Source organism: Gorilla gorilla, chromosome 20, assembly GCF_029281585.2.
Source record: "Gorilla gorilla gorilla isolate KB3781 chromosome 20, NHGRI_mGorGor1-v2.1_pri, whole genome shotgun sequence".
Lineage (NCBI taxonomy): Eukaryota > Metazoa > Chordata > Mammalia > Primates > Hominidae > Gorilla > Gorilla gorilla.
Window position 1 is genome coordinate 64,833,855 of NC_073244.2, and position 128,418 is coordinate 64,962,272.

The window sequence follows — 128,418 nt, forward strand, 5'->3', positions numbered from 1 at the left end:
TCAGAGGGGTCCTGGGAGCCCAGATCCGCAGGGATGAGGCCTTGAAACATTTTTCTCCCACACCTCAAAGGAATTTTGGAAACGATGTATTTTCTCACTCCTTTCATGTATATACATGCAAATGTCTCTTTACATTATAAATGACAACACTTACAAATAATGTAATTTATCTCCCATACTTAAAATACATGCTGTCAAGTTTGGCTAAGCTTCCAGAAATACACTGTCACCCTCATCTGAGACATGTAGGATGGTAAGGGAATGTGTTTGGGGGTTTAGGAAGTCACTTATGGACACGTGAAGGTGGAGATGCCTGTTTGATGTCCCAGCAGAGAGCTGAGCAGACAACTGGACACAGGATTGTAGAGCTCAGTGGACAGGCCTGCAGGGGACATGGGTAGGTGGGTTAAAGCTGAGATGAGATAAGGAAAAGCAGTGGGTGTGGACAGAGACAAAAATAGGTTCAAGACGATTTGAGTCTAATCCCCTGTTTTTCCATTCTGGTACTTGTGATGTTTACATTTTTGGAGGACTGGAATCCATTTAAAATTCAAATTACACCTGAGCATTACCCTCTCCTAAAGGAAAAGCCACACACTATTTGGCAAAGTATTTCAGGGCTCAGTGAAACTCCATCTCTACCAAAAGTCGAAAAAATTAGCCAGGCGTGGTGATGTGCATCTGTGGTCTCAGCCATTTGAGGGGCTGACTGTGGTGGATCTTTGGGCCTGGGAGGCAGAGGTTGCAGTGAGTCAAGATGGTGTCACTGCACTCAAGCATGGGTGACCGAGTGACACTCCGTCTCAAAAAAAGAAAAAAAAAATTCCAGGACAATTTTATACACCTGAGCAAATGAAATGTCTCTTTCAACGTCTAAGGTCCTGATGGCATGAATCCTAAACATGTAATTATTTTCCCAGAAAAATCATAGTCATATCTTCAAAATAAACACAACTGTGAATCCCTAGCTATAGGTGTTTAAGACACTGAAAGAGAGGCAGTGGTACAAATGAGATCTGAGCAAATGTTTTCTTCATGAACACATGGGCTCTGCTGGAACAAGGTTCCAAGTCAATCCTGTTCATCCTTGAACATCTGCAAAGAATATTATGGACCAGACGAACTTGACGGGAATGCTTATTTAGCAGCTCACAGCTCACCATTTAATTAGATGACATAAAGAAAGAAGATGGAATAACAGGCTACTTCAACTAAATTTTGATGTTAGCATAAAGAAAAAGTTCCTTGATATCTTTATCAAGTACACATCGAAACAACCTAAAATCATTTATCAGATACTAGAAAATGTTTCCAATGTATGATATGGACTAGAAAGCATGCAGTCCTCAATGTAAACTAAACACAATAAATTTCAGAGAAAAACAATTTTAAAATGGTTAAAAAATATATCTAATGAAATGTGGGGTCAAAGAAGAACATTTTGAACACATATCATAGTTGCAAAACAACGATGTTACCTCGTAAGATTATACCAAAGCTTTCATGAGAAGCAGTTTTTTATATTACTTTTATTTTAGAGATGGAGTCTCACTCTTGCCCAGCCAGAGTGCAGTTGCAGGATCTCAGCTCACTGCAACCTCCACCTCCCAAATTCAAGCCATTCTTCTGCCTCACCCTCCTGAGTAGCTGGGATTACAGGCACTCACCACCACACCAAGCTAATTTCTATATTTTAGTCAAAACGAGGATTCACCATGTTAGCCAGGCTGTTCTCAAATACTTGATCTCAGGTGATCTGCCCACCTTGGCCTCCCAAAGTGCTGGGATTACAGGCATGAGCCACAGCACCTGGTCTTTTTTTTTTTTTTTTTTAAATTAAGAAACACGTTGGTCATGGTGGCTCATGGCTGTAATCCCAGCACCTTGGGAGGCCAATACGGCTGGATCGCTTGAGCCCTGGAATTCAAGACCAGCTCGGGCAACATGGTGAAAGCCCATCTCTACTAGGAACACAAAAATTTGCCCAGTGCAGTGGCACCCGGCTGTGATCCTAGCGACTTTGGAGGCTGAGGTGGGAGGATCCATTGAACCGAGATTGAAGCTTCAGTGAGGGCTGATCCTGTCACTGCTCTCATGCCTGGGCAACAGAATGAGACCCATCTTTAATAGAAATGAAGAAAAAGGAAACACATGTGTCCTGGGTCTGGGGACAGGGGGAGTCTAAGGCCAATTAACACAAACCTCAGGAGGTCCTGATGACGTGTGTCCATGGTGTTGAGGCTGCAGTTTGGTTTCATACATCTTACAGACACACGAGACAGCAATCAGTACATATATACATTGGTCCGGTCTGGAAAGGTGGAATAACTGGAATTGGGGACCTTCTGGGTCACAGGTAGATAACAAATAATAACATTCTTTGAGTCTTTGATCAGCCTTTCACTAAATACACAATTTATATGTGAGGGGGGAGGAGGGATAAGTCACTTATGCCTTAGGCTGGCTCAGTGACCCTGCATTTTTACATAAACAATAGGGCAGGGGAAGCAATCAGATAGACATTTGACTCAGGTGTGCAGAGGGATGGGTTCTTTCCCACATCTGTGAAGATAAGCTCTCAGTTTACATCGCCAGGGTGAAATTCAACAGAACTATTTTAGGGTGGAGATCTTGAGGTTCCCGGTTTGGGAGGGGCATATGTAGCTTTTTAAAAAATCTTTGTAGCTATTTTGTTTAGGAATAAAATGGAAGGCAGGTTTGTCTGACGCAGTTCCCAGATTGACTTTTCTCTTTGGCTTACTAATTTTTATTTTCCTTTCACAAGCTTGTGACAGCCATAATGCTTTGACACTCTGATACTGTTTTATATAGATTTTTCCACAACAGTAAAGTCCAAGGGTCTGTCATGAACCGGGTTAGAGAAGATGAGAAAATTTTCAGAAGACTCCATCTAAAAAAACAAAACAAACAAAACATAATTTAAAATACAGAATTAAGTCATTTGACTTTTTTTAAATGAAAAGTCTCACATATTTATTACTGAACCAAGCCAACAAATGTGTTCATAACAGATCCAGAGAGAAAAAATACATTCTCAATAAAACATGTCCAACTCTCCAGATAGTGGTGACATTTTCAGCTTGATATGGTAACGTGACTGAATCTTCAGACAGCATGAATATGTGTGCCATCTCATGTGCAATTCCTTATAGATCCAGCTTGGCTCTTCTCCAATGTCTTCTTTGACAGTTGTACCTATAAAACTGATGTGGATGGTCTGCCTGCCACTCTGTGCATCACTTTCTTTTTTTTTTTTTTTTTTTCTTTTGAGATGGAGTCTCGCCCTGTCGCCCAGGCTGGAGTGCAGTAGCATGATCTCTGCTCATGGCAAGCTCCACCTCCTGGGTTCATGCCATTCTCCTGCCTCAGCCTCCTGAGTATCTGGGACTACAGGCCCCCACAACGACGCCTGGCTAATTTTTTGTATTTTTAGTAGAGACGGGGTTTCACCGTGGTAGCCAGGATGTTCTCGATCTCCTGACCTCGTGATGCTCTTGCCTCGGCCTCCCAAAGTGCTGGGATTACAGGTGTGAGCCACCACACCTGTCCTGTGCATCACTTTCAACATCATCTTGTCCCAACTTAAAATAAGTTTTCCATTTACAAACTGGTGATTTATTTTGGGAATCGTCCCCATAACCTTTTCATAAAGCATCAATGATTTCATTGTCCCTCTATCCAAACTTTACCAGATTCATTTTTTGATACACTATCTGTCTCTGTCACCCATGCTGGAGTACAATGGCATGATCATGGCTCCCTGCAGCCTCGAACTCCTAGGCTCAAGCCATCCTCCCACTGCAGACTCCACAGAAGCTGAACCAGCAGACATGTGCCACGATGCCCAGCTAATTTATGTATTTTTTGTAGAGAAGGTGGTTTCACCATTCTGCCCAGGCTGGTCTTGAGTACCGGGGCCCACATGACCCAACTGTCTCAGCCTCTGAAAGTGCTGGGATTACAGGCCTGAGCCACAGCATCTGGTCTCATTGCAAATTTGATATTTCTTCTTGTTTCAGTTTTAGCAGAATTTACATTGCCTTGATTGAGTCTCTTTTCAAACTCATGTCTTACCCTTCTGAGTGCCTCAAACCAAACCCTGTTCAGACATGTTATAATGGATTTGTACCAGTTTATCTTGGTGCAAAAAATGTGATATCATGCACAATTTTCTCATAATACGTATTTTTCCATGAACTTCCTGAAGACCCCTTGTACTAGCGAACTGTATTCAAGAGGTTATAAAAAGGATTGTTGATATGCAAGTGCCACTTATTTCTGGGATGCAAAATGGTTCAACATGGTCAAGCAAATCAATGTGATATACCACTTGAACATAATGAAAGATGAAAACCACATCATCTCAATACATGTAGAAAAAGCATTTCACAAAATTCAACATCCAGTCATCATGGAAATCCTAAACAAAATAGAAAGAGAAGGAAATTTACCTCAACAATACAAAGACCATCCATGAAATGACCACAGCAGAAATAACCAATCAGGGAAAATGGAATGCTTTTCCTGTAGGATCTCACATGATGCAAGACTGCTCTCACCCCTTCTATTCAATCAATACTGGCTGTCCTAGCTAGAGCAATGAAATAGCAAAAGAAATCAAACTCATCCAAATCAGAAAGAAAGAAGTAAAACTCTATTTCTTTGTAGATGACATGATCTTCTGTGTAGAAAATCACAAAGAGTCAACCAAAATGCAACTGGAACTAATAAACATATGCAGTGGATTTGCAGAATAGAATAACAGCACCAAAAATTAGTTGAATTTCCATACATTAACAATAAACAATTTAAAATGAAAATTAAAAAAACACTTTCATTTGCTAAAGAACTTAAAGTAAGAAATACTTAGGAATAAATGAAAAAAGTTGAGAAGTTTCTACCTTCAAATCTACAAACATTGATCAAAGTAATTAAAAACGTGCAAATAAGAGATACAAGCCATATTGAATGGAATAATATTGCTAAATGATTATATAACCGAATGTGATGTAGATTCAACACAATACCCAGATAAATTTCTATAACTTTTTGTTAAAGAAACAAAAAACAGGCCAGGTGTGGTGGCTCACACCTGTAATCTCAGCACTTTGGCAGGTGGAGGCAGGTGGATTTTAAGGACAGAAGATCGAGACCATCCTAGCTAACACGGTGAAACCCAGTCTCTACTAAAAATACAAAAAATTACCCAGGCATGGTGGCACACACCTGTAGTCCCAGCTACTCAGGAGACTGAGGCAGGAGAATTGCATGAACCTGGGAGGTGAATGTTGCAGTGAACCGAGATCACATCACTGCACTCCAACATGGGCGACAGAGCAAGATTCCATCTTAAAAATAAATAAATAAATAAAAGAACATACAGGCTGGGAAAAGTGGCTCCCGTCTGTTGGCCAGGCTGGTCTCAAATTCATGACCTCAAGTGACCTACCTGTCTTGGCCTCTCAAAGTGCTGGGATTACAGGTGTGAGACACCACGCCTGGCCCAATCCTCTTAACATAAACAGTTTAATGTCGATTAATGCTTGAAATCAATGTTAAGTCAACTCAAACTCAGGTCAATGCTGATTTGACTCTAATGTCAATTAATGCTTGATGGTTTGCTATACTCATTGCACTTGAAACAATTGTCTCCAAAAGGAATTTTCTGATGTTCTGCAAGGAGTGACCTCAGACTAAAGACCTTGCCACACTGATGACATTTGTAAGATTTCTGTCCAGTATGGATTCTCTGATGCCTAATAAGGTGTGAAGGTGAATTAAAGGCTTTACCACAATCACCACACTTGTGAGGTTTCTCTCCTGTATGAATCCTCCTATGTCTTTCAAGGTGTGATTTGCGAATGTAAACTTTGTCACATTCTTCACATTCGTAAAGTTTCTCTCCAGTATGAAGTTTTTGATGACATGCAACGTATGCTTTTGTACTAAAAACCTTGCCACATTCATTACATGTGTAAGGTCTCTCTCCAGTATGAACTCTCTGATGTTCTGCAAGGCGTGAATCACTCCGGAAAGCCTTGTCACAAACCTTACATTTGTATGGTTTCTCTCCAGTATGAATCCTCCTATGTCTTTCAAGATGTGATTTGCGACTGAAAACTTTGTCGCATTCTTCACATCTGTAAGGTTTCTCTCCAGTGTGAACTCTACGATGTCCTGCAAGAGTTGCTCGTTGCTTAAAAACCTTGCCACATTCATTACACTTATAGGGTTTCTCTGCAGTATGAACTGCCTTATGAATTACGAGGACTGAATTTCGAGCGAAGGTCTTGCCACACTCATTACATTTGTAAGGTTTCTCTCCAGTATGCAGTCTATGATGGTACACAAGGTGTGATGTCTGACTAAAGGTCTTGCCACACTCATTACACTTATAAGGTTTCTCTCCAGTATGACTTCTATGATGACATGCAAGGGTTGCTTTTTGATCAAAAACCTTGCCACATTCATTACATGTGTAATGTTTGTCTCCCCTGTGAATTCTAGTATGTTGTGCCAGGTGTGAATCATGCTTAAAAGCCTTGTCACAAACCTTACATTTGTATGGTTTCTCTCCAGTATGAATTATCCTATGTATTTCAAGATGTGATTTGCAACTGAAAACTTTCTCACATTCTTCACATTTGTAAGGTTTCTCTCCAGTATGAATTCTCCTATGTCTTCGCAAATGCAAATGAAATCTTGATTCAAGCTGACCTTTAATAGGCTTGTTTCCAGCATGCCTTTTATCATATCGGTCTGTACTACTAGTCAACTTTTTTATTTCTGTCATGGGTGCTTCATGGTCATTTGTTTCATCTTCTTGCCACTGAAACACAAAGTCATGAATGTCTTTCTCAATTTCCTGGGAGCAAAATGCTCCAATGTGATAACTTGCTTGTCTTTGCAATGTCCCTGTGTGGATCACTTCTGTATTGCCTTGCCCTGTTGATGACAATGTCCTCATCATGCATTTGGAAGAGATATCTACAAAATATAAACACCAATAGGTTTCCAATTAAGTACAGATGGTATAAAACACTGAAATGTATAAATATCACACACACACAAAAATACTTATTTTAAACTTCCCAAACATGAGCTTCAAAGTTTAGGAACACAAAACGAGTAAGATTCTTTAATAAATAAAGGCCAATTACATGTACTTCACATCATTTTTACAGAAGCCTATTCCCAATATCATGACAACACACTGACAGGGCACAAACACGCATAAGCCTAAAGTAAGGAGTATTTTTCCACTTTAATCCTAAGGGGTATCACACAGTGCAAAAAATATATCACTGTCACATCAAAGAAGAGAAAAATATGTATTCTTCATATACACAGTATATTTAGTATACACAAATAAATGTTAAAAAACCAGACAATGTACTATATTGGTAAATAATCCACAACAAGCTCTTGTAAGGATAATCAAAATCAATGGAAATTCTGTATTATCAAACAATCATAGCACTGAGAAGATAAGATTACAAAAATTAGCCAGATGTGGTGGCCCACCCTGTCGTCCCAGCTACTCGGGAGGCTTAGGCGCAAGAATTGATTTAAGCCAAGATGCAAAGTTTGCAGTGAGCCCACATCGCACCACTGCACTCCAGCCTGGGTGACAAAGCGAGACTCTGTCTCAGAAAACAAAAAAAGGCAGGGGGTGGTGGCTCGCACCTGTGATCCCAGTACTTTGGGAGCAGAGGCAGGCACATCGCCTCAGGTTAGGAGTTCGACCAACCTGGCCAACATGGCGAAGCCGTGTCTCTGCTAAAAATAGAAAATGTAGCCGGGCATGGTCATGGGCAGCTGTAATCCCAGCTAGTTGAAAGGATGAGGCAAGAAAATCACTTGAACTCGGGAGGCAAAGATTGTGGTGAGCTGAGATCACACCATTGCACTCCACCTTGGGCGACAGAGTGAGACTCCGTCTCAAAAAAAAAGAAAATGTTAATACCATATTTTTCTGAATAACTGTTACAAAATTACCTATATCCATGTGGAACAGGCATGTTGTAACTTAAAAAAAAAAAATTTGTATTTTTATTTTTTTGAGATGGAGTCTCACTCTGTCACCCAGGCTGGAGTGAAATGGCATAATCTTGGTTCACTGCAACCTCCGCCTCCTGGGTTGAAGCGAGTCTCTTGCCTCAGCTTCCCGAGCACCTGCGATTACAGGCGCACACCACTATGCCCAGCTAATTTTTATACTTTTAATAGAGATGGGGTTTCACCATGTTGGCCAGGCTAGTCTCGAACTCCTGTGAACTACTGTGATCTCGAACTCAGGTGATCCACACTTCTCGGCCTCTCAAAGTCCTGGGATTACAGGCAGGACCCACTGTGCCCAGCGGCAGTTTGTGACATTAACGAAGGGAGTGTGTCAGTTATATTGAATACCACATACCAAAAACTCATAAAAGGAAGAAAATAATAAGTCAATTTATATTGCCTGCAGAATTCTAAACAATTCCCTCTTAGGAAAAAGGCCATAACTTGTAGTTACCACCCGTGCACAACATAAGAACTGAAATACATGTTAAAATCACTACCTTGTGAAGTATGAGGTGAAGAAAATACACAGAATTATAAGGAATAAGAATTGACTAATGGCCGGCCACGGTGGCACATACCTGTAATCCCAGCATTTTGGTAGGCTGAGTCGGGTGGATCATGAGGTCAGGAGTTTGAGACCAGCCTGGAACAAATGGTAAAACCCCATCTCTATTAAAAATACAAAAAAAATTAGCTGGACGTGGTGGCAGGTGCATGTAATCCCAGCTACTTGGGAGTCTGAGGCAGGAATCATTTGAACCTGGGAGGCTGAGGTTGCAGTGAGCCAAGATAGTGCCACTGCACTCTAGCCTGGGCAACAAGATGAGATTCCATCTCAAAAAAAAATAAGATAAATAACTACTTCTCAAATAAGCTTTGGTAGATGTGGTATTCTCTGACAGGATGTTCCTGCAGATGCAGACTTCGAGAGAATTTAGTCATGGGTGTTGAACCCTCATGAATAGAACTAGTGCATTTATAGAGACATTAAAGAGCTCATTGCCTGTTCCTCTTTCTACCATATTGGGACATGGCAGGAAGACGGCTGGGCTAAACCATGAAGAAGCCTCTCACCAGGAACCAATTTGGCTGGCACCTTGCTCTTGGATTTCCCACTTTCCAAATTCATGAGAAATAAATTTCTGTGTCTTAAGCTTCCCAGTTTAAGCTACTTCCTTTTTCGTTTATTCTTCAGATCAAGTCACGCTCTTATCACCCAGGCTAGAGTGTACTGGCAGGATTCCCCTACCTCAACTGATTCTCCCTCCTCAGCCCAGAGTCTCACTCTGTTGCCCGGGCTGGAGTGCAGTGGCATGATCTCAGCTCCCTGCAACCTCCACCTCATGGGTTCAAGTGATTCTCCTGCCTCAGCCTCCCAAGTAGCTGGGATTATAGGTGCAAGTCACCATACACAGCTGGTTTTTGTGGTTTTAGTAGAGATGGGGTTTTACCATATTGGCCAGGCTTGTCTTGAACTCCTGACCTCAAGTGATCAACCTGTCTCAGCCTCCCAAAGTGCTGGGATTTTAGGTGTGAGCCACTGCGCCTGGCCCATTTTTGGCATTTAGTACATTCCAGGTTTCACCATGTTGGCCAGACTGTTTTCAAACTCCTGACCTCAAGCAATCTACCCACCTTGGTCTTTGAAAGTGCTAGGATTAGAGGCATGAGCCACCGTGGCCGGTCAATCTAAGCTATTTCTAACAGTGAAATGACAGAGAAAGGAACAGGAGCATCTCATCATCAACATCACCACAGGCTGACAAATCTTATTAAACAAAGGATGTTTAGGGTCTCTACTATAAATCTTGCAATACTTGAAGCCATCTAATAGCACTAACATGTTTTAAAAACCTTGAGACATGTAGGGCGTGGTAATCCCAGCATTTTGGGAGGATGAAGTGGGAGATTCCTGAGGTCAGGAGATCAAGACCATCCCAGCTAACAAGGTAAAACCCCATCTCTGCTAAAAAAAAAATACAAAAAAATTAGCCTGGCATGTTGGCACTCGCCTGTAGTCCCAGCTACTTGAGAGGCTGAGGCAGGAGAATCACTGGAATTTGGGAAGTGGAGGTTGCAGTGACCCAAGATCACACCACTGCACTTTAGCCTGGGTGAGAGACTGAGACTGTGTCTCAAAGAAAAAATAAATAAATGACAGAAGGCTAAAGAATAACTCCAACCCACAAACATATATAAAGTTCTCCAGTAAAGGTAAATAAAAAAAATGGGTAGGCTGGGCATGGTGGTTCATGCCTATAATCCCAGCACTTTGGGAGGGCAAGCCAGGCGGATCACCTGGGGTCAAGAGTTCGAGACCAGCCTGGACAACAAGAAGTAAACCCTGTCTCTACCAAAAATACAAAATTAGGCCAGGCGTGGTGGCTCATGCCTGTAATCCCAGCACTTTGGGAGGCTGAGGTGGGTGGATCACAAGGTCAGGAGATCGAGACCATCCTGGCTAACACAGTGAAACCCTGTCTCTACTAAAAATACAAAAAATTAGCCAGGCATAGTGGTCAGCACCTGTAGTCCCAGCTACTCAGGAGGCTGAGGCAGCAGAACTGCTTGAACCTGGGAGGTGGAGGTTGCAGTAAGCTGAGATTGCACCATTGCACTCCAGCCTGGGAAACAAGAGTGAAACTCTGTCTCAAAAAAATAAATAAATAAATAAAACAATAAAAATACAAAATTAGGTGGGTGTGGTGGTGCATGCCTGTAATCCCAGGTACTCGACAGGCTGAGGCAGGAGAATTGGTTGAACCGGGGAGGTGGAGGTTGCGGTGCCAAGATTGCAGCATTGCACTTCAGCCTCGGTGACAAGAGCAAAACTCTGTCTCATGAATACATAAATTAATTAATTAATAAAAGGACAGATACAGAAACTCACATACGTATACCTTTTCTTCATAACTAAACTTTTTTTCATATTATTAAAAATGAAAAGGTATGAAAAAACACTGTACATATATGTTAACAGAAATGCAACATACACAAAAATAACTCTGACAAAAATAAAAAAAGTTCTACTGGAGAAGAAGTAGTTTTGGTAGGTTATGGAATTTTTTTATTTTTATTTTTATTTTTTTGACATGGAGTCTCACTCTATCTCCCAGGCTGGAGTGCAATGGTGCGATCTTGGCTCACTGCAACCTCCACCTCCCGGGTTCAAGTGACTTTCCTGCCTGAGCCTCCTGAGTAGCTGGGATTACAGCTGCCCACCACTGTGCCTGGCTAATTTTTGTAAATTTAGTACAGATGAAGTTTCATCATGCTACCCAGGCTGGTTCTGAACTCCTGACCTCAGGCGATCTGCCCACCTCAGCATCCCAGTGCTGGAATAACAGGTGTCAGCCACTGCACCTGGCCAGGTTATGGAAATTTTAAGCTTCATTATTGTGCTATAAGTTTAAGATGTTTAACATACCTGCAACAATAACCTCTCCCCATATATCAATACAACGCACTTCACTTCTGCATACTGAATGGAATGGACACTAATGTGGTTGTTATATTCACACTGGAATCATGTTTAAACCACTTATGTTTACTAAGAACTAAAAGACAAAACTATTTAAAATAATAACAACGGTTGGGCATGGCGGCTCGCGCCTGTAATCCCAGCATTTTGGGAAGCCGAAGCAGGTGAATCACTTGAGATAAGGAGTTTGAGACCAGCCTGACCAACATGGTGAAACCCCATCTCTACTAAAAACACAAAGTGAGCTGGGCATGGTGGTGAGCGCCTGCAGTCCCAGCCTCCAAGAAAGGTGGGGCACAAAAATCCTTTGAGCCTGAAAGGCAGAGGCTGCAGTTAGCCAAGATCGTTCCACTGCACTGTAGCCTGGATGAAAGAGTGAAACTATCAAAAGAAAAAGAAAGAAAAGAAGAAGGAAAGAAAGAAAGAAAGAAAAGAAAGAAGGAAGGAAGGAAGGAAGGAAAGAAAGAAAAGAAAAGAAAAGAAAAGAAAAGAAAAGAAAAGAAAAGAAAAGAAAACAAAAGAAAAGAAAAGAAGTAAATAAGGAAAGAGCAGAGGGATAAGTGAGGGCAAAGAAAGATGTCCCTTCAGAGATCTCAGGATTGAAACTTTTCTTTTGCCACAGAATTCTCCCACTTGCAGAGAGTTTCCCCACACACTATTTGAAGGTGGAGCTTCCACTCTGCCCATCTGAGCTCTTACCTGCGTTTACACCTGTAATATATTCCCACCCATCTGGACTTTTTTGTTATTTTCACTTCACTCTCCACAGTCCAGGGCTCTTTCCCTTGCTCCAACATGGAGATAACAGGTCAGAAAGAGACTCGTGCTTATAAAAAGAAAGGACCATGATGTGCTGGAGCTTTTCTAGAGTCCCAGCCCTATATTTCTGTAGGAAAGAAGACATTACAGGTGGATCTAGGAAAATATTTCACAAATTCCTCCACTGACTGCCTCATTCTGAATGCTGTTGGAGCACTGTAATATGTAATATGTGGACATCGAGCTCTCTTCCAAGAACTAATGAGTTGAAAGCACAGGAGAAGGAAACAGGGAACTGGATATGTTTAAAGTCTGCCATAAGGTTTTGTTTTTGTTTTTTGAGACAGTGTTGCTCTGTCGTCTGGGCTGGAGTGCAGCGGTGTGTTCTCGGCTCACTGCAACCTTGGCCTCCTGGGTTCAAGCAATTCTCTTTCCTCAGCCTTTCTAGGAGCTGGGATTACAGGCATGCACCACGACGTCTGGCTAATTTTTGTATTTTTAGTAGAGACAGGGTTTCACCATGTTGGCCAGGCTGGTCTCAAACTCCTGACCTGAAGTGATCCACACACCTCAGTCTCCCAAGGTTCTGGGATGACAGGCATGAACCACCATGCCCAGCTTGCCATAAGGTTTTATGCCTACTTTAGTTCTGGAACCCATATTGAGGTATCATGAAGAACGCAGAACATCTAAACAAAGGGGACAGTGAAAGTCCAGATGCTACATCATGAAGCTTTTCATTTCAAAATCAATACAGCTTCCATTTTAGTCAAGCAAGGATGCAACTCCCAAGAGAAACAAGAGAAAATACAAAGATCCACAAGGGCACATCCCCACTTCTGGAGGGAAGTTATCCTCACCCAGGGAGACCAGGTTCCTATAATTCTCCAGCATCACGTCTCTGTATAGAGTCCTCTGAGCAGGGCCCAGGCATTTCCACTCCTCCTGAGAGAATTCTATGGCCACATCCCTGAATGTCAACAGACCCTGAAATGAAAACACATTTTAAGCAAATGGTTATGGGAGGAGTTCTTATCTTTACAGAAAATGAGAAGAGGAGAGAGGGGAAAGCAAGGATTTAATTGTAGTGAATGTTCAGACAAATCCAAGTAAGGGATTTTTCACCACATGATGTCTTCCCAGCCATGTTTGATTACAGTTTTTGAGGAGACCATAACATTCTCTCAGTAGGAATTTCTTATGCTTGTAAACAATACAAGAAATAAATAAAAAATCAATGCAGAGTTCCTGTTACAGAGATGCTTGAAACTTTTATGGACACACCAAGTGACATTCAGTATCTCGATGCTACACAGCACGAGTGACGTCTTCAAAGATGACAATGTCCACAGTTAAAGATCAGCTGGGCGCAGTGACATATGCCTGTAATCCCAGCTACATGGGAGGCTGAGGCAGGAGAATGGCTTGATCCTGGGAGGCAGAGGTTGCCATGATCCCAGATTGCATCACTGTACTCCAGCCTGGGCAACAGAAACTCCGTCTCAAAAAAGACAAAAAAAAATTAGCCGGGCGTGGTGGCAGGCACCTGTGGTCCCAACTACTTGGAAGGCTGAGGTGGGAGGATGGCTCGACCCTGAGGGTGGAGGTTTCAGTGAGCTACGATCACACTAGGGCGCTCCAGCCTGGGCAACAAAGCGAGACCCCGTCTCAAAATAAAATAAAATACATGAAAGTAAAATTACACAAAGCACAAAAATCCATTTTGTAAATGTTCACAAAATAATAAAACCTACACAGACTGAAAAAAAACTAGATGTTAATACAAAGGGTTGTCATTTGTCCCAGATTTTCAAAATATATACGTGTGTGTACATATGTATGTATGTATAAATGTGTGTGTATGTGTGCGGGGATGTGTATGCATATACATATATAGGTTTTACAAATATAAAAAGTAGCAAGTTTTGCCGGGTACAGTGGCTCATGTCTGTAATCCTAACACTTTGGGAGGCTGAGGCGGGTGGATCATGAGGTCAGCAGTTTGAGACCAGCCTGGCCAACATGGTGAAACCACATCTTTACTAAAAATACAAAAATTAGCTGGGCGTGGTGGCACGCACATGGAGTCCCAGCTACTGGGGAAGCTGAGGCAGGAGAATTACTTGAACCTGGGAGGCGGAGGTTGCAGTGAGCCGAGAAATCACCATTGCACTCCAGCCTGGTGACAGAGTGAGACTCCGTCTCAAAAAAAAAAGAAAAAAAAAGGTAGCAAGTTTTGTTTAACTGAAGAGGAATCTCATCTTGCTGGAAAAGGATACTTTGGCAGCTGCTGGTGGGTGGAATCTCATCAGATCTAGGGAAACAGGAAATGCCCCATCCTAGATGAATCAATTACCCTTTTAACTGCCTGGCCTGGAGGACAGAGAATGACTTGAATTCGGGAGGCAGAGGGTGCAGTAAGCCAAGATCATGCCACTGTACTCCAGCCTGGGTGACAGAGCAAGACTCCGTTTCAGAAAAAATAATAATAATAGTTATAGGTGGAATAAGAATATGGCTTTATCCTCTAGGATAAAAAAGAAGTACCGCTGCCATATTTGAGAAAAATGGTAACCAGTTTTACCACAAACACCTGTTTCACAAGCCTCTCCACAGGAACACCACAGTCTCCATGAGCTTAATGTGCTAAGAATGGTTGAATGAATCTCCTGCTATTATTTAGGTTGATTTCATATTCTTAAAATAATGATAGGATCATTCTTGTATCATTCATATCTATGTATGAAGTTTCCATTCTAATTAGTAAGATTTTTTGAGTCGGAAACACAGTAACTCACTCAATTACCTAAAAATGTACTATAATGTCAGGCAGAAAAGATTTCCTATTATTGGTCTCCTTTTCTAGAATTTACCACGTACTTTGTGCACATTAATACGTGACTTCCATTGGCAGCTGCTCTAATCCTGGTCCACAGTGAGCTGACAGTGCATCCAGATGTGGCCCCTGAACAATCCCTGCTACCCAACAGCATTGACACCATGGGACCCTCACCCCATCTCCATCCATGTCTGGGTGTGAGCCCTTCCCAGGACCATGCCCAGTGCAGCCTCTTCCCAACTTCATGTCACTTGGTCACAAGAGATAAAATCTAAGTGAGATAAGAGGGACTGAGGGAAGGCATGGGTGATTGTGAGCAAACCTGTCAGGCAGGATGCTTCAGACTAAGAGAAGATTCCCAACTCCAGGCGCCAGCGTTTCTGAAAGGAAGGAGACAGAACAATCCACCGAGAATATCATCTCACCTGAGAAAGAGCCATCCCTGACTCCTTTGCTTTCCTCTTCTGGGTTTCTTCCTCAGGTACCAAGAGTCTTTAGAAGTCAATCCTAAATGTTAGAAATATGTTGTTTATCACTCAGAATCAACACACCCCTTCCCCATAACACAATGACACATACAAAGGAGACCTCATCCTGGGAAATATGGTCCCCTCTGCTGCCCACTGCCCCAGGGACGATAAACTCCTACAGGAAAACTCCCACTACCCTACTGAAGGAGTCTACACACACGCTGCAGCAGTGGGGAGCTGGGCTGGGATGAGCTGCCCTTCAGGGCACAGACTCAGACCTAACCAAACCCCACACAGAGGCTGGGTGTGGTGGCTCACGCCCGTCACCCCAGCACTCTAGGAGGCCGAGGTGGGTAGATCACTTGAGCTCAGGAGTTTGTGACTAGCCTAGGCAACATGGTGAAACCCCATCTCTACAAAAATACAAAAAGTTAGGAAGGTATGGTGGCACACTTCTGTGTGTCTGTGGTCCCAGCTACTTAGGGAGCTGAGGTGAGAGGATCACTTGTGCTCAGGAGTTCGAGACCAGCCTGGCCAACATGGTAAAACCCTGTCCCTACTAAAAATACAAAAATTGAGCCAGGCGCGGTGGCTCATGCCTGTAATACTAGCACTCTGGAAGGCTGAGGTGGGTGGATTACTTGAGGTCAGGAGTTCGAGACCAACCTGGCCAACACGGTGAAACCCCGTCTCTACTAAAAATACACAAATTACCTGGGCTCCATCTCCACAACTCATTTAACCTCTTGCTGCTCCTTCTCCCCAATCTTTAGATCATCCTCAATCTCTATAGATTTCCACCTCTTCTCCCATCTCTGCGCATCCTCTGCTCTCCCTGTTAAATTCTCTCTTCCTTGTTATACCCCCCTGGCCCCACTCTCTGGCACCCCAGATCCCCAGGTGTCCTCCCTGCTGTGCTTCTCCCTCTGTTCTCCTTGCCACCAGCACCACCCTGCTGTCTGCCCTGGCTCCAAATCCCTCCTCCTCTCCCTCACCCTGATGAGCCTCCCTCTTTGCTGCCCCTCTCCCTACCTTGCTGTCCTTCCTCTCTCTGTACATCTAGCTTTTCTCTACATTTCTCTAGTTGCTTTTCTCCTCCTGCTTTCTTTTTTTTTTTTCTTTCACTTTTGCTGTCTCTTGGCAAATCCCTCACCCATTTTCTACGTTGCCATCTGTTATGGGCCTTTCTCATTCTTCTTTTCTCTGTCTCAGGTTTTTTACTGCTCTCTCTCTGTCTCCTGATCCCTTTGGCCCACATAATCACAGGAGGGTTGTACACCTGCATGTCAGAGGAGCCCATTTTCCAGGGGCTGGTGCTGGGCAGGGAAGAACACCTTGTGTCACTGTACAGGCCCCAGGCACCTCCCCAATGCAGGCCTGGGCAACAGAGCAAGACTTTCTCAAAAAAAATAAATAATAAAATAATTATATATATATATATATATACTGCAAATGCTGTGTTTTCTACATAAATCATGGGCTTGGCCACACGCATTACCTCATGCCTGTAATCCCAGCACTTTGGGAGGGTGAGGCGGGTGGATCATGAGATCAAGAGGTTGAGACAATTTTGGCCAACATGGTGAAACCCCCTCTCTACTACAAGTACAAAATTAGCTGGGCTTCTTGGCACGCCCCTGTTGTCCCAGCTACTTGGGAGGCTGAGGCAAAACAATCACTTGAACTCGGGAGTCAGAAGTTGCAGTGAGCTGAGATGGCACCACTGCACTCCAGCCTGTCGACAAAGTGAGACTCTGTCTCAAAAAAAAAATCATGGGCTTATCCATTAATGCACTTCTGCACATACTTCAAATTACAACCACACACACTTAAATTAGCTTGCGTTCAGAAGGTATAAGCAAAAACCTGGAGAGGACACAACCAAAGCTACTCATGAGGCTGAGGTGGGAGGATTGCTTGAGCCTGGAGAGCAGAGGTTGAAGTGAACCAAGATCGCACAACTGCCCTCCAGCCTGGGGGACACAGTGAAACCCCATCACCTCCACCCCCCAAAAAGCTGGAAGCTCATTGAATTAAGACACAACTTCAAGAAATCATAAAAGCAATGCATGAAGAAAATGAGAAGGACAACGAACATACAGAAATTATGACAAACTACACAGAAACTCTCGGGATAAAAATACAGTAACTAAATGGAAAAACTCAATACATGGGTTCAAAATCAGAATTCATTATGTAAATTAAAAACTAGTAAAGAGGGGACAGGCAAGGTGGCTCACACCTGTAATCCCAGGACTCTGGGAGGCCGAGGTGGGCGGATCACTTGAGGTCAAGAGTTCAGAGAACAGTGTGGCCAATATGGTGAAACCTTGTCTCTACTAAAAATACAAAATTTAGCTGGGTGTGGTGGCTGGCTCCTGTAGTCCCAGGTACTCTGGAGGCTGAGTCAAGAGAAGCACTTGAACATGGAAGGCAGAGGTTGCAGTGAGCCGGATTGCCCCACTGTACTCCAGCCTGGGTGACAGAGCAAGACTGTCTCAAAAAAAAAAAAAAAAAAAGAAAGAAAGAAAATTCCAGGACTATCTTTTACACACCTGAGCAAAACGAATGTCTCTCTCCATGTCTAAGGTTCTGACGGCATGAATCCTAAACACGTAATTATTTCCCCAGAAATATGACAGTAATACGTTCAAAATAAACACAAGTGTGAACACATAGCTATAGGTGATTAAAACACTGAAAGAGGCCAGGCGCGGTGGCTCACGCCTGTAATCCTAGCACTTTGGGAGGCCGAGGCAGGTGGATCACGAGCTCAGGAGATTGAGACCATCCTGGTCCACATGGTGAAACCTGGTTTATACTAAAAATACCAAAATTAGCCTGGCATGGTGGTGTGTGCCTGTAATCCCAGCTACTCGGGAGGCTGAGACAGGAAAATCATTGGAACCCAGGAGGCAGAGGTTGCAGTGAGCCAAGATCACACCACTGCACTCCAGCCTGGGTGACAGAGTGAGACTCCTTCTCAAACAAAACAAAACAAAACAAAAACCAAAACAACAACAACAACAACAAAACACTGAAAGAGAGGCAATGGTAGTCATAAGCTGTAAGCAAATGTTTTCTTCATGAACACATGGGCTCTGCTGGAACAAGGTTCCAAAACAATCCAGCCCATCATTCAGCATCTGCAAGGAATATTATGAACCAGAGGAACTTGAGGGAGACATTTACTTAGAAGCTCACAGCTCACCATTTTATCAGATGACATAAGGAAAGAAAATAGAATCGGCTACTTTAACCAAATTTTGATGTTAGCGTAAAGAAGAAAGGTCCTGGGGCCGGGTGTGGTGGCTCACACCTTAAATCCCAGCACTTTGGCAGGCCGAGGTGGGTGGATCACCTGAGGTTGGGAGTTTGAGACCAGCCTGACAAACATGGAGAAACCCCATCTCCACTAGAAATACAAAATTAGCTTGGAGTAGTGGCACATGCCTGTAATCCCAGCTACTCTGGAGGCTGAGGTAGGAGAATCACTTGAATACGGGAGGTAGAGGGTGTGGTGAGCCAAGATCGCGCCATTGCACTCCAGCCTGGGCAATAAGAGCAAAACTCCATCTCAAAACAAACAAACAAAATAGGTCCTTGATATCTTTATAAAGTACACATTGAAACAACCTAAAATTGGCCAGGCACGGTGGCTCACACCTGTAATCCCAGCACTTTCTGAGGCTGAGGTGGGCGGATCACCTGAGGTCAGGAGTTCAAGACCAGCCTGGCCAACGTGGTGAAACCCCGTCTCCACTAGAAATACAAAAATTAGCCAGGCGTGGTGGCAGGCGCCTGTAATCCCAGCTACTTGGGGGCTGAGGCAGGAGAAGAGCTTGAACCCAAAAGACGGAGGTTGCAGTGAGCCGAGATCGTGCCATCACACTCCAGCCTGGGGGTAGAAGGGAGACTTTGTCTCAAAAAAAAGTAAGAAAGAAAAAAAGAAACAACCTAAAATCATTTATCAGGTACTAGTAAATGCTTCCAATATATGATACAGACTAGAAAGCATGCAGTCCTCTATGTAAACTGAACACAACAAATTTCATAGAGAAACTTTTAAAATGGTTAAAAATATATACATCTAAAAATGTATATATCTAATAAAATGTAGGGTCAAAGAAGAAAATTTTGAACTCATATCATAGTTGGAAAACAATGATGTGAGCTCATAAGATTCTACCAAAGCTTATTTGAAAAGTAGTTATTTTACTTTTTTCAGACGGAGTCTCGCTCTGTCACCCCAGGCTGGAGTGCAGTGGCATGATCTCACCTCACTGCAACCTCCCCCTCCCTGTCCAAGGGATTCTGCTGCCTCAGCCTCCTGAGTAGCTGGGATTACAGGCGCCCGACATCACACCTGGCTAATTTCTCTATTTTATTCGACACGAGATTTCGCCATGTTGACTAGGCTGGTCTCGAACTCCTGACCTCAGGTGATCTGCCCGCCTTGGCCTCCCAAAGTGCTGGGATTACAGGCATGAGCCATTGCACACGGCCTTTATTTTTATTTATTTATTTTTTAATTAAGAAACAAGGCGGGCATGGTGGCTCATGCCTGTAATTCCAGCATTTTGGGAGGGCGATACAGCTGGATCGCTTGAGCCCTGGAGTTGGAGACCAGCCTGAGCAACAAGGCAAAAGCCCGTCTCTACCAAGTACACACAAATTAGCGCGGTGTGGTGGCGCGCGGCTGTGGTCCCAGCTACTCTGGAGGCTGAGGTGACAGGATAGCTTGAGCATAGGATGTTGATGATGCAGTGAGCTGTGATCCTGTCACCGCTCTCCCGCCTGGGGAACAGAGTGAGACCCCATCTCCAATAAAAAAGAATAAAAAAGAAATACCTGGGTCCTGGGTCTGGGGGCAGCGAATCTAAGGCCAATTAAGGCGAACTTTCTAAAACTAGACAAAAAGGAAAAACCCCATCTCCCCATCCGGAGTAACAAAGGATCAAAGGCCGCTCTCCCTACCGCCCTCCCCCTTCCACCACCTCTCAGAAAGGGGAAGAGCCCAGGAGTGGCCACGGCCAAGCACCGGCCACACCTTCATCTGCATAGGGCACCCATCTGCTCTGGCCTCGGGCCAATTCACCTCAGCATTTCGTTGGCCAAGGGCCAAATCCTTCATCCAGATAAGGGGTAGCCCATAGGGACCTCAAAATAAATACTTTAACCCCCCAAAACTTTCTAAACGGGGCCCTGGAGACGCTGGCTCGGGCCCACTCCCCTCTGTGGAGTGCTTTCTTGATTGCATATATTCGTTTTCCAGGAGTTGGAACTAGGTAGCAACAGGGCCCCGCACAAGGAGGGAGGTGGGGAGCGACGGCGCCTTCGGACAGGGGTGGCGTCTGCAGGATCTTAGGACCAGGCAGAGGACGCGGCCTCCCGGGAACTGGGGTTGAGTCGCGGCGCTCCTGAAGCCGACGACAGCGACGGTGGGAGGCGCCCAGGGCTGGAATCCAGCTCGCGGGTGAGGACTTGAAACAGCGCGAGGCGGGAGGACAGGTCAGGAAGGGTTTTGAGAAGGAAAATTCCGCGATAGGAGGTGTCTGCACGACCCCACTGCAGAAAGACCGAGGACGGGACCTGCCTCAGGGCCACTTTAAACTCGAAGGGACTCACGGACTCTCACCCGGACGTCTCAATTTGCTCTGGGTTGAGAAAGAGGGGCCGCAATTTCCAGGTCTGTGGGGACTCAACGCCCCGGTATAGCAGCACCACAGGACTGGGAAGCACACATAAAACAGAGCGAAACTCACGCGCTGCGGTGTGACCTTCAGTCCCTGCCATCCGCTTCCGGGTCTATGCCAATCAGCGCAGGACAGAGGCCAGGCCTGGGCGGGACCCCCGAGGAGGTAGGCGGGACCTGGACGAGGCCGGGAAGAGACGCGAAGAGGTGGGCGGGGCCTGAACGAGGCCGGGGCGGGGTTGAGAAACAAGGGGCCTGGCTAGGAGAAGAGTCCTGGGCTGTGAGGGGTTGTGGGGGCGAGAAGGGGGTGGGTCCTGAGCTTTCCTCCATCTCGCTCTCTGCGCCTTTTTTCCGGGTTTTCGAGGCGAAAGCCGCCAGTGAGGCTGGAGCAGCTCAGCAGTCATTGAAATAGTACCTCCCTGAGAAGTCAACGTGAGGCGGTCATTGGATCCAGGAAAGCTCCTTGATATTGAAATTAGTTTTAGCAATTTATGTCCAAAATCTGGAAGTTGTCAAGGGAAGGAAGGCAAACTAGAATGCGAAATACAAAGCCCTGCCTCAGCGAAACCTCTAATTTCATGCTGACGGCCCACAGGACAGAATAGAAATCCTCTCCCTTTCTATTCTCCATTCACTGGGGTGGGGGAGTCCACCCTGTGCTCAGCTCCGGAGACTTCCCTAGAGCCACCGCCTGGGGTGTGGAGCGGAGGCCTCAGGCCAGGGAGGAGTGAGGTCACCACCTCCTGCTTAAACACAGCAGGGATGCGGGCAAGGTGGCGAGTCTGGGGTCCCAGCTACTCGGGAAGCAGGGGCGGCAAGACCGCTGAGCCCGGAGGTCCAGGCCAGCCTGGGCGACAAAGTAAGACCCTCTACCCCAGAGCTCCTTCCTCCACCTCAGTAAGAAAAAAAGGGATTTTTTAAAAAAGCATTGACGTTGTAACAGTGTGTAGCAGCACTAGCGGCAGACAAAACTTCTCAGACACTGAGTTGTAGAAGGAAGGGCTTTATTCAGCTGGGAGTGTCGGCAATCTACTGCCTTGAAATCCGAGCTCCCCGAATGCACAATTTCTGTCCTTTTTAAGGGCTCACAACACTAAAGATTTCACATGAAAGGGTCATGATTGATTTGAGCAAGCAGGCGGTACGTGACAGGGGCTGCATGCACCAGTGGTCAGAGAGAAACAGAACAGAGCAGGGAGTTTTACAATGTTCTTCTATACAATGTCTGGAATCTATGAATAACATTGGGTTCTAAGCCATAAGTTGATTTTTAACTACTGGGTTTAGGCCAGGCAGGCCCAGGCCTGGTTTCGGGCCTGGCGCGGGGCTGCCTGTCTTTGGTTTTACTTTCTTGTTGTTTTTTCTTAAAACAGGTACTGAGTATAAAACAATATAAAACAATATGAGAGGGTCTCTCTCTTCCTTTATTTCTTCTTTTTGAGAGTCTCACTTTTTATTAGTGGGAGTTCTTACTCTTATTTTTTGCTACTTATGTCTTTTTGTGTAATAGATTGATAGTGATTCATATAGTACACTTGTGCTGAAGCATTTTGGTGAACTAAGGTAGCGATGAAGCTTTTTATCATTTGAAGAGGTACAGGTAGCAAACAAGAGAGCAGTAGGCAGGTTTTTATTACTATTATAACTCTTATTACAAGAGTTTTAAATCCTCCTATTGCTGGGAACTAATTTTTAAACATGGCTCCTGGATTGAGTCCATGCCACACTTGTACGGGTACATGTGTCAGTTGTGTTATATTTTTAACTATGTCTTCAACTACTTGCCTCTGATCATCTATGTGTAGACAACAATTAGTAAGGTTAAATTTTCTACACACTTTTCCTTCAGCTGCTAGCAAGTAGTCGAGAGCTAGTCTATTTTGATAGATAGCATTTCTTTTTCTTTTTTTGGTGATGGAGTCTCGCTCTGTCACCCAGGCTACAGTGCAGTGGCGCGATCTCAGCTCACTGCAAGCTCCGCCTCCCAGGTTCACGCCATTCTCCTGCCTCAGCCTCCCGAGTAGCTGGGACTACAGGCGCTGCCACCGCACCCGGCTAATTTTTTGTATTTTTAGTAGAGATGGGGTTTCACCGTGTTAGCCAGGCTGGTCTTGATCTCCTGACTTTGTGATCTGCCCGCCTCAGTCTCCCAAAGTGCTGGGATTACAGGCGTGAGCCACCGCGCCCGGTGATAGATAGCATTTCTTATCAGAGTCTCTTGCCAGGCAAGAACAGTCAAGGCTTGACCAGTTTTATTAGTAATTTTAAAACAGCTTGCAACTGTATGAATCGGTTGAGCATGTAGATGGGGGTTCGATAACCTCATGAGCTGTCTTGTGTCTAAGTGGCAGACTTACAGTATTATATAATTTTTTAGGAGGTCATTTATCATCTTTCTAATTACCTATGGCTATGTTTCATTTTTCACGGGAAGCATAGACTGGGAAGCCTAGAAGTTCACCTGTATTTATGGGCAGTAAGAGAAGAAAGATGGCTTACTGGTGCCAATTACACAGCTACCTGTCCACTGATCAGGCAGCTTAGCATAAGCTCTGTCTATGTATCTAGTATAACCTGGTGGGGGCCATCTAGTCCTGGTGGAATTCTGGGTGGGCCTAAACAGTCTGCAACTTTGGAAATTTACTGAATGGATTTCTTTTTGTGTAATTGGAACTTTACTATGTAACTGTTTTTGTGGTACTATTATACAACTTTTGCCTAAGACAACTAAGCTGCCTTACAGGATGATGAGTGAATTTTTTTCTTTCTCTAGCTATGCAATACTGTCTAATAATTGAGACTTTTAGAACTTAAAAATTGTCAGGGTGGTTCTTTTGGGCTGGGAATTCATCAGGAACTGGTTTTGTAGGAACTAATTCTCGGGCTTCCTATGGCCATTGATCTCTTGTTACAGTTCTCCTACAAACATAACATGAGGTGACTTGTAGAGACTGGGCTACATGTTCGGCTAATTGCAAAAACAAATTTTTAGTTTTTCCTGGAATCTTAGGTGCTGGCACATTTAGTTCATCATAGAAAGTCTGAAATACTGGTTCTGGAGAGCGTTTTTCAACTTCTTTTTTTATTAGGATGTTTATACTAGGATCTAGTTTTTTTTTCATCAATGCTTAATGTTACTTTTTTTTTTATTTTACTTTGGGTCTGATGGGTTTGTGATTATCAATTTTAAAAGGTTGCAGCTCCCACTCATGCAAGAGGGGCTGACTTTTCTTTTTTGCAGCTAAACAGGATCTTTTTTTAATCTTCTTTTTAAGTAGCCTAAATGACATAAGACTAGTATTGACACATCTCACATAAATATGATTCTTGACAGATATACTTATGTTTTTTTACTCTGTAACTTTTTCTTCTAATTTAGAGAACTGCATCTTATTCTATGCTGCTTACTATCAATAGTGGCACAAGCATCAAATTTTAAGGTTATATTTTTGGGGACCCCTCTTCTGTTCTAGCTATTATTTTACTTGTGTCACTTAGAAAAAGACTAGTCTTTAATTTTATTTTAAAAACTGTAATCATGGGAGGCTTAAAATGGGTTATAACACACATCAGGTTGGTTATTCCTTGGGCTACATACTTTGGATAGAATAGCATTATACAAACAAATTTCTTTTAGAATCCTGGTACACTTATAATAACTATAAAATAATAGGACTGTAGCAATCTTTTGTCTTACTTCAGTGACTTGATGTATATACTGGAAACAGTTCTTTGTCTGAGGAAGGTCAGTTGAAGTCCTTACTGTACAAGTCTAAATTTTAAGGAAAATGAGTCCTGCGATGAGTTTCTTCATGCTTCAGTCGTGCGTGGACCAGTCAGCTGCTGGGTGTGACTGCAGCAGGGCTTGTCGTCTTCTTCAGAGTCACTTTGCAGGGGTTGGCAAAGCTCCTCTTATCTACGTACAGCTCCTAGTCTACTGATGTTTAAGGGTGGTCTCAGAGGTTGGGCCCACTAGAATAAACTGAGTCCAGCACCTCTGAACAGTTATGTTTAACTGGGCTCTTTGATACTAGGAGTAAGGTGGCGGGGTTAGGGTGTTGCAAACTTCAATGGTTATGTGGGGATTTTCACAGAGCAAGCTTTGGTATCTAGTTAGTCTAGCGTTTATTAGCTAATGATGTCTTTTCTTATTTATTAAAGGGACTTTATGTTTATGTTTTGCCTAAGAGTTAGCTTATCTGCTTCTTGTGCTAACAGGGCCATTGCTGCCAGGGCCCTTGGACATGGGGGCCAGCCTTGGGAAACCTTGTCTAGTTGTTTTGAGAGATAGGCTACTGGCCTTGGCCAGGGCGTTACAGTCTGGGTTAAAACTTCAACTGCCATTTTTTTTTCTTTCTGACACATAGAGTGCAAAGAGTTTTGTCAGGTCAGGTAGCCTCAGGGCTGGGGCTGACATGAGTTTTTCTTTTTTTTTTTTCTGGTTGATGAAATACCAGGGTGAAATGGACTAAACCATAAGTGCCATTCTAGTTATTCGGCAGAGTGCCTACTGAAGGTCTACTACAATACCACCACACATCTGCTCAGGGATGAACAAGGGCTGACTGATTGATAAGCTCTTGAAAATTCTTAAGCTCACTGCATCCTTGCAGGTCTCCAAGGAATGCTAAATCTCCTCTCTGCCGTGAGATACAAGAAGTGAACTTAGTGTTGGGAGACGGAAGCTGGAAGGCCCTCGGGGGCTGATCCACAGGGACTTCGGGATATAGCAGAGAGAGCTATATGTTACTCCAGGCTGTAGAATCCTGGAAAAGAGCTACCATGCAGCCCACACCTGGTCAACTACAGGACCACCTTAGTGGAAGGGGGACAATCAGGGCCTCTGGCCTGCCAGGTGCACAAGCATAACAATTGCTTTTGTTTAATGTGCAGATGGAATATTTGATCTATTTCAACCAGGCATTTGCATCTTGGTGTGCTGTCTCAATTGCCAAAGTTTGTTTTAAGTCTTTAACTTCTATCATCCTCTAGTAAAATGAATGCTTCCTTTAGCACCGATTTTTATTAGTTTTTAGACCAAAGAAAGCTGAACACCATTTTATATTTAATAATGCTTCTTGTATGATTTTTATACCAGATAAGCTAAATTTTACTTTTATATTAGTGTGTTACTAATGTTAAATTTAATTTGAATAAAACTTTGTAGACATATTTATCTAATTTTTCATGTTTGACCATAAGGTTAGATTTTATAGACTCTTTTTAACTTTTTGTAATTTTTGTTAAAGAGCAGGTTGATGCTTTAAGAAAAAACCTGTTGCATTTTTACTTTGATGTCCATTTCACAGAAAAACCGGATGATACCTTTTTAACTTTAGCTAATATGTTTACACACAGAATTTTCTTTACAATTAATGTTTTAAAACTTGCTTAAATTTTCAAACAATAATTTTTTTAACTTTTTAATATAGGTAAAAATCCACATTCTTATGCCTCCTTATAATCTTTTTACTATAGGTATATTTTACTTTTCTTATACACCTTGTACATAAACTGTTTCTTCAGTAATACACAGGAGGCCTTATTACTTTTAAATTATACATTTTTTGCATAAAAAATTTTTTAAACAAACTTTCTTTATGTCTTTGGACTAGACTGTCTAAGGCTACCAGACTAGAAGTTACTATAATACATGCTACGCTGTTAACTTTTAGCAAACTTCACTTTTGTTGAAAACCTTGTAAGTTTGGGACTTCAATTATCCTTTGCTATTAATAAGACCTTGTTTAGTCTAAATTAACTTAGGATTGGTATAGATGGCCTCTTTTTCTCTCTGCTGGTCTTCTCTTGCCTCTGCCAGCCATTTATGCTGCTGTTCTTTTAACTACTGTGGGGGGCGGGGGGAGAGGATCTAAAACCAGGTGTAACTGTCTGTGTACGGAAACTGGTCTGGGTGCCTTGGCTTACAGGTTACCTTGTGCCATATCTTTGAAACTAGGGACCCGTCCAGGCTTCCTTCTGATGGCTAACCTACCTCAAATGCTGGCCAGTCTATTTCACACAAAGTTCTAAGTTTTCCTGGGGTCACAGTTACACCATAATCTCCTTTACATTCTTTCTTGAAATTCTTTAACATATTTCTTAGTGGGGTGGGCTTACTTTGTGCCTGAACTATGTTTTTTTTTTCTTCTGAGACAAAATACCATGCTCACACCACACATACTCACCACAAGACAAAGAATGGGTAAAGAGGGCACACACATGCACTTTTACCGTTTATACCAAACCAAAATCACGAAATTCAAAATCTGAGTACTAAAAAATTCAAGCCAAGTCAAAACCAAAACTAAAGTATCTAACAATTCAAATCAGGTCAAAACCAGAACAAAAGCGCCAATGCAGGCATGCTGTGGGTGATCAGGCCACGCTTCCACTCAGATGGAGTGGGGCAACTTCCAAAGATTTGTCTTACCAAGTTTCAGATGTTTGGATTCCAAGTACCAGTTCCTTCCTGGTGTTCAGCCACTGCGTTAATCCTCCGTGGGGGCCTGCTACGTGCTGCTCTGGTGAGGCATTCCACCGGGGCAATTTCCTACCCAGGAGCGCTCTTTGGATCGTGTCACTCAGGCTGGCCAGAGTCCCCCGCAGGGATGCTCCACAGGGCAGGCCTAAGCCACCTAAGGGGCTGCCTCGGCCATCCATCGGTTACCTCATTTTCAGGTCAGGGAACCAAGAAATGTAGCAGGATGAGCCTCAGACAAAACCTCTCAGACACTGAGTTGCAGAAGGAAGGGCTTTATTCAGCTGGGAGCATCGGCAAGCTACTGCCTTAAAATCTGAGCTCCCCTAATGCACAATTTCTGTCCTTTTTAAGGGCTCACAACACTAAGGATTTCACATGAAATGGTCATGATTGATTTGAGCAAGCAGGGGGTATGTGACAGGGGCTGCATGCACCGGTGTTCAGAGTGGAAAAGAACAGAGCAGGGAGTTTCACAATGTTCTTCTATACAATGTCTGGAATCTATGAATAACATCAGTTTCTAAGTTATGAGTTGATTTTTAACTACTGGGTTTAGGCCAGGCAGGCCCAGGCCTGGTTTCAGGCCTGGCGCCGGGCTGCCTGTCTTTGATTTCACTTCCTTGTTTTTTTCCTATAACAGGTACTGAGTATAAAACAATATAAAATAATATGAGAGGGTCTCTCTCTTCCCTCAAAACTACTAAATAAATTCAGTGGATTTGCACAATACAATATCAGCACCAAAAATTACTTGAATTTCCATACATTAACAATAAACAATTTTAAAAGAAAATTTAAAAACACTTCCATTTGCTAGAGAACTTAAAGTAAGAAATACTTAGGAATAAACGTACAAAGCTGAGAAGTTTGTACCTTGAAATCTACAAATGTTGATCAAAATGATTAAAAACATACATAGAGATACAACCCATATTGATAGTTTGGAAAAATTAATATTGTTAAATAATTATATAACCCAATGTGATTTAGATTCAACACGGTACCCATAAAAATGCCTATCAGTTGACATTCCACCACAAAAGAAGTGAAATTGGCTGGTCCCTGCCTTAACTGATGACATTACCTTGTGAAATTCCTTCTCCTGGCTCATCCTGGCTCAAAAACTCCCCCATTGAGCACCTTGTGACCCCCACCTCTGCCAGCCAGAGAACAACCCCCTTTGATTGTAATTTTCCACTACCTACCCAAATCTTATAAAATGGCCCCACCCCATCTCCCTTCCCTGACTCTCTTTTCGGACTCAGCTTGCCTGCACCCAGGTGATTAAAAAAAAAAAAAATCTGTATCTGTTTTTGTTAAAGAAACAAAAAACAGGGTGGGAAAAGTGGCTCACGCCTGTTGGCCACACTAGTCTCAAACTCCTGACCTCAAGAGATCTACCCACCTTGGCCTCCCACAGTGCTAGCATTACAGGTGTGAGCCACCCCACTCAGCCTAATCCTCTTAACATAAACACTTTAATGTCAATTAATGCTTGAACTCAACGTTAAGTCAACTCAAACTCAAGTCAATGCTGAACTGACTCTAGTGTCAATTAATGCTTGATGGTTTGCTATACTCATTGCATTCGGAACTATTATCTCAAAAATAAATTTTCTGATATTCTGCAAGGAGTGATCTCAGACTGAAGACCTTGCCACACTGATGACATTTGTAAGATTTCTGTCCAGTATGGATTCTCTGATGTCTAATGAGGTGTGAACGTGAAGTAAAGGCTTTGCTCACAATAATCACACTTGCGAGGTTTCTCTCCTGTATGAATTCTCCTGTTTTGCATAGTATGAAGCTTGACTGAAGACCTTGCCTCAATCATGACATTTGTAAGGTTTCTCTCCAATATGAGTTCACCCATGAACTACAGCGTATGAACAATGTCTGAAAAATTTGCCACATTTACTACACTTGTAAGATCTCTATTCATTATGGATTCTTCAATGATTTGCAATGGTTGTAGCGTTACTGAAGACTTGGTGACAATCATTACATTAGTCAAGTTTCCCTACACCATGGATTGCCTGATGGTGAATAAGTGTTGACTGTGCACGAAAGGCTTTGCCACACTCACTACACTTGAAAGGTTTCTCTCCAGTATGAATTCTAGTATGTTGTGCCAGGTGTGAGTAACACTTGAAAGCCTTGTCACAAACCTTACATTTGTATGGTTTCTCTCCAGTGTGAACTCTCTGATGTTGTGCAAGGTATGAATCACGCCCAAAAGCCTTGTCGCAAACCCTACATTTGTATGGTTTCTCTCCAGTATGAACTCTCCTATGTATTTCAAGGTGTGATTTGATATTGAAAACTTTGTCACATTCTTCACATTTGTAAGGTTTCTCTCCAGTATGAAGTCTATGATGACATGCAAGTTGTGACTGTGTCCTAAAAACCTTGCCACATTCATTACACTTGTAAGGTTTCTCTCCAGTATGAAGTCTATGATGATATGCAAGGCTTGATTTGTGATGAAAACTTTTGCCACATTCATTACACTTGTAACGTTTCTCTCCAGTATGAATGACCTTATGCATTACAAGAGATGAATTTTGAACGAAGGTCTTGCCACACTCATTACACTTGTAAGGTTTCTCTCCAGTGTGAATTACAGTATGTCGTGCCAGGTGTGAATCACGTCTGAAAGCCTTGTCACAAACCTTACATTTGTATGGTTTCTCACCAGTGTGAATGCTCCTATGTCTTTCAAGGTGTGATTTGCGACTGAAAACTTTGTCACATTCTTTACATTTGTAAGGTTTCTCTCCAGTATGAAGTCTATGATGACGTGCAAGGTTTGATTGTTGATTGAAAACCTTGCCACATTCATTACACTTGTAAGGTTTCTCTCCAGTATGAATTGTCTTGTGAACTAAGAGGGCTGAATTTTCACCGAACGTTTTGCCACACTCATTACACTTGTAAGGTTTCTCTCTAGTGTGAATTACAGTATGCTGTGCCAGGTGTGAATCATGTCTGAAAGCCTTGTCACAAACCTTACATTTGTATGGTTTCTCACCAGTGTGAATTCTCCTATGTCTTTCAAGGTATGATTTGCGACTGAAAACTTTGTCACATTCTTCACATTTGTAAGGCTTCTCTCCAGTATGAACTCTATGATGACGTGCAAGGTTTGATTGTTTATTAAAAACCTTGCCACATTCATTACACTTGTAAGGTTTCTCTCCAGTATGAATTGTCTTGTGAACTAAGAGGGCTGACTTGTCACTGAACGTCTTGCCACACTCATTACACTTGTAAGGTTTTTCTCCAGTATGACGTCTATAATGACGTGCAAGGTATGCTTTTTTATTAAAAACCTTGCCACATTTATTACACATGTAAGGTTTCTCACCAGTGTGACATCTACAATGGTGTGCAAGGTATCGCTTCTGATTAAAGTCCTTGCCACATACATCACATTTATATTGTTTCTCTCCTAGATGAATTATCTGATGTTTTTTAAAGAGTGAGCTACAATTAAAGGATTTGCCACTCTCATTAAATTGGAAAGATTTTTCTTTCCTGTGTACATCCTGTTTCTGTGTGAGTAATGAAGAATGGAAGAAATTATTCCCATAGTTATTAGAAATATGGGTTTTGGGCCTACAAGAAATTCTTTGGGATGTTGAAACTGAGGAAGCATTGTTGATAGATTTCTCAAGTTGATTACCAATTTTCCCTTCAGGCTGAAATATGTGCAGTTCAGGCAGACGTGAATGACAGCTTGATACAAGCTGATCTTTAATAGGCTTGTTTCCAGCATGCCTTTGATCATATTGGTCTGTACTACCCGTCAACTCTTTGATTTCTGTCATGGGTGCTTCATGGCCATTTGTTTCATCTTCTTGCCACTGAAACACAAAGTCATGAATGTCTTTCTCAATTTCCTGGAAGCAACATTCTCCAATGTGATGACTTGCAAGTCTTTGCAATGTCCCTGTGTGGATCACTTCTGTATTGCCTTTCCCTATTGATGAGAACTCCTTCATTATGCATTTGGAAGAGATATCTACAAAATATAAACACCAACAGTTTTCCAATTCAGTACAGATAATATATAATACTGAAATGTGTAAATATGACACCAAAAACAATACTTATTTTAAACATCTCAAACATGAGCTTCAAAGTTCATGAACACAAAAGGAGGAAGATCCTTTAATAAATGAAGGGCGATTGCATGTACTTCAAATCATTTCTATGGAAGCCTATTTCTAATATCATGACAAAACACTGACAGGGCACAAACATGTGTAAGCCTAAAGTAAGGAGTATTTTTCCATTGTGACCTTAAAGTGTGTCACAGTTTGCAAAAAATTTATCACTGTAACAACAAAAAGAAGAAAATATATATTCTTCATATTTACAGCATATTTACTGTATAGAAATAAATGCTAAAGGACCGGACAATGTACTATATTGGTAAATAATCAACAACAAGCTCTTGTAAGGATAACCAAAATCAATGGAAATTCTGTACTGTCAAACAATCATAGCACAGAGAAGATAATAAAAGATTACAAAAATTAGCCAGGTGTTGTGGCCCGTGCCTGTAATCCCAGGTACTCGGGAGGATGAGGCACAAGAATCACTTTAAGCCAAGAGGCAAAGGTTGCAGTGAGCCAACATCGCACCACTGCACCCCAGCCTGGGTGACAAAGTGAGACTCGAGTCAAAAAAAAAAAAGAAAAAGGCAGGGCTTAGTGGCTCACACCAGTAATCCCACTACTTTGGGAGGCCGAGGCAGGTGGATCTCCTCAGATCAGGAGTATGACCAGCCTGGCCATCGTGGCAAAACCCCGTCTCTACTAAAAATACAAAAAGTAGCCGGGCGTGGTCATGGGCGCCTGTAATCCCAGCTACTTGGGAGGCTGAGGCAGGAGAATTGCTTGAACCCGGGAGGCGAAGATAGTGGTAAACTGAGATCGCACCACTGCACTCCAGCCTGAGCAAAAAAGTGAGACTCCATCTCAAAAAAAAAAAGAAAATGTTAATACTATATTTTTCTGAATAACTGTTACAAAATTACCTATATCCATGTGGAACAGGCACTTTGTAACTTTTTAAAAAAAGTCTTTGTATTTTTTTTTTTTTTGAGATGGAGTCTCGCTCTGTCACCCAGGCTGGAGTGCAATGGCACAATCTGGGCTCACTGTAACCTCAACCTCCTGGGTTCAAGCGAGTCTCTTGCCTCAGCCTCTTGAGTACCTGGGATTACAGGCACACACCACCATGCCCAGCTAATTTTTAAATTTTTAGTAGAGATGGGGTTTCACCACGTTGGCAAGGCTCGTCTCGAACTCCTGACCTCAGGTGACCCACACATCTCAGCCTCCTAAATCCTGGGATTACAGGCATGAGCCACTGTGCCCGGGGGCACTTTTGACATTAATGAGTGGAATCTCTCAGTTATATTGCATACCACGTACCAAAAACTCACATGTAAAATCATAAAATCAATTAATAAAATATATTATTAATTCATTAATCAAATAATAAAATACTGTAACCCATGATAAAACAAGCAAGAAAATAAGTAGATTTATACAGCCTGCAGAATTCTAAACAATTCCCTCTTAAGAAAAAAACCACAACTTGTTCTTACCACCAGTACACAACATAAGAACTGAAATACATGTTAAGATCACTACCTTCTAATATATGAGGTGAAGAAAATACACAGCATTATAAGGAATAAGAATTGACTATGGCCAGGCATGGTGGCTCATGCCTGTAATCCCAGGACTTTGGGAGGCCAAGGTGGGTGGATCACCCAAGGTCAGGAGTTCTAGAACAGCCTGGCCAACATGGTGAAACCCCATCTCAACTAAAAATACAAAAATTAGCCGGGCGTGTAATCCCCGCTACTTGGGGGACCCGAGGCAGGAGAATCACTCGACCCTGGAAAGCAGAGGTTGCAGTGAGCATAGACTGCACCATCGCACTCCAACCTTGGGGACTAGAGCGAGACTTCGTCTCAAAAAAAAAAAAAAGAACTGAATAACACCTGGGTGCGGTGGTGCATGCCTGTAATCCCAGCACTTTTGGAGGCTGAGGCAGGTGGATCATGAGGTCATAAGTTCAAGACCAGTCTGGACAACATGGTGAAACCCCATCTCTACTAAAAATACAAAAAAAATTAGCTATGCATGGTGGCGGGTGCCTTTAATCCCAGCTACTTGGGAGGCTGAAGCAGGAATCATTTGAACCTGGGAGGCGGAGGATGCAGTGAGCCGAGATCATGCTACTGCACTCCAGCCTGGGTGAGAGAATGAGACTACATCTCAAAAAAATAAGATAAATAACTACTTCTCAAATAAGCTTTGGTAGATGTGGTATTCTCTAATAGGCTGTTCCTTCAGATGCAGACTTGGAGAGAATTTAGCCATGGGTGTTGACTACCTGTGAATACTAAAAGTGCATTTATAAAGAGACATTAAAGAGCTCATTGCCTGTTCCTCTTTCCACCATGTTAGGACATGGTAGGAAGACGGCTAGGCTAAACCATGAAGAAGCCTCTCACCAGGAACTTATTTGGCTGGCACCTTGCTCTTGGATTTCCCGCTTCCCAAATTCATGAAAAATAAATTTCTGTCTCTTAAGCCTCCCAGTTTAAGCTATTTCGTCTTTTGTCTTTGAGACTGAGTCATGCTCTATCACCCAGGCTCAAGTGTAGTGGCATGATTCTCCTACCTCAAGTGATTCTCCCTCCTCAGCCCAGAGTCTCACTCTGTCACCTGGGCTGGAGTGTGGTAGGGTGATCTTAGCTCACTGCAACCTCCACCTCCTGGGTTCAAGTGATTCTCCTGCTTCAACCTCCCAAGTCTGGGATTACAGGTGCACACCACCATGAACAGCTAATTTTTGTACTTTTAGTAGACACGGGATTTCACCATGTTGGCCAGGCTTGTCTCGAACTCCTGACCTCAAGTGATTGGCCCATCTCAGCCTCCCAAAGTGCTGGAATTACAGGTGTGAGCAATTGCACCTGGCCCATTTTTGGCATTTAGTATATTTGAGGTTTCACCATGTTGTACAGACTGGTCTCAAACTCCTGACCTCAAGCAATCTGCCCACCTTGGTCTCCGAAAGTGCTGGGATTAGAGGAGTGAGCCACCACAGCCAGCAGTCTAAGCTATTTCTTTTCCTTTTCTTTTCTTTTTTTATTTTTGAGACGGAGTCTCGCTCTGTCACCCAGGCTGGAGTGCAGTGGCATGATCTCAGCTCACTGCAACCTCCATCTCCTGGGTTCACGCCATTCTCCTGCCTCAGCCTCCTGAGTAGCTGGGACCACAGGTGCCCGCCACTACGCCCAGCTAATTTTTTCTATTTTTAGTAGAGACGGGGTTTCACCATGTCAGCCAGGATGGTCTAGATCTCCTGACCTCGTGATCCTCCCACCTTGGCCCCCCAAAGTGCTGGGATTACAGGCGTGAGCCACCGTGCCCAGCATCAGTCTAAGCTATTTCTAACAGGACAGTGAAATGACAGAAACAGGAAAAAGAGCATCTTATCATCAACATCACCGAAGGCTGACAAATCTTATTAAACAAAGGAAGTTAAGAGCCTGTACTGTAAGACTTGCAATACATGAAGTCATCTAATAAGCAGTAACATATTTTATTTTATTTTTTTAAGATGGAGTCTCACTCTGTCACCCAGGCTGGAGTGCAGTGGTGCAATCTCAGCTCACTGCAAGCTCTGCCTCTTGGGTTCAGGCCATTCTCCTGCCTCAGCCTCCCAGGTAGCCAGGACTACAGGCACCCGCCACCACACCCTAATTTTTTGTATTTTTAGTAGAGAAGGGGTTTCACCGTGTTAGCCAGGATGGTCTCGATCTCCTGACCTTGTGATCCACACGCCTCGGCCTCCCAAAGTGCTGGGCTTACAGGAGTGAGCCACTGCACTCGGCCTTTATTTTTATTTTTTTTGAGACGGAATCTTGCTCTGTCTCCCAGGCTGGAGTGTGGTGGCGCGATCTCGGCTCACTGCAAGCTCCGCCTCCTGGGTTCACGCCATTCTCCTGCCTCAGCCTCCTGAGTAGCTGGGACTACAGGCGCCCGCCACCACGCCCGGCTAATTTTTTGTATTTTTAGTAGAGATGGGGTTTCACCATGTTAGCCAGGATGGTCTCTATCTCCTGACCTCGTGATCCGCCCCCCTTGGCCTCCCAAAGTGCTGGGCTTACAGGCATGAGCCACCGTGCCTGGCCAGCAATAACATATTTTAAATACATTGAGACAGGCCGGGCACGGTGTCTCATGCCAGTAATCCCAGCAGTTTGGGAGGCTGAGGTGGGAGGATCACGTGGTCAGGAGATTGAGACAGTCCTGGCTAACAAGCTGAAACCCCGTCTCTACTAAAAAAAAAAAAAAAAAAAAAAAAAATTAGCCCAGCATGTTGGCAGTTACCTGCAGTCCCAGCTACTTGAGAGGCTGAGACAGGAGAATCGCTTGAACCTGGGAGGTGGAAGTTGCAGTGAGCCGAGATCACACCACTGCACTTTAGCCTGGGTGACAGACTGAGACTCTGTCTCAAAGAAAATAAAAATAAATGAAAGAAGGCTAAAGAGTAACTCCAACCCAGAAGCATATACAAAGTTCTCCAGTAAAGGTAAATTAAAAAACAGATAGGCCGGGCATGGTGATTCATGCCTGTAATCCCAGCCCTTTGGGAGGATGAGCCAGGCGGATCAACTGAGGTCGGGAGTTCGAGACCACCCTAACCTACAAGGAGAAACCCTGTCTCTACTAAAAATACAAAATTAGCTGGGTGTGGCGATGCATGCCTGTAATCCCAGCTACTCCAGAGGCTGAGGCAGGAGAATTGCTTGAACCCGGGAGACGGAGGTTGCAGTGAGCCGAGATCGCAGCATTACATTTCAGCCTAAGTGATAAGAGCAAAACTATGTCTCATAAACACATAAATTAATTAATAAAAGGACAGATACAGAAACTGGCATATGTGTACCTTTTCTTCATAACTAAACTTTTTTCATATTATTTAAAATTAAAACTCATGAAAAAACACTGTAAATATATGTTAATGAAAATGCAACATACACAGAAATAATTCTGGAATAAATTTAAAAAGTTCTACTGGAGAAGAAGTAGTTTTTGCAGGTTATGGAATTTTTTTTTTTTTTTTGAGATGGAGTCTCACTCTGTCACCCAGCCTGGAGTGCAATGGTGCGACCCTGGCTCACTGCAACCTCCGCCTCCCGGGTTCAAGTGACTCTCCTGGATCAGCCTCCTGAGTAGCTGGGATTACAGCTGCCCACCACAGTGCCTGGCTAAGTTTTGTAATTATACTACAGATGAAGTTTCAGCATGTTAGCTAGGCGGGTTCTGAACTGACCTCAGGTGATCCGCCCCCGGCTCAGCCTCCCAAAGTCCTGGGATTATAGGCGTGAGCCACTGTACCCGGCCAGGTTACAGAAATTTTAAGTTTCATTATTATACTATAAGTTTAAGATGTTTAACATACCTGCAACAATAACCTCTGCCCAAATATCTATACAACACACTTCACTTCTGCGTACTGAAAGGAATGGACACTAACGTGGTTGTTATATTCACACTGGAATCATGCTTAAACCAGTTATATGTTTACTAAGAACTAAAAGACAAAACTATTTAAAATAATAACGGTTGGGCATGGTGGCTCGCGCCTGTAATCCCAGCCCTTTGGGAAGCTGAGGCAGGTGAATCACTTGAGATAAGGAGTTTGAGACCAGCCTGGCCAACATGGTGAAACCCCATCTCTGCTAAAAACACAAAGTTAGCTGGGCATGGTGGTGAGTGCCTGCAGTCCCAGCTACCCAGAAAGCTGGAGCTCAAGAATCCTGAGCCCAAAAGGCGGAGGCTGCAATTAGCCAAAATTGCACCACTGCACTGTAGCCTTGGCAACAGAGTGAGACTCTGTCATAAGAAAAGAAAGAGCAGAGAGATAAGCAGGGGCAAAGAAAGATGTCCTTTCAAAGATCTCAGGACTCAAACTTTCCTTTACCCACAGAATTCTCCCACTTGCAGAGAGTTTCCCCACACACTATTTGAAGGTGGAGCTTCCACTCTGCCCATCTGAGCTCTTACCTACATTTACACCTGTAATACATTCCCACCCATCTGGATTTTTTTGCTATTTTCACTTCACTCTCCACAGTCCAGGGCTCTTTCCCTTGCTCCAACATGGAGATAACAGGGCAGACTCCTACTTATAAAAAGAAAGGACCATGAAGTGCTGGAGCTTTTCTAGAGTCCCAGCCCTATGTTTCAGTAGGAAAGAAGACATTGCAGATAGATCTAGGAAAATATTTCACTAATTCCTCCACTGATTGCCTCATTCTGAATGCTTAGGGAGCACTGTAATATGTAATATGTGGACATCAAGCTCTCTTCCAAGAACTAACGAGTTGAAAGCACAGGAGAAGCAAACAGGGAACTGGATATTTTTAAACTCTGCAGTAAGGTTTTGTTTTCGTTTTTTGAGACAGAGTCTTGCTCTGCCATCTGGGTTGGAGTGCAGTGGTGTGTTCTCGACTCACTAGAACCTTCGCCTCCTGGGGTTGAGTGATTCTCTTTCCTCAGCCTTTCTAGGAGCTGGGATTACAGGTGTGTGCCACCATCCCTGGCTAATTTTTGTATTTTTAGTAGAGACTGAGTTTCTCCATGCTGGCCAGGCTGCTCTCCAACTCCTGATCTAAAGTGATCCACACACCTCCCAAGGTTCTGGGATGACAGGCGTGAGCCACCATGCCCAGCCTGCCATAAAGTTTTATGCCTACTTTAGTCCTGGAACCCACATTGAGGTATCATGAAGAATGCAGAACATCTAAACAAAGGGGACAGTGAAAGTCCAGATGCTACATCATGAAGCTTTTCATTTCAAAATCAATACGGCTTCCATTTTAGTCAAGCAAGAATGTGGCTCCCAAGAGAAACAAGAGAAAATGCAAAGATACACAAGGGCACATCCCCAGGAGGGAAGTTATCCTCACCCAGGGAGACCAGGTTCCTATAATTCTCCAACATCACGTCTCTGTATAGAGTCCTCTGAGCAGGGTCCAGGCATTTCCACTCCTCCTGAGAGAATTCTATAGCCACATCCCTGAATGTCAACAGACCCTGAAATGAAAACACATTTTAAGCAAATGGTTATGAGAGGAGTTCTTATCTTTACAGAAAATGAGAAGAGGAGAGGGGAAAGCAAGGATTTAATTGTAGTGAATGTTCTGACAAATCTGAGTAAGGGATTTTTCACCACATGATGTATTTTTTTTTCTTCTTTTTCTGTTTGAGATGGAGTGTCGCCCTGTCACCCAGGCTGGAGTGCAGTGGCATGATCTCGGCTCACTGCAAGCTCTACCTCACAGGTTCATGCCATTCTCCTCCCTCAGCCTCCCAAGTAGATAGTACTACTACAGGCATCTGCCACCATGCCTGGCTAATTTTTTTGTATTTTTAGTAGAGATGGGGTTTCACCGTGTTAGCCAGGATGGTCTCGATCTCCTGACCTCGTGATCTGCCCACCTCAGCCTCCCAAAGTTCTGGGATTACAGACATTAGCCACCGTGCCCGGCCTCACATGATGTCTTTATTATACTTTTTGAAGAGGTCAAGACACCCTGTCAGTATGAATTTCTTATGTTTGTAAAAAAATACAAGAAATAAATAAAAAATCAATGCAGGGTTCCTGCTCTAGAAATGTTTGAAACTTTTATGGACACACCAAGTGACATTCAGTATCTCGAAGAGACAGAGCATGAGTGATGTCTTCACAGATGACAACGTCCACAGTAAAATATCAGCCAGGTGCAGTGACACATGCCTGTAGTCCCAGCTACGTGGGAGGCTGAGGCAGGAGAATGGCTTGATCCCAGGAGGCAGAGGTTGCAGTGATCCCAGATCACGTCACTGCACTCCAGCCTGGGCAACAGAAACTAGGTCTCAAAATTAAAAATAAAAAATTAGCCGGGCATGGTGGCAGGCACCTGTGGTTCCAATTACTTTGAAGGCTGAGGTGGGAGGATGGCTTGACCCTGAGGGTAGAGGGTGCAGTGAGCTACGATCATGCCAGGGCGCTCCAGCCTGGGCAACAAAGTGAGACCCCGTCTCAAAATAAAATAAAATACATGAAAACAAACTTACTCAAAGTACAAAATCCATTTTTTAAATGTTCACAAAATAATAAAACCTACACAGACTCACAAAAAACTAGATGTTAATACAAAGGGTTGTCATTTGTCCCAGATTTTCAAAATATAAAAGATTTTCAAAATATATACGTGTGTGTACATATGTATGTGTATGTATATGTGTGTGTACATATATATGTGTGTGTATATGTGTGGGGATGTGTGTGTATATATTATATACATACATACACACATATATGTATTATATACATACATACACACATACATGTATTATATACATACGCATACACATACATGTATTATATACATACGCATACACATATATGTATTATATACATACGCATACACATATATGTATTATATACATACGCATACACATATATGTATTATATACATACGCATACACATATATGTATTATATACATACGCATACACATATATGTATTATATACATACGCATACACATATATGTATTATATACATACATATACATATATATATATGTTTTAAATATATAAAAAGTAGCAAGTTTTGTTTAACTGAAGAGGAATCTCACCTTGGTGGAAAAGGACACATTGACAACTGGGGGCTGGGGGGAATCTTGTCAGATCTAAGAAAACAGGAAATGCCCCATCCTAGAGGAAGCAATCACCCTTTCAACTGCCTGGCCTGGAGGATGAAGAATCACTTGAACCCGGGAGGCAAAGTTTGCAGTAAGCCAAGATCATGCCACTGCACTCCAGCCTGGGTGACAGAGCAAGACTCCATTTCAGAAACAAACAACAGAAATAATAACAATAGGTGGAATGAGAATATAGCTTTATCCTCTAGAATAAAAAAAAAGTACTGCTCCCATATTTGAGAAAAATTGTAATCATTTTTACCAAAAGCCTGTTTCACAAGCCTCTCCACAGTAACACCACTGTCTCCATGAGCGTAATGTGCTAAGAATGGTTGAATGAATCTCCTGCTATTATTTATGTTGATTCCGTATTCTTAACCTAATGATGGAATCATTCATGTATCATTCATTTCCATTATATTTATTTATTTATTTATTTAAGACAGAGTTTTGCTCTTGTTACCTGGGCTGGAGTGCAATGGTGCAATCTCAGGTCACTGCAACCTCCGCCTCCCGATTTCAAGTCATTCTTCTGCCTCAGTCTCCTGAGTAGCAGGGATTGCAGGCACACACCACCATGCCCAGCTAATTTTGTATTTTTGCTAGAGACAGGGTTTCTCCATGTTGGTCAGACTCACTCAATTACCTAAAAATGTAGTTGAATATCAGGCAGAAAACATTTCCTCTTATCGGTCTTTTCTAGAATTTACCATGTTCTTTGTGCACATTAATACGTGACTTCCATTGGCAGTTGCTCTAATCTTGGTCCACAGAGAACTGACAGTGCATCCAGATGTGGCCCCTGAACAATCCCTGCTGCCCAACACCACTGACACCATGGGACCCTCACCCCGTCTCCATCCATGTCTGTGTGTGAGCCCTTCCCAGGACCATGCCTACTGCCACCTCTTCTCATGTTCATGTCATTGGGTCACTAGAGTTGGAACCTAGGTGAGATGAGAGGGACTGAGGGAAGGCATGGGTGAGTGTGAGCAAACCTGTCAGGCAGGATGCTTCAGACTCAGAGAAGATTCCCAACTCCAAGGCCCAGCATTTCTGAAAGGAAGGAGACAGAACAATCTACAGAGAATATCATCTCACCTGAGGAAGAGCCATCTCTGACTCTTTTGCTTTCCTCTTCCTCTTCTGAGTTTCTTCCTCACGTACCCAGAGTCTTTAGAAGTCAATCCTGAATGTTAGAAATATGTTGTTTATTGCTCAGTCAACATACCCCCTCCCTGTAAAATGACACATACAAAGGAGACCTCACCCTGGGAAATATGGTCCCCTCTGCTGCCCACCATACCAGGGACAATAAACTCCTATAGGAAAACTCCCACTCCCCTTCTGGAGAAGCCCACACACACGCTGCAGCAGTAGGGATCTGGGCTGGAATGAACTCCCCTTCAGGGCACAGACCCAGACCTGACCAAACCACATGCAGAGGCTGGGTGTGGTGGCTCATGCCTGTCATCCCAGCACTCTGGGAGACCAAGGTAGATACATTGCTTGAGCTCAGAAGTTTGAGACCAGCCTGGGCAACATGGTGAAACTCCTCTATCAAAAATACAAATACTTAGCCAGGTATGGTGGTGCACGTCTGTGTTTCTGCCATCCCAGCTACTTAGGAAGCTGAGGTGGAAGGATCACTTGAGCTCAGGAGTTTGAAACCAGCCTGGCAAACATGGTGAAACCCTGTCTGTACCAAAAATATAAAAATTGGGTTGGGCGCAATGTCTCAAGCCTGTAATACTAGCACTCTGGAAGGCCAAGGTGGGTGGATTACTTGAGGTCAGCAGTTCAAGACCATCCTGGCCAACGTGGTGAAACCTCATCTCTACTAAAAATACAAAAAGTAGCCGGGCTTTGTAGGCATCTGTAATCCCAGCTACCCAGGAGGCTGAGGTTGGAGGATCACTTGAACCTGGGATGTGAAGGTTGCAGTGAGCCAAGATCACACCATTGCACTCCAGCGTGAGTGACAGAATAAGACTCTAAAATAAAATAAAATACAAATACAAATACAAAAATTAGCCACGTGTCATGGCACACACCTGTAATCTCAGTTACTTGGGAGGTTGAGGCATAAGAATCACTTGAACCCAGGAGACAGGGGTTGCAGTGAGCCAAGATCATGAGACTGCACTCACAGCCTGGAGGACAGAGTGAGACTCTGTTTGGAAAAAAAAAAAAAAATCTTCATTTCTGATGTGGTTGATGCAGAGATAATAAACCTGAGTAACGTGATAGAGACTGACGGGCAGAGGGAACTTCAGATGGCAGTGGGAGGACATGGGAGATATCTCTGAGCCTAGATCTGAAGGAGGAGAAAGGGACAGGGCTGTCACCATTTAGGGACATAGGATAAGAGCAGGACAATGACCTGAGACAGGAAGTGTTTTGATATCTGGGAAAAGAGAAAAGCAAATGTGACTGGGGCAGAGGGATTCATGAGATGGAGGCAAGCTCCCAGGAGGAGGCTGGACAGTGGCAGGGGCCCTGGACACAGGGCTGTGGAGCCACAGTGAGGAGTTGGGCTTTTGTCCTGGGGAACACAGGAAGCCAGTGGAGGGTTCCCTGCCAGGGAATGACATGACTGCTTTAGATTTCGCTGTGATGTCCTCACAGTGAAAACATTTTCACCGAGTTACCCTGAGAAGGTCTGAGATGAGTAAGAAGATGTGCCTGAATTCTTACATGGGGGCCTGGAAGGGCTAGTGGGAAGGGTTGGTCTTTATCACCCCATCCTTGAAAATTAGAGAAGCATCTTACACATACCTGGGCTAAAGAAACTTCTTTTGCAAGGTTCTGATGCCATTAATTCCTAACATTTAATTTTTCCTTACAAGAAAATTACAGTAACATTTACAAAATGCAAAAGTGTAAACACACAGCTATTGACCTTGAAAATAGGGAGGCCGAGGTAGGTGGATCACCTGAGTTGGGCAATTGTAGACCAGCCTGACCTACATGGAGGAACCCCGTTTCTACTGAAAATACAAAAATTATCCAGGCATGGTGGCGAATGGCTGTAATCCCAGCTACTCAGCAAGGCTGAGGCAGGAGAATCACTTGAACCCGGGAGGCGGAGATTGCAGTGAGCCAAGATCGTGCCACTGCACTTCAGCGTGGGCAACAAGAGCAAAACTGCATCTCAAAAAAAAAAGAAAGAAAGAAAGAAAGAAAAGAAAACAGGGAAAGAGAGTCAGCTGTTGAACTAAGACAGAAGTAAATTTTTTCATTCAAGAATACATAGGTGGCCAGGTGTGATGGCTCACGCCTGTATTCCCAGCACTTTGGGAGGTCAAGGCAGGTGGATCACCTGAAGTCAGGAGTTTGAGACCAGCCTGGCCAACGTGGTGAGATCCTGTCTCCACTAAAAATACAAAAATTAGCTGGACTCCAACCACAACTTATTTAACCTCTTGTTACTCCTTCTCCCCAATCTTTAGATTGTTCTCAATCTCCATATATTTCCTTCTTCTCCCATCTCTGTGCCTCCTGAGCTCTCCCTGTTAAATTCTCTCTTCCCCGTTATACCCCTCTGGCCCCACTCTCTGGCACCCCAGATTTCCCAGGTATCCTCCCTGCTATGGTTCTCCCTCTGTTCTCCTTGCCACCAGCACCACTCTGCTCTGTCTGCCCTGGCTCCAAATCCCTCCTCCTCTCCCTCATTCTGATGAGCCTTTCTGTTTGCTGCCCCTCTCCCTACCTTGCTGTCTGTCCTTCATCTCTCTGTACATCCAGCTTTTCTCTACATTTCTCCAGTTGCTTTTCTCCTCCTGCTTTGTTATCTTTGGTTTTTTCACTTTTGCTGTCTCTTGGCAAATCCCTGACCATCCCCTACTTTGCCATCTGTTATGGGTCTTTCTCAGTCTTCTTTTATCTGTCTCAGGTTTTCTACTGCTCTCTCAGTCCCTCTCTCTGTCTCCTGATCCCTTTGGCCCACACAATCACAGGATGGTTTGGCGTAAGACGCCCGCATCCCGGAGAAGCGCATTTTCCAGGGGCTGGAGCTGGGCAGGCAAGAACACCCCGTGTCACAGGACAGGCCCCGGGTACCTCCCCAACGCGGGCTCAGGGAAAGCGGTGACTGCGGAGGGGAGACTTGGGGAGCAGCAGGGCCCAGCATGAGGAGGGAGATGGGGGGCGATGACGCCTTCGGACAAGGGTGGGGTCCGCAGGATCCCACCACCAGGCAGAGAACGCGGCCTCCCTGGGACTGTGGTGTCAGCGCTGGGCTCCAGGGGCCGACGAGTGTGAAGCTGGGAGGCGCCAGAGCAGGAATCCACCTCTCGGGTGAGGACTTTAAAAAGCGCGGGGTGGGAGGAGTCAACAAACGGTTGTGAACGGGAAAACTACGCGATACAAACTGTATACATTGCCCTATAGCAAAAAGACCGAGGACAGGGCAGCCTCAGGGCGACTTTAAACCCAAAAGGAAGTGACTTCCGGACTCCTAGGGGAATGTCTCCATTTGCTCTTGTTGAAGGAAGAAGGGAGAGAATTTCCAGGTCTGTGGAGACCCCACATCCCAGGTACAGAATTGCCGGGGACCTGGAGGCACAGCCTCCATACAACACAGAGCAAAACTCAAGGCCACAGTGTGACTTTCAGTCCACGCGATCCGCTTCCTGGTCCGGGCGAATCTACAAGCACAGGACAGAAGCCAGGCCTCCGTGGAGCCAACGAGGAGGTGGGCGGGGCCTGGGCGAGGTAGGGGCGGGGCGCCAGGCGGAGAGACCTGCCCTGTAGAACCGGCAGACGCGGGGCCGGGGCGGACCTGTGCTTCTCGCAGCCTCGCACCCAGCCTCTGTTTTTCAGGTTTTGGTGAGGGAAGAGACACACCCTCTCACATTGTTTTATACTCAGTACCTGTTTTAAGAAAAAAAACAACAAGGAAGTAAAACCGAAGACAGGCAGCCCTGCGCCAGGCCCAAAACCAGGCCTGGGCCTGCCTGGCCTAAACCCAATAGTTAAAAATCAACTCATAACTTAGAAACCAATGTTTTTCATAGATTCCAGACATTGTATAGAAGAACATTATGAAACTCCCTGCCCTGTTCTGTTTCTCTCTACCAGTGCACGAAACCCCTGTATCTGGGACTATAGTCCCTGTTACATATCCCCTAGATTGCTCAATCACGACCCTTTCATGCGCAGTCTTTAGTGTTGTGAGCCCTTAAAAGGGACAGAAATTGTGCACCCGGGGAGCTCGGATTTTAAGGCAGCTTGCCGATGCTCCCAGCTGAATAAAGCCCTTCCTTCTACAACTCGGTGTCTGAGAGGTTTTGTCTGTGGCTCGTCCTGCTACACTGGAGGCAAGAGTGGCCAGGAAGGCTGAGGCATGATTCAAAAGCCCTGGAATTGTCTGGAACAGGGATGCAAACTAGAACGTGAAATGCAAAGCTCTGCCTAGGCAGAAAGTACGATCTCATGCTGATGGTACACAGAACAGAATAGAAATCTCTCCCTTTCTATTCTCCATTTGCTTGGGAGGGAGAGTCCGCCCTGCGCTCAGCTTCAGAGACTTCCCTAGGGCCACCGCCTGGGATGCCGGAGGGAGTGTTCAGGCCAGGGAGGAGTGAGGTCACCACCTGCTGCTTAAACACAGCAGAAATGTGGAAGTGGGGGCGGGAGCCTGAGGTCCAGCTACTCAGGAAGCAGTGGCGGGAGGATCATTGAGCCCGGAGGTCCAAGCCAACCTGGGTGACAAAGTAACACCCCCTCCCGCAGGGATCCCTTCCTCATCTCTTTTTTTTTTTAATTTTTAAAATAAAATTTTCATTGTGTGAGATAGGGATCCAACATTATTCTTTTCCATGTGGATATCCAGTTAGTTGTCCCAGCACAATTGTGGATGACATCTATTAGTTTCTTTTTTTTATTTACTTTTTTTCTTTTTCTTTTTTTTTTTTTTTTTTTTGAGACAGCGTATTTCTCTGTCACCCAGGCTGGAGTGCATTGGCAAGATCTCAGCTCACTGCAGCCTCTGCCTTCTGGATTGAAGCAATTCTTCTGACTCAGCCTGCATAGTAGCTGGTATTACAGGCACGTGCCACCATGCCCGGCTAATTTTTGTTCTTTTGGTAGAGACAGGGTTTCACCATGTTGGCCAGGCTGGTCTCGAACTCCTGACTTCAAGTGATCCGCCTGCCTCGGCCTCCCGAAGTGCTGGGATTACAGGCATGAGTCACTGTGCCGGGCCCAAGAAATACTCTTTACTTCACTTTTTAAATGTTGACAAAATACAATTGAAAACTAAAAAATCTTCCCCAGATGAAAAATCATCTTCACTATAACAGAGAAGGAAATAACAACCATTTTATTAATAAAGAGCCTTAGACCTGAATGTAATGGGAAATAGAGGCAAACAGTTGAGAGGTTGAAAACAGAGAGAGAAACCTCACTGTTCTGTACAACCCATTAAGTACATGTTTTCTTTTGTCTTTTTTCTTTCTTTCTTTTTTTTTTTTTTTTGGGAGACAAGAGTCTCACTCTGTTGCCCAGGCTACAGTGCAGTGGCACGATCTTGGCTTACTGCAACCTCCACCTCTTGGGTTCAAGCAATTCTCCTGTCTCATCCTCCCGAATAGCTGGAACTACAGGCGCCTGCTACCATGCTGGGCTAATTTTTGTATTTTTAGGAGAGACGGAGTTTGACCTTTTTGGTCAGGCTGGTCTCAAACTCCTGACCTCAGGTGATCCACCTACCTCCGCCTCACAAAATGCTGGGATTACAGGTGTGAGCCACCGCGCCCAGCCTAAGTACATGTTTTCAAGATAAACACTAATCAGTCCTCAGGGAAGAGGACTTGACAACACCCTTGGTCACACATAGTTCATCCTGGCTCTAGTTGGTAGTGGAGGTGACCATTTGTGTCAGTTAATTAGCTTCATCCTGAGGAAGGGGGGAAAACGCTAACCCATGTCTTTTTGACAAGTGTGAGTTTTACAACATGGCGACAGGTGCCGTCTCTAGTGAGGCTCCTACAATCCGACAGAAACTGACGTCAGCAGTAAATAATAAAATTTAGAATACATGATTAAGTATAGAGTTTATGTGAACACAAAGCTTGAGGATAGACACCTGGAAACATCAACTCCAAATGAAGGGGGTCTGTGTTCCCAAGTAGAGATGTTAAGGTTTCACACACAGGGAAAGACAGAGAAGCTTTAGCAGAATCAACACATTTTCCATTCAAGACCAGTGGATAAGTTGCAGCAACTTGACTGGTGATGGATTGATACACTTCAAGGAAGGTTACATTATCACTACATAAGAAGGGACAATCGGCCAGGTGCGGTGGCTCACACCTGTAATCCCAGCACTTTGGGAGGCGAGGCGGGCAGATCACAAGGTCAGGAGATCGAGACCATCTTGGCTAACACAGTGAAACTCATCTCTACTAAAAATACAAAAAATTAGCCGTGTGTGGTCATGGGCGCCTGTAGTACCAGCTACTTGGGAGGCTGAGGCAGGAGAATGGCGTGAACCCAGGAGGCGGAGCTTGCAGTGAGCTGAGATTGCACCCCTGCACTCCAGCCTGGGTGACAGAGAGAAACTCCGTCTCAAAAAAAAAAAAAAAAAAGAAAAAAGAGGGACAATGATGCCAAGAGGTCTTGTCTCTGGGGCTGCTCAGTCTTCCTAATTATCTACAGGAAAACTTTTGTGTTTTTTTCTTTTCTTTTCTTTTGAGACAGAGTTTCCCTCTTGTTGCCCAGGCTGGAGTGCTATGGCGCTATCTCGGCTCACCGCAGCCTCCACCTCCCAGGTTCAAGCAATTCTCCTGCCTCAGCCTCCCGAGTAGCTAAGATTACAGGCATGCACCACTACGCCTGGCTAATTTTGTATTTTTAGTAGAGACGGGGTTTCTCCATGTTGAGGCTGGTCTCGAACTCCTGACCTCGTGATCTGTCCGCCTCGGCCTCCCAGAGTGCTGGGATTACAGGCGTGAGCCACCGCTCCCGGCCCTCTTTTTTTATTTTTTTGAGACAGAGTCCCGCTCTGTCACCCAGGCTGGAGTGCAGTGGTGTGATCTTGGCTCACTGCAACCTCCGCCTCCTGGGTTCAAGCAATTCTTCTGCCTCTGCCTCCTGAGTAGCTGGGACTACAGGTGCACGCCACCATGCCTGGCTAATTTTTGGTATTTTTAGTAGAGACGGGGGTCTCACCGTGTTAGCCAGGATGGTCTCGATCTCCTGACCTCATGATGCTCCCGCCTTGGCCTCCCAAAATGCTGGGATTACAGGCGTGAGCCTCTTTGCCTGGCCAAAACTTTTCTTTTTTAAACTGATATTAGGAAACTGAATTATATAGCTTTTTTTTTTTTTTTTTTTTTTTGGTATGGAGTCTTGCTCTGTCGCCCAGGCTGGGGTGCAGTGGCATGATCTCGGCTCACTGCAACCTCCACCTCCCTGGCTCAAGCAGTTCTCTTGCCTCAGGCTCCCAAGTAGCTGGGAATACAGGCATGCCCCACCACGCCCTGTAATGGCTTTGTATGTTTACTGGAGATGGGGTTTCACCACGTTGGCCAGGCTGGTTTCTAACTCCTGACCTCAAGTGATCCGCCCACCTCGGCCTCCCAAAATGCTGGGATTACAGGCTTTAGCCACTGTGACTGGCCAGGAAAACTCAAAAAAGTTGCGCCTGCGGCTGGGCGCGGTCGTTCATGCCTGTAATCCCAGCACTTTGGGAGGCTGAGGTGGGTGGATCACAAGGTCAGGAGATCAAGACCATCCTGGCTAACACAGTGAAACCCTGTCTGTACTAAAAATACAAAAAATTAGCCAGGAGTGGTGGTGGGCGCCTGGAGTCCCAGCTACTGGGGAGGCTGAGACAGGAAAATGACATGAACCCAGGAGGTGGAGCTTGCAGTGAGCCGAGATCGCACCACTGCACTTCAGCTTGGGCGACAGAGCGAGACTCTGTCTCAAAAAAAAAAAAAACAAAAAACAAAAAACCTTGCACCTGCATGCCACTGGACTCTGGTTGCATGACCACGTTCCTCTCAAGGCTCAGAATTATTTAAAGGTCGGTAGCTTTTAATTTGAAACATTTGATGTTTGAATTATTTAATTTCCTACTAAGATAGAGGTACTATCTCCCTTGTTTGCCTTAAAAGGATCGCTCCCAAGTCCTTTAGAAATACATCCCTGGGGCAGTGGCGTGATCTCGGCCCGCTACAACCACCTCCCAGCCGCCTGCCTTGGCCTCCCAAAGTGCCGAGATTGCAGCCTCTGCCCGGCTGCCGCCCCGTCTGGGAAGTGAGGAGCGTCTCCGCCTGGCCGCCCATCGTCCGGGATGTGAGGAGCCCCTCTGCCTGGCTGCCCAGTCTGGAAAGTGAGGAGCGTCTCTGCCCGGCCGCCATCCCATCTAGGAAACAAGGAGCGCCTCTTCCCAGCCGCCATCACATCTGGGAAGTGAGGAGCCTCTCTGCCCGGCCGCCCATCGTCTGAGATGTGGGGAGCACCTCTGCCCTGCCGCCCAGTCCGGGATGTGAGGAGCGTCTCTGCCCGGCCGCCCCGTCTGAGAGGTGAGGAGACCCTCTGCCTGGCAACCGCCCCGTCTGAGAAGTGAGGAGCCCCTCCGCCCAGCAGCCACCCCGTCTGGGAAGTGAGGAGCGTCTCCGCCCGGCAGCCACCTCGTCCGGGAGGGAGGTGGAGGGATCAGCCCCCCGCCCGGCCAGCCACCCTGTCCGGGAGGTGAGGGGCGCCTCTGCCCGGCCACCCCTACTGGGAAGTGAGGAGCCCCTCTGCCCGGCCAGCCGCTCCGTCCGGGAGGGAGGTGGGGGGGTCAGCCCCCCGCCCGGCCAGCCAACCCGTCCAGGAGGGAGGTGGGGGGGGTCAGTCCCCCGCCCGGCCAGCCGCCCCGTCCGGGAGGGAGGTGGGGGGGCCAGCCCCCCGCCCGGCGAGCCGCCCCGTCCGGAAGGGAGGTGGGTGGGTCAGCCCCCCGCCCGGCCAGCCGCCCCGTCCGGGAGGGAGGTGGGGGGGTTAGCCCACCGCCCAGCCTGCCGCCCTGTCCGGGAGGGAGGTGGGGGTTCGGCCACCCGCCTGGCCGGCCACCCGGTCCGAGAGGTGAGGGGCGCCTCTGCCCGGCCGCCCCTACTGGGAAGTGAGGAGCCCCTCTGCCCGGCCAGCCGCTCTGTCCGGGAGGGAGGTGGGGGGGTCAGCCCCCCGCCCGGCCAGCCACCCCGTCCAGAAGGGAGGTGGGGGGGTCAACCCCCCGCCTGGCCAGCCGCCCCGTCCGGGAGGTGAGGGGCACCTCTGCCCGGCCGCCCCTACTGGGAAGTGAGGAGCCCCCCCGCCCGGCCAGCCGCCCCGTCCCGGAGGGAGGTGGGGGGGTCAGCCCCCCGCCAAGCAAGCCGCCCCGTCCGGGAGGTGAGGGGCGCCTCTGCCCGGCCGCCCCTACTGGGAATTGAGGAGCCCCTCAGCCCGGCCAGCCGCCCTGTCCGGGAGGGAGGTGGGGGGGTCAGCCCACCGCCCAGCCTGCCACCCTGTCCGGGAGGGAGGTGGGGGGTCAGCCCCCAGCCTGGCCAGCCGCCCCGTCCGGGAGGGAGGTGGGGGGTCAGCCCCCCGCCTGGCCAGCCGCCCCGTCCGGGAGGGAGGTGGGGGGGTCAGCCCACTGCCCAGCCTGTCGCCCTGTCCGGGAGGGAGGTGGGGGTTCGGCCCCCCGCCTGGCCAGCCGCCCCATCCGGGAGGTGAGGGGCGCCTCTGCCCGGCCGCCCCTACTGGGAAGTGAGGAGCCCCTCTGCCCGGCCAGCCGCCCCGACCAGGAGGGAGGTGGGGGGGTCAGCCCCCTGCCCGGCCAGCCGCCCCGTCCGGGAGGTGAGGGGCATCTCTGCCCGGCCGCCCCTACTGGGAGGTGGGGAGCCCCTCTGCCCGGCCACCACCCCGGCTTGGAGGTGTACCCAACAGCTCATTGAGAACGGGTCATGATGACAATGGCGGTTTTGTGGAATGGAAAGGGGGGAAAGGTGGGGAAAAGATTGAGAAATCGGATGGTTGCCGTGTCTGTGTAGAAAGAGGTAGACATGGGAGACTTTTCATTTTGTTCTGTACTAAGAAAAAATTCTTCTGCCTTGGGATCCTGTTGATCTGTGACCCTACCCCCAACCCTGTGCTCTCTGAAACATGTGCTGTATCCACTCAGGGTTGAATGGATTAAGGGCGGTGCAAGATGTGCTTTGTTAAACAGATGCTTGAAGGCAGCATGCTCGTTAAGAGCCATCACCACTCCCTAATCTCAAGTACCCAGGGACACAAACACTGCGGAAGGCCGCAGGGTCCTCTGCCTAGGGAAACCAGAGAACTTTGTTCACTTGCTTATCTGCTGACCTTCCCTCCACTATTGTCCTGTAACCCTACCAAATCCCCCTCTGCGAGAAACACCCAAGAATGATCAATAAAAAAAAAAAAAAAAAAAAAAAAAAAAAAGAAATACATCCCTGGGTCATTAAACTGAAAAAAGGTTTAGTTACTTTCTAAAAAATACCACTTCAGGCCAGACGCGGTGGCTCAAGCCTGTAAATCCAGCGTTTTGGAAAGCCGAGGTGGGTGGATGACCTGAGGTCAAGGGTTCAAGACCAGCCTGACCAATATGGAGAAACCCCATCTCCACTATAAATACAACAATTAACCAGGCATGGTGGCATGCACCTGTAGTCCCAGCTACTTGGGAGGCTGAGGCAGGAGAATCGCTTGAGCCCAACAGACAGAGGTTGCAGTGAGCCAAGATTGCACCATTGCACTCCAGCCTGGGCAACAAGAGTGAAACTCCGTCTCAAAACAAAAAAATTAATAACAGTAATAAATACGGCCAGTGCAGAGGCTCGCTCAGGTGAGACTCTGTCTTAAAAAAAAAAAAAAGAAAGAATGCTACCACTTACACAGTAGGGCATTCTCAAAAACAAGGGCAACGCCACCTCTTTTAAGTTTTTCTTTTGTCTTTCAAGGTGTGATTTGCGACTGAAAACTTTTTCACATTCTTCATGTTTGTAAGGTTTCTCTCCAGTATGAAGTCTATGATGACGTGCAAGGTGTGCTTTCTGATTAAAAACCTTGCCACATTCATTACACTTGCAAGGATTCTCTCCAGTATGAATTGCCTTATGAATTACAAGGGCTGAATTTCAACTAAAGGTCTTGTTATGCTCACTACACTTGTAAGGTTTCCCTCCAGTATGAAGTCTACGATAGCATGTAAAGGATGACGTCTGACTGAAGGTCTCACCACACTCATAACAATTGTAAGGTTTCTTACCAGTGTGACATCCACTATGGCATACAAGGAATCAATTCTGATTAAAGACCTTGTCACATACCTCACATTTATATTGTTTCTATCCTAAATGGATTATCTGATGTTTCCTTAAGAGTTGGCTATAATTAAAGGATTTGCCACTCTCATTACATTGGAAAGATTTTTCTCTCATGTGTACTTCCCATTTTTTGTGTGAGTAATGAAGAATGGAGGGAATTATTCCCATAGTTATTAGAAATATGGGTTTTGGGACTACAAGAAATTCTTTGGGATGTCAAAATTAAGGAGGCATTGATGATAGACTTCTCAACTTGATTACCAATTTCCCATTCGGGCTGAAATATGTGTTCAGGCAGATGCGAATGAAAGCTGGATCCAAGCTGACCTTTAATAGGCTTGTTTCCAGCATGCCTTTGATCATGTCGGTCTGTACTACCAGTCAACTCTTTGATTTCTGTCATGGGTGCTTCGTGACCATTTCTTTCATCTTCTCGCCACTGAAACTCAAAGTTATGAATATCTTTCTCAATTTCCTGGAAGCAAAAATCTCTAATGTGATGACTTTCATGTCTTTGCAATGTCCCTGTGTGGATCACTTCTCTATTGCCTTGTGCTGTGGATGAGAACACCTTCATCATGCATTTGGAAGAGATATCTACAAAATATAAACACCAATAGGTTTCTAATTAAGTACAGATGATAAACAATACTGAAATGTGTAAATATGAACCAAAAAAAAATTCTTATTTTAAACTTTCCAAATATGAGCTTCAAAGTTTAGGAACACGAAAGGAGTAAGATTCTATAATAAATAAAGGGCGATTGCATGTACTTCAAATCATTTCTATGGAAGCCTATTTCTAATATCATGACAAAACACTGACAGGGCACAAACATGTGTAAGCCTAAAGTAAGGAGTGTTTTTCCACTGTGACCCTAAAGTGTATGAGAGTTTGCAAAAAACATCACTGTCTATGAAAGAAGAAAAAAATGTATTCTTCATACTTACAGCATATTTACTGTATACAAATAAATGCTATAGGACCACACAATATACTATATTGGTAAATGATCCACAACAAGCTCATGTAAGGATAACCAAAATCAATGGAAATTCTGTATTGTCAAACAATCATAGCACTGAGAAGATAACAAAAGATTAGAAAACTTAGCCTTGTGTCATGGCCAGCACCTGTATTCCCAGCTACTCAGGAGGCTGAGGCAGAATTGCTTGAACCTGGGAGGGAGAAGTTGCAGTGAGCCAAGATCGCACCACTGCAATTAAGACTGGGCGACAAAGTCAGACTTTGTTTCAAAAAAAAAAAAGAAAACAATAAGATAAAATGTTAATACAATATTTTTCTAGATAAATATCATAAAAATACCTTTATCCATGCAGAACAGGCACTTTGTGACTTTAAAAAAAATTTGGTAGTTTTATTTTTTTGAGACAGAGTCTTGCACTCCGGGCTGGAGTGCAATGGCAGGAGCTCGGCTCACTACAACCTTTGCCTCCACGGTTGAAGTGATTTTCCTGCCTCAGCCTCCTGAGTAGCTGGGATTACAGGCACACGCCACTATGCGCAGCTACTTTTTGTATTTTTAGCAGAGATGGGGTTTCACCATGTTGGCCAGGCAAGTCTCAATCTCCTGACCTCAAGTGATCCACATGCCTTGGCTCCCCAAAGTTCTGGGATTACAGGTGTGAGCCTCTGTGCCTGGTGGCACTTTGTGACATTAACGAGTGGAATGTGTTAGTTATATTGCATACCAGATACTTAAAAGCCATATGTAAAATCAGAAAAATAATATATTGTAACCCATGATAGAACCAGCAAGAAAATAAGTACATTTATACAGCCTGCAGAATTGTAAACAATTCTCTCTTAAGAAAAAGGCCACAATGTCTACTTAACCACCAGCACACCATATAAGACCTGAAATATATATTAAGATCACTACCTTCTAGACCAGGTGTGGTGGCTCACGCCTGTAATCCCAGCACTTTGGGAGACTGAGGCAGGCGGATCACAAGATCAAGAGATTGAGACCATCCTGGCCAACATGGTGAAACACCGTCTCTACTAAAAATACAAAAATTAGCTGGGTGTGGTGGTGTGTGTCTGTAATCCCAGCTACTCGGGAGGCTGAGGCAGGAGAATCACTTAAACCCAGGAGGTGGAGGTTGCAGAGAGCTGAGATCGCACCACTACACTCCAGCCTGGTGCAGAGCAAGACTCCATCTCAAAAAAAAAAAAAAGCCCACTACCCTCTGATGTAGGAGGTCAAGAAAATACACAACAATGCTGGGCATGGTGGCTCACACCTGTAATCCCAGCACTTCAAGAGGCCAAGTCAGGCAGATCACGAGGTCAGGAGATCGAGACCATCCTGGCTAACATGGTGAAACCCTGCCTCTACTAAAAATACAAAACATTAGCTGGGCGTGGTGGCGGGCACCTGTAGGCCCAGCTACTCAGAAAGATGAGACAGGAGAATGGCGTGAACCCGGGAGGTTGCAGTGAGCCGAGATCGCGCCACTGCACTCCAGCCTGGGGGACAGAGCCAGACTCTATCTCAAACAAAAAAAAAAAGAAAGAAAGAAAGAAAAGAAAAGAAAAGAAAATACACAGCATTAAAAGGAATAAGAATTGACTAACGGCCGGGCACGGTGGCTCACACCTGTAATCCCAGCATTTTGGGAGGCCGAGGCTGGTGGATTATGAGGTCAGGAGTTTGAGACCAGCCTGGCCAACATGGGGAAACCCCATCTCTACTAAAAACACAAAAAAAATCAGCTGGGCATGGTGGTGGGCACCTGTAATCCCAGCTACTTGGGAGGCTGAGGCAGTTCTTGTGGGTGGAGGATTACCCGGGTGCCGAGGCAAGAGACTGAAGGCACAAACCATTTCAGTATAATAAAGAAAATAGTTAGAATAAGAATAATCACAACACAAACTAGATATAGAGATGATCATGGACAATTACCAATCATTATTATAAACAGTATAAATCTTTAGCTTTTAATATTACTCTTTGTTGCATTATTAATATAACCTAGGAATAACTGGCGGGTATAGGGTCAGGTGCTGAAGGGACATGGTGAGAAGCGACCTAGAAGGCAAGAGGTGAGCCCTCTGTCACACGCGCATCAGGGCCGCTTGAGGGCTCCTTGGTCAAGCGGTAACGCCAGTGTCTAGGAAGGCACCCGTTACTTAGCAGACCGCGAAAGGGAGTCTCCTTTCCTTGGAGGAGTCAGGGAACACTCTGCTCCACCAGCTTCTTGTGGAAGGCTGGATAGTATCCAGGCCTGCCCAGTCATCCGGAGGCCTAAACCCCTCCCTGTGGTGCTGTGCTTCAGTGCTCACGCTCCTTGTCCACTTTCATGCTCCTCCCGTACTCCTGGTTCCTCTTTGAAGTTCATAGTAGATAGCGGTAGAAGAAATAGTGAAAGTCTTAAAGTCTTTGATCTTTCTTATAAGTGCATAGAAGAAAATGCTGACGTATGCTGCCTTCTCTCTCTGCTTCGGCTACCTAAGAGGGAAGGGCAGCCTGTCCCATGATCACATGACTTTCTTCACCTTGTCAATCACTTAGAAGATTCACCCTCCTTACCCTGCCCCCTTGTCTTGTATGCAATAAATACCAGCGAGCCCAGCCTTTCAGGGCCACTACCGGTCTCCTCAACTTGATGGTAGTTGTCTCCCAAGCCCAGCTGTTTTCTCTTTATCTTTTTGTCTTGTGTCTTTACTTACTACAATCTCTTGTCTCTGCACACGGGGTGAATACCCGCTAAGCCCCATAGTGCTGGACCCTATAAGTTCTATGTATATGCATTGAAGGGGGCCTGACCCTCCACACCTGTGGGTATTTCTGATCAGGTGGGATGAGAGACTCAGAAAAGAAAGAAGACACAGAGACAAAGTATAGAGAAAGAACAGTGGGCCCAGGGGACCGGCACACTCAGCATGCAAGGACCTGCATCGGCGCCAGTCTATGAGTTTCCTCAGTATTTATTGATCATTATTTTTACTATCTTAGCGAGGGGAGTGTAGTAGGGGAAGAAGTGGGGAGAAGGTCAGCAGGGAAACGTGTGAGCAGAGGAATCTGTATCAGGAATAAATTCAAGGAAAGATACTGTGCCTGGATGTGCAATTAGGCTAGATTTTTGTTTCTCTTCACCCAAACATCTCAGTGTAGGAAAGAGTAACAGACCAGTATTACTGCCAGCATACCTCACCTCCAGCCATGGGGTGCTTTTCTCCTGTCTCAGAAGAGAACGAATGGGAATGGTCGGCTTTACACTGTGACATTCCATTCCCACGGATGAGCAGGAGACAGAAGCCGTTCTCTTTTTTTTTTTTTTTTTTTGAGATGGAGTCTTGCTCTGTCGCCCCGGCTGGAGTGCAGTGGCACGATCTCATCTCACTGTAAGCTCTGCCTCCTGGGTTCACGCCATTCTCCTGCCTCAGCCTCCCAAGTAGCTGGGACTATAGGCACCCGCCACCACACTTGGCTAATTTTTTAGATTTTTAGTAGAGACGGAGTTTCACCGTGTTAGCCAGGATGGTCTCGGTCTCCTTTTCCCGTGATCTACACGCCTCGGCCTCCCAAAGTGCTGCTATTACAGGTGTGAGCCACCACGCCCAGCCTACAGAAGCCTTCCTCTTTTCTCAACTGCAAAGAGGCCTCCCTCTTTCACTACTCCTCCTCAGCACAGACCCTTTATGGGTGTCAGGCTGGGGGATGGTAAGGTCTTTCCTTTCCCATGAGGCCATATCTCAGGCTGTCTCAGTGAGGGGAAACCTTGGACAATACCCAGGCTTTCTTGGGCAGAGGTCCCTGCGGCTTTCCACAGTACATTGTGCCCCTTGTTAATCGAGAATGGAGAATGGCGATGACTTTTAGCAGGCATACTGCCTGCAAACATATTGTTAACAAGGCACATCCTGCAGGGTGCTGTGGCTCACGCCTGTAATCCCGGCACTTTGGGAGGCTGAGGCAGACAGATCATGAGGTCAGGATATCGAGACCATCCTGGCTAACACGGTGAAACCCGTCTCTACTAAAAATACAAAACAAATTAGTCAGGCATGGTGGCAGGCACCTGTAGTCCCGGCTACTCAGGAGGCTGAGGCAGGAGAATGGCAAGAACCCAGGAGGCGGAGCTTGCAGTGAGCCGAGATTGTGCCACTGCAATCCAGTCTGGGAGACAGAGCGAGACTCCGTGTCAAAAATTAAAAAATAAAAATAAATAAAAATAAAAAAAAAAACAAGGCACATCATGCACAGCCCTAAATCCATTAAACCTTGATTCAGTACAGCACTTTTCTGTGAGCACAGGGTTGGGGCTAAAGTTACAGATTAACAGCATCTCAAAGCAAAACAATTTTTCTTCATATGGACCAAAATGGAATTTCTTGTCTTCCTTTTCTACATAGACACAGTAACAATCTGATCTTTCTTTTCCCCACAATGCATTGCCCTTATATAGTTTGCTATGCATAAAATGCAAAACATAGAATGTGTACTGGGAAAATTTATAAACTGAGTCAGAGAAAACTTTGTAGAAAACAAACTGCACAGCAAAAACAAAAAATATGATGCAGGCTATCTGGCCTAAATGTTTGTATTGGCTAAAAGCCATTATCAGATTTCTTATTCTCCAACAGGATGTTCCTGCAGATGAGGCCTTTTAGAGAATTTGGTCATCTGTGTTGACTATTCATGAATAGGACTAATGCTTTTATTTTGATTTTTTCTTTATTTACTGATTTTTGAGATGGAATTTTGCTCTTGTTGCCCAGGCTGGAGTGCAATGGCATGATCTTGGATCACCACGACCTCGGTCTCCTCAGTTCAAGCGATTCTCCTGCCTCAGCCTCCCGAGCAACTGGGATTACAGGCATGCGCCACCACGTCCGGCTAATTTTGTAGTTTTAGTAGAGACGTGGTTTCTCCATGTTGGTCAGTCTGGTCTCGAACTCCCAACCTCAGGTGATCCGGCTGCCTCGGCCTCCCAAAGTGCTGGGATTACAGGCAAGAGCCACGGTGCCTGGCCAGGACTGGTGCTTTTATGAAAAAGAGACAGTAAAGTGTTCATTGCCTGTTCCTCTTTACACCACATCAGGACACAGGAGGAAGATGGCTGGACGAAACCATGAAGAAGGATCTCACCAGGAACCAATCTGGTTGAAATCTTGCTCTTAGATTTTCCACTTTCCAGATTCATGAGAAATAAATTTCTGTGTCTGAAGCTTTCTAGTTTACACTATTTCTTTTTTTGTCGCTTTTTGAGACTGAGTCATGCTTCATCACCCAGACTGGGGTGTAGTGGCATGATTCTCCTGCCTGAGGAGATTCTCCCACCTCAGCCTCTGGAGTAGCTGGGACTAAGGCACACGCCACCATGCCTGGTTAATTTTTTTTGTGGGGGGGGGGAGACAGAGTCTCCCACTGTCACCCAGGTTGGAGGGCAGTGGCACGATCATGGCTCACTGCAGCATAGCCTCCCGGGTTCAGGTGATTCTCCTGTCTCAGCCTCCCAAATAGCTGGGATTACAGGTGCACCAAGCCCAGCTAATTTCTGTATTTTTAGTTGAGATGGGGTTTCACCATGTTGGCCAGGCTGGTCTTGAACTTCTGACCTGAGGTGATCTGTCTTTCTCAGCCTCCCAAAATGCTGGGATTACAAGGGTGAGCCATTGTGCTCAGCCAATTTTATTTTCATTTAGTAGATTTGAGGTTTCATTATGTTTGTGCAACTGGTCTCAAAATCCTGACCTCAAGCGATCTACCCACCTCGGCCTTTCAAAGTGCTGGAATTAGAGGCGTGAGTCACCGCGGCTGGCTAGTATAAGCTATTTCTTACAGAACAGTGAAATGAGCAAGACAGGAAAAGAGGCATCTCATCATGAACATCACCGAAGGCTGACAAATCTTATTAAACAAAAAAAGTTTAGAGTCTGTACTATAAAACTTCCAATATGTGAAGCAATCTACAAGCATTAACTTTTAAAAACCAGGCGGGTGAATCACTTGAGGTTGGGAGTTCAAGACTAGCCTGACCAATATGTAGAAAGTTCATCTCTACTAAAGATACAAAAATTAGCCAGGCACTGCTGGGAACAGTGGCTCATGCCTGTAATCCTAGCATTTTGAAAGGCCGAGGCGGGTTAATCACGAGGTCAGGAATTCGAGACCAGCCTGACCAATATGGTGAAACCCCATCTCTACTAAAAATATAAAAAAATAGCCGAGCTCTGTGGTGCACTGTGAGGAAAAGCAAGACAGATCAGATTGTTACTGCGTCTATGTAGAAAAAGGAAGACAAAAGAAATTCCACTTTGATCTGTACTAAGAAAAATTGTTCTACTTCAAGATGCTGTTAATCTTTAACTTTGGTCCCAACCCTGTGTCACAGAAACATGTGCTGTATTGACTCAAGGTTTAATGGATCTAGGGCTGTGCAGGATGTGCCTTGGTGAAAATGTGTTTGCAGGCAGTATGCTTGGTTTACCATTGCCATTCATTGCCATTCTCCATTCTCTATTAACCAGAGACACAATACACTGCAGAAGGCCACAGGAAACCCTGCCCAAGAAAGCCTGGGTATTGTACTGTTATGCCTAGACCGTTTGTTCCTTAAAGAAGACCACCAGAGTCCAGAGTCAAAGCCAAGCGGCAAGGATCTTTACTACAAGTTCGAACCTGGTCCTTCCATTCCACAGCATACAAGAGGGCCTTGAACAATGCGAGTGTTTGCTTTTTATAGCCTGAAAGTTACAGGGGAACAAAGGAATTCTTTTGGTTCCTGCTCTTTCAGTAAAACTTTGAACGGCTGTCTCCTTATCGGAGACTTTCCTGGTGGTGTTTGTACTGGGCTCAGGAAGTTTGAGAGATATATGGTGATATGTGGTGGGATGGGAGGATGGGATGTGTTTGTACTGGGCTTGTTTGTTTTGAGCCTGGGGCTGAGGAATGTGCCTGGCTCCTCTCAGTACAGGTTTCCCCCCACTGAGACAGCTTGAGATATGGCCTCATGGGAAGGGAAAGACCTGACTGTCCCCCAGCCTGACACGTGTAAACGGTCTGTGCTGAGGAGGATTGGTGAAAGAGGAAGGCCTCTGTGCCATTGAGATAAGGGGAAAGCATCTGTCTCCTGCACGTCTCTGGGAATGGAATGACTCAGTGTAAAACCGACCAGACATTCTATTCTGAGATAGGAGAAAACTGCCCTATGGCTGGAGGTGAGACATGCTGGCAGCAATACTGCTCTTTATTGCACTGGGATGTTTGTGTAAAGTCAAACATAAACCTGGCCTACATGCACATCCAGGCACAGCACATTTCCTTAAACTTATTTATGACACAGAGTCCTTTGCTCACGTGTTTTCCTGCTGACCCTCTCCCCACCATCACCCTATAGTCCTGCCACATCCCCCTCACCAAGATGGTAAAGATAGTCATCAATAAATACTGAGGGAACTCAGAGGCCAATGCCGGTGCAGGTCCTCACTTGCTGACTGCCGGTCCTCTGGGCCCACTTTTCTCCCTCTGTACTTTGTCTCTTTTCTCAGTCTCTCATCTCCACCTTGTGAGAAATATCCATGGGTGTTGGAGGGACAGGACCCCTTCACAAAGTGGTAGAACTATGGGCATGAGCCACTGCACCCAGCTACACATTTACATTATAGCATCTTGACCTTCGGCTCCCCAGCTGCCTTGTGACTGGGTGTGTGTGTGTGTGTGGGAGTGAGTGTGTGTGTGTGCATGCTCACGTGTTGTGACAGGCAAGGGAAAGCCACTAGAGCATCATCGCCACTGGCCTGGCAGGAGGAGGTGGCCCTTGGGCTGCAGTTCACTGTGCTGTTTGCACTCTGATCCTTGGAAGAATCTTCCTGAAGTCACGGAGCCTCCAGCTCCTCTGGAACAGAACTAGTTGTGTAGGAGTGTGTCCTTCATGCCCCTCAGGTCCCTGACCTTCTCCCCACCCTTCCTGAAGGGAATCCAGAACCCCTGACTCTGAGCTCATCACCTGCTTGTGGCAAAGTCCCTGCCCATAATGGCCAAACTGGGCCCTGGTGATGTGCAGAGCACGGAGACCCAGGAGCTGGAGTAAGGCAGTGGCACAGATGACAAAAATGGGCATGCCTCAGCACTACCTGAGGACACAGGGTCTGGTCTGTAAGGCTTTTCTGACACTAGTGAGGCCTTCTCTTCTTATTTTGACTGAAATAAATAGCCACAGGAAGTTCAGATCAATTAGAGTTGAAATTTCAAGAAGAAATGTGGGACCATCCTCACACTTGCCCCAGGCCCTGAGTCTTCCCTGAGGACGCCTCAGCATCTGAACTATAACCCCAGAGTAGGTGCTGCAGTTGTCCTGTGGCCAAGATGAGAACTGTGCATCCTTCAACGAAGGGAGACACAAAATGTTCAAAATAACCCATGCAGAAAGGTGTTTCTGGGTGGGCACGGTGGCTCCCGCCTATAATCCCAGCACACTGCTAGGCCGAGGCAGACAGATCACCTGAGGTCACGAGTTGGAGACCAGCCTGGCCAACATGGTGAGACCCTATCTCTACTAAAAATACAAAAATAGGAGCAGGTGAGTTGGCTCATGCCTGTAATCGTAGCACTCTGGGAGGCCGAGACAGGTGGATTACTTGGGGTTAGGAGTTCGAGACCAGCCTGGCCAACATGGTGAAACCCCATCTCTACTAAAAATACAAAAAGTAGCTGGGCTTGGTGGGTGTCTGTAATCCCAGCTACTCGGGAGGCTGAGGCAGGAGAATCACTTTAACCCAGGAGGTGGAGGTTGCAGTGAGCCAAGATTGTGCCACTGCACTCCAGCCTGGGTGACAGATTGAGACTCAAAAGTAAAATAAAATTAAATTAAAATTAAAATACAAAAATTAGCCAGGTGTGGTGGCACACACCTGTAATCTCAGCTACTTGTGAGGTGAGACACAAGAATCGCTTGAACCCAGGAGACAGAGGTTGCAGGGAGAGATGTCACGAGACTGCACTCACAGCCTGGATGATAGAGTGAGACTCTGTCTCAAAAAATAAAAAAATAGAGCATTTCTGATGTGACTGATGCAGAGATAATAAAATCTGAGTAATGTGATTGTGGGGAAAAGCAAGAGAGATCAGATTGTTACTGTGTCTGTGTAGAAAGAAGTAGACATAGGAGACTCCATTTTGTTCTGTACTAAGAAAAATTCTTCTGCCTTGAGATTCTGTTAATCTATAACTGTACTTCCAACTTCGTGCTCTCTGAAACATGTGCTGTGTCAACTTAGAGTTAAATGGATTAAAGGCGGTGCAAGATGTGCTTTGTTAAACTGATGGTTGAAGGCAGCACGCTCCTTAAGAGTCATCACCACTCCCTAATCTCAAGTACTTAAGGACACGGAAACTGCGGAGGGCCGCAGGGACCTCTGCCTAGGAAAGCCAGATATTGTCCAAGATTTCTCCCCATGTGACAGTCTGAAATATGGCCTCGTGGGAAGGGAAAGACCTGACCATCCCCCAGCCTGACACCCGTAAAGGGTCTGTGCTGAGGAGGATTAGTATAAGAGGAAGGCATGCCTCTTGCAGTTGAGACAAGAGGAAGGCATCTGTCTCCTGCCTGTCCCTGGGCAAAGGAATGTCTTGGTATAAAACCCGATTGTATGCTCCATCTACTGAGATAGGGAAAAACCGCCTTAGGGCTGGAGGTGGGACCTGCGGGCAGCAAGACTGCTCTGTAAGGCATTGAGATGTTTATGTGTATGCATATCTAAAGCACAGCACTTAATCCTCTACATTGTCTATGATGCAAAGACCTTTGTTCACGTGTTTGTCTGCTGACCCTCTCCCCACTATTGTCTTGTGACCCTGACACAACCCCCTCTTCGAGAAACACCCACGAATGGAAAGGCAACCCACCCCTACATGTGATAGAGACTGACAGGCAGAGGGAACTTCAGATGGGGGTGGGAGGGCATGGGAGACATCTCTGAGCCTAGACCTGAAGGAGGAGATAGGGAAAGAGCCATGATAATTTAGGGACATAGGGTAAGAGCAGAGACAATGACCAGAGACAGGCAGGATTTTAATTTTTGGGAAAATAGATAAGCAAATGTGACTGGGGCAGAGGGAGTCATGAGATGAGGGCAAGCTCCCAGGAGGAGGCTGGACACTGGCAGGGCCCCTGGACACAGGGCTGTGGAGCCACAGTGAGGACCTGGGCTTTCAACGTTTGTCCACATGGACCAGAGGGCCTTGAGGGAAACATGCACTTAATAGCTCCCAGCTCAAGATTTTAACAAATGACATAAGGAAAGAAAACTGAAAAACAGACTAACTGGTTAAACCACATTTTGATGTCAAAGGTTGCCAATAAATAATAAAGAGTAGAAAGCATGCAGACCTCGATCTGAACCAGACGCAACTAATTTCAAACAGAAACTACTTTGAAATTGTTTTTTAAAACTCGAACAAATTCAGATGTCAACGGGAAAATAACTAGAACATACACTTGTACAGAAAGGAATGATGTGAGCTGATTATAGGATGCCATAAAGACATTTTTCAGAAGAAGTGATTATGGATTAAAAAAGGAATTTTTAAAATTAACATTTATCTCAAAGTCAAACTCCAAAAAAAAAAAGAAAGGAAAAAGAAAGAAAGAAATGAAGAGGAACCAGAAAGAAAAAAAGGAAATCTATTACACAACGAGAACAAAAGCACTTTTGATGTCCCTTTTGTTTTTTAATTTTTTGGTTTTTTTTTTTTTTGAGATGAAGCCTCGCTCTGCCCCCCAGGCTGCAGTGCAGTGGTACCATTTCGGTTCACTGCAACCTCTACCTCCCAAGTTCATGTGATTCTCATGCCTCAGCCTCCTGAGCAGCTGGAACTACAGGTGCACGCCACCACACCCACTTTATTTTTTAGTGTTTTTACTACAGACGGGGTTTCACCATGTTGGCCAGAATGGTCTTGAACTCCTGACCTTACATGATTGGCTCCCAAAGTGCTGGGATTACAGTCATGAGCCACCATGCCCGGGTTTGATCTGCCTTTTTTTTTTTTTCCATTTTTCTTTTTTGAGATGGAGTCTCACTCTCGCCCAGGATGGAGTGCAGTGGCGCAATCTTGGCTCATTGCAACCTCCACCTCCCACCTTCAAGTGATTCTCCTGCCTCAGCCTCCTGAGTAGCTGGAATTACAGGCACGTGCCAACATGCCCAGGTAATTTTTGAATTTTTAGGAGACAGGATTTCACCATGTTGGTCAGGCTGGTCTCAAACTCTTGACCTTGTGATCTTTGTGATCCACCCGCCTCAGCCTCAGCCTCCCAAAGTGCTGGGATTACAGGTGTGAGCCACTGCACCCTGATGTCCCTTTTAAAAAGTACTATGGGATGGGCATGGTGGCTCACACCTGTAATCCCAGCATTTGGGAGACTGAGGTGAGCGATCACCTGAGGTCAGGAGTTCGAGACCAGCCTGACCAATGTGGAGAAACCCCATCTCTACTAAAAACAAATTTAGCTGAACGTGGTGGCTCATGCCTGTAATCCCAGCTACTCAGGAGACTGAGACAGCAGAATCATTTGAACTCGGGAAGTGCAAATTACGGTGAGCCGAGACTGTGCCATTGCACTCCATCCTAGACGAGAGCAAGATTCCACCTCAAAAAAAAAAAAAAAAAAAAAAAAAAAAAAGACTCTATAGGCCAGGTTCGGTGGCTCCTGTCTGTAATCCCAACTGTAATCCCAGTAATTTGGGAGGTCAAAGCAGAAGGATCCTTTGAGCCCAGAATTTTGAGACCAGCCTAGGAAACATAGTGAAACCCCTTTTCTACAAAAAAAAAATACAAAAGCTAGCCAGGCTTGATGGCTCATGCCTGTGGTCCCAGCTACTTGAGTGGCTAAGGTAGGAAGATCGCTTAAGCCTAGGAGGTTGAAGCTGCAGTTAGAGGAGATCATGCCACTGCACTCCAGCCTGGCCGATACAGCCAGACCCTGTCTCAAAATATAAATTAATTAATTAAATGTAAACTATTATATGATAACAGAAAGGGATTTTTTTCTCCCACTTCACTGCCCCACTTCCTATTCCACCCTGGGAAAAGGGAAGAGAGTGTCTAACAAGTGAATTAAGACACAACCCTCTGGCTGAATAGGGATTCCAACTGGAAGCTAACCTCTGATGCCAAGATTTATAGAATGTACATGACTCATAGATAGGAATTTTAAAATTCTCAGTCTCATCTGTATAATTTTAACAAGTTTTAAGTTATTAAACTACATACAGAGAAGTCAACATGTCACAACGAATCATATCTAATGAACTCACCCACTCATCTGAACCCAGAGTCCCCGCATGATCTCGGCTCACTGCAGGCTGGACCTCCTGGGCTCAAGTGATCCTCCTGCCTCTGCCTCCAGAGTAGCTGGGATTACAGGTGTGTACCATCACACCCAGTTAATTTTTTTTTTCTTTTGGCAGAGATGGGGGTCTCACTATGTTGCCCAGGCTGGCCGCGAACTCCTGGACTCAAGCAATCCCCTTGCCTCAGTCTCCTAAAGTGCTGGGATTACAGGCGTGAGCCACTGCGCCCAGCCCCTCTGTCTTCATTACTGTGCTTCCCTCCCTAATTCTGTATATCTCTCTCATTCTCCCCTTCTCTCTCTAGCTCTTGTTTTCTTTTCTTTCTCCCTGGGATTCTGCTCTTCATTTTGTGCCCCTCTCCTCTCCTGCTGTTTATCCCCTTCTTCCCTCTATTCCTTCTCTTCCACCTCTTCTGCTCCATCCTCGCAAATTCTTTAACCTCTTGTTGCTCCTTCTCCCCAATCTTTCGATCATCCTCAATCTCCATATATTTCTGCCTCTTCTCCCATCTCTGCGCCTCCTCTGCTCTCCCTGTTAAATTATCTCTTCCCTGTTAAATCCCCCTGTCCCCAATCTCTAGCACCCCAGATCCCCAGGTGTCCTCCCTGCTGTGCTTCTCCCTCTGTTCTCCTTGCCACCAGCACCACTCTGCTCTGTCTGCCCTGGCTCCAAACCCCTCCTCCTCTCCCTCACTCTGATGAGCCTCCCTCTTTGCTGCCCCCTCCCTACCTTGCTGTTCTTCATCTCTCTGTACATCAAGCTTTTCTCTACATTTCTCCAGTTGCTTTTCTCCTCCTGTTTTTCTTATCCTTTTTTTTTTTTTTCACTTTTGCTGTCTCTTGGCAAATTCTTCACCCATCCTCTATACTGCCATCTGTTATGGCCTTTCTCATTCTTTTCTCTGTCTCAGGTTTTCTACTGCTCTCTCTCAGTCTCCCGATCCCTTTGGCCCACACAATCACAGGAGGGCTTTGAAGTAAGACGCCTGCATCCCGGAGGAGCGCATTTTCCAGAGGCTGGTGCAGGGTAGGCAAGAACACACGGTATCATAGGACAGCCCCGGGCACCTCCCCAACGCGGGCTCAGGAGAAACGGTGATTACGGAGGGAAGACCTGGGGAGCATAAGGGCCCGGCACGAGGAGGGAGATGGGGGGCGACGGCGCCTTAAGACAAGACTGGGAGGCGCCCAGGGCGGGAATCCGCCTCGCGGTAAGGAGTTTAAAAAGTGCGGGTTGGGAGGAGTCAGAAAAAAGTTTTGAGCAGGAAAACTACGCGATGGGAAGTGTATATGTTACCCTATAGCAGAAAGATTCGGGACGGGACCGGTCTATGGTGACTTTAAACCCAAAAGGAAGCGACCCCCAGACTCTCACGGGAACTTCTCAATTTGCTCTGGGTAAAGAAAGATGGAGGAGAACTTCCAGGTCTATGAGGACCCCACGTCCCAGGTACAGAAGCGCTTGGGACCCGGGAAGCGCAGACTTAACACAGCACAGAGCAAAACTCACCCCCGCGGTGGGACCGTCACTCCACGCGACCCGCTTCCGGGTTTGCGCGAATCTGCTCTCTCCGGACAGAAGCCAGAAGTGGGAGGGACCTGCGAGGAGGCGGGCGGGGCCTGGAGGAGGTAGGGGCGGGGCGCGAGGCCGAGAGACCTTGCCCTTCAGAACAGAGGGCGGGGGCGGGGGCGGGGGCGGGGGCGGGGCGGGACCTGTGCGTCTCTCAGCCTAGCTCCCAGAGCCTCTGTTTTTCGGGTTTTGGAGGCGAGACCGGCCAGGAAGGCTGAGGCATGATTCAAAAGCCCTGGAATTGTCTGGAAGGGGACGCAAACTAGAATGTGAAATGCAAAGCCCTGCCTGGGCGGAACATACGATTTCATGCTGACGGCCCACAGAACAGAATAGAAATCCTCTCCCTTTCTATTCTCCATTCACTCAGGAGGGAGAGTCCACCCTGTGCTCAGCTTCAGAGACTTCCCCAGGGCCTCCGCCTGGGATGCGGGGGACGGAGTGCTCAGGCCAGGGAGGAGTGAGGTCACCACCTGCTGCTTAAACACAGCAGGAATGCGGGCGCGGGGGTGGAAGTCTGAGGTCCCAGCTGCTCGGGAAGCAGCGGCGAGAGGATGCTGAGCCTGGGGGTCCAAGCCAGCCTGGGCGACAAAGTAACACCGCCTCCCGCAGCACTCCCTTCCTCGTCTCTCTCTCTCTTTTTTTTTTTAACTTTTTTTAAATAAAATTTTTGATTTTGTGAGATGTGGATCCAACATTGTTATTTTTCATGTGGATATCCAGTTAGTTGTCCCAGCACATTTGTGGAAGAGATCTATTACTTTCATTTTTATATTTACATTTTTTCTTTTCTTTTCTTTTTTGAGACAGAGTATTTCTCTGTTGAACAGGCTGGAGTGCAGTGGCGAGATCCTGCTTACTGCAAAATCCACCTCCCGGATTAAGGTAGTTCTCTTGCCTCAGCCTCCCAACTAGCTGGGATTACAGACGCGCGCCACCAAGCCTGGCTAATTGTTTTGTATTTTTAGTAGAGACTGGGGTTTCATCACGTTGGCCGGGCTGGATTCGAACTCCTGACCTCAAGTGATCCACCCGCCTTGGCCTCCCAAAGTGTTGGGACTACAGGCGTTAGCCACCGCATCTGACCAGGAAAACTCTTAGAAGTTGCGTCTGCAGCCGGGCACCGGTGGCTCACGCCTGTAATCCCAGCACTTTAGGAGGCTGAGGCGGGCGGATCACGAGGTCAGGAGTTTGATGCCAGCCTGGCCAATACGGTGAAATCCTGTCTCTACTAAAAAATACAAAAATTAGCCAGGCGTGGTGGTGCGTGAATGTAGTCCCAACTACTTGGGAGGCTGAGGCAGGAGAATCGCTTGAACCCAGGAGGCAGAGGTTGCAGTAAGCTGAGATCACGCCACTGCACTCCAGCCTGGGTTACATAGTGAGACTACGTCTCAAAAAAAAAAAAAAAGAAAAAAGAAGTTGCGTCTGCATACCACAGGACTCAGGTTGCATGACCACATTCCTTTCAAGGCTCAGAATTATTTAAAGGTCCATACCTTTAAATTGTTTAAATTGGAATTATTTGATATTTCAAACGTTTAATTTCCTACTGAGTTACAGGTACCGTCTCTCTTGTTGTTTGCCTTTCAAAGAGAGACCCAAAGTCCTTCAGAAATACATCCATGGGTTATTAAGCTGAAAAAAAGTTTAGGTTGTTTCTAAAAAATACCACTTCAGGCCAGGAGCAGTGGCTCATGCCTGTAATCCCAGTGTCAAACCACCGAGGCAGGCAGAATGCCTGAAATCGGGAGTTTGAGACCAGCCTGACCAACATGGAGAAACCCCATATCTTGTAAAAATACAGGATTAGCCGCGCCTGCTGGTGCATGCCTGTAAACCCAGCTACTCTGGTGGCTGAGGCAGGATAATCATTTGAACCTGGGAGACAGAGGTTGCGGTGAGCTGAGATCGCACCATTGCACTCCAGCACTGGCAATAAGAGCAAAACTCTATCTCAAAAAAAAAAAAAAAAAAAACCCTCAGAAGTGAAGGGGGCCTGCCCCTCCACACCTGTGGGTATTTCTCGCAAGGTGGAGATGAGAGACTGAGAAAAGAAATAAGACACGGAGACAAAGTATAGAGGAAGAAAAGTGGGCCCAGCGGACCGGTGCTCAGCATACGGAGGACCCGCGCTGGCACTGGTCTCTGAGTTCCCTCAGTATTTATTGATCACTATCTCTACCATCTCGGAGAGGGGGATGTGGAAGGACTATACGGTAATGGTGGGGAGAGGGTCAGCAGGAAAACATGGGAGCAAAGGACTCTGTCATAAATAAGTTTAAGGAAAGGTGCTGTGCCTGGATGTGCACGTAGGCCAGATTTATATTTGAGTTTACACAAACATGTCAGTGCAGTAAAGAGCAGTATTGCCACCATGATGTCTAGCCTCCAGCCATAAGGCGGTTTTCTCCTATCTCAGTAAATAGAATGTATGATCGGGTTTTACTCTGAGACATTCCATTCCCAGGGATGAGCAGGAGACAGATGCTTTCCTTTTATGTCAACTGCAAAGAGGGCTTTATCTTTCACTAATCCTCCTCAGCACAGACGGTTTACAGGTGTTGGGCTGGGGGATATAAGGTCTTTCCTTTCCCACAAGGCCATATCTCACGCTGTCTCAGTGGGGGGAAACCTGGACAATACCCAGACTTTCTCAGGCAGAGGTCCCTGTGGCTTTTCACAGTGCATTGTGTCCCTGGGTAACGAAGAATGGAGAATGGCGATGACTTTTACCAAGCATACTGCCTGCAAACACATGTTTAACAAAGCACATCCTGCCCAGCCCTAAATCCATTAAACCTTGAGTCAACACAGCACATGTTTCTGTGAGCACAGGGTTAGGGCTAGGGTTACAGATTAACAGCATCTCAAAGCAGAAGAATTTTTCGTAGTACAGATCAAAATGGTGTTTCTTATGTCTTCCTTTTTCTACATAGACATAGTAAGTCTGATCTCTCTTTTCCCCACACAGAAGACAGAGAAAATGCATTTACAAATTTTCTAAATAAATGTCCTAAGAAAAGAGGCAAAAAAAATCTTTTTTTTTTTCAAAGGAGGAATTATACCTCTCATTTATTTCCTTGTTTGTTTGAGACAGGGTCTAGCTCTGTCACCCAGGCTGGAGCGTGGTGGAGAGATTAGAGCTCACTGCAGCCGTGAAATCCCTGGCTCAAGTGATCCTCTCACCTCAGCTCCCCGAGCAGCTGGGACCACAGGCGCACACCACCACACCTGACTCGTTTTTTGATTTTTAGTACAGACAATGTCTCACTACGTTGCCCCAGCTGATCTCGAACTCCTGGGCTCAAGCAATCCTCCCGCCTCAGCCTCTCAAAGTGCTGGGATTACAGGTGTGAGCCACCGCTCCGGGCCCTGACTTTATTTCCATGAAATATGAAACCCCTATCCTCCACCTCCTGGGTGTAATAGGCAGTTTTGCTTGTCACTTTTGAGTTCCCATTATCCACTCAAACAACCCAGGACCTTGCTTAGTTTAATAAGCCTTTCTGTCAGTTCCCGCTGCAACCAGCGCCCCACTCTACCCCTTTACCGAGGTCCCTGCCCCTCTCCCCCGCCCTGCCCCAGACTGAGGGGAGCTCGCCCCGCCTGCAGCATGCACGACTCTACCTGCTCCAAAAAGGCGCTTTGCATCAAAACCATTTTCAAATTAAGAAGAGAAACTATTCAGCGTTCAGTACACGTGGTCTACCACAATAAGTTGTTTTACCTTCGATTGTTTGAAATGTTAATTTAAAACGGGCAGGAAGCATCCATGTGATATTAGGGGTAACATCACGGCACAAGAGAATGAATCCACCAATCAGAACCCGGAGGATCCAGTCCTAGAGGGAGAGGATGACAGCAGGAGACATCCACGGCCCAGCTGAGGAGAAAGCCTGAACCCGCCCCCTCCAGGCCTGGCCCTTTAGAACAACCCACCTTCCAGAGCCCGCCCCCTAGACGGCGATAACCCTCTGGCCTGGCTCTGCCCGCAGTCCAGCCCAGCCCCCAGGCAGCCTCCTCCCTTTTGCCCCGCCCCAGACCACGCCCCCACAGCGGCCTCCACTCTCTCGCCCCGACCCAGCACCTGTTCAGGCCCCGCCCATTCAGCAACCTTCTCCCCTCCTGCCCTGTCCCCGCTTAGTGTCCAGAACCCTCCCAGACAGGGCCCAGGACCAGCCCATGGTTGTTCTGCACGGAGAGCCCGGGGCTGACGCAGGTGAGTGTTTTTTTGTCTTCCTGCTTCAAACCTGCCTTTCTCAGCACCCCAGCCCCCAGTTCAGCCATACCAGGAATTTGGGTGCGTCGGGATGTTGAAATCCCCACGCGAGTTTGTGCAGTTTGTCAGGGAGTCCCAGCTTCCCCATGGGAAGCTCGCAGACCCGGTGGCTCTGCAGCGTTTGTATCGTTTTAGACCATGTCCTCCCCCTTTCAGGTGGCAAAATCTCGGCTCACCACAATCTCTGACTACTAGGTTCAAGCGATTCTCCTGCCTCAGGCTCCTGAGTAACTGGAATTACAGGCGCCCGCCACTACACCCAGCTAATTTTGTATTTTTAGTAGAGACTAAAAATGTTGGTTACACCATGTTGGTTATGCTGGTCTGGAAAACCCAATCTCAGGTGATCTGCCCACCTCGGCCTCCCAACATGCTGGGATTACAGGCGTGAGCCACTGCGCCCAGCCTCTAGGTAGGTTGTTTTTAGTCTTTGTAGCTATCTTGTTTAGGAATAAAATGGGAGGCAGGTTTTTCTGTCCCAATTCCCAGCTTGACCTTTCTCTTTGGCTTGGTAATTTTTATTATCCTTTCGCAAGCTCGGACAGACATAATGCTTTGACACAATGATATTGCTTTATATAGATTTTCAACATCAATAAAGTCCAAGGGTCTGTCATGAACTGGGTTAGAAGAGACGAGAAGATTCCCAGGAGACTCGGTCTCAAGCAATTCTCCCACCTCAGCCTCCCAAGGTGCATGGACCACAGGTGTGATCCACTGAACACAGTGGAGTCTCCAGCTCAAAAAAAACAAAACAAAGGGTAAGGTACTCTATCGAATTACGTCATTTGACTTATTTTATTTTTATTTTTTATTTATTTATTTTTTTTCTGAGATGGAGTCTTGCTCTGTCACCCAGGCTGGAGTGCAGTGGCGCGATCTCGGCTCACTGCAACTTCCGCCTGCCGGGTTCATGCCATTCTCCTGCCTCAGCCTCCCGAGTAGCTGGGACTACAGGCGCCCACCACCACGCCCGGCTAATTTTTTGTATTTTTAATAGAGACGGGGTTTCACCATGTTAGCCAGGATGGTCTCGATCTCCTGACCTTGTGATCCACCTGCCTTGGACTCCCAAAGTGCTAGGATTACAGGCATGAGCCACCACGCCCAACTGACGTTTTTTTTTAAATAAAATGTTTCACATATTTATTACCGAACCTTGCCAACCAATGCGTTCGTAACAGATTCAGAGATAAAAAATATATTCCCAATAAAACATGTCCAACTCTCCAGATAGGGGTGACATTTTCAGCTTGATATGGTTGCGTGATTGTGACCTTATTATCAGTTTTCATGCGAATCCACTGGGGAATGGAACAATTCTGCTTTTGTTTCTTGGCCAGGACTCTCTTAATCCTGAAAGTCTTGTGAGAAGACATGGCAAGAAACGAAGTCAAGCACACGCTACGATGACGGAGAGAGAAGGGGCTTGACATTTTCTTTTTTTTAGACTAAGTTTCTTTCTTTTTGCCCAGGCTGCAGTGCAATGGTGCGATCTTGGCTCGCTGCAACCTCCGCCTCCCGGATTCAAGTGATTCTCTTGCCTCAGCCTGGCGAGTAGCTGGGTTTGGCCAAAATATGAACTAGAAAGGCAGGAACCTGGCCAAAGGTGGGGAGCTTGAATGTTATTACCTTATTCCTGCTTGACCTTTACTGCCAACACCAACAGAAATGGTCAGAGGTCCCTTATATGAAAATCTTCATGATCTTGTGTGAAAACCCTGATTTTTGTAAAGGCTGCAAAACAGGCTCAAAAATAAATAAATAAATAAAAATTAAATTTAAAAGAGCCAGTTGCAGTGGCTCACGCCTGTAATCCCACCACTTTGGGAGGCCGAGGTGGGTGGATCAGCTGAGGTTAGGATTTCAAGACCAGACTGACCAACATGGAGAAACACCCTCTCTACTAAAAATACAAAAATTAGCCAGGCGTGGTGGCGGGCACCTGTAATCCCAGCTGCTTAGGAGGCTGAGGCAGGAGAATTGCTTGAACCCAGGAGGCAAAGGTTGCAATGAGCCCAGATCATACCACTGCACTCCAGCCTGAGTGACAAGAGCAAGACTCCATCTCAAAACAAAAAAATAAAATAAAATAAAAAATAAATAAAAATACAAAAATTAGCATGGTGTGGTGGCATGCATCACTAATCCCAGCTACTCAGGAGGCTGAGGCAGAATTGCTTGAATGCAGGAGGTGAAGGTTCCAGTGAGCTGAGATCATGTCATTGCACTATAGCCTGAGTGACAAGAGCAAGACTCCATCTCAAAAAATAAAAATAAAAAACAGGCTGGGTAAAGTGGCTCGTCTATTGGCCAGGCTGGTCTCAAACTGCTGACCTCAAGTGATCTACCTGCCTTGGCCTCCCAAAGTACTGGGAAAACAGGCATGAGCCACTGCACCTGACCCATTCTTCTTAACATTAACACTTTTTATGTCAATTAATGCGTGAACTCAATGTTAAGTCAACTCAAACTCAAGTCAATGTTGAATCGACTCTAATGTCAATTAAAGTTTTATGATTTTTTATATTCATTTTATTTGGAACAATTATCTCAGAAATGAATTTTCTGATGTTCTGCATGGAATGACCACAGACTGAAGACCTTGCCACCCTTACATTTGTAAGGCATCTGTCCAGTATGGATTCTCTGATGTCTAGTGAGGTGTGAACATGAAGTAAAGGCTTTGCCACAATCATCACACTTGAGGTTTCTCTCCTGCACGAATTCTCCTATGTTCTGCATAGGATGAGGCTTGACTGAAGACCTTGTCACAGTCATGATATTTGTAAGGTTTCTCTCCAGTATGAGTTCACTGATGAACTACAAGTTATGAATGACGTCTGAAAAATTTGCCACATTACATTTGTAGATCTCTCTTCAATATGGATTCTGAAATGATTTGCAATGGTTGTAGAATTACTGAAGACTTTGTGACAATCACTACATTTGTAAAGTTTCCCTACACCCATGGATTGCTTGATGGTGAATAAGTGTTGACTGTCCAGTAAAGGCTTTGCCACACTCATTACACTTGTAAGGTTTCTCTGCAGTATGAACTCTCTGATGTTTTGCAAGGCTTGCTTTTTGATTAAAAACCTTGCCACATTCATTACACTTGTAAGGTTTCTCTCCAGTATGAACTCTCTGATGTTGTGCAAGGATTCCTTTTTGATTAAAAACCTTCCCACATTTATTACACTTGTAAGGTTTCTCTCCAGTATGAACTCTCTGATGTTGTGCAAGGATTCCTTTTTGATTAAAAACCTTCCCACATTTATTACACTTGTAAGGTTTCTCTCCAGTATGAACTCTCGTATGGTTTGCAAGGCATGAATCACTCCGGAAAGCCTTGTCACAAACCTTACATTTGTATGGTTTTTCCCCAGTATGAATTCTCCTATGTCTTTCAAGGTGTGATCTGCGACTGAAAACTTTGTCACATTCTTCACATTTGTAAGGTTTCTCCCCAGCATGAAGTCTATGATGACGTGCAAGGTTTTCTCTTCGACTAAAAACCTTGCCACATTCATTACATGTGTAAGGTTTCTCTCCAGTGTGAAGTGTATGATGGTATTGAAGGGATGACTTCCGACTGAAACTCCTGCCACATTTATTACACTTGTACGGTTTCTCTCCAGTATGAACTCTCTGATGTTCTGCAAGGTATGAATCACTCCGGAAAACCTTGTCACAAACCTTACATTTGTATGATCCCTCTCCAGTATGAATTTTCCTATGTCTTTCAAGGTGTGATCTGCGAATGTAAACATTGTCACATTCTTCACATTTGTAAGGTTTCTCTCCAGTGTGAAGTATATGATGGCATTGAAGGGATGATTTCTGACTGAAGGTCTTGCCACACTCATTACACTTGTAAGGTTTCTCTCCAGTATGAATTGCCTTATGAATTACAAGGGCTGAATTTCGACCAAAGGTCTTGCTACACTCATTACACTTGTAAGGTTTCTCTCCAGTATGAAGTCTACGATGGCATCTAAGGGATGACTTCTCACTGAAGGTCTTGCCACACTCACTACACTTGTAAGGTTTCTCTCCAGTATGAAGTCTATGATGGCATACAAGGGATGACATCTGAGTGAAGGTCTTCCCACACTCATTACACTTGTAAGTTTTCTCACCAGTGTGACATCTATGATGATATACAATGTATTGCTTCTGATTAAAGATCTTGCCACATACATCACATTTATATTGTTTCTCTCTTGAATGGGTTATGTGGTGTCTCCTTAAGAGTGAGCTATAATTAAAGGCTTTGCCACACTCATTACTTTGGCAAGGTTTTTCTCTCATGCGTATTTCCTGTATTTGTGTGAATAATGAAGAATGGAGGAAATTCTTCCCATACTTATTAGAAATATGAGTTTTGAGCCTACAAGAAATTCTTTGGGATTTTGAAGCTGAGGAAGCACCACTGATAGACTTGTCCAATTGCTTACTAATTTTCCCTTTAGTCTGAAGCATGTGGAGTTCAGGCAGATGCGAATGAAAGCTTGATCCAAGCTGATCTTTAATACGCTTGTTTCCAGCATGCCTTTGATCACTTTGGTCTGTACTACCAGTCAACTTTTTGATTCTTGTCATGGGTGCTTCATGGCCATTTCTTTCAACTTCTTGCCACTGAAACTCAAAGTGATGAATATCTTTCTTCATTTCTGGGAAGCAAAAATCTCCAATGTGATGACTTTTATGTCTTTGCAACATCCCTGTGTGGATCACTTCTCCTGTATTACCATGCCCGGTTGATGAGAACTCCATCATGGATTTTAAAGAGCTATCTAAAAAATATAAAGACCAACAGGTTTCCAATTAAGTACAGATGGTAAATAATAGTTGATATTCAAATGTGTAAAAATTACACAAAAAGCAATACTTATTTTAAACTTCCCAAATGTGATCTTCAAAGTTTAAGAACACACTGTCTCTACTGAACATACAAAAATTAGCCAGTCATGGTGGTGGGTGCCTGTAATCCCAGCTACTCAGGAGGCTGAGACAGCAGAATTGCTTGAAGCCAGGAGGCAGAAGTTGCAGCATGCGGAGATCACCACATTGCACTCCAGCCTGGGCAACAAGAGCAAAATTCTGTGTAGAAAAAAAAAGAGTTCAGTCAAGAGCCTCATATATATGAGGCAGTGAGCCTGAATGATGTCCTCCCTAGGAGGAATTTCTACAGCAGAGACTGCTGCTTACAGAAGATGCCCATTCGTTTATGTGATGAACACTGTCACAGTGCTAGTGAGAGACGCTTCTGTGATGGTTCTCAAAAACCAGAATGAAAGGCCAAGCATGGTGGCTCATGCCTGTAATCCCAACACTTCGAGGCTGAGGTGGGCAAATTGCTTGAGGCCAGGAGTTCAAGAACAACTTGGCCAACATGGTGATACCCTATGTCTAATAAAAATATGAAAATCTGCCAGGTGTGGAGGCATGTGCCTGTAATTCCAGTTAGGTTGAGAGGCTGAAGTACAAGAATTGCTTGAACTCAGGATGCAGAGGTTGCAATAAGATGAGATCAAGACTCTGCACTCCAGTCTGTTCAACAGAGGGAGACTCTGTCTGAAAACAAACAAACAAAAAGAAAACAAAACCACAAGCACAGCTGGAAACACTTGTCAGTCAGTGTCATGCTTTCTATCTCATCTCCTGGGCCATGCTGACAATTCTGCTCAGGGCTTCCAGGGACATCTCTTCCTAGAGCACGATGATGTTCAATTGTATTAGTCAAAGTGTTCGTGAATTTTCTGTTTTTATGTAAAACCACTCCAAAGGAGAGTCTCTAAGAAGCTGTCCATGACAGATAGGAGGGTCATCACTGCAGAAAACAATGACATGTACATCAAAAGCATGTATGGGGCAAAATCACAAAAGAGAATACAAAACCAGAAAGAGCCAAGATAGACAAGTGCAGATTCCTCATGCCTGGAGGGACATTTTCCTCACCCACAAACTCCAGGTTCCTGTAGTTCTCCAACATCACAGCCCTGTATAAAGCCCTCTGCACAGGGTTCAGGCATTTCCACTCCTCCAAAGAGAATTCTATAGCCACATCCCTGAAAGTCAAACGTCCCTAAAATAAAAAACACATTTCAACAAAACATTATGGAGGAGTGAGTTATGGCCCTCACATGAAATGAGAAAACAGAAAATAAGTATTGATTTGATCAAAGACTGTGTTCTGACAAATTTATGTTAAGGTATTTTTGAACAATTTTTCAGTATAGTTGCATTTTATTGTACTTTTTCATGATAGCTTTTAAAATCCCCTAAGTCACTGTGGAAGTCTCAGTTTTATGGACAATATAAGGCCAGGAACGGTGGCTCATGCCTAAAATCCCAGCACTTTGGGAGACCAAGGCAGGTGGATCTGCTGAGCTCAGGAGTTCGAGCCCAGGACAACATGGTGTAACCCCGTCTCTACTAAAAATACAAAAAAAAAAAAACCAGGTGTGGTGGCACACGCCTCTAGTCCCAGCTACCTGGGAGGCTGATGCATGAGAATAACTTGAGAACAAGAGACGAATGTTGCAGTGAGCCAAGATTGTGCCATTGCACTCCAGCTTGGGCTGCAGAGTAGGACTCCATCTCAAAAAAAAAAGAAAAAAATATATATATATACACACACACATATGTTTTATATATATAATACAATATTATATATAATATATATTTATAAAATATATAATATATAATACAATATTATATATAATATGTATTTATAAAATATATTATATGATATTGTATGATAAATATAATATTAAATAATTAAAGATATTAAATATATATAATATATATTTTATATATATACAAAATAAGTCCAGGCATGGTGGCTCACACCTGTAATCCCATCACTTTGGGAGACCGAGGTGGGTGGATCACTTAAGGTCAGGAGTTAGAGACCAACCTCTCCAACATGGCAAAACTCCGTATCTACTAAAAATAAAAAAATTGGCTGGGCATGGTAGGGAGGTGCCTGTAATCCCAACTATTCAGGAAGCTGAAACAGGAAAATCGCGTGAACTCTGGAGGCAGGGGTTGCAGTAAGCCAAGATCACACCACTGCAATCCTGCCTGGGCAACAGACTGAGACTCTTTCTCAAAAAAAAAAAAAAAAGTATATATATATATATATTGCAAATAATGTATTTTCTACATAAACCATGGGATTGGCGGCACACAGTAGGTACACCTGTAATCCCAGCACTTTGGGAGGCTGAGGCAGGTGGATAACCTAAAATCAGGAGTTTGATACCAGCCTGAAGAACATGGACAAATTCTCTACTAAAAATACAAAGTTAGCTGGGAATGGGGGCGCATGCCTATATTCCCAGCTACTGAACCTGGGAGGTGGAAGTTGCAGTGAGCCGATATCGTGCCACTGCACTCCAGCCTGGGCCACAAGAATGAAACTCCGTCTCAAAAAAAAAAAACAAACAACAACAACAAAAAAGAAACGAAACAAAACTGTCAAGGACTTATGTGTCTTCATTCAGAGAAAGCTCCAAGGAGGATTTAAAAGAGCGAGTTATCTTGTTTTCTACCTTGGAAACATGAAAATTTTCAGAACTTGCAGGATAAAATACTGTAACAAGCATTCATCAGACCAGGAGCAGGGCTCACACCTGAAATCCCAGCACTTAGGGAGGCCGACGCGGAAGGATCACTTGAGGCCAAAAGTTCGAGACCAGCCTGGCCAACATGGTGAAACCCCATCTGTACTAATAACACAACAATTAGCCAGGAGTGTAGCATGCATCTGTAAATGCAGCTACTCAGTTGGCTGAAGCGTAAGACTCATTTGAACCTGAGAGCCAGAGATTGCAATGTGCCACTACACTCCAAGTGGGGAGGCCCTGTCTCAAAAAACATGCAAAAAAAAAAAAAAAAACCCATTCATCAAATAATTTTTTCTAAAATCTCATAACGGTATATGAATACATTTCTAAAGTATTGCGCCGACTTGCCACAGAACTCGCAATAGCGATTCCCCACTGAGACATGGGAATGGGTGGAAGGCTGGACAGGAAAGGGGATGCATAAGTGCACTTTTCTTTGGACTTTTACTACATGACACATATATACATCATGTGATGTTTAAAATAAAAGAATTACTTAATAATAACGGGTAGGAAAAGAATGGCTCCATCCTCTCTAACGACATAAGTTGTGTTCTTATGTCAGAGCAAACTTATAATCATTTTTACCTAAAATGTTTGCTTCATCAGAGTCCCTGTAAAAAAAAACAAAACAAAACAAAAAACAAAAAAAAAGTCTCTGTGGGGTCAAAGTGCTGAGAATGATTTAAAGAATACCCTGCAGTTAGATATTTATATTGATTTCATAATTTGAAGTCAATGATGGAATAAAGCTAACTGTATTACTGATATCTATATCCGCTTTCCATTCTATTCCAAGACATTGAAAGTGCAGAGTCCTACTGGGCTGTCTCACACCTGTAATCCCAGCAATTTGGGAGGCTCAGGTGGGAGGACCACTTAAGCCCAGGAGTTTGAGGCTGCTGTAAACTAGAATTGTGCCATTGCACTCCAGACTGGGCCCCAGAGTGACACCCTGTCTCTTAAAACAAAAGTTTGGCAACAGAGACATATTGACTCACTAGTGTAGCTTCAAATGCATTACAAAATCAGACACAAAGTATCTCCCCTAGTTTGTCTCCTCTTCCAGAATTTACCAGATTAACCAGTGAACATTAATGTATGACTTTCATATACAGTTTCTCTGATCTGGTCCACAAAGAGCTAAATGTGCATCCAGATGTGGCCCCTGAACAATCCCTGCTGCCCAACATCACTGACACCACGGGGCCCACACCCCGTCTCCATCCATATCTGGTGTGAGCCCTTCCAGGACCATGCCCAGTGGAGCCTCTTCCCAAGCTCATGTCACTAGTTTATAGGAGTTGGAATTTAAGTGAAGATGAGAGGGACTGAGAAAAGGCATGAGTGAGTGCAAGCAAACGTGTGATGTAGAACGCTTCACACTCAGAGAAGATTGGCTACTACAATACCTGGCACTTCAGAAAGGAAAGAGACAGAAGAATCCACCAAGGAATATCACTTACCTGAGGAAGAGCCATCCCTGGCTCCTTTTCTTTGCTCTTCTTGGTGGCTTCCTCACGTAACATGAGTCTTTGGAAATCCTGTATGTTAAAAAAGCAAGAGATTTAATATTTAGAAACCATTGACTCCTTTCCTGTGACAAAATACACACACAGGGGAGACCTCACCCGAGAGAAAGATGGTCCTCTGCTACCCACTGCACCAGAGACCATGCAGAGATAAGAAAGTTCCACAGGAAGACCTACAAGTGTAATTTTGACCCGTTTTCAGATCTTGCTCCCCTCCTGGAAAAGTCCACACACATGCTGCAGCAGGACACAGATCTTCAGGGCACAGATCTGGCCCTAACCAAACTCCATACAGAGCCCCCTCACCTCCCTGTGGATCACAGGCTGATCTCTGCTCTCAACATGGAGGAAACTTCCTTGATGTTTAATGCTGGACACAGATAAGAATCACCAGTGCCACTGTAAGTATTATTGAGTGTGGGTCCCATCCTATTATAATAGCAATCTGATAAAACAGCATGCCTGTAATCCCAGCATTTTGGGAGGCCAATGCAGCTGGATCCCTTCAGCTCTGGAGTTGGACAAAAGCCTGAGCAACATGGCGAAAGCCCATCTCTACGAAGAACACAAAAATAAGCGTGGTGTGGTGGCACACGGCTGTGGTCCCAGCTACTCTGGAGGCTGAGGTAGGAAGCAGACCACCACTTCTCCTGCTGCCTTCCTCCCTCCCCCTTGCCTAGTTTATAAGACAGGAGGAAAGGAAGAAAGCAAAAAGTTAGAAAGAAACAGAAGTAAGATAAATAGCCAGACGACCTTGGCGCTACCACCTGGCCCCGGTGGTTAAAAATAATAATAATAATAATATCAACCCCTGCCCTAAACTACTTATGTTATCTGTAAATTCTAGACATTGTATGAAGAAGCATTGCAAAAGTTTCTGTTCTGTTAGCTGATGCACATAGTGTCAAGTCACGTTCCCCACGCTTGCTCGATCTATCATGACCCTTTCACGTGGACGCCTTAGAGTTGTAATTCCTTAAAAGGGTCAGGAATTTCATTTTTGGGGAGCTCAGTTCTTGAGACGCAAGTCCTCTGATGCTCTGGGCCGAATAAAGCCACTTCCTTCTTTAATCCATTGTCTGAGAGGTACTGTCTGCGGCTCATCATGCTACATTTCTTGGTTCCCTGACTTGGAAGCGAGGTGATTAACAGAAGGTTGAGGCAACTCCTTAGGCGACTTAGGCCTGCCCTGTGGAGCATCCCTGCTGGGTACTCCAGCCAGCTTGGGCGACACGGATTCTGAGAGTGCTACCAGGTAGGCATGTGACCCAGAAAGATACTTAGCCTGGCCGTCCGAACTTGCAGCATAACCAGTGTGCTTATTGTAAAGAAATAGGATATTAGAAGGACAAGTGCCCTCAGCTAAAAGGAAAACAAGGTGGCTCAGAGCAGGAGGCCCCAGCAGGAGCCCTGTTCAATATAGCAGAAGAGTTACTGAACTGAGGAGGACCGGGCTCAACTGCCCCCAAAGAGCCCATGGTCAAGATGACAGTTAGGAGCAAAGACATTGATTTTCGTATTGATACCAGTGCTGAACATTCAGTAGTAACCGCCCCGGTTGACCCTTTTCCAAAAAGACTATTGTTATAATCGGAGCCATGGGAGTTTTGTCAAAGCAAGCTTTCTGTTGCTCCAGACTTGTACTGTAGGAAGACATAAAGTGATTCACCAGTTCTTGTACATGCCTGACTGCCCCTTGCCCTTGCTAAGAAAGGACTTGCTTAGCAAGCTGAGAGCCACCATCTCTTCTACAGAGCACGGCTCTTTACAGCTAAGGTTACCCAGAACGGGAGTCATTATGGCCCTTACAGTCCCCTGGGAAGAGGAATGGAGAATTCTCTTAACTGAGCCAGGCCAAGAGATAAGACCAACTCTGGCTAAGCAGTGGCCAAGGGTGTAGACAGAAGACAACCCTCCAGGGATGGCAGTTAACCAAGCCCTGGTACTTATAGAAGTTAAGCATAGGGCCCAGCCAGTCAGGCAAAAACAGTACCCGGTCCCCAGAGAAGCTCTTGAAAGTATCCAGGTCCATCTCAAGAGCCTGAGAGCCTTTAGAATTACAGTCCCTTGTCAGTCTCCCTGGAACACTCCCCTCCTGCCTGTTCCCAAGCCAGGGACCAATGACTACAGGCCGGTACAGGACTTGCGCTTAGTCAATCAAGCTACAGTGACTTTACATCCAACAGTACCTAACCTGTATACGTTAAGGTTGCTGCCAGCTGAGGACAGCTGGTTCTCTGGCTTAGACCTGAAAGACACTTTCTTTAGCATTAGACTAGCCCCTGAGAGCCAGAAGCTGTTTGCCTTTCAGTAGGAAGATCTGGGGTCAGGTGTCACTGCTCAGTACTCTTGGACCCGGCTTCTGCAAGGGTTCAAGAACTCCCCCACCATCTTCAGGGAAGCACTGGCTCGGGACCTCCAGAAGTTTCCCGCCAGAGACCTATGCTGCGCATTGCTCCAGTACGTTGATGACCTTCTGTTAGGACACCCCATGGCAGTTGAGTGTGCCAAGGGAAAGGATGCCCTACTCTGGCCCTTGGAGGACTGTAGGTATAAGTTGTCCAAGAAGAAAGCCCAGATCTGCTGACAGCAGGTACATTACCTAGGATTTACTACCCAACAGGGGGAGCACAGCCTGGGATCAGAAGGAAAGCAGGCTTTTTGCAACCTACTGAAGCCTAAGACCAGAAAGCAGGTGAAAGAATTCTTAGGTGCTGTGAGGTTCTGCAGACCGTGGATCCCAAACTTTGTAGTACTGGCCAAGCCTCTGTATGGAGTCACAAAGGGGGAGGACCAGGAACCTTCTGAACAGAGATCCCAACAACAGCAAGCCTTTCATGAGTTAAAAAAAATCTTATGTCAGCCCCAGCCCTGGGGTTACCTGACCTGACAAAGCCTTTTACGCTGTATGTTTCTGAGAGAGAAAATATGGCAGTTAGAGTTTTGATCCAAACTGTGGGGCCCTGGCCAAGGCCAGTGGCCTGCCTCTCTAAGAAACTAGATGGGGTTTCTGAAGGTTAGCCCTCATGTTTGAGGGCCTTGGCAGCAACTGCCCTGCTAGCAGAAGAAGCAGATAAACGAATTCTTAGGCAAAACCTGAACATAAAGGCCCCCCATGCTCTGATGACTTTAATGAATACCAAAAGACATCATTGGCTAATGAATGCTAGACTAAACAAGTACCAAAGCTTGCTCTGTGAAAATCCCCACATAACCAGTGAAGTTTGTAACACCCTGAACCCCGCCACCTTACTCCCGGTATCAGACAGCCCTGTTGAGCATAACTGTGTAGAGGTGTTGGACTCAGTTTACTTTAGCAGGCCTGACCTTTGAGACCAGCCTTGGGCATCAGTAGACTGGGAGCTATACATGGACAGGAGCAGCTTCATCAGCCCACAAGGAGAGAGATGTGCAGGATATGTGGTAGTAACCCTGGACACTGCCATTGATGCCAGATCGTTGTCCCAGGGCACTTCAGCCCAGAAAGCCGAGCTCATTGCTTTAATTCAGGCCTTAGAACTCAGTGAAGGTAAGACTGAAAATATTTACACTGACTCTCGGTATGCCTTTTTAACCCTCCAAGTGCATAAAGCGTTATATAAAGAAAAGGGCCTGTTGAACTCTGGAGAAAAAGACATAAAATATCAGCAAGAAATCTTGCAATTATTAGAAGCAGCATAGAAACCCCACAATGTGGCAGTCATGCACTGCAGAGGACACCAGCGAGCTTCCACCTCAGTTGCCTTAGGGAACTCCAGAGCTGACTCAGAAGCTCGAAAAGCAACATCCACACCCTACTGGGCATCAGTCACAGCCCCCCTGCTCCCTCAAGCACCTGACCTTGTACCTACTTATTCTAAAGAAGAAAAAGACTTTCTCCAGGCAGAGGGAAGACAGGTGATGGAAGAAGGAAGGATCCGGTTACCAAATAGGACAGTACCTGTGCCACAGCTGCTAGGAGCCGCAGTTGTACTGGGGGTGCATGAAACCACCCATCTAGGTCAGGAGTCACTTGAAAAGTTGTTAGGCTGGTACTTCTACAGCTCACAATTGTCAGCCCTCACTAAAACCGTGGCACAGCAGTGTGTTACCTGCTGACAGCACAATGCGAGGCAGGGTTCAGCCGTTCTGCCCGGCATACAAGCTTATGAAGCAGCCCCCTTTGAAGATCTCCAGGTGGACTTCACAGAAATGCCAAAGTGTAGAAGTAACAAGTATTTACTAGTTCTCGTGTGTACCTACTCTAGGTAGGTGGAGGCTTATCCCACACGAACTGAGAAAGCTCATGTGCTTCTTCGAGATCTTATTCCTAGATTTGGACTGCCCTTACAAATCAGCTCAGATAACAGGCTGGAGTTTGTGGCTGACTTAGTACAGAAGACAGCAAAGGTATTAAAGATCACATGGAAACTGCATGCTGCCTTCTGACCTCAGAGTTCTGGAAAGGTGGAGCGAATAAATTGGACTATCAAAAATAGCTTAAGGCCTTAGGAAAAATTACACAAATGATTTCAGCCCAGGTAAATGAGAGATGCCCCATTAGCTTATTCTCCCCAGTTCACTCTTTCTCCCCAGGTGATTGAGTGTGGATCAAGGACTGGAACGTAGCCCCTGTGTGCCCCCAGTGGAAAGTACCCCAGACCGTCATCCTGACCACTCCCACCGCTGTGAAGGTAGAAGGAATCCCGGCCTGGATCCACCACAGCCATATAAAACCTGCAGCGCCTGAAACCTGGGAGGCAAGACCAAGCCCAGATAACCCCTGCAAAGTGACCCTGAAGAAGACGACAAGCCCTGCTCCAGTCACACCCGGAAGCTGACTGGCCCGACGCACAGTCGAAGCATGAGGAAGCTCATCGTGGGACTCATTTTTCTTAAATTTTAGACTTGTACAGTAAAGGCTTCAACTGACCTTCCTCAAACTAAGGACTGTTCCCAGTGTATTCATCAGGTCACTGAGATAGGACAGCAAATTAAAACAATCTTTCTGTTCTATAGTTATTATGAATGTACAGGCACGTTAAAAGGATCTTATTTGTATAATTCCACTCAGTACAAGGTACGTAGCCCAGGAAATGACAAACCTACTATGTGTTATAACCCATCTAAGCCCCCTGCAACCACCGTTTTTCAAATAAGATTAAGAACCGGTCCTTTCCTAGGTGACACAAGTAAAATAATAACTAGAACAGAAGAAAAAAGAATCCCCAAACAAGAAACTTTAAATTTGATGCTTGTGCAGCCATTAATAGTAACAAACTCAGATTAAGATGTGGATCTCTTAACTAAGAAAGGAGCTACACAGTAGAAAATAAATGTTTGTCATGAGGCAGAGGTCTGTGAAAATTTGCCTATTGCCCATGTGTTATTTAGGCTACTTAGAAAAATGACAAAAAAAGACCCGGTTCACTTTCAAAAAAAAGAAGCCAACCCCTCCTGTGCTAGCAGTCACCGTAACCCACTAGAACTAATAATCACTATTTCCCTAGACCCCCGTTGGAAAAAAAGAGAAGGTGTAACCCTGAGGGTCAATAGGACAAGGGTAACCCCCCAAGTTGCCATTTTAGTCCGAGGGGAGGTCCCCAGGCCCTTTCCCAAACCAGTGTTTCAAGCCTTTTATAATGAGCTAAATCTGCCAGCACCAGAGCTTCCAAAAAAGACAAGGAACTTGTTTCTCCAGTTAACGGAAAATGTAGCTCATTCCCTCAATGTTACTTCTTGTTATGTACGTGGAGGAACTACTGTCAGAGACCGATGGCCTTAGGAAGCCCAAGAGTTGGTGCCCACTGATCCAGTTCCTCACACAATTCCAGTTCAGAAGGCCCAAACTAGCAACTTCTAGGTCCTAAAAACCTCAGTTATTAGACAATACTATGTAGCTAAGGAAAGAAAAAACTTCACCATCCCCGTAAGAAAGCTCAATTGTCTAGGACAGAAGTTGTATACAACAGCACAACAGGGACAGTCACTTGGTGAGGCTTAAACCACACTGAAAAGAACTCATTAAGTAAATTTTCTAAATTACAGACTGCCTAGGCTCATCCGGAATTTCACTGAGACTGGACGGCCCCCGCTGGACTATACTAGTCCAGGCACAGAGACTATACTATACTATACTAGTCCAGGCATAGGCTATACTAGTCTGTAGGCACAGAGACCCATCTCCAACAACAAAGAAGAAAAGTTAAAATCTGGTTCCTGGCTCTGGGAATCTAAGGCCAATTAATGTGAACTTTGCAAAACTAGACCAAAAGGAATAACCCCATCTCCCCACCCGTAGTAACAAAGGATCAAAGGGTATTCTCCCTGTAGCCCTCCCGCTTCCACCACGTCTCAGATGGAAAGGGAAAGAGCCCAGGAGTGGCCACAAAGCACCGGCCACCCTGGGGCTGCGGGGCTGCAACGCTGCGCTCCAGGGGCCGACTAGAGCGAGGCTGGGAAGCGCTCTTGCCCAGGGCGAGAACCCAGCTCGGGGTGAGGACGTGAAACAGCGCGAGGCGGGAGGACGCGTCAGAAAGGGTTTTGCGAAGGAAAGTTTCGCGACAGGAGGTGTCTGCACGGCCCCACTGCAGAAAGACCGGGGACGGGACCAGCCTCAGGGCGACTTTAAACTCAAAAGGAAGCGACTCACGGACTCTCACCCGGACGTTTCAATTTGCTCTGGGTTGAGAAAAGAGGGGCCGGAATTTGCAGGTCTGTGGGGACCCCACGTCCCCTATATAGCAGTACCAGAGAACTAGGAAACGCACACTCCGCGGTACAACTTTCAGTCCACGCCATCCGCTTCCGGGTCTGTGCCAATCGGCGCAGGACAAAAGCGGGACCTGGGCCAGATCCCCGAAGAGGTGGGCGGGGCCTGGGCGAGGCCGGGGCGGGGTGCAAAGGACAAGGGGCCTGGCGCGGAAGAGAAGAGTCTTGGGCTGTGAGGAGTCCGCGGGGGCGGGAAAGGGGCGGGGCCTGAGCTTTTCTCCATCTCGCTCTCCCCGCCTCTGTTTTCAAGGTTTTAGAGGTGACACCCGCCAGTGAGGCTGGAGCAGCTCAGCAGTCAGGGAAATAGTACCTCCCTGAGAAGTCGCCGTGTGGCGGTAATTGGATCCGGGAAAGTTCCTTGCTATTGAAATTTATTTTAGCAATTTAATTCCAAAGCCTGGAAGTTGTCTACGGCAGGAATGCAAACTAGAATGCGAAATGCAAAGCCTTGCCTGAGCGAAAGGTAGAATTTCAGGCTGACGGTCCACAGAACAGAATAGAAATTCTCTCCCTTTCAATTCTCCATTCACTGGAGTGGGAGAGTCCACACTGTGCTCAGCTCCTGAGACTTCCCTAGGGCCACCGTCTGGGGTGTGGAGCAGAGGGCTCAGGCTAGGGAGGAGTGAGGTCACCACCTGCTGCTTAAACACAGCAGGGATGCGGGCAGGGTGGCAGGAGTCTGGGGTCCCAGCTACTCAGGAAGCAGGGGCGAGAGGATCGCTGAGCCTGGAGTTCCAGGCCAGCCTGGGCGACAAAGTAAGACCCTCTATCCCAGAGCTCCCTCCTCCGTCTCAATAAACAAAAAAGTGATTTAAAAAAAGCACTGACATTGTAACAGTGCATATAAGTTGCCCAGTGGTTTCTTACATTTGTTATTTCATGCTGCACTTACAATGAGTTATTTTTGTCGTGGAAAAGAGTCAAACTGTAAAATATCTTAAGAGATTTATTCTAAGCTAAATATGAATGACCCTCAAGAGGTCCTGAGAACATGTGTCCAAGGTGATGGGGAACTGCTTGTTCTTAGACATTTTAGGGAGGCATTAGACATCAATCAAATACATTTAAGAAATACGTTGCTTTGGTTCAGAAAGGCGGGGCAACTCAAAGCGGGGACTTCTGGGCTACAGGTAAATTGAAACATTTTCTGATTGGTTGAGTTTGTCTAAATACCTGGGATCAATGGAGAGGAAATGTTCACGTTAAGGTAAAAGATTGTGGAGACCAAGGTTGTTTTCAAGTCTTCTATTGGCTGCCCTTAGAGATTATAGATGACAAATGTTTTCTATTCAGACCTTTAAACAGTGCGAGATTCTTACTTAATCTCTTCAGGATTGGTAGGGCCTAGAAGAAAAAGATCTAGCTATGTTAACAGAGATTCTTTACAGATGCACATGTACCCCTCACAAAGAACAGCTTTGCAGGACCACTTCAAAACATGGCACAGAAACATGTTTTGGGGTAAAATATTTTGACTTTCTTCTTTGTCACGTTATTCCAGAGTCAGACTGGAAAGTAAGACAGGATATATAGGACTAAATAAAACCCATCTGATGAGTATTTATGGTTTGTAGGGCATGACTCCCCAGACCCTTTAGATAGGAAATTGGGCAAGATAAAAAAAGTAGACCTTACTCCTCATTCTCAAATTCCTTTTTTTTTTTTTTTTACATAATTCCTAAGTGTATTGTAATATCAAATTCACTTTACGTGCCTTCTGAAAATAAGTAGAAAATGTGCTTTTTATCTTCAAGTTGTAATTTTTTTTTTCCTAGAAACAGGACCTAGTTCTGTCACCCAGGATGGAATGCAGTGGTGGGAACACTGCCCACTGCAACCTCAACCTCTGGGGCTCAAGGAATCCTTCCGCCTCACTCCCAATTAGCTGGGGCCACGGGCCCTCACCACCAGGCCTTGCTAATTTTAATTTTTTAATATTTTGTAGAGTCGGGGGTCCACTATGATGCTTAGGCTGGCCTTGAACTCCTGTACTCAAACAATCCTCCCACCTTAGCTTCCCAAAGTGTTGGGATTAAAGGCGAGCTACCACACCCATCCAATTGTAATCTATTTTGGGTGTTTTCTTTGTTGTTCTTTCCTAAGTGTTCTATCAGGTGTGAATAACAAAGGCTGTAAAATAGGCAGTCTTCAAACATTGGGATTTATTTTCATATGGAGAATAATTATGAGATATTACTAAGGATACATTGCAGTCAGGTTATTCTGTTTTACGTGGGCTCTGAAGAAAATATAACTAAATTACAAAATTGGCTGGGTGTGATGGCTCACACCTGTAATCCCAGCACTTTGGCAGGCCTAGGCAAATAGATCACCCTGAGGTCAGGAGTTTGAGATCAGCCTGGCCAACACAGCAAAACCCCATCTGTACTAAAAATACAAAAATTAGCTGGGCATGGTGGCATGCGCCTGTAATCCCAGCTACTCAAGAGGTTGAGGCAGGAGAATTGCTTGAGCCCAGGCAGCAGAGGTTGCATTGAGCTGAGATCTCACCACTGCACTCCAGCCTGGGCAACAGAGTGAGACTGCATATCAAAAAAAGAAAAAAAAATTATAAACTTTTAAATCACCGCATTTCTGCATGCAATAATTTTATGGCAATATCTGTAAGTTAACATGTACTATGAACTATATTTTTCACTCACATCCCTAGTTATCGAAGGCTTCATTTATCAAACACTAATAATTAGCTACAACATAATTACGTTTAGGAAGAAATTAGCATATCTAAAATATTAGCAAGTTTAAAAAAGCATAATGTGGCCAGGCATGGTGGTTTATGCATGTAATTCCAGCATGATGGGAGGCCAAAGCAGAAAGATAGCTAGTGGCCAAAAGTTGGAGACCAGCCCAGGCAACATGGTGAAACCTCATCTTTATATTTTAAATATTTATGTATCTGTGTATTCATTTATTCATCTTTGAGATGGAGTTTCATTCTTATTGCTTAGGCCGGAATGAAATGGTGTGGTCTCGGCTCACCACAACCTGTCTCCTGGGTTCACGCGACTCTCCTGCCTCAGCTTTCTGAGTAGCAGGTATTACAGGCATATGCCACCATGCCTGACTAATTTTCTATTTTTACTAGAGATGGGGTACCTCCATGTTAGTCAGGCTGGTCTCGAACTCCCGAGCTCAGGCGATCCACCCACCGTGGCCTCCCAAAGTGCTGGGATTAGAGGCCTGAGCCACCATACCCAGCCTCTATGTAGCTTTGTAAAAAATCCTTGTAACTGTCTCTTTTAGGAATAAAATGGGAGGCAGGTTTGTCTGACACAGTTCCCAGCCTGACTTTTCTCTTCGGCTTAGTAATTTTTAAGCTTCTTTCACAACCTTCTGACAGACATAATGCTTTGACACACTGATATTGGTTTATATAGATTTTTCCAAAACAGTAAAAGTCCAAGGGTCTATCATGAACTGGGTTAGCGGAGGCAAGAAGATTCCCAGAAGACTCCTGATCTCAAGCAATCCTCCCACCTCAGCCTCCCAATGTGTGAGGACCACAGGTGTGATCCACTGAACCCAGTGGAGTCTCCATCTCAAAAAAAACTAAAAAGCAATACAGGAATTAAGGTACTCTATGGAATTACATCATTTGACTTTTTTTTTGAAATGAAAAGTCTCACATATTTATTACTGAACCCAGCCAACCAACGTGTTCATAACAGATTCAGAGAGAAAAAATATATTCCCAATAAAACATGTCCAACTCTCCAGATAATGGTGACATTTTCTGCTTGATATGGTAACGTGATTGTGATGCTCAGACAGCATAACTATGTGTGCCATCTCACGTGCAATTCCTTATAGACCCTGATTGGTTCTTCTCCAATGTCTCCTTTTAAAGTTGTACCTGATTTTATTACCAGTTTTCATCTGAATCCACTGGGGAATGGAACGATTTTGCTTTTTTTCTTGGCCAGGAATCGCTTAATCCTGATAGTCTTATGAGAAGATCTGGTGAGAAGCAGAGTCAAGTACACACCACGATGGTGGAGAAAGGAAGAGAAGGGGCTTGACATCTTTTTTTTTTTTTTTTTTTTTGAGAGAAAGTTTCACTCTTGTTGCCCAGGCTGGAGTGCAATGGCACCATCTCGGTTCACTGCAACTTCCACCTCCTGGGTTCAAGCGTTTCTCCCACCTCAGCCTCCCGAGGAGCTGGGATTACAGGTGCCTGCCACCATACCTAGCTAATTTTTGTATTTTTAATAGAGATGGCATTTCACCACGTTAACCAGCCTGTTCTCAACCTCCTGACTATTGTTTCTGCTGTTAGCTGTCAGTCCTCTTCATCACGGCACAAACAAGATTATTGTTTTTCTCTGAAACTGATGTGGATGGTCTGCCTGCTGCTCCACGTGTAACCTTCAACATTGTCTTCTCCCAACTCAAAATGAGTTATCCATTTACAAACTGTTGATTTCTTTTGGGCATCATCCCCATAACCTTTTCATAAAGCATCAATGATATCATAATTCATCTACCCAAACTTTACCATAAGTATTCTTTTTTTGAGACATGCTGGAGTGCAGTGGCAAGATCACAGCTCACTGCAGCCTTGACCTCCCAGGCTCATGCCATCCTCACACTGCAGACTCCACAGTAGCTGGCCCTGCAGTCAGGTGCCACCATGCCCAGTGAATTTCTGTATTTTTTGTATAGAAGGGGTTTTCACCATGTTGCCCAGGCTGGTCCTGAATGCCTGGGCTAACGTGACCCACCTGTCTTGGCCTCTGAAATTGCTGGGATTACAGACCTGAGACACTGCAACTGTTCTCATCATAAATTTTATGTTTCCTCTTGTTTCAATTTTAGCAGAATTTGTATTCCTTTGATACAGTCTCTTTTCAAACTCATGTCTTATCCTTCTCAGTGCCTCAAACTAGAGTCTGTTCAGACTTGTTATAACAGATTTGTATCAGTTTATTTTGGTGCAAAAACTGTGAAATTCATGCACAATTTTCCCATAATATGTATTTTTCCATGAGCTTCTTGAAGACCACTTGTACTAGAAAACTGTATTCAAGAGGATATATAAAAGGATTGTAGATATGCAAGTGCCATTTACTTCTGGCATGCAAGGATGGTTCAACATATTCAAGCAAATCAATGTGATATACCACTTGAACAGAATGAAAGATGAAAACCACATCATCTCAACAGATGGAGAAAAATCATTTCACAAAATTCAACATCTGTTCATCATAGAAATCTTAAACAAAATAGATAGAGAAGGAAATTTACCTCACCAATAGAAAGACCATTGATGAAATGACCAATGTGGAGATAACCAAGCAGGGAAAATGGAATCCTTTTCCTGTAGGATCTCACATGATGCAAGAACGTTCTCACTTTTTCTATTCAATAAATACTGGATGTCCTAGCCAGAGCAATGAACTAGCAAAAGAAATGAAATGCCTCAAAATCAGAAAAAGTAAAATTATATTTTTTGTAGATGACATGATCTTCTGTGTAGAAAATCACAGAGTCAACCAAAATACTACTGCAACTAATAAACACATCAGTAGATTTGCACAATACAATATCAGCACCAAAAATTCATTGAATTTTCATACATTAACAATAAACAATTTTAAATGAAAATTTAAAAACGCTTCCATTTGCTAGAGAACTTAAAGTAAGAAATAGGAATAAACAGAAAGAAGTGAGAAATTCATACACTGAAATCTACTAACATTGATCAAAATGATTAAAAACATATATAAAGATATAACCTATACTGATGTTTTGGAAAAATTAATACTGTTAAATGATTATATAACCCAATATGATTTAGATTCAACACAATACCCATAAAAATCTCTATCAGTTTTTGTTGAAGAAACAAAAAACAGACTGGGAAAAGTGCTCACCTTTGTTGGCCAGGCTGCTCTCAAACTCCTGATCTCAAGTGATCTACCTGTCTTGGCCTCCCAAAGTGCTGGGATTACAGGTGTGAGCCACTGCACCTGGCCTAATCCTCTTAACATAAACACTTTAATCTCAATTAATACTTGAACTCAATGTTAAGTCAACTCAAACTCAACTCAATGCTGATTTGAATCTAACGTCAATTAGTGCTTGATGGTTTGCTATACTCATTGCATTTGGAATTATTACCTCAAAAATGAATTTTCTGATGTCCTGCAAGGAGTATCTCAGACTAAAGATCTTGCCACACATATGACTTTTGTAAGATCTCTGTCTAGTATGGATTCTCTGATGTGTAATGAGGCATGAACCTGAAATAAAGGCTTTGACACAATCGTCACACTTGTGAGGTTTCTTTCTTGTATGAATTCACCTATCTTTTGCATAAGATGAAGCCTGACTGAAGACCTTGCCACAATCATCACATTTGTAAGGTTTCTCTCCAGTATGAGTTCGCTGATAAACTGCAAGGTATGAACGAAGTCTGAAAAATTTGTCACATTTATAACACTTGTAAGTTCTCACTTCATTATGGATTCTCCAATAATTTGCAATGGTTGCAGCATTGCTGAGGACTTTGTGACAATCATTACATTAGTAAAGTTTCCCTATGACATGAATTGCTTGATGGTGAATAAGTGTTGACTGACCACTGAAGGCTCTGTCACACTCATTACACTTGCACGGTTTCTCTCCAGTGTGAATTCTAGTATGTTGTGCCAGGTGTGAATCACACCTGAATGCCTTGTCACAAACCTTACATTTCTATGGTTTCTCTCCAGTATGAACTCTCCTATGTATTTCAAGGTGTGAATTGAAATTGAAAACTTTGTCACATTCTTCACATTTGTAAGGTTTTTCTCTGGTATGAACTCTATGATGATGTTCAAGGTTTGATTTTCAATTAAAAACCTTGCCACATTCATTACACTTGTAAGGTTTCTCTCCAGTATGAAGTCTATGATGACATGCAAGGTTTGATTTGTGATTAAAAACCTTGCCACATTCATTACACTTGTAACATTTCTCTCCAGTATGAATGACCTTATGCATTACAAGAGATGAATTTTGAACAAAGGTCTTGCCACACTCATTACACTTGTAAGGTTTCTCTCCAGTGTGAATTATAATATGCTGTGCCAGGTGTGAATCACATCCAAAAGCCTTGTCACAAACCTTACATTTGTATGGTTTCTCTCCAGTATGAATTCTATGTCTTTCAAGGTGTGATTTGCGACTAAAAACTTTGTCACATTCTTCACATTTGTAAGGTTTCTCTCCAGTATGAAGTCTTTGATGATGTGCAAGATATGCTTTTTGCTTTTGATTAAAAACCTTGCCACATTCATTACACTTGTGAGGTTTCTCTCCAGTATGAATTGCCTTGTGAATTACAAGGGATGACTTGTAACTGAAGGTCTTGCCACACTGATTACACTTGTAAGGTTTCTCACCAGTGTGACATCTACGATGGTATGCAAGGTATCGCTTCTGATTAAAGACCTTGCCACATATATCACATTTATATTGTTTCTCTCCAAAATGGATTATCTGACATTTTTTTTAACAGTGAGCTACAATTAAAGGCTTTGACACTCTCATTACATTGGAAAGATTTTTCTCTCATGTGTACTTCCTGTTTTTGTGTGAGTAATGAAGAATGGAGGAAATTATTCCCATACTTATTAGAAATATGGGTTTTAGGAATACAAGAAATTCTTTGGGATGCTGAAATTGAGGAAGCATCATTGACAGACTTCTCAACTTGACTATCAATTTTCCCTTTGCTCTGCAATATATGCAGTTCAGGCAGATGCAAATGAAAGCTTGAGCCAAGCTGATCTTTAATAGGCTTGTTTCCAGCATGCCTTTCATCATATCAGTCTGTATTACCCGTCAACTTTTTTATTTCTGTCATGAGTGCTTCATGGCCATTTCTTTCATCTTCTTGCCACTGAAACTCAAAGTCCTGAAAATCTTTCTCAATTTCCTGGAAGGAAAAATCTCCAGTGTGATGACTTGCTTGTCTTTGCAATGTCCCTGTGTGGAACACTTCTGTATTGCCTTGCCCTCTTGATGATAACTTCCTTGTCATGCATTTGGAAGAGATAGCTACAAAATATAAACACCAATAGGTTTCCAATTAAGTGCAGATGGTAAATAATACTGAAATGTGTAAATAGGACACAAAAAACAATATTTATTTTGAAATTCCCAAACATGATCTTCAAAGTTTAAGAACACAAAAGGAGTAAGGTTCTTTAATAAATAAAGGGCGATTACAAGTCCTTTAAATCATTTCTACAGAAGCCTATTCCCAATATCATGATGAAACACTGACAGGGCACAAACATGTGTAAGCCTAAAGTAAGGAGTGTTTTTCCACTGTGACCTTAAAGTGTATCACAGTTTGCAAAAAGCATATTACTGTCACATCAAAGAAGAAAAAATATATATTCTTCATATTTATAGCATAGAGTATACAAATAAACGCTAAAGGACTGGATAATGTACTATATTGGTAAATAATCCACAACAAGCTCTTGTAAGGATAATCAAAATCAATGGAAATTCTGTATTGTCAAACAATCATAGCACTGAGAAGATAAGAAAAGAATACAAAAATTAGCCAGGCATGGCGGCCCCTGCCTGTAATCCCACTACATGAGAGGCTGAGACACAAGAATCACCAAGAGGCAAAGGCTGCAGTGAGTCAATATCGCACCACTGCACTCCAGCCTGGATGACAAAGTGAGACTCCATCTCAAAAAAAAAAAAAAAAAAAAAGGCAGGGCATGGTGGCTCACACCTGTAATTCCAGTACTTTGTTTGGGAGGCAGAGGCAGGCAGATTACCTCAATACAAAAAGTAGCCAGTAGCCAGGCATGGTGGTGGGCACCTGTAATCCCAGATACCTGAGAGGCTGAGGCAGAAGAATTGCTTGAATCCGAGAGGCAAAGATTGTGGTAAGCTGAAATCGTGCCACTGCACTCCACCCTGGGCGACAGAGTGATACTCCATCCCCCCAAAAAGAAAATGTGAATACCATATTTTTCTGAATAACTGTGAAAAATTTCCTATATCCATGTGGAACAGGCACTTTGTGACTTTTTTAAAAAACGTTTATTATTTTTATATTTTTGAGATGGAGTCTTGCTCTGTCACCCAGGCTGGAGTGCAATGGCACGATCTTGGCTCACAGCAACCTTTACCTCCTGGGTTCCAGTGAGTGTCTTGCCTCAGCCTCCTGAATACCTTGGATTACAGGCAAGCACCAGCATGCCCGGCTAATTTTTGTATTTTTAGTAGAGATGGGATTTCACCATGTTGGCCATTTGGGATTACAGGCATAAGCCACTGCACCCAGTGGCACTTTGTGACATTAATGAGTGCAGTGTGTCAGTTATATTGCATGCCACATACTGAATACTCACATGTAAAGTCATAAAATTCAATTAACAAAATATTGTAACCAACGATAAAACAAGAAAATAATATGTACATTTATACAGCCTGCAGAATTGTAAACAATTTCCACTTAAGAAAAAAGCCAAAACTTCTACTTACCACCAGCACACAATATAAGAACTGAATTACATGTTAAGATCACTACCTTCTGATATATGAGGTCAAGAAAATACACAGCATTGCCGGGCACGGTGGCTCATGCCTGTAATCCCAGCACTTTGGGAGGCCGATGCGGGCAGATCATGAGGTCAGGAGATCGAGACCATCTTGGTTAACACGGTGAAACCCCATCTCTACTAAAAATACAAAACGTTAGCCGGGCGTGGTGGCACATGCCTGTAGTCCCAGCTACTCAGGAGGCTGAGGCAAGAGAATGGCGTGGACCCGGGAGGTGGAGCTTGCAGTGAGCAGAGATCGCGCCACTGCACTCCAGCCTGGGTGACAGAGTGAGACTGTCTCTCCAAAAAAAAAAAAAAGGAAAAAAAAGAAAGTACACAGCATTTAAACGAATAAGAATTGACTAACTGCCAGGCGTGGTGGCGCATGCCTGTAATCCCAGCACTTTGGGAGGCTGAGGCAGGCAGATCACGAGGTCAGGAGTTCGAGACCAGCCTGGCCAACGTGCTGAAACCCCATCTCTACTAAAAATACAAAAAAATTAGCTGGGCATGGCGGAAGGTGCCTGTAATCCCAGCTACTTGGGAGGCTGAGGCAGGAATCGTTTGAATCCAGGAGGTGGAGGTGTCAGTGAGCTGAGATCATGCCACTGCACTCCAGCCTGGGCAACAGGATGAGACTCAAACTACTCAACTACTTCTCAAATAAGCTTTGGTAGATGTGGTATTCTCTAACAGGATGTTCCTGCAGATGCAGACTTGGAGAGAATTTAGCCATGGGTGTTGACTACCTGTGAATACTAAAAGTGCATTTATAAAGAGACATTAAAGAGCTCATCGCCTGTTCCTCTTTCCCCCATGTCAGGACATGGCAGGAAGATGGCTGGGCTAACCCATGAAGAATGCTCTCAGCAGGAACCAATTTGGCTGGCACCTTGCTCTTGGATTTCCCACTTTCCAAATTCATGAGAAATAAATTTTTGTGTCTGAAGTCTCCCAGTTTAAGCTATTTCTTTTTTTGTTTGTTTTTGAGACAGTCATGCTCTATCAGCCAGGCTGCAATGTAGTGGCACAATGATTCTCCTGCCTCAAGAGATTCTCCCGCCTCAGCCTGGAGTATCACTCTGACGCCCAAGCTGGAGTGCAGTGGCACAGTCTCAGCCCACTGCAACCTCTGCCTCCGGGGTTCAAGTGATTCTCCTATCTCAGCCTCCTGAGTACTTGGGATAACAGGCACTTGCCACTGTGCCCAGCTATCTGTTGTATTTTTAGTAGAGATGGCATTTCACCATGTTGGCAAGGCTGGTCTCAAACTCCTGACCTCAAGCGATCCACCCACCTTGGCCTCCCAAAGTGCTGGGGTTAGAAGCATTAGACACCAGGGCCGACCAGTCTAAACTATTTTTGACAGGACAGTGAAATGCCTGAGATGGGAAAAGGAGCATCTCATCATCAGCCTCACAGAAGACTTACAAATCTTATTAAACAAAGGAAGTTAACAGTCTGTACTGTAAAACTTGCAATACTTGAAGCCATCTAATACCACTAACAAGTTTTCAAAACCTTAAGGCAAGCAGGGCATGGTGGCTCACGCCTGTAATCCCAGCACTTTGGGAGGCTGAGGTGGGAGGATCACGAGGTCAGGAAATTGAGACCATCCTGCCTAACACGGTGAAACCATGTCTTTACTAAAAAAATACAAAAAATTAGCCGGGTGTGGTGACACGCACCTGTAGTCCCAGCTACTTGGGAGGCTGAGGCAGGAGAATCCCTTAAAATCAGGAGGTGGAGGTTGCAGTGAGCCAAGATCGCATCACTACACTCCAGCCTGGGCGACAGACCCGAGACTCCATCTTGAAATTAAAAAAGAAAGAAAGAAAGAAAAAGAAATGAAAGAAGGCTAAAGAGTAACTCCAACCCACAAATATATATAAAGTTCTCCAGTGAAGGTAAATAAAAGGACAGATAGGCCAGGTGCAGTGGTGCAGCTTATAGCTTGCAGCGAACGCCAAGAATGAAGTACTCAGATAATTCCAGCTGAGTGGGGCGGGGAGCAACCCTTCTGAGAGAGTGCCGCCCCAGAATCCGTCCTCCAAGTATTTATCGAAAGGGCTTGTTTAGACCGGTCGCGGTCGCTCACGCCTGCAATCCCAGCACTTTGGGAGGCCGAGGCGGGCGGATCACGAGGTCAGGAGATCGAAACCATCCTGGATAACACAGTGAAACCCCGTCTCTACTAAAAATACAAAAAAATTAGCCAGGCGTGGTGGTGGGCGCCTGTAGTTCCAGCTACTTGGCAGGCTGAGGCAGGAGAATGGCGTGAACCCGGGAGGCGGAGCTTGCAGTGAGCCGAGATCATGCCACTGCACTCCAGCCTGGGTGAAAGCAAGATTCCATCTCAAAAAAAAAAAAAAAAAAAAAACGGGCTTGTTTAAACTACACTTCAGACAAACAAAAAACATACACCATGGAGCTCTTTGCAGTCGGGTCTTGAGGCACTATGGCCTTGTAAAAGCACTCAGACCACATTCACAGGAGACTGTTTCAGCGTTTCTTATCACACATTCTACTCCTTGTCCTGATTTCAGGGTCAAGGAGTTACAGTCTCATACACAAACAACATACACACAGTGCCTCAGTAGTTTTCCATTCCTCAATCTCAAATGCCTTGTACATAAGCTTGATTATGTTGCTGCGCATCCATCAAAGTTGGTTCACACCCGTAATCTCAGCACTTTGGCAGGCCAAGGCAGGTGGATCACCTGAGTTTGGGAGTTCGAGACCAGCTTGACCAACAAGGAGAAACCCTGTTCCTACTAAAAATACAAAATTAGCCGGGCATGATGGTGCATGCCTGTAATCCCAGCTACTCGGGGGGCTGTGGCAAAAGAATCACTTGAAACTGGGAGGCAGAGGTTGCAGTGAGCTGAGATTGTGTCACTGCACTTCAGCCTGGGTGACAGGAGCAAAACTTTGTCTCAGAAATAAATAAATAAATAAATAAATAGACAGACAGATACAGAAACCTGTATAAGTGTATCTTTTCTTTATAACTCAACTTTTTTTCCAATTATTTAGCAGAAAAAAGCACAAAAAAACACTGTACATATATGTTAATGAAAATGCAACATATACAGAAATAATTCTGACATAAATACCAAAGAGTTCTAGTGGAGAAAGTAGTCTTTGCAGGTTATGGAAATTTTTGTTTGTTTCTTTCTTTGTTTTTTTGAGACGGAGTCTTGCTCTGTCACCCAGGCTGGAGTGTAATGGTGCCATTTCGCCTCCTGCAATCTTTGCCTCTTGAATTCAAAGAACTCAGCCTCTTGAGTAGCTGGGATTACAGGTGCCCACCACCGCACTTCGAATTTTCAGTAGAGACAGAGTTTTGCCATGTTAGCCAGGCTGGTGTTGAATTCCTGACTTCAGGTGATTTGCCCACCTAGGCCTCCCAATGTGCTGAGATTACAGGGGTGAGCCACTGCACCTGGCCAGGTAATGGAAATTTCTTTTTATTTTATTTTATTTTATTTTATTTTTTATTGATCATTCTTGGGTGTTTCTCACATAGGGGGATTTGGCAGGGTCATAGGACAATAGTGGAAGGAAGGTCAGCAGATAAACAAGTGAACAAAGGTCTCTGGTTTTCCTAGGCAGAGTGTTTGTGTCCCTGGGTACTTGAGATTAGGGAGTGGTGATGACTCTTAATGAGCATGCTGCCTTCAAGCATCTGTTTAACAAAGCACATCTTGCACCGCCCTTAATCCATTTAACCCTGAGTGGACACAGCACATGTTTCAGAGAGCACAGGGTTGGCGGTAAGGTCATAGATCAACAGGATCCCAAGGCAGAAGAATTTTTCTTAGTACAGAACAAAATGAAAAGTCTCCCATGTCTACCTCCCTCTACACAGACACAGCAACCATCCGATTTCTCAATCTTTTCCCCACCTTTCCCCCCTTTCTATTCCACAAAACCGCCATTGTCATCATGGCCCGTTCTCAATGAGCTGTTGGGTACACCTCCCAGACGGGGTGGTGGCCGGGCAGAGGCGCCCCTCACCTCCCGGACGGGGCGGCTGGCCAGGCGGGGGGGCTGACCCCCCCACCTCCCTCCCGGACTGGGCGGCTGGCCGGGCGGGGGGGCTGACCCCCCCACCTCCCTCCTGGACGGGGCGGCTGGCTGGGCGGGGGGCTGACCCCCCACCTCCCTCCCGGACGGGGCGGCTGGCCGGGCGGGGGGCTGACTCCCCCACCTCCCTTCCGGACGGGGCGGCTGGCCAGGCAGAGGGGCTCCTCACTTCCCAGTAGGGGCAGCCGGGCAGAGGCGCCCCTCACCTCCCAGACGGGGCGGCTGGCCGGGCAGGGTGCTGACCCCCCACCTCCCTCCCGGATGGGGTGGCTGCTGGGCGGAGACGCTCCTCACTTCCCAGACGGGGTGGCAGCCGGGCGGAGGGGCTCCTCACTTCTCAGACAGGGCGGCTGCCGGGCAGAGGGGCTCCTCACTTCTCAGATGGGGCGGTTGCCAGGCAGAGGGTCTCCTCACTTCCCAGACAGGGTGGCAGCCGGGCAGAGACGCTCCTCACCTCCCAGACGGGGCGGCGGGGCAGAGACGCTCCCCACATCTCAGACGATGGGCGGCCGGGCAGAGACGCTCCTCACTTCCTAGATGGGATGGCGGCTGGGCAGAGATGCTCCTCACTTTCCAGACTGGGCAGCCAGGCAGAGGGGCTCCTCACATCCCAGACGATGGGTGGCCAGGCAGAGACGCTCCTCACTTCCCAGATGGGGTGGCGGCCGGGCAGAGGCTGCAATCTCGGCACTTTGGGGGGCCAAGGCAGGCGGCTGGGAGGTGGAGGTTGTAGCGAGCCAAGATCACGCCACTGCACTCCAGCCTGGGCACCATTGAGCACTGAGTTAACAAGACTGCGTCTGCAATCCTGGCACCTCGGGAGGCCGAGGCTGGCGGATCACTCGCGGTTAGGAGCTGGAGACCAGCGCGGCCAACACAGCGAAACCCTGTCTCCACCAAAAAAATACGAAAACTAGTCAGGCGTGGCGGCACGCGCCTGCAATCGCAGGCACTCCGCAGGCTGAGTCAGGAGAATCAGGCAGGGAGGTTGCAGTGAGCCGAGATGGCAGCAGCACAGTCCAGCTTCGGTTTGGCATGAGAGGGAGACCGTGGAAAGAGAGGGAGAGGGTTCGGCATGAGAGGGAGACCGTGGAAAGGAGGGAGAGGGAGAGGGAGAGGGAGAGGGACAGGGAGAGGGAGAGGGACAGGGACAGGGAGAGGGACAGGGACAGGGAGAGGGAGAGGGTAATGGAAATTTCAAGTTTCATTATTATGCTATAACTTCAAGATGTTTAACATACCTTCAACAATAACCTCCCCCCAAATATCTATATAACACACTTAGGTTCTTAATATTGAAAGGAATGGACACTAACATGGTTGTTATGTTCACATTGGAATCATGCTTAAACCACTTATATGTTTACTAAAAACTAAAAGACAAAACTATTTAAAATAATAATAATGGCTGAGCACGGTGGCTCACGCCTGTAATGCCAGTACTTTGGGAAACCGAGACAGGTGGATCACTTGAAATCAGGAGTTTGAGAACAGCCTGGCTAATGTGATGAAACCCCGTCTCTACTAAAAACACAAAAATTAGCTGGGCGTGGTGGTGAGTGCCTGTAGTCACAGCTACTCAGAAGCTGGGGCACAAGAATTGTTTGAGCCCGGGAGGTGGAGGCTATGGTTAGAAAGATCGCACCACTGCACTGTAGCCCGAGTGACAGAGTGAGACTTCACCACAAAAAAATAAGAAGAGAATCAAAGCATGTCTACAGAAAAAAAGTAATTAAACACAAAAAGTAGGAAATGAGAAATGAAGAACAACAAAAAAAAACCTACAAGAAATACAGATAATATGTAACAAAAACGCAACAGTAAGGTCTTCTCCATCAGTAATTATTAAAATGTAAATATTTAACTCTGCACTCAGGAGGCAAAGACTGGCTGAATCAACAGGAACCAACTACATGCTGTCCACAGAAGACTCATACTAGCCCTAAGGACACACATACGCTAAAATTTAAAAAATAAAAACCAATAATTAGGTATGGGGGTTGGGGCCTATAATCCCAGCTACTCAGGAGGCCAAAGAGGACCTCTTGAGCCCAGGAGATCAAGACCAACTTCAACAACACAGCATAAAACTGAAAAATAACCTGCAGAAAGCAGGGAAGGATAGTCTGCTGGTTTACCATTTTTATCCCTGGTACAGACAGCTCCTCTATTTGTGCCTCCTGGCTTATAGTATAGGCTCCATAGCTACTGAGTCAGTGAATGAATGAGAATGACTGAGTGATACTAGTATGTCTTCTCTGGGATCTCATGTGTGCCAGGGTCCTATTTGACCTTGGAATGGTCTTCATCGTGATGAGGGAGCTGAGCAGGAGCAGCTGAGTGGGACGGCCCAGAGTCCCTCATGCAGACCACTCTGCTTGCCCAACCGGTAAGAAGGACAAGTGTATGTTCACTCAGAAACACATCTGGCTGATCCAACGGGTCACTGCCTGACCCTGAGCAAACTTACATTGGCAATTAAAGACCCTAAACTCCGCAGAAAGAGGAGAGGCTTCCTGGCTGCCCGGACTCTCAATGAAGAAAAATTCCTGGGGTCTAAGACTTCTGACTTGGCAATGACATTGGATTAAATATTCCCAGACTCAAATCCTTGGGTCTTAGTTGGGTCTTGGGATGGTGCAAACCGATAGAATTGCAGGCAATGAGCGTCAGAACAGAACAGCAGACAGGAAGGTGGAAGACTTGAGGGAGGGGATCAAGGACAGACAGAGAAACCACTCCCCTTCCTCAGACGCCCACCTGGGGAAGCACCAACTTTGCCATTCTAGAGAAGACAACGGGAAAGGGGGGATTGTGCATAGGGTGGGTGACAGTGTGTGCTGGGTGGAGAGAAAAACCCCTTTTTCTAAATGTGACTCCAATAGCTCAGCCCATCTATTCTACTAACTGCTGAGCACAGGGGCATCCTGTGAGGATAAATACGGCTTTTCCTTCCTCCAGTTCCTGAATCTCCAGGCCATGACTAGTGCTGTAACCCTCAAAATCCCTTCCCAGGACCCCGCATTCCCTCTTTGTGGGAAAAATATCTGTGCTCCACCTTTAGATTATAGCTTATTTATTTATTAACTTATTTATTTATGTTGAGATGGAGTCTCACTAAGTTGCCAGGCTGGAATACAGTGGCACAATCTCAGCTCACTGCAACCTCCGCCTCCTAAGTTCAAGCGATTCTCCTGCCTCAGCCTCTTGAGTAGCTGTGGCTACAGGCATGTGCTACCAAGCCCAGCTAGTTTTTGCATTTTTTCAATACAGACAGGGTTTCACCATGTTGGTCAGAATGGTCTTCATCTCTTGACCTTGTGATCTGCCCGCCTTGGCCTCCCAAAGTGCTGGGATTACAGGCATAAACTACCATTCCCAGCCATCATTTTTCATCTTTTATTTTTATTTTTATTTGAGACAGAGTCTTGCACTGTTGCCCGGTATGGAGTGCAATGATGCTATCTTGGCTCACTGAAACCTCTGTCTTCTGGGTTCATGTGATTCTCCTGCCTCAGCCTCCTGAGTAGCTGGGATTACAGGTGCACACCACCACACTCAGCTAATTTTTTTTTTTTTGTATTTTTAGTAGAGACAGGGTTTCACTATGTTGACCAGGCTGGTGTCAAAGTCTTGACTTCATCATCCACCTGCCTTAGCCTCCCAAAGTGCTGGGATTACAGGCGTGAGCCACCACGCCCAGCCCCACATTTACTTTATAACATTTTGATCCTCGGCTCCCCAGCTGCCTTGTGACTGTGTGTGGGTGTGTGTGTGTGTGTGTGACTGTGTGTGTGTGTGTGCGCACATGCTCATGTGTTGTGACAGGCAAGGAAAAGCCAGTAGAGAGTCATCGCCACTGGCCTGGCAGGAGGAGGTGGCCCTCGGGCTGCAGTTCACTGTGCTGTTTGCACTCTGATCCTTGGAAGAATCTTTCCTGAAGTCATGGAGCCTCCAGCTCCTCCAGAACAGAACTAGTTGTGTAGGAGTGTGTCCTTCATGCCCCTCAGGTCCCTGACCTTCTCCCCACCCTTCCTGAAGGGAATCCAGGACCCTCACTCTGAGTGCATCACCTGCTGGTGGCAAAGCCCCTGCCCATCATGGCCAAACTGGGCCCTGGTGATGTGCAGAGCATGGAGACCCGGGAGCTGGAGTGAGGCAGTTGACACAGATGGCAAAAATGCAGACGCCTCGGCACTGCCTGAGGACACAGGGTCTGGTCTGTAGGGCTTTTCTGGCCTTAGAGAGGTCTTCTCCTTTTAATTTGACTGAAATAAATAGTTACAGAAAGTTCAGATCAATTAGAGTTGAAATTTCCAGAAGAAATATGGGACCATCCTCACACTTGCCCCAGCCCCTCAGTCTTCCCTGAGGACACCTCAGCATCTAAACCACAACTCCAGAGTAGGAGATGCAGTTGTCCTGTGGCCAAGATGAGAACTGTGCATCCTCCAAAGAGGGGAGACACAAAACACTCAAAATAATCCATGTAGAAGGGCATTTCTGCCCAGGCATTGTGGCCCATGCCTGTAATCTTTGGGAGGCCGAGGCGTGCAGATCACTAGGTCAGGAGATCGAGACCATTCTGGCTAACATGGTGAAACCCCGTCTCTACTAAAAATACAAAAAAATTAGCTGAGCGTGGCGGCGGGCGCCTGTAATCCCAGCTACTCAGGTGGCTGAGGCAGGAGAATGGCGTGAACCCAGGAGGCAGAGCTTGCAGCGAGCCAAGATTGCACCACTGCACTCCAGCCTGGGCGACAGAGCAAGACTCCGTCTCAAAAAAAAAAAGAAAAGAAAAGAAAAGAAAAGAAAACAGCAAGCTATCGTGTTTCCTACCTTCAAAACATGGAAATTTTCAAAACTTGCAGGATAAAATACCACAACAAAACATTTATCATGCCGAGCTCAGTGGCTCACGCCTGTAATCCCAGCACTTTGGGAGGCTGAGGAGGGAGGATCACTTGAGGCCAGGAGATCCAGACCACCCTGGCCAACATGGTGAAACCCCATCTCTACTAAAAATAAACAAACAGCCAGGCTTGGTGGTGCACACCTGTAGTCCCAACTACTCTGGACGCTGAGGCATGAGAATCCCTTGAACCTGGGGGGCGGAGTCTGCAATGAGCTGAGATTGCGCCACTGCGCTCCAGTCTGGGTGACAGGCGCATTCATCAAAGAATTTTTTCTAAAATCTCAAAATGGTGTCTGAATACATTTCTGTAGGACTTACGCTGACTTGCCACAGAACTCTCAGCAGTGATTCCCCATTGAGCCATGGGAACGGGTGGAAGGCTGGACAGGAAAGGGGATGCGTAAGTGAACTTTTCTTTGAATTTTTACTACACAACACATATATACATTGTGTGGTGTTTAAAATTTAAAAAAATTAATAATGGGTAGAAGAAGAATATGGCTCCATCTTCTCTAATGATAAGTTCTGCTCTGATGTCAGAACAAAATTATACTCATTTTTACCTAAAATGCCTGCTTCATCAGAGTTCCTGCAAAAAAAACCAACTTTTTTTCGAGACAGAGTCTTGCTCTGTCACCCAGGCTGCGGTGCAGTGGCGAGATCTCGGCTCACTGCAACCTCCACCTGCCGGATTCAAGTGATTCTCCTGCCTCAGCCTCCCCAGTAGGTGGGACTACAGGCTGGCCTGCCACCACGCCCGGCTAATTTTTTGTATTTTTAGTAGAGACGGGGTTTCACCGTGTTTCGATCTCCTGACCTCGTGATCCGCCCGCCTCGGCCTCCCAAAGTGCTGGGATTACAGGAGTGAGCCACCGCGCCCGGCCCCTTAAGCTGTTCTAATTCTCAGTCCTGGCTGCAACCAGCGCCACACTCCACCCCTTTACCGAGGTCCTTGCCCCTCGCCCTTCCCCTACCCCAGCTACCCCAGGCTGCGGGGAGCTCGCCCCGCCTGCAGGACGGGCGTCTTTACCTGCTCACAAAAGGCACTTTGCATTTAAACCATTTTCAAATTAAGAAGAAAAACAGGTAATTCCAGCACTTTCAGAGGCCGAGGAGGGCGGATCACCTGAGGTAAAGAGTTAGAGACCAGCCTGGCCAACATGGCGAAACTCCGTTTCTACTAAAAATACAAAAATTAGCAGGGCTTGGTGGTGGGCACCTGTAATCCCAGCTACTCGGGAGGCGGAGGCAGGAGAATCGCTTGAACTCGGGAGGTGAAGGTTGTGGTGAGCCCAGATCACACCATTGCACTCTAGCCTGGGCAACAAGAGCGAAACTCCGTCTTAAGAAAAAAAAAAGAAAAGAAAAGCTACCAGTTACACAGCAGGGCTCCTCAGAAAGCAGGGGGAACACCTGTTTCAAGTTTTTCTTGCATAGGGGCCTACGTAAAAGCTAACTGCCGGTGGGCTGATGGTGTGACAAAATTTACTACTTTGTTGATTTAAAGCGATCCTTGGTATTTTAGTGTGCAAGTACTTGAAAGCATGGCTGTAATTATCTTAGAAGCACACATTGTCATGAGATATTGGGTCATGTGGACATTGTGTTTCTGTAGGAGTTTGTCCTTGCAAATATCATTAAGCTGGTTTCCTTAACCATTAACATCTTATGACTTTGACTCGCGCAGTAAGGAGTAGTTTTCCTAGTTTTAATGGACTTGAGCTTTGACATCCTGGTTCTCCTAGGTTCCTGCTTAACAGTGTATCCACTCATGCACCACAGTCTCAGCACCATTATGGAAGACACTACTCTAGTAATATATCAAAGACAGACTGAGCATCTACTCCAATAACATAAATAGTAATAGCAATGCTACGGGAAATATTAGGAAGTTTAATGTATGTATACAATTGATCATTTATTATTTTCAGTTTTATATTGGCTAAAACTACATTGGATGGGTTATTTTAATCAAATATTAGAAATATCTTTCAAAACTGCGATCTAATATAAACACACACAGTTTGAGACCATTTCCTCTATGTTCAATATATATGAAAGAGTTCAGATTTATGAACTTATTTCATGCTTTTCATTAGATCTAGTTTGTTTTCTATCTTGATTTCTTCTGTGTTCATGAGCTTGTGAACCAAAAGTATCTAATAGGTCTCTATTAATTTAGAAAGTTTACTTTGCCAAGGTTAACGATGTGTTTTTTGCAGCCAATGTGGTCCAGATGCAGCTGGGTTTTATACATTTTAGGAAGACGGGAGACATAAATCAATAAATGTAAGATGTACATTGGTTTGGTCTTGAAAGGCAGAGTAATGAAAATCAGAGACTTCCAGGTTATAGGTAGACAACAGATAAATGATAGCATTTTTAAAATTTATTTATTTTTATTTATTTATTTATTTATTTATTTATTTATTTATTTATTTATTTTTAGAGTCTTGCTCTGTCGCTCAGGCTGGAGTGCAGTGGCGCAATCTCAGCTCACTGCAGCCTCTGCCTCCCGGGTTCAAGCGATTCTCCTGCCTCAACCTCCTAAGTATCTGGGATTACAGGCACACGCCACCATGCCTGGCAGAATGTTTAAATTCACCTATAGCCTGAAACCAACCCATCCCGCTTTGAGTTGCCCCATCTTTCTGGACCAAACCAATGTATTTGTTAAATGTATCTCATTGATGTTTCATGCCTCTCTAGAATGTACAAAACCAAGCTGTGCCCCCAACCACCTCTGGCCCATGTTCTCAGGACCTCGTGAGGACTGTGTCATGGGCCAGCTCACTCATATTTGGCTCAGAATAAATCTTTTCCAGTATTTTACAGAGTTTGACTCTTTTCATCAACGCTAATATCGCTATGTCATTAATTTCTAAATATATTGTAATTTCAAATTCACCATGTGCATTCTGTAATAAGACAAATTTCATTTTAAAATTGTAACATATTTTAGATATTTTCTTTGTTTTCTGTTTCTCAATGTTCTGTCACGTGTGGATAGCAAAGCCAATAAAATACTCTTCAGAAGTCATTTAGATTTATTTTCCCTTAGAGAAAAAATAATTTTGCAATATTTCTAAAGATAAATGGCAGGCAAGTTATTTTCTTTCATAGGAACTCTCAAGAAAGGACAACTCGGCCAGGCACACTGGTTCACGCCTGTAATCCCAGCACTTTGGGAGGCAGAGGCAGGGGGATCACGAGGTCAAGAGGTCGAGGCCATCCTGGCCAACATGGTGAAACCCCGTTTCCACTAAAAATTAGCTGGATGTGGTGGTGCGCACTCTAGTCCCAGCTACTCAGGAGGCTGAGGCAGGAGAATCGCTTGAACCTGGGAGGCGGAGGTTGCAGTGAGCCAAGATTGCATCACTGCATTCTGGCCTGGAGACAGAGCAAAAAAAAAAAAAAAAAAGAAAGGACAACTCAATTATTAAATTTTTACAAGTAGCCTCATTTCTTCAGGCAATAATTCCATGGCAATCTCCAACTTAACATGTAATATGGAAGTATGTTTTCCTGTCACAGCATTATAATTCTGTATTGTGCAATATTGCTAAGTAGCCAAAAAAGAATACTGAGCCTGGACTTCCATGCTTCCATGCAAAAAAAAAAAAAAAAAAAAGAATTGATTGTGACAGTTTTTGTTAACCTCAGAACGGTAGACAAGAAGCTGATTGTAGCTGAAAGTCATGATTCCATTTTGTATATGTAAAGTTTCGTTGTTTCTAGAAATGTCAAGGAAGCAACATGGACATACTGATTCACAAGAAATTTAAAAGGATATTTCCTGCCGGGTGTGGTGGCCCACACCTGTAATCCCAGCACTTTGGGAGGCCAAGTCGGGCGGATCACCTGAGGTCAGTAGTTCAAGACCAGCCTGACCAACATGGAGAAACTCCGTCTCTACTAAAAATACAGAATTAGCCGGGTGTGGTGGCACATGGTTCTAATCCCAGCTACTCAGGAGGCTGAGGCAGGAGAATCACTTGAACCCGGGAGGCGGAGGTTACAGTGAGCTGAGATAGCACCACTGCACTCCAGCCTGGGCAACAAGAGAGAAACTCCATCTCAAAAAAAAAAAAAAAAAAAGGATTTTCTTAATCACAGAAAGATTTTGACATATACATCCTTGTAATATCATTATAAGAGAAATGCAAAGTAATTAGATGTTTCCAAAAAGTTAAAGTAGAATCTACTTGTTTTTTGAAACAGGGTCTCACTCTGTCACTCAGGCTGGAGTGCAGTGGTGCCACCCTCAGCTCACTGCAGCCTCAACCTTTCTGGTTCAGGTGATCCTCCCACCTCAGCCTCCCTAGTAGCTGGGACTACAGGGCGTGCCACCACGCCCAGCTAATTTTTGCATTTTTTAGTAGAGATGGGTTTCGCCAAGTTGCCCAGGTTGGTTTCTGACTCCTGGGCTCAAGCCATCTGGCCGCCTTTGCTTTCCAACGTGCTGGGATTACAGGCATGAGCCACCACGCCTGAAACTACTTTCATATATTGAGTTTATATTATAGCCAGTGTCACAGGAAAAAGCATGTGCATATTCTAACACAGACGGAACAATGAAAATGTTTACTACTGGGCCGGGCGCGGTGGCTCATGCCTGTAATCCCAGCACTTTGGGAGGCTGAGGCGGGTGGATCACAAGGTCAGGAGATCGAGACCATCCTGGCTAACATGGTGAAACCCCATCTCTACTAAAAATACAAAAAATTAGCTGGGCGCGGTGGTGAGCACCTGTAGTCCCAGCTACTCAGGAGGCTGAGGCAAGATAATGGTGTGAACCCGGGAGGCGGAGCTTGCAGTGAGCTGAGATTGCACCACTGCACTCTGGCCTGGGCAAAACAGAGAGACTCCGTCTCAAAAAAAAAAAAAAGAAAACTAAAAAGAAAATGTTTACTACTGTCAAAAAACAAATTTAGATATTGGTTAGATTTTATTCAAAAGGTATATTGCAATAGGGAAAATGCTCCAACCCCAAGATCTGCAAATGTATGAGTTGCACAGAAAAGGGCTTCTCTTTTATAAGGAGAAGGAAGCAAGGTTAGAAAGCACCAGGTACAGGGCAGTGGATAAGCATCTGCTGTGACCTATTCAGTGAATATTTTATCCTAAGGTCAGCTTACTCTTGGGATGGGACATTAAAAAGGCAAAGTTGGGCTGGACGCCATGGCTCATGCCTGTAATCCTAGCACTTTGGGACACCAAGGAGGGTGGATCGCTTGAGGACGGGAGTTCAAGACCAGCCTGGCCAACATGGTGAAACCCTGTCTCTACTAAAAATAAAAAAATTAGCTGGGGGTGGTGGCACACGTCTGTAATCCCAGCTACTGGGGAGTTTGAGGCAGGAGAATCACTTCAACCCGGGAGGCAGAGCTTGCAGTAAGCCAAGACTCCATCTCTAAAACAAACAAACAAACAAAGAGAAGTTGTTCTCAATCACAGTGCCCATATGTGGTTAAGAAATAGAGGTTGTTAGCCGGGCACGGCGGCTCATGCCTGTAATCGTAGCACTTTGAGAGGCCAAGGCAGGTGGATCACCTGAGGTCAGGAGTTCGAGACCAGCCTGACCAACATGGAGAAACCCTGTCTCTACTAAAAATACAAAATTAGCCAGGCACAGTGGCGCATGCCTGTAATCCCAGGTACTCGGGAGGCTGAGGCAGGAGAATCACCTGAATCTGGGAGGCAGAGGTTGCAGTGAGCCGAGATCATGCCATTGCACTCCAGCCTGGGCAACAAGAGTGAAACTGCCTCAAAAAAAAAAAAAAAAAAAAAGAAAGAGAGAAATCGAGGTTGTTCTGAATTTCAATGGCCAAGAATAGTCCAACAGTCAGGGGCTTGGAGAAACAGGGAAGCCTAAGGTTTGAGTAAGTTAAGAAGCATTGTTTCCACCATCAGTGAGAAATCCCTGATGAGACAAACTGTGGGAATTTGGAGTTTTTTCTTATGTAAACAAAGAGGGTAAGCTTTGAAGTAAGCTGTTTCTAGGGAAAACAAAAACAAGGGATTGGGCAGGGGAGTGGTTTCCGGTGGGTTTTATTTTTTTGTTTGTTTGTTTTTGTGTTTTTGTTTTGCTTTTGCCCTAGAGGCCTCCAGAGGCCTGGGGAACATGTGCTCCTCTGGTGGTTTCTTCAATCTTTGCTATTTCTTCAACCCTTTACTAGGTTTACAGGGTTGTAATAAACTTCAACACTGTCACCACACGTAACACAAAACAAAATTTAAAAAATAATAAATATAGGCCGGGCGCAGTGGCTCACACCTGTAATCCCAGCACTTTGGGAGGCCGAGGCAGGCGGATCACCTGAGGTCAGGAGCGAGACCAGCCTCACCAATATGAAGAAACTCCGTCTCTACTAAAAAAATACAAAATAGCCAGGTGTGGTGGTGCATGCCTGTAATCCCAGCTACTCAGGAGGCTGAGGCAGGAGAATCGCTTGAACCCAGGAGGCGAAGGTTACTGTGAGCCAAGATTGCACCATTGTACTCCAGCCTAGGCAACAAGAGCGAAACTCCATCTCCAAGAGAAAAAATAATAATACATGTGTAGAATTTGAAAAATAGAACTACAAATAGGAACAATAGTGATGTTGCCCCATACCTCAGTTTTTGAATGGAACGAAAGGGCCTTGAGTGTTCATTTTGGCTGTGTGTTATTCATTCCTATCACATACAAGAGACATTAGTAATTATTGGAAGATATGGCTCTAAATCTCTAAATTCGGGGGTCTGTGTAACTGTTAAATTGAACAGAAACCTAGAGATGTATTAAGAAAAATAGTGGGCTGGGCGCGATGGCTCACACCTGTAATCCTAGTACTTTGGGAGACTGAGGCGGGTGAACTGCCTGAGCTCAGGAGTTTGAGACCAGCCTGAGCAACATGGTGAAACCCTATCTCAAGTAAAAATACAAAAAAATTAGCCGGGCGTGGTGGTGTGAGCCTGTAATCCCAGCTAATCAGGAGGCTGAGGCAGGAGAATTGCTTGAACCTACCTAGGAGGCAGAGGTTGCAGTGAGCCAAGATCGCACCACTGCACTCCAACCTGGGTGACAGAGCGAGACTCTGTCTCCAAAATAAAAATAAAAAGAAAAATGGTGTTTCCTTTTCCATTTTCCTGCTGACCATGGAAAAACACACTCTCACAGTTTTATCAATTCTTTGGTAACGATTAGAAAATGCAAGCACTGGTTCACGTCGACAGCCCAGAGTCCGCAAATCCTCTGCTCTGAGCCCATCCGACTTCCCCGATCCCAGCTTTCTCTCCTTTGAAAACACTAAGAATGACATCACTGCATCAGTTTTTACTAGAGCCAATCACCTGTCGTGCCTGGAACAGGGATCGTACTGAGATTGCCCTCAGTCCTGATAATCAGGAAGCGCACACCTATAAGAAGCACGGGAGCCAGCGGGTGAAAGCTCGTGAACTCAGTGAGCACAATGGACACATCACAGGTATTCACTGGGCTCCCAAGAGCGACCGCATCGTCACTTGCGGGGTAGACCGCAATGCCTATGTCTGGAGTCAGAAAGATGGTGTCTGGAAGCCAACCCTGGTGATCCTTAGAATTAATCGTGCAGCTACTTTTGTGAAGTGGTTCCCCCTAGAGAACAAATTTGCTGTGGGAAGTGGAACATGACTCATTTCTGTTTGTTACTTTGAGTCTGAAAATGACTGGTGGGTAAACAAGCATATTAAAAAGCCGATTCGCTCCACAGTCCTCAGCTTGGATTGGCATCCCAACAATGTTTTGCTGGCAGCAGGATCATGTGACTTCAAATGCAGAGTGTTTTCTGCTTACATTAAAGAAGTGGATGAAAAGCCAGCCAGCATGCCCTGGGGCACCAAGATGCCTTTTGGGCAGCTGATGTCAGAGTTTGGTGGCAGTAGCTCTGGTGGCTGGGTCCACGGGGTAAGCTTCTCTGCCAGTGGGAGCCGCCTGGCCTGGGTCAGCCACGACAGCACCGTTATCTGTTGCTGATGCCTCAAAAAGTGTGCAGGTCTCAATTCTGAAGACAGAGTTCCTACCACTCCTGAGTGTGACATTTGTCTCAGAGAACAGTGTTGTGGCTGCTGGCCATGACTGCTACCCAATGCTCTTTAATTATGATGACCGCAGCTGCCTGACCTTCGTCTCCAAGTTAGACATTCCAAAACAGAGCATCCAACGCAACATGTCTGCCATAGAACACTTCCGCAACATGGACAAGAGGGCCACGACTGAGGACCACAACATGGCCTTGGAGAGGCTGCACCAGAATAGCATCACTCAAGTCTCTATTTATGAGGTAGACAAGCAAGGTTGTCGCAAATTTTGCACTACTGGCATTGATGGAGCCATGAAAATTTGGGATTTCAAGACCCTCGAGTGTTCCATCCAGGTCCTCCGCATAATGTGAAGCTGAGTGAGCCTTCGCCATCTAGCATGACAAACTGTGGCCAACCGCAGCTGTGCCGTGGCACGATGGCGAGGAAGCTAGACCCAAGGAAACACTGAAAACACATATCAGGCCAATGCTGTGTGGTTTTGTTTGAATATAAAATTGGTGAAAGTGCTGGTTTTTTTAAAGCAGTAATTTTTTTTTTTTTTTGCGATTTCATTCCATTCTTGATCAAAGCTTCCCTTTAAGTAGTTTATTATGGAAAATTGTCACACTAACTTAAAAGACAGGGTGAGGGAGATATGTAAATTGTCCACTAGAAAATCAAATAAAAGAACTAAATGTGGGGAAAAAAAAGAAAGAAAGAAAATACAAGCACTTAGGTCGGGTGCAGTGGCTTACGCCTGTAGTCCCAGCACTTTGGGAGGCTAAGGCGGGTGGATCACCTGAGGTGGGGAGTTTGAGACCACCCTGACCAACATGGAGAAACCCCATCTCTACTAAAAATACAAAATTAGCCAAGCACAGTGGTGCATGCCTGTAATCCCAGTTACTCGGGAGGTTGAGGCAGAAGAATTGCTTGAACCCAGGAGGTGGAGGTTGCAGTGAGCCGAGATCGCGCCACTGCACGCCAGCTTGGGCAATGAAAGCGGAAAAAAGAGGCCAGGCATGGTGGTTCACACCTTTGGGAGCACTTTGGGAGGCTGAGGTGGGTAAATCATCTGAGGTCCGGAGTTTGAGACCAGCCTGGCCAACATGGTGAAACCCATCTCTACTAAAAATAAAAAAAAAAATTAGCTGGGCATGCTGGCGGGCGCCCATAATCCCACCTACTTGGGAGGCTAAGGCAGGAGAATCCCTTGAACCTGGGAGGCAGAGGTTACGGTGTGCCGAGATTGCACCACTACACTCCAGCCTGGGTGACAGAGTGAGACTCCCTCCCAAAAAAAAAAAAAAAAAAAAAAAAAGAAAGAAAGAAAGAAAAAAGAAAAGAAAATACTAGCACTAATTTATATGTCAGATTCATGTTACATCTCAAATTCATCTAAATTTTCTTGACATCCCTTTTTATACCAGTGGAGCCCTGATGAAGACACTTAATAGAAGTTTTCTCTCTATCAGAGAAATAAGTTGATGAGAATAAACTCAACGAAGGTGAAAATTCTGTTTTTTTCTGTGACCTGGGGGAGAAAGCTTAAGGTGAATTTACATTCAGATTGGTTATACAGAGAGAACATACAGAAGTGGATGAACTCGGTATAATTAAGTTTTTCTATCTACAAACCAGGTGAAAGAATTGCAGGAGGCAGATAGCGAGGCATGAGCAGGTAAGGAGACTCTGTGTCACCCGCAAGGGGTCCTGATCCAGAACCTAAGAGAGGGTTCTTGGATCTCACGCAAGGAAGAATTCAAGGTGAATCCATACAGTAAAGTGAAAGCAAGTTTATTAAGAGAGTAAAGGAATAAAGTATGGCTACTCCGTAGTCAGAGCAGCCTCCTGTTTCATCCTATGACTAAGAATGCCTTCACTTACTGGGAATGTAACCCAGCAGGTCTCAGGCTTATTTTCTCCAGCCCCTATTCCGGATGGAATTGCTCTGGTTCAAATGTCTCTGACACTTTGGAAAGGAATCCTTAGAAATGCAACTCACTGGCCGGGCACAGTGGCTCATGCCTGTAATCCCAGCACTTTGGGAGGCCGAGACAGGCGGATCACGAGGTCAGGAGATCAAGACCATCCTGGCTAACACAGTGAAACTCCGTCTCTACTAAAAATACAAAAACTTAGCTGGCCTGGTGGCGGGCGCATGTAGTCCCAGCTACTCAGGAGGCTGAGGCAGGAGAATGGCGTGAACCCGGGAGGCGGAGCTTGCAATGAGCCGAGATCGGGCCACTGCACTCCAGCCTGGGCGATAGAGCGAGACTCCGTCTCAAAAAAAAAAAAAAAAAGAAAAAAGAAAAAAGAAATGCAACTCACTGAGAGTCTCCTTAAAGATGCTGCCACTGACAGCAAGAAAAGATCAGTGGCTACATTGCCTCCACCTGGCCTTGTGGCTGCACTCCTCTGGCCCAGAAGGGGATTTATCAGGGGCCAGCTGGACATAATCAAGATGGGGGATTTTCCCCATTTACAACCATGTGTACGTCTGCAATAACCCACCCTAGAAGAGCCTTCTGCTCAAAATGATACTAAAACACACTTCCCTGGGTGGAGATTTGAGATGCTAATGAGATACGTGACGTGTGTACCAGCATGGACCGTCACAGGGCTTTCCTGATCAGAGGACTTCCTGGAACGTGCTTACTAGGAACACCCCTGCACAGCCCCTTCATGAATAATCATGTCAGATTCTCACAAAAAGGCTCTGCCCAACACTAGTAGGGACAGGCTCATTCTTTTGAGGAGCCCATCCTGCTCCACTGTTCAGGGTATCTCTTCTTTCTGAGCTCCTACGCCTTTAGATAAAGGGCACTTACCTGCTTAACTCTTTCTGCGTGTCTCCTGACTGAATTCAAGGAGACCGAGACCCAGAGGACTTCCACGCCCCTCCTGGTAACATCTGGTGTTTTCCCCTGGTGGCCTGTGAACTGTTCTTCTGGGTAAGTGCCAAAAAGCTGGTGCCAGATCCTCTGGTTGATGACCTCTGCTTCTTTCTGCACTGAAGAACCTCCTGCCCTAATGCAGATCTTGCAGCTTTAAGGGGAGGGGTTTTTCCTCTTGGGCTCTGTTCACTATCAACTGCCCAGTACCATTTCCCTTCAGCCACTGTCACTCTGCTCCCTCTGGCTGATTTCTCAGCTCACCCTGAGGGGTGACAAGCAGAGGAGGGAGGATTTAAACTCCACAGTGAGTAGATCTGAGACACGGTGACCTTCCCTGCAGGAGGCTTGTGAAGGTGGCAGAAAATCCACCCTGGCTGTGCAGTGACTGGGTAGCTTCATATCTTCAACTAAAACTACTATCCCGTGTTGAGTCGGCTCTTCTACTTGCTGTTCATGGCAGTTCATTCTCCTGGACACAATATGCTGCCCCTGGTGAATAATCCCCCAGGTCACTCTGCTTACTCTTTGCTGTCCCTGTCCTCGTCGCCGGGCTTCCTTGAATTCCTCCTTCGTGTACAAGTGCCTTGTCTGTCCTGCTTGTCTGGGACCTGCTGCGTTTGCTTCACTGCCAATCGCCGGAGGCCTGCCCGGGCCTGTGAGGAAGTTTATACTTATTTTTTCCCTAGAGATGAGACCCAGCTTCGTCCTTTCAGTTGCCTCCTTTCTCACTGCAGGGACCGGCACTGGCAGGATGCTCGCTTACGGGCATCCCTTGTTTACTATCAGGTCCTTCTCCGCCCGACTACTCTTCAATAATGCCTCACTCTGTGGCTCCTCAAGCGAGCTGTCCGGTTCCTCCGGATGGTCATTTATAGGCCTCTTTCTCAGACCCCAGTTTCTCTTTACAACCGGGGTTTCCTGTGGGTCAATGGGAAGTTCTTCATCCGCCTCCTCAAGCCATTGTTACAGACCTGTACAGCAGTCAGGTGCTTTTTGTATTATGTTGAAAAAGCTGACAGAAAATGCCCCCCGGCACTCCCCTTGCTGCTTATGTGATCATATCAGGGACGTAAAAAACCAGAATCAACAGCCCAGTCCACTAACTCTGAGCCCCAGGGGCCTTCCATGCCTGTTTAAGCATTTTTTCTGTATGATCCCCAAGGAACCTACTATGACTAGGGGAAGATATCAAATTTATCTCCATTCCTCTAACCATCTGTATGCACTAATCCAATATTATCATGCATTAAGGGGACCTTACCATGGAGTCCCTTCTCTGCAGACTTTAGCAGGGGCAGAACTACTGGACTTCTTGCAGAACCAAGGTCACTGGGAATATGAGAGACAAGAGAACTACTCCCATGCCCGACGTTCTTACACGCTTCCTGGCCCAACGCAGAGGTGAGAAAGGCGTCCCTCATAGGCATCAATCCTAGGAAATCTAAGAAACCCTTCTGAGCAAAATGAGATACAGGGAGACAATGGATGGTGCAGATGCTAAGGCTAGCTAATTCTGGGGCCCCAGGGTGAAGAACCCATCATCCCTATAAATAGAGGCATGGACACTTCACCTAGGCCAAGGTGTGGAATGCCTCACCTTCCTGAGGCACCCAATAGGTGGAGAGATGCCTTCTCTATCCTATGTTCTTTCCTGTCTTCTCTTTCAGATGGGTAACCAGAGCTCCGTATCCCGGGATTCCCCTCTCGGATGCATCCTTAGAAACTGGGATAAGTTTGATCCCCAGGCATTGAAACGAAAAAGATTGGTTTTTCTTTGCAATACAGTTTGGCCAAAATATGAACTAGAAGGGCAGGAAGCCTGGCCAGTGGGGGGAAGCTTAAATGTTAATACCATACTCCAGCTTGACATCTACTGCCGACAACAGCGCAAATGGTCAGAGGTCCCTTATGTGCAAACCTTCATGATCTTGAGGGAAAACCCCGATTTTTGTAAAGGCTGCAAGATAGATCCTGCCCTTTTAGCTATCCTCAGTCGTCCACTCCAGAGACCTCAACCAGGAGGCTTCAATGATTTCCTGGTCAACCCACCTCAACCTCCTCTTCCTGAGACCAAAGAGAAAGAGCAAGCACCCCCAGCTCCTTCCTCCTTGTATCACACTCTTAGCCTTCTTGGGTCAGCCTCAACCTACACTAGGCCCTCAGGCCCCCGCTCTGGAATCTGCCTGCTACCAGTGGTGAGCCGACCAATAGGACCAGTCCAAGTCCAGGTCCCCTTTTCCATGCAGGACTTGTCCCAAGTTAAGGAAGGCCTGGGAAAATTCTCAGAGAATCCGGGAAAATTCCTGGAGGGCTTCCGTAAATTAACCCTCACTTTTGAACTAACCTGGAAGGATGTCGCCATCCTCCTAGGACAAACCCTGTCTCTGGAAGAAAGACAGACAATTTGGGAGGCAGCACGTCAATGCGGGGATGAGCTACACTTGGCAGATGCCAACTACCCCGTGGGAGCTACAGCTGTCCCCCTGCAGGACCCCAACTGGGACTACGATACCCCGGCAGGAATCTGCGCCAGAAATCATATGCTCCTATGCCTGATAGAGGGAATGAAAAGGAGTCAAGTCAAGCCTGTCAATTATAATAAGTTAGCAACCATCGACCAAGGGCCACATGAAAATCCCACGGCCTTTCTCGAAAGGCTCCAGGAAACTCTTATCAAACATACCAACCTAGACCCGAGATCCCCAGAAGGACAACTAGTCCTAAAGGATCACTTCCTCACACAAGCTGCCCCAGACATTAGGAGAAAACTGCGAATGCTGGCTTTGGGAACCAGAGCCCCCATGTCAGAAATCCTCAAATTCGCTTCCTCAGTGTTTTATAACCGAGACCAGGATGAGAGGGACAGGGCTGAGAGGAAGGAAAGACAGAAAGAAGAGAGGCAGGCTCAATTACTAGCTGCTTTGCAAGTCCACCAGCCCCCTCCAGGTTGCCCTAAGGATACCCTCCCAGGGAACTGCTATCAGTGCGGGAAGCCGGGCCATTGGAAGGCAAACTGCCCCTATGGGCCAAAGGGGGAAAAGCCCTGCATGGCCTGTCCCCTCTGCCGTAAGCTCAGGTACTGGAAAGAGAACTGTCCCGAGAGCCAAAAGGGCCCCTGAGCCAATGACGGCTTTGAGCTGAGGGTGCCCTCTGCCTTGGCCAGCTCCCAGATGTGACATCATCATCAAAGGGATGGAGCCCAGGGCAACTCTGGATGTAGCAGGTAGGACAATACATTTTCTATTTGATTTGAGAGCAGCCTGCTCGGTGCTGACCCCCTTCTCTAGGCAACTTTCCTCTGTCAGGTAATCAGGGTAAATGGCATCTCTTCCTAAGATTTACACCTTCTTTACTGTTAAAAGACCAATTAATCTTTTCCCATGAGTTCCTGATAATGTCTGAATGTCCCATACGTCTTTAGGGCAGGGATATACTCTCCAAACTAGGAGCACGCTTCACATTTACCTGAACTTCCCTGAAAGGCTTTCTTTTTTTTTTTTTTTTGGAAGACTCACCCATGACATTGGTGAATTATCTTGATCTGGAATCACAAATAACCCTGAGATATGGGCTTTGATACACTAGGAAGGGCAATAACTGCAGTCCCAGTCAAAATCCAGCTAAGAAAACCTTCCACTTCTTTCATAAGAAACAATACTTGCTATGGCCAGAGGCGACGGAAGGACTTGAGCCTATCATTAACCCATTCCTTAGACACGGCCTGTTAAAGTCTGTAACTCTCCCTGCAACACAGGAAATCTACTCTGCTGGTAGAAAACATTTAAAGGGTTCTCCACTACTGAACCCTGATTAACTCTGGTTTTCTGATGGCGGCAGTTTCATCCAACATGGAGTGACACATGCAGTTATGCAATAGTGTCTCTATTTGACATTATAGAAGCCAAATCCCTTCCTCCAAGAACGTTGGCACAGCTAGCAGAGCTCATTTCCTTAACTAGAGCCATAGAAATAGGGAAAAACCCAACAGCTACAATTTATACAGATTCAAAATATGCCTTCTCAGGACTCCATGCTCATGTGGCCATCTGGAAGGAACAGGGATTTTTACCAGCAAAAGATACCCCTACGGAATGTGGACCACAGATCCTGGCCCTGCTCTAAGCTGTACACCTATCACAGGAAATAGCTGTAGTCCATGGCCAGGGACACCAAAGGACCAGGGAGAAAATGCCCAGCAAAACAGGAGGGTGGATCAAACAGCCAGGACCACTACCCTGTAGGGAACTCCTCATGGCCCTTAACCCAACTTTACCCAACACCTTACCCACCCACAAAAACCCAAGAGGAAAAGGAATGGGCTATCAAATATGAATCTACCCAAGAACCTGAGGTGTGGTATACAGTGGGAGGAATTCTCCACTTTCCTAGGCCCTCCAGTAAAAACTTGTGAGAGCACTCCATGAGTCATGTCACTTTGGGAGACATCATCTCCAGCACATGTGCAAAAACCTCTTTTCCAGGAAAGGGCTCTACTAGACTATTTGTCAGGTCTTTAACGCCTGTGCATCTGGTGCCTGTAATAGCCCCCAGGGCCCTACGCTGCCCTGCTTTTTTTTTTTTTTTTTTTTTTTTTGAGTCAAAGTTTCACTCTTAGTACCCAGGCTGGAGTGCAACGGCGTGATCTCAGCTCATCGCAATCTGTCCCTCCCAAGTTCAAGCGATTCTCCTGCCTCAGCCTCCTGAGTAGCTGGGATTACAGGCAGGTGCCACCAAAAAAAGACCAAAAAAACATTTTTTTTTTTTGTATTTTTAGTAGAGATGGGGTTTCTCCATGCTGGTCAGGCTGGTCTTGAACTCCCAACCTCAAGTAATCCGCCTGCCTTGGCCTCCCAAAGTGCTGGGATTACAGGCATGAGCCACCGTGCCCAGCCAAATTTTTTTTTTTTGTTCAATGTTGCCCAGGTTGGCCTCAAACGCATAGCCTTGCCTCCTTGTGCCCCAGGACAACCGGCCAGAGCCAATGCAGCTCTCTGTCCTGCTTAGTTGAGCCAGTTCAGCATCAGGAAGCTTACCCAGGGAAAGACGGATGGATGTATTTCACTCAATTGCCAGCCTGTAGAGGCTATAAATGCCTTCTGGTGTTTGTGGACACCTTTATTGGGTGGGTTAAAGCCTTTCCTATAAGAACAGAAAAGGCCCAGGAAGTAGCCAAGGTACTTCTTAAAAAAAAAAAAAAAAATCATCCCAGCCGGGTGTGGTGGCTCACGTCTGTAATCTCAGCACTTGGGGAGGCCGAGGCAGGCAGATCACGAGGTCAGGGAATTGAGACCATCCTGGCTAACACAATGAAATCCTGTCTCTACTAAAAAATAGAAAAAATTAGCCAGGCGTGGTGGTGGGCGCCTGTAGTCCCAGCTACTCAGGAGGCTGAGGCAGAAGAATGGTGTGAACCCGGGAGGCGGAGCTTGTGGTGAGCTGAGATTGTGCCACTGCACTCCAGCCTGGGCAACAGAGTGAGACTCCGTCTCAGAAACAAAAAGAAAAAAAAAAATCATCCCTCAGTGTGGGTTTAGTTTGTGTTTACAAAGTGACAACGGCCCAGTTTTTATTTCATGCACCCTTTAATTAGCGACAAAAGCCCTAGAAATAAAGTACTCCTAGCACTCCTGGAGAACACATTCCTCTGGCAAGGTAGAAAGCGCTAATCAAACTATTAAAAGGACCCTGAACAAAGTGTGCCAGGAAACCTCCTCGCCACGGTTAGAACTCCTGTCCATAGCACTGCTCTGAGCATCACCCCTAATATTACTTATGCCTTCCTACATGCAGACCTAATGTTAGATCCAGAAGTTACCCAATTAATCAAATACATAACATCACTGGCCCAATTTCAACAAGCCATCCAGGAGTTTGAGCAAAAGGTACTGCCTGCCACTGACCCCTCCAGTAATCAACCCTTATACTAGCCAGGGTCACAAGTCCTCATCAAAACCTGGAGAGATGGGTCACCCGGGTCTCAACTAGCCTGGGTCTCTCCTTTATGGAAAGGCCCCTTTATTACTTTCTACCCCGACAGCTATCAAAGTTTTTGGAATCTCTAGTTGGATACATCACTCCTGAGTAAAACTGTGAGAAGGTCCCGAAGAACCAACAACAGAATCAGCATCTGAGTAGTCTCATGAGCCAGCCACTGGAGAGCTTCCAATTCCTCTTCAAGTGAAAAGATAAGTAAAGCCTTCTCTCCTTTCACCTCAAAAAAAGGTCTCTCAGTACGGGGAATCTTGGTTGCGGTGGCGTTGGTTCTCCTTATTTTGACCCACACTGGCATGCCACCTGAAGTCCCGATAACAGCCTGATTTCTCACTAAACACTCCATCGAACCATTTCATTATTTGTCTCTCCTATTTTCAGCACTTTCCTTTTGCTTTCACAAAGCTTAAGGGAGAATCAGCTATGACAGAGAAATTCCTTTTCCTTTATCTTTCCCTCCTTCCCATGCCCCTACTCTCACAGGCACAGTGGAATGAAAATTCCCTTGTCAGTTTTTCCAAAATAATTGCTTCGGGAAACCATCTAAGCAACTGTTGGATCTGCCACAACTTCATCACCAGGTCCTCATCTTACCAATATATTTTGGTAAGAAATTTTTCTTTAAACCTAACATTTGGTTCAGGAATCCCTGAAGGCCAACATAAATCTGTTCCGCTCCAGGTTTCGCTTGCTAACTCAGCGCACCAAGTCCCCTGCCTGGATCTCACTCCACCTTTCAATCAAAGCTCTAAAACTTCTTTCTATTTCTACAACTGCTCTTCTCTAAACCAAACCTGTTGTCCATGCCCTGAAGGACACTGTGACAGGAAGAACACCTCTGAGGAGGGATTCCCCAGTCCCACCATCCATCCCATGAGCTTCTCCCCAGCAGGCTGCCACCCTAACTTGACTCACTGGTGTCCAGCTAAACAAATGAACGATTATCGAGACAAGTCACCCCGAAACCACTGTGCAGCTTGGGAAGGAAAAGAGCTAATCACATGGAGGGTTCTATATTCGCTTCCCAAGGCACACACTGTCCCCACATGGCCAAAAACTACTGTTCCCCTGGGAGGGCCTCTATCCCCTGCATGCAATCAAACTCTTCCAGCAGGGTGGAAATCGCAGTTACACAAGTGGTTCGACAGCCACATCCCCCGGTGGGCCTGTACCCCTCCTGGCTATGTATTTTTATGTGGGCCACAAAAAAAAAACTGCCCTTTGATGGAAGTCCTAAGATAACTTATTCAACCCCCGCTGTGGCAAACCTCTATACTTGCATTAATAATATCCAACATACGGGAGAATGTGCTGTGGGACTTTTGGGACCACGGGGGATAGGTGTGACCATCTATAACACCACCCAACCCAGACAGAAAAGAGCCCTGGGTCTAATACTGGCAGGGATGGGAGCGGCCATAGGAATGATCGCCCCATGGGGAGGGTTCACTTATCATGATGTCACCCTCAGAAATCTCTCCAGACAAATAGAAAACATAGCTAAGAGTACCAGAGATAGCATCTCTAAACTCAAGGCCTCCATAGATTCTCTAGCAAATGTAGTCATGGACAACAGATTGGCCTTAGATTACCTCTTAGCAGAGCAGGGTGGAGTCTGTGCAGTGATCAATAAATCCTGTTGCGTTTACGTCAATAACAGTGGGGCGATAGAGGAGGATATAAAAAAGATCTATGATGAGGCTACGTGGCTCCATGACTTTGGAAAAGGTGATTCAGCAGGGTCCATTTGGGAGGCTGTGAAGTCTGCCCTCCCCTCCCTCACATGGTTTGTCCCTTTACTGGGACCAGCTGCACTTATAGCCTTCTTTCTCCTCTTTGGCCCTTGTCTCTATAATTCACTAATTAAATATGTCTCTTCCAGGATACGGCAATTTCACACAGAGCCCCTAAAAATGGAAAGGGATCATCCAATCTTCCTTGGAGGTCCCAGCACCTACAAGTACATCTCTCCCTTGGATGCCAGCGGGCAAAGATTCTGCAACTACAGAGGGGCTCCTTCCCTGACAGAGAGCAAGAGAGGGAGACCCTGATGACTTCTTCGTCCCACGTCAGCAGGAAGTAGTTACAGAAGACCCACGACGTCCTTATGCCCAAAGCTTTTCAGGGTCTCCAACTCTTGAGGGGGAATACTGTTAGGGTAGGCAGGTAGCCAGACAAGAGCAGGCAAGGAAGCCCCTGGGAAAGGAATCTTTAGAAATGCAGCCCACTGATGGCCTCCTTGGAAACGCTGCATGCTGAGTCAGCAAAAGGAGGAGCGTGGCTACACTGGCTACACCTGACCTTGTGGCTGCATTCCTCTGTTCCAGAAGGGAACTTATCAAGTCCTAGCCAGAGGTTAAAAAGGTAGGAGCTATTCCCCACTAAGAAGCATGTATACTTCCCTAATAATTCACCCTAATATACTATTTTGCTCATTAAAATAATAAAAAAAACCACACACCTGTGTGGAGATTTTATTTTTTAACCAGATATTCCTTGTTAGACTTTAGATCCAAATGACACGGCACATGTGTGCCCAGACCACTTCCCAAAACATGCTTACTAGTAACGCCCCTGCATGGCCCCTTCATGAATAATCATGTAAAATTCTCATAAGAAGCATCTCCCCAGCCAGGTGTGGTGGCTCACGCCTGTAATCCCAACACTTTGGGAGACTGAGGCAGGCAGATCACCTGAGGTCGGGAGCTCGAGACCAGCCTGACCAACATGGAGAAACCCTGTCTCTACTAAAAATACAAAATTAGCTGGGCGTGGCAGTGCATGCCTGTAATCCCAGCTACTTGGGAGGCTGAGGCAGGAGAATCGCTTGAACCCGGGAGGTAGAGGTTGTGTTGAGCGAAGATCATGCCATTGCACTCCAGCCTGGGCAACAAGAGGGGAACTCCATCTCAAAAAATGAACAAACAAAAAGAAGCATCTCCCCAGCATTGGTGAGAAAGACTCATTCATTTGAGCAGCCCAGCCTGTTCTGTCTTTCAGGGTGTACTGTTTATTTAAAAGCCCCCATAAAAATTCCTCCCAGGCCAGGTATGGTGGTTCAGGCCTGTAATGCCGGCACCTCCTTGGGTGGATCCTCAGACAGATCACGGGTCAGGAGTTTGAGACCAGCCTGACCAACATGGCGAAACCCCGTCTCTACTAAAAATACAAAAAAATTAGCCGGGCGTGGTGGCACACACCTGTAATCCCAGCTACTCAGGAGGCTGAGGGAGGAGAATCACTTGAAACCAGGAGGCGGAGGTTGCAGTGAGCCAAGATTGCGCCACTGCACTCCAGCCTGGGCTACAGGAGACTCCATCTGGGGAGGGCGGCGGGGAATTCCTCCTAAGTCACTAGCAGCTGACTCACTCTCTGCAGCAGCCAGTTCTGTCTCTTTTTGACCTCCTGTCTTTAAATAAAGGTTACTTAATGATTTAACTCATTCTGTGTGCCTCCTAGATGAATTCTTTCCTTCAGGAAGATAAACTGAAGGACCTCCACACCCCTCCTGGTAACAAAGGTCTTTGTGCAATCCCTCCTGAAGAAGCAATGGAGGATTTAGTGTATCTAAACTAGTAAATACAAACTGTACTCAATTATCCAAGAAATCATTGAAGAAACACTCTTTACTCCATTTTTTATATCTTGGGGAAAATATAATTAAAGACAAACTAATATTTTCCAAACCCAGAAATCCTCACCAAAAAGGAAAAAAATAAATAAACAATCCCAGTTGGTGGCTGGTGAATGCTTCTACCTTAATCAATACATGTTTTGAAGCTGTCAGCTTCTTTTTGCTCATAAGTGACTCCACAGAATCTAGTCTTTGCTTTGCCCTCTAGAAAAGGAATACAGAATTTTTAAATCTTATCAGAAACATATAAATTGTTTGGTTTCGCACAATATTTACTAATTTTCTCCACTCATCCACTGTGGAGTCATAGCACGAAATGAGTCACCACCCTCTCGTATTGCAACTAAAACAGACTGAGCTTCTGCTCCATAACCATAAACAGTAATAGCAATACTAATTGAAAGATGAAGTAATTTTACATAAGTAGGTATAAAACTGATAATTCATTGTTATTTTCAGTTTTACAATAAGTGTGAATTACACAGAATAAATCTTTCTCTCTCTCTCTTTCTTTCTATTTCTGACAGTCCCACTCTGTTGCACAGGCCAAAGTGCCATGGGGTGACCTCAGCTTACTACAACCTCCGCTTCCTGGGTTCAAGTGACTCTTGTGCCTCAGCCTCCTGGGTAGCTGGGATTGCAGGTGTACATCACCTTGCTTGGCTAATTTTTGTATTTTTCATAGAGATGAAATTTCACTATGTTGGCCAGAGTGGTCTCAAACTCCCAACCTCAGATGATCAGCCCGCCTTGGTCTCCCAAGGTGCTGGGATTACAGGCATGAGCCACCACACCCAACGGAGTTTTCACTCATTTACTTTAATCATCATGGGTTAGAGATACAGCTTTTAAAAATGTAATTGAATATACCCATACAGTTAGGATCTAAAAAGAGCATTTCCTCTATTAATGTTTATTAAATAATATGGTGGAACTCAGACTTGCTCTGTTGCCCAAGTTGGAGTGCAGTGGCATGATCTTGGCTCAATGCAATCTCTGCCTCATGGGTTTAAGTGATTCTCGTGCCTCAGCCTCCTGAGTAGCTGGGATTACAGGCATACACCACCATGCCTGGCTAAATTTTGTATTTTTACTACAGACAGGGTTTCACCATGTTGCTCACGTTAGTCTCGAACTCCCGGCCACAAGTGATCCACCCACCTTGGCCTCCCAAAGTGCTGGGATTGCAGGTGTGAGCCACCACACCAGCTTAATTTTTTTTCTTTTTCTTTTCTTTTCTTTTTTTTTTT

General features: G+C 45.4%; 5 protein-coding genes and 2 pseudogenes across 25 annotated transcripts; 2 read left to right on the forward strand and 5 right to left on the reverse strand.

Moving 5' to 3' along the window:
• Positions 1–2,744: 2,744 nt before the first annotated feature.
• LOC101152401 (zinc finger protein 320) lies at positions 2,745–21,512 on the reverse strand. 16 transcript variants are annotated; one of them, XR_010132050.1, is made up of 6 exons: positions 21,273–21,425; positions 19,088–19,185; positions 15,590–15,671; positions 13,186–13,312; positions 4,473–7,008; positions 2,745–2,911 (listed from the first exon to the last, which is right to left on the reverse strand). XR_010132050.1 is itself a non-coding variant. In XM_063701611.1 (5 exons), the coding sequence occupies exons 3-5, from the start codon at positions 15,602–15,604 to the stop codon at positions 5,621–5,623; spliced, it is 1,530 nt and encodes a 509-aa protein (XP_063557681.1). In that variant the 5' UTR covers positions 15,605–15,671; positions 19,088–19,185; positions 21,263–21,418; the 3' UTR covers positions 2,745–5,620. The 16 variants fall into 16 exon arrangements, 8 of the variants coding, with proteins under 8 accessions (XP_063557681.1, XP_063557680.1, XP_030860508.1 ...); XR_010132049.1 differs by having other exon boundaries at positions 2,745–3,381; positions 5,296–7,008; positions 21,273–21,393; XR_008673951.2 differs by lacking the exon at positions 19,088–19,185 and having other exon boundaries at positions 21,400–21,512.
• A 6,557-nt stretch (positions 21,513–28,069) lies between these two features.
• Positions 28,070–67,845, reverse strand: ZNF888 (zinc finger protein 888). 4 transcript variants are annotated; one of them, XM_063701600.1, is made up of 6 exons: positions 67,761–67,834; positions 45,388–45,479; positions 42,659–42,777; positions 41,706–41,793; positions 38,825–38,951; positions 28,070–31,837 (listed from the first exon to the last, which is right to left on the reverse strand). In XM_063701600.1, the coding sequence occupies exons 4-6, from the start codon at positions 41,718–41,720 to the stop codon at positions 29,820–29,822; spliced, it is 2,160 nt and encodes a 719-aa protein (XP_063557670.1). In that variant the 5' UTR covers positions 41,721–41,793; positions 42,659–42,777; positions 45,388–45,479; positions 67,761–67,834; the 3' UTR covers positions 28,070–29,819. The 4 variants fall into 4 exon arrangements, with proteins under 4 accessions (XP_063557670.1, XP_063557671.1, XP_063557669.1 ...); XM_063701601.1 differs by lacking the exon at positions 42,659–42,777; XM_063701599.1 differs by lacking the exon at positions 45,388–45,479 and having other exon boundaries at positions 67,761–67,828.
• LOC109024170 (putative protein ZNF321) lies at positions 52,046–54,274 on the reverse strand. The gene has a single exon (XM_055370402.2). It carries the CDS (start codon positions 53,502–53,504, stop codon positions 53,013–53,015), a length of 492 nt encoding a protein of 163 aa, XP_055226377.1. The 5' UTR covers positions 53,505–54,274; the 3' UTR covers positions 52,046–53,012.
• A 6,769-nt stretch (positions 67,846–74,614) lies between the features above and the next one.
• LOC101153131 (zinc finger protein 816) lies at positions 74,615–88,132 on the reverse strand. 3 transcript variants are annotated; one of them, XM_055370373.2, is made up of 4 exons: positions 87,903–88,132; positions 81,206–81,283; positions 78,067–78,193; positions 74,615–76,901 (listed from the first exon to the last, which is right to left on the reverse strand). In XM_055370373.2, the coding sequence occupies exons 2-4, from the start codon at positions 81,266–81,268 to the stop codon at positions 75,046–75,048; spliced, it is 2,046 nt and encodes a 681-aa protein (XP_055226348.1). In that variant the 5' UTR covers positions 81,269–81,283; positions 87,903–88,132; the 3' UTR covers positions 74,615–75,045. The 3 variants fall into 3 exon arrangements, with proteins under 3 accessions (XP_055226348.1, XP_030860498.2, XP_055226349.1); XM_031004638.3 differs by having other exon boundaries at positions 87,913–88,097; XM_055370374.2 differs by having other exon boundaries at positions 88,021–88,078.
• Positions 88,133–95,574: 7,442 nt separating this feature from the next.
• Positions 95,575–96,086, reverse strand: LOC134757702 (putative protein ZNF321; annotated as a pseudogene).
• Positions 96,087–104,050: 7,964 nt separating this feature from the next.
• On the forward strand, positions 104,051–115,025 carry LOC101130389 (actin-related protein 2/3 complex subunit 1A-like; annotated as a pseudogene).
• Positions 115,026–123,820: 8,795 nt separating this feature from the next.
• Positions 123,821–125,942, forward strand: LOC115931655 (endogenous retrovirus group V member 1 Env polyprotein). Its single transcript, XM_031004645.3, is given in 2 exon segments — positions 123,821–124,741; positions 124,744–125,942. Coding segments are annotated over 2 exon segments (1,626 nt in total). The 5' UTR covers positions 123,821–123,957; the 3' UTR covers positions 125,586–125,942.
• The last annotated feature ends 2,476 nt before the right edge of the window (positions 125,943–128,418 follow it).

Excerpts from the sequence above, each read along its gene's own strand:
- LOC101153131 (XM_055370373.2), bottom strand. The coding sequence starts at position 81,268 with ATGTTACGTGAGGAAGCCACCAAGAAGAGCAAAGAAAAGGAGCCAGGG. Across the intron at positions 78,194-81,205 it reads CAGGGATGGCTCTTCCTCAG|GGACGTTTGACTTTCAGGGA; the intron begins GTAAGTGATATT and ends TTTTTATTTTAG. Across the intron at positions 76,902-78,066 it reads CAGGAACCTGGAGTTTGTGG|ATAGCTCTTTAAAATCCATG; the intron begins GTGAGGAAAATG and ends TATATTTTTTAG.
- LOC101152401 (XM_031004648.3), bottom strand. Across the intron at positions 7,009-13,185 it reads TAGGAACCTGGTCTCCCTGG|ATATCTCTTCCAAATGCATG; the intron begins GTGAGGATAACT and ends TATATTTTGTAG.
- ZNF888 (XM_031004632.3), bottom strand. Across the intron at positions 31,838-38,824 it reads TAGGAACCTGGTCTCCCTGG|ATATCTCTTCCAAATGCATA; the intron begins GTGAGGATAACT and ends TATATTTTGTAG.
- LOC109024170 (XM_055370402.2), bottom strand. The coding sequence starts at position 53,504 with ATGATGAAGGTGTTCTCATCCACAGCACAAGGCAATAGAGAAGTGATC.